At 40.7% G+C, this 144,179-nt stretch overlaps 9 protein-coding genes across 23 annotated transcripts in view; 1 reads left to right on the forward strand and 8 right to left on the reverse strand.

The window, feature by feature from the left end:
• LOC146576020 (sterile alpha motif domain-containing protein 9-like) overlaps positions 1–552 on the reverse strand; it is a 14,051-nt gene extending 13,499 nt beyond the window's left edge. The window contains exon 1 of the mRNA XM_085270988.1: positions 493–552. The gene's annotated coding sequence lies outside the window, so the exon portion shown is untranslated. The remainder of the gene's footprint in view (positions 1–492) is intronic.
• Positions 553–16,211: 15,659 nt separating this feature from the next.
• Positions 16,212–20,307, reverse strand: LOC146576021 (uncharacterized). Its single transcript, XM_085271001.1, has 2 exons — positions 19,830–20,307; positions 16,212–19,093 (listed from the first exon to the last, which is right to left on the reverse strand). Exons 1-2 carry the CDS (start codon positions 19,850–19,852, stop codon positions 18,166–18,168), a joined length of 951 nt encoding a protein of 316 aa, XP_085127127.1. The 5' UTR covers positions 19,853–20,307; the 3' UTR covers positions 16,212–18,165.
• Positions 20,308–26,801: 6,494 nt separating this feature from the next.
• LOC146576022 (uncharacterized) lies at positions 26,802–42,167 on the reverse strand. 2 transcript variants are annotated; one of them, XM_085272619.1, is made up of 2 exons: positions 42,131–42,167; positions 26,802–28,030 (listed from the first exon to the last, which is right to left on the reverse strand). In XM_085272619.1, the coding sequence occupies exon 2, from the start codon at positions 28,027–28,029 to the stop codon at positions 27,085–27,087; it is 945 nt and encodes a 314-aa protein (XP_085128745.1). In that variant the 5' UTR covers position 28,030; positions 42,131–42,167; the 3' UTR covers positions 26,802–27,084. The 2 variants fall into 2 exon arrangements, with proteins under 2 accessions (XP_085128745.1, XP_085128744.1); XM_085272618.1 differs by lacking the exon at positions 42,131–42,167 and adding an exon at positions 28,959–29,129.
• LOC146576023 (uncharacterized) lies at positions 39,032–42,148 on the reverse strand. Its single transcript, XM_085272620.1, has 2 exons — positions 42,131–42,148; positions 39,032–41,096 (listed from the first exon to the last, which is right to left on the reverse strand). Exon 2 carries the CDS (start codon positions 41,093–41,095, stop codon positions 40,289–40,291), a length of 807 nt encoding a protein of 268 aa, XP_085128746.1. The 5' UTR covers position 41,096; positions 42,131–42,148; the 3' UTR covers positions 39,032–40,288.
• A 2,165-nt stretch (positions 42,168–44,332) lies between the features above and the next one.
• Positions 44,333–53,830, reverse strand: LOC146576024 (uncharacterized). 2 transcript variants are annotated; one of them, XM_085271002.1, is made up of 2 exons: positions 53,588–53,830; positions 44,333–46,476 (listed from the first exon to the last, which is right to left on the reverse strand). In XM_085271002.1, the coding sequence occupies exon 2, from the start codon at positions 46,473–46,475 to the stop codon at positions 45,546–45,548; it is 930 nt and encodes a 309-aa protein (XP_085127128.1). In that variant the 5' UTR covers position 46,476; positions 53,588–53,830; the 3' UTR covers positions 44,333–45,545. The 2 variants fall into 2 exon arrangements, with proteins under 2 accessions (XP_085127128.1, XP_085127129.1); XM_085271003.1 differs by lacking the exon at positions 53,588–53,830 and adding an exon at positions 52,994–53,281.
• A 1,838-nt stretch (positions 53,831–55,668) lies between these two features.
• Positions 55,669–58,005, reverse strand: LOC146576025 (uncharacterized). 2 transcript variants are annotated; one of them, XM_085272622.1, is made up of 2 exons: positions 57,966–58,005; positions 55,669–56,554 (listed from the first exon to the last, which is right to left on the reverse strand). In XM_085272622.1, exon 2 carries the CDS (start codon positions 56,551–56,553, stop codon positions 55,735–55,737), a length of 819 nt encoding a protein of 272 aa, XP_085128748.1. In that variant the 5' UTR covers position 56,554; positions 57,966–58,005; the 3' UTR covers positions 55,669–55,734. The 2 variants fall into 2 exon arrangements, with proteins under 2 accessions (XP_085128748.1, XP_085128747.1); XM_085272621.1 differs by lacking the exon at positions 57,966–58,005 and adding an exon at positions 57,472–57,499.
• A 2,916-nt stretch (positions 58,006–60,921) lies between these two features.
• LOC146576026 (zona pellucida sperm-binding protein 3-like) lies at positions 60,922–63,430 on the reverse strand. The gene is made up of 10 exons (XM_085271004.1): positions 62,996–63,430; positions 62,803–62,918; positions 62,605–62,708; positions 62,363–62,537; positions 62,001–62,118; positions 61,841–61,923; positions 61,606–61,760; positions 61,327–61,479; positions 61,175–61,255; positions 60,922–61,100 (listed from the first exon to the last, which is right to left on the reverse strand). Exons 1-10 carry the CDS (start codon positions 63,374–63,376, stop codon positions 60,940–60,942), a joined length of 1,527 nt encoding a protein of 508 aa, XP_085127130.1. The 5' UTR covers positions 63,377–63,430; the 3' UTR covers positions 60,922–60,939.
• A 5,631-nt stretch (positions 63,431–69,061) lies between these two features.
• On the forward strand, positions 69,062–73,334 carry LOC146576027 (uncharacterized). Its single transcript, XM_085271018.1, has 4 exons — positions 69,062–69,270; positions 69,566–69,922; positions 69,993–70,099; positions 70,742–73,334. The coding sequence occupies exons 1-4, from the start codon at positions 69,222–69,224 to the stop codon at positions 70,958–70,960; spliced, it is 732 nt and encodes a 243-aa protein (XP_085127144.1). The 5' UTR covers positions 69,062–69,221; the 3' UTR covers positions 70,961–73,334.
• A 147-nt stretch (positions 73,335–73,481) lies between these two features.
• On the reverse strand, positions 73,482–118,622 carry tnrc6c1 (trinucleotide repeat containing adaptor 6C1). Of its 12 annotated transcripts, XM_085271011.1 has the most exons (22): positions 118,473–118,621; positions 110,011–110,112; positions 108,940–108,961; positions 100,810–100,883; positions 100,042–100,398; positions 87,933–90,353; positions 86,257–86,451; positions 84,949–85,115; positions 84,760–84,837; positions 84,362–84,580; positions 83,980–84,120; positions 83,591–83,710; positions 83,337–83,420; positions 83,016–83,256; positions 82,780–82,932; positions 82,323–82,499; positions 81,944–82,108; positions 81,468–81,578; positions 80,527–80,745; positions 79,834–79,907; positions 79,595–79,734; positions 73,482–79,496 (listed from the first exon to the last, which is right to left on the reverse strand). In XM_085271011.1, coding segments are annotated over exons 4-22 (5,463 nt in total). In that variant the 5' UTR covers positions 100,811–100,883; positions 108,940–108,961; positions 110,011–110,112; positions 118,473–118,621; the 3' UTR covers positions 73,482–79,096. The 12 variants fall into 12 exon arrangements, with proteins under 12 accessions (XP_085127137.1, XP_085127133.1, XP_085127136.1 ...); XM_085271007.1 differs by lacking the exon at positions 100,810–100,883 and having other exon boundaries at positions 83,980–84,114; positions 118,473–118,622; XM_085271010.1 differs by lacking the exon at positions 100,810–100,883 and having other exon boundaries at positions 79,834–79,904; positions 81,959–82,108; positions 118,473–118,622.
• Between the last annotated feature and the right edge of the window lie 25,557 nt (positions 118,623–144,179).

Below are 144,179 nucleotides of genomic sequence, written 5' to 3' on the forward strand. Positions count from 1 at the left end.
ACTACGTGATAAGCAAGCGGATAATGGAGAAAACTGAGATTTAAGATGGGAAACTGTTCTTGAAGTACACGGCGGTTGTTGAAATTGCTTTGTGAGCTTTAACCTGAGATTCTGGTGTTTCGTACGGAAGCGTAGAGCTGCCACCCAGGCAAAAGAAAAATACAAGTACGAACGTGATAATTATGTATATTGTAATAACGTGATATTATGTTGTTCAAACGTGAAAAGTATATTGTACAAACATGATAGTATATTGTACAAACAGGAAAAGTATCTTGTTAGAACAATAAACCTTTCACGTTATAACGTGATACACTTGTATTTTTCTTTTGCCTGGGTGGCAGCTCTACGCTTCCGTAGTTTCTGGCAAAATACATTTATATTTAAAAATTCAGGATTCAGGATTTAATTAATCAAGATCCCATTATTAAAACTAAATCGATTTGAATCAGGAAATTGATCTTTTAAACCCACCCCTAGTAAAGTACTTACCTAATCTGATCAGTAGACTTTTACACCCTTCCTGGAAATGGGGATTTGTGGGTTTGTGCTGCACAAAGAACTGCTTTAGTGATCCTGGGCGTGTCTTTTCTGACTGGGACTAGGCACTACTGAAAATGAAAGTGTAGTAATAGAAACTGTAACTGTCCCTGAGACAGTTAAAATAAAGTTGGTTATTACATGTTTCTGTGATAGATTCATGCTTAATTTAGTTCATTTATTTATAAGATAAGATGATAAAAGTTTAACATTAATTAAAAAACATGTCTAAAATATGTGATTACAAAATATGGGTTTGTTAAATATGTAAAGTGCTGTAAAGTTTGTATGAGGTAAAGTTTGTAATTGTCACATGACCAGTGTCAAGGTTCGAGTTTTTGAGGAGGAGACAAACGACTGCATGGTCCTCAGTAGATGTCAAAATAGTGGTTTTTATTATACACATATATATGTGGGGAAGATGAGCATCACAAACCTTTCAGAGCTGATCTCCCCCGAACAAGCATGTCACAAGGCTTTTATTGCAATGATGACGTCAAGTCACATGATAAGTATCAGTCAGTTCTCAGAACTCAGGAAGTTCCCCTTATATGGCCTCCAGATGTTTCCACTCAGTCCAGCACTTAGAGAAAACCAGTGTGTGTGGTGTGTATATCTATTCGTGTCTATTGTGAGTGTGTGTATGTCAAACAGGGAGCATGTCCTGAGACGCCCTCACAGTTCTCCATAAGTGTGTGCGTGTCCTACATGACTCTCTTTGTGCATGTTGGTGTAGACTAGGGCTGCCACAAACGATTATTTTGATAGTCGACTAGTCACCGATTATTTTTGCGATTAGTCGACTAATCAGATCATCATCCATTGGACGTAAAACTACAGCTTATTGCACCAGCAGCATCTGCTCTCATATAACTATCATTAGCCTACAGCTTTAAGTGTTTAAGGTCTGTGCTAACTAAAAATAAAGACAAGATGATAGTTTATTACATTTTAATGAAGTTTGCAGATTGTTTCGGTGAAGTTTAATAAACTCTTGCTATCTAAAATATAACAGGACATCTCACACTTCTGATAATCAGCTGTCTGCTTGACGTTTATTCAGCTGTGTAAAAACTATAACTTTAATCTCAGCCAAACCGATTTACTCAGGAACAAATAAAATACTAAAAAAAACCAAACAATAACCTTTTTAAGTTATCTAAGTGACTCATATATCATGTTTAACCTGAGTAGCGAAAGACGGCGGTGGGTTTGAAAACGATTTGCCGGGAGTCCGGTGTTCTCATGGCTCTAGTTAGCCTTGCCCCTGGCTCGCTATCGAGCTAGTGGGTAACAGACGTCTCCGAAAACGTCGGAGCGCTTTTGAAAATATGCGGTGTCTTGATAAACTGAGCAGATATTTGAGGTTTACACAGCTACATTCTCGCCTGAAAATATGTTAAACGTTTATTTTGTGACCCAGAAAGAATAATAAGAGTAATATTAAAACTAACTAGCTGCCGCCATTGTTGGAAACTGAGCTGGGCCGCACTATGAATTATGGGACGCTATTTCTTCTTCTTCGGGGTTTAACGGCAGCTGGCATCCTTGTACATGCAGTGCTGCCATCTTCTGTTTCAGTCCGTTATTACACTTAAATCCTACTACTTATTCCTGCGTCTTTTGGGATCTTACAAAGCTTCAAACGACGCGTCGACTATTAAATCAGTCGTCGACGATTTTGATAGTCGACATAATCGTGACTAGTCGACTAATCGTGGCAGCCCTAGTGTAGACCTGAATATGTGTGTAAATGTAAAAGGTCCTACTGGACCCACGGCTTCGGGAGGTGTAACTACAATGATGTGAATACCATTTGCAACAACTTAAGCAGATAGAAAGAATGATACAGAACAACCATAGACTGATTAAAGTGCTGATAATATGCATACATTAATCTTTGCTCAGATTAACATAGATATAAATCAAAGATTATTCTATCAACTGATTCAACAATGATGAATGATTGATCAATGATAGTTCTGATTATAAACTGTCACCATAAGAATACAAAATAAAATATCTCTTGTCCACACCAGAGTTTGGTTGAGAGCACAACCATGGCATTGTGGAGCTTTTTTATTTTTTTATTTTTTTATTAGTAATTTAAACATACAAACAAAATGCACCATATATTACAGATTCAGAGAATAGACATTTCTTACATATTAGCAACTTTCATACATAGTGAAAATAAAGATGGGGTCACATAATTTAACAGATTATTAACTCACTAAATCAAAATCTTCCATAAAGGAAACAAAAAAAGCAGCCTTTTTCTTTTTAACTAAAGTCAAAGATTTAACCAACAGGTTTAAGTCGTTTTTCCAGTAAGCTAGTGTTGGTTTAGTCTTAAAAAAGCGACATTTATGTATGAAATGCTTGCACAAGATTAATAACACATTAACACCATAATTAGCTTTCTTTTCTTTCAAAAACACTCCAAACATTATCATATTTAAGGTAAATGGGGTAATTTGAATCCCACTGGAATAAAGCCAGGTATGAAAATCCAACCAAAATATTTGTATAAAATTGCACAAAAAGAATAGATGGTCCAAATCCTCCTCTTCTGTTTCACAAAATACACAATTACCCGTTTCTATTTTGAATCTATAGGAGTCTATTTGTCGGGTAAATTTTATTCAAGATTTTAAATTGGACTTCTTTCCCTTTAGGAGGGATAGGGAAGGTGATATAATCAGTTCTTATTTTTTCAATTTCTTCCCTTTGGAAATCTTTTAATATGTAATTATGTCTAAGTAAATTTGGAGAATAAAGACTCCTTAATGAAGATCTAAGAAACTTATTATTGCATTTAACATCACAAAATCGAATACCATCTATATATAATTGCCTTAACTTGGGGGAGATGTCAGACTATATTATATCATTTACAACTATGTTTTTAAGTGACAATGGAATGGATTTTATAACCCGATTAAATTTACTTTTAGAACATTGGATATTTGTCAGAGAATTTTTAACTTTTATTGTCATGAAATGTAACTGAGTGACATACTAATAAGTGTTTATATTTCATGCTTATGCAAATGTCTTTCTATCATAAACTCTCTGAACAGTGGCTCACCACTGTTCAGGAAATCACAAGAGATGTGTGCAAATATAATCATCTTTGCAAGCGTACAAAGCATTAACCAAAATAAGTTGTGAAAACCAGCTGTTATTGTTAGATTAAGTTCCAGGAACTGCATGTTCTCCCCCCACGAGTGAAGAGCGTGCAGCTAAAGTTCCTGTTTTATCTTTGCTTTGCCATGTGACATCACTATACTGAGTGAATAAATAAAGATGCAAGCCAAGTGTGGGGGTGTGAGTCTTTTCGAGCTCTCACCCGTGCACGTTAACTGTTGAACTGTCTGAGTGTCATTTCTTCACCTAAGTGTTTGATAACTGTTCACCCTTGACATTTAATTGGTCCTTCGAACCCAAACCCCCTCATCAAGTCCCGACGTCGTGATAAACCTGCGTTGAAGCCTGTGCACAGCTCCTTTCCCGGAAAGGATAAAGTCCAGGGACGTGAATTCGGGTCCTGGCCAGCATCTTATACATGGGTAATTGCCCAAACACCTTAAATAAATCAGCAGTCTAATGTAATGCAAATCAGTTTAACAAATGCAATAGTTACCACCTTCTTCTAATTCAGGAGAATAATGCAAACTAAAACTACATAATAATTCACAATCTTTAATTAGGGGTAACATGGCATAAAATAATATTATAATCTCACACTTAGTACCATGCAACCCAACATACTACACAAATACACGGCAACGCCTTGAAGTCATTCTGTTGTTGCCAAAGAACTGATTAGAAAGATGTTTGACGAGCTTAATCTATGTGTTAGGCAGTAGTTTGTGTAGGAGTCATATGAGTTGTTCCTTTTTTGATTAAGTGGGTTGGTTTAAATGCACTCACTGTATTGGTACACGGGTGTGGGGTGTGACTCATGGGTGTGTTAGGTGATAAATATGGTTGCACTCACCTGTTCACGGCACCTGATGTTGATGAGCAGAAAGGTAGGGTGAGCATGAGGCGAAACCTTCTGTTGACTGCAGCTTGAGCGCAGCTTGAATCATTTTGATGCATTTTTTGACTGTAACTTGATGGTTTATGTTATGCACTAAGTTATGCAATAGGCCAATGTTGAAATTTGGCATAGTAAATGGTGCAGTTATTTGTGCAGTCTGTGCATTTGTTTAATGGTTTGAGCCCGTGTGCCGATTTGTATAGTGGACAGTTGTATGTGGAATAAAAGTAGCAAATAGTACAGAGGTGTATCTCATGTGTTTACTGTTGCGCGTCATCTGTGTCCTCATGTTTAGCCTGCCGCGGCCGTTGGTTGGAGGAGCCGCAATAGTTTGGAAAGGAAGGAAGCAGTAAGGTCAGTTTCCATTCTGGGTTTTCAGCATTAATAAAGAAACCTGTAACAAGGTGAGTAATGTTTGAGGTCCAAAATAAATCAACACAGAGAAATTTGTTACAGTGCTTTTCTACTCTACCTGAACATTCAAAGCGCTCTATACAGGTTGCCTCATTCACACCTGTTCATAGAAGCCCTTTTTCTGTGCTTTCTATCTAACATTCACACACATTCATACTCTGATGAATGCATCAGAGAGTGACTTGGGGTTAATGTCTTGCCCAAAGACAGTTAGCATGCAGTCTGGAGCAGCCAGGGATCGACCCAAAAACCATCTGATTAGTAGATGACCTGCTCCACCTCCTGAGCCACAGCCACCCCTTTTAGAGGTAAAGAATCAACTAGAAAGTATATACAGTATTTTTTTGAGGTGATTTGATTTAAAAAATAATTTTTGCTTCTAATTACATAATTAAGGTGTAATTACATCTTCTAACAAATTGATACATAAACGTATCATTTATCTACTAAAAATACATAGGAGCTGGCGTCATGTTGTGGAAGCTGCCATCTTGCCCCACCATTATACACTGGCTGAGATAGGCATCGCTGCTCCGCCTTTTCATGTTTTATGTAAGTGGATTTATACATTACTTTGAATTTAAAGATGTCAAATAGCTCTTTCACACTACATATGACCATTTCACATTTGTACATGTATATGTTGTTTTTCTTCTTATGGAAATAAATCCAAGCCCATTATGTATTCATGATTTGAATCCTGGGTTGTGCGAAATCCCAGAAATACACCTTAGACAAAGTGAATCTGTGAACTAAGGAGTAGGTCTGTTAGGTTATGTTGTGGTGATCCTCGGGTTGGGGGATGGGTGTTCATACTGGAGTGCAAAATTAAAACCGATGGAAGATGGACAATAAAAATTCAAAGCCATCAGGCCCTCAGTTTAGAAAAAAGAGAAAACAAGAGGAGGAGAAACGAGCAAAAGATACAGGTAAGCAGATGTGTCATTGGATAATGGCAGGTCATCCTGAAACAATCAGAATCAGAATACTTTATTAAGTATTCTGATTCTGGAAATTATGTGGGTTACAGTTGCTCCAAGAAGAAATGGTAAAAATAGTAACAGTAACAGACTAAACTCCAAACAATACCTTATTTGACAGATTTCACACATTTAAGAAATATCACTAATATATACAGATCACTCAATTATAAATATCAAGGATTAACAGAGGTGATTATAAATAAATATCAAGAAAATTAGTGAGAATATTCCAGAAAAGAGCGTGTGTTCAGCACAATATTAATTAGTCATTGTCAATTCTTTATTTGTCCTGTTCTCATTGTATGGCGAATTATGATGGCTGTTTGGTAGTCGTTTGCATAGTATGCATACTCTCTCTCTCTTCATGTATGTGTGTGTTTCTCTGGTGAAATTCAGTATGGTTCCAACAAGTTTTATGTTAATGTACAATCCATAATGTGTGTGTGTGTGTAGGTGGGGTGCCAAACAGGCTAGGACCGCCACTGAATACACTATATCGCTTAACTCTGCTACGCCTATGTTTGACCTCAAAAGGTCCAAAGTAGTCTATTCCCACATTTGTGAATGGTGGTTTGTCAGGCATCAGCCGATCTTGTGGCAAGTTTGCCATTCTTTGTTCACCAGGTTTTGCATATGTCCTTCTACATGTTACACACTTTGACAGGATCTTTCTTATTGCTGAATTTGCCTATGGAATCTAGAATCTTTCTCTCAGCCTGGATAATGTGTAATTCCTTCCTCCATGACCTGTTTCTTGGTGAATGTGTCTCAGAATCAAAGTAGAAACATGAGAATCACTGGATGCTTAACGTCAGCAGGTAGTGCAGACTCGTGCAACCTACCGCCAACCCTTAAAATTCCATCCTGGACAAAAGGATCCAGCTTCGCAATGTGACTGCTCCTTTTAAGCTTGTCACCTTTAGGAAGACTTGCAAGTTCTTCTGCAAAGCCTTGATTTTGACAAAACTCAATCTCAGTTTCTGCTATTGCAACATCTGAAGTAGTGAGCGAAGATCCCTTAATACATGATTTGAACTGCTGCATTTGACCTACAACCTTTTCAGCTTTCCTTTTGCAGCTTTCACAGCCACTTGCTTGTGACATAAGAAGCTTCCAATGTGCGCTTAACCTGCGAAGCAGCTGCTTGAACATGATTATCCAGGAAGATGCCTTTTTTACACGGCACCAGTCTGAGTAGTGATCAGTTTGTTTAGTGGGTTTTCATGCATTTCTGTAACATCCACACTCATTGCCTCTTTGACATCATTTTTTTGGTATTTCTTTCATGTCCGGTGGAATTGGTCAATTCTTTTTAAATCTTTTGTCAAAAACTCTGGCCCAGCAATCCAGTTTGGACACTTCATAACTGTGTCTGTGTTTATTCCTCTTGAAGCGTGGTCAGCAGGGTTTAATTCAGAGTTCACATACATCCACTGACTTGGTTTTGTGTTGTCTCTAATAAGTGACACTATTTTCTACAAATGTCTTAAATCTGATGTTCTCACGGAAGATGTACTTTAAAACAGTGGTACTGTCAGACCAAAACACAGATTCCTATTTGTGGCATTTGCAGATCCTTTCTCATGAGATTGTAAATTTTTACAGCAACTGCAGCTGCTGTCAACTCGAGACGTGGAATTGTTATTTGCTTCAGAGGAGACAATCTGGACTTGCCAGTGATGAATGAGGAGTGAGTTTCTCTTTTCTGGTTTGTGATACGGAGGTAAGTAACGACTCCATGACCTCTCGCACTGGCATCAGCGAAGTGGTGTAATTGTGCAGATATGACCACTCCAAATCCAGCAGGTTTCAAACACTTGTTGATGGCAAAGCCATGAAGTTTAGGAAGCTCTGAATGCCAAACCTGTGACCTTAGAGCCAGTTCAGCTGGGATTTCCTCATCCCATGAGATCTTCCTGCCACATAGCGCTCGCGGAAAGATTTTTGCTGGTAGAATGACAGGAGACAGAACGCCCAATGGGTCATATATTACACTTACAAATGAGAGGATGCCTCGCCTTGTCTTTGGCATAGGTTTGTCATTTATGCTGATCTTGAATATGTAGCACTTGCGTGGAGTTATATAAAGTACCAATGGATAATTACCAAGGTAATAAGTAATTTGGGCTAGTATCAGAAGACTGAGAACGACTCTTAGAGCTCTGGTACACGAATGGCAGAGAAACTAGACAAACACAGTTGTGTGGCTTTAAAAGTACTTTAATGATGTTAAGCCTTGTAAAAGAAATTTGTAAACAACACAGTATCACAACAGGTTTTAACAGAATGTCAAGTATAAAAGTTTCCCCCAAAGTAAAAAAAAAATAGAATAAAATAAAATTGTGCACAAGTAAAAGAATTAGTCTTTTTTTTTAAGTCCAAATGGTACCGGTGGGGCCCATGACAAACGGGTGTATGACAATAGAATTCGTCCGACAAGGAGTGTGTGTGATTGTCTGTCCTACCGTACTACTTGTACAGTAGAGGATTGTAGTCCATCAGTGTGCAAATGAGTGTGCGTGTATATGCATATCATCTCCTAGGATCTTGGGTTGGCTCGCCATCCAGTGAACACTGGAACACTCTGGGTTCTGGAATCGCTGACCTGGTCTTTGGATTCGTCCCATATAAAAACCTGACCTATAAACAATGGCCAAATATACACTCAACAAAAATATAAACGCAACACCTTTGTTACTGCTCCCATTCCCCATGGGATGGACGTAGAGACCTAAAATTCATTCCAGATACACAATATAACCATCCCTCCCAAACAGTGGTCACAAATCAGTCCAAATGTGTGGTAGTGGGCACATCTGCTATATTGAGATAATCCATCCCACCTCACAGGTGTGCCACATCAGGATGCTGATCTGACATCATGAGTAGTGCACAGGTGTACCTCAGACTGCCCACAACAAAAGGCCGCCCTGGAATGTGCAGTTTTTTGCGCTATTGGGGGTCTGGGGACCCAGAACCGGTCAGTATCTGGTGTGACTACCATTTGCCTCATGCAGTGCAACACATCGTCGCATGGAGTCTATCAGATTGTCAATTGTGGCCTGTGGAATGTTGGTCCACTCCACTTCAATGGCTGTGCGAAGTCGTTGGATATTCGTGGGAACTGGTACACGCTGTCGTATACGCCGGTCAAGCACATCCCGAACATGCTCAATGGGTGACATGTCCGGTGAGTATGCTGGCCATGCAAGAACTGGGACATTTTCAGCTGCCATCTGCCCTGAACAATGTGAACCATGATTCATCCGTGAAGCGCACACCTCTCCAACGTGCCAGACGCCATCGAATGTGAGCATTTGCCCACACAAGTCTGTTACGGCGACGAGCTGGAGTCAGGTCAAGACCCCGATGAGGACGACGGGCATGCAGTTGAGCGTCCCTGAGACGGTTTCTGACAGTTTGTGCAGAAATTGTTTGGTTGTGCAAACCAATTGTTCCAGCAGCTGTCTGGGTGGCTGGTCTCAGACGATCTTGGAGGTGAACCTGCTGGATGTGGAGGTCCTGGGCTGGTGTGGTTACACGAGGTCTGCGGTTGTGAGGCCGGTTGGATGTGCTGCCATATTCTCTGAAACGCCTGTGGAGACGGCTTATGGTTGAGAAATGAACATTCAATGCACGGGCGACAGATCTGGTTGACATTCCTGCTGTCAGCATGCCAATTGCACGCTCCCTCATTGCTTGTGGCATCTGTGGCATTTTGCTGTGAGACAAAACTGCACATTCCAGGGTGGCCTTTTGTTGTGGGCAGTCTGATGTGCACCTGTGCACTACTCATGATGTCAGATCAGCATCCTGATGTGGCACACCTGTGAGGTGGGATGGATTATCTCAATATAGCAGATGTGCCCACTACCACACATTTGGACTGATTTGTGACCACTGTTTGGGAGGGATGGTTATATTGTGTATCTGGAATGAATTTTAGGTCTCTACATCCATCCCATGGGGAATGGGAGCAAAAACAAAAGTGTTGCGTTTATATTTTTGTTCAGTGTATGTCCAAATGCTCAGCCTCATGATGTCAATGTTGAAGTGAGTCCAACTAATGCAATGTTTTTAGAAGATGGTCATAATAGTGGTACAGAAGTAACTGACAGTGTGACCCAGAATACCAGCTCTACTGCTGTTTCCCAACATGATATAGAACTACAAAAAATACTCTTCATTTACAAAGAGCTCTCTAAGAAAATTAAGCAGTACATGTCTACATCAGGTCCGCAACTTACCTCTCAGACACCATCACAGGCTCATTGTAGAAGCACACCACACAATGACCGCTTAGTTGAAACTTACGCACCCATGAGACATGACAAGGTGGTGTCCCTAAGAGACTTGTCTTACCTCCATCGTAGGGAGTTTATGATTCACGGGGGCCAGATTGGAGACCAGGGATCAGACATCAGTTATAACAGCATCTGCCGCCAGATTGAAGAGGGTCTCAAAGAACAGTTTCATGATGCAGAGATTGTGAGGGCTGTCATGAGAGTTATAAAACCTGGTAATTTCAAAGACATGCTAATGAACAAGGATGAACTGACAGTAGAGGAGCTTAAAGACATCCTCCATTCACACCTTGGTGAGCAAAACAACACAGACATTTTCCAGGAACTCATCTGCACCAAACAAAGTGACAGCGAGACACCACAACAGTTCCTGTATTGAGTCATAGGTCTCAAACAAAAGATCTTGCTCACCTCAAAGCATACCAACTCAGATGTAAAGTATTCAGCCAGTACACTTCAGGATGTATTTCTTCATACTGTGTATCAAGGACTGGGCCACAAACATAGTGACATTCGTAGAGAGCTAAAGCCACTCCTTGCAGATGCCAATGTCACAGATGAGGCTATCCTTAAACAAATGAAGAAGGTAATGAGTGATGAAAGTGAAAGACACCGTCGTCTGGGATCAGTCACCCGTCAGAAAAATATCAATGTGCACAGTACATAAGTTGAGATTAACGGCACGCAGTGTCCTGTATTGAAAGAGGAAAATGCAGGAAAAAGACCTAAGGTGGATATGATCCAGCAGCTGTCAGAGAAAGTTGAAAAACTTGCAAGCATTGTTGAACAAATGACACAGTCACTGCAAACAACAGCCGAACAAAGCAGCCAGTACAGGAAAACCAAAACCAATCACCACAGAGAAAGAAAATATGGCTGTGAAAAGTGCATAGAACAAGATCGTCCCGACTGTCCTCACTGTTTTCACTGTGGTGAGGAAGGCCACCGCGCAGTTGGCTGCATGAAGAAAACAATACGTCAGGGAAACGGGAGCCGGTCCCTGTCACGGGACAAACAGTGACCGTGTCCCACGCTCCGTCCCAATCTGACATATGTAGTACCAGTGAGACTGTTGCTGTAAGTTTGGCAAAATGTGACGCTGAGACCAAAGATAATGTAATGCCAACCCAGAGACAGAATAACCAAGAAAATAAATCTGCTATACTTCTTGTGGTTTCACCCTACAGTAAAAGTGAAAAATTAGCCAAACTAATTGGAAGAAAAGCTCTCACCCAGTACCATCTAAATGGTTTAGCAGTTAGTGCTTTGTTAGACACGGGAGCTCAAGTGAGCATGATTGACAGAGAGTGGAAAAATAAATACCTAGCAGATACACCTGTAAGGTCACTTGATAAAATCATTGATAATGAAGAAGCGTTAAAGGTCCATGCTGTGAATGGTGACACTCTCCCATTTGATGGCTGGGTGCCAATCACGGTTAATTTGAGAGGGAATGAAGAACCTAATATGTCAATAACTGTGCCTTTTCTTGTAAGCATTTTTTGTTTTGGAGAGGCTGCTGCTGGGTTTCAATGTGCTGGAGGAGCTGGTGCAGGAACAACCAGGACGGTTCATGACAACTCTCGTCACCCTGCTTTGCAATGCCATGTCAGTACCAGCAGAAAAGGCAGAGCTCCTGGTAAACCTCATCAAGGCTGATGAAGCTCCTGCACAATGTGGACGTCTGCGGTATGGCAAGGAATGACACCCTCATTACAGCGGGCCAGGTGATTTGGGTTAAGTTTCCAGTCTCAACTGCCATAAACCTGTCTGAATCTGTTTTCCTCTTTGAGCCCGATGATAACAGCACACAGATTGCTGAGCTAGATGTCTGTGAAGGACTGCTTGAAGTGCAAAACACCAAGAGGCCCTTTGTAGAGATACCTGTGGGCAACAACACAAAACATAACATCACACTACCAAGGAAAACAGCCCTTGGCAGTATTCATTGTGTTGAGAAGGTGATTACAATGGACTCACTAGGAGAATCTAAGCCCACAGTGACAGCCAATAGTGCCAACTCAACATCTACTCACACCGACTTACCTCTATGGCAGCCTCCTGTCGACATCAGCCATCTTAATGAGGAACAACAGGCAAAAGTTAACAAAAAGTTAAATTTGGTCCTTCGTGGTCTACGTGGGCCGGGTCCTTCGTAGACCGAGAAGGCCGGAAGTGCGAGGCTGTGAAATAGGACGGTCAAGCCTTCAGATTTGCGTCACCGCTGTGTCGGTGGAGTTTAATAAAGTCAGCCGTCTGCTCCTTGCTATCTAAAATATAACAGGACACTGGCGTAAATTCTCGACCGTCTCACACTTCTGTTTAATCAGTTTTTTGTTTGACGTTTATTCAGCTGTGTGAAAATCCTGGAGGAACCCACCCGATGGATTAATAAATTTTTTAAATCTAATAATCTAATAACTTTGATCTCAGCCAAACCGATTTACTCCGGAACAAATAAAACACCGAAAAAAGGCAAACAATTACATTTTTATGTTATCCGAGTGACTTATATATCATGTTTAACCTGAGTAGCGAAAGAGCGGGGGTCTGAAAACGACGAAGCCGGGAGTCCGCTGCTCTCGCCGGCTGGAGTGTCCATTGAACCCCCCGGCTTGCTATCGAGCTGGTGGGTAACAGACGTCTCCGAAAACGTTGGCACACTTTTGCAAATATACGATGTCTTGATAAACCAAGCAGATATTTGTAATTTACACAGCTACTTTCTCGCCTGAAAATATGTTAAAAGTTTATTTTGTGACCCAGAAAGATTAATAAGACTAATTTTAAAACCTAGTAGCGGCCGCCATTGTTGGCAGCTGAAATTTGGCTGGGCCGCGCTATGATTTCTGGATATGGAGGGCCACGAAGGACACACCCGACCCATCCTTCAAATTCAGGGAAATGAAGGACGCATTTGTCGGCCGCATTTGAAGGAGTCTACGAATTGGGACAGCCTTCGTCGCCTGGCTGTGACGTAATCGGCTTTCAAATGTGGCCTCCGGAGGATGCAGCCGACGTTTTGGGACACAGACAGCATCGTCAGAAGAAAAGTTGATAAAATAAATAAAAAATTTTGTATTGTTCGATACATATGAGTACCGAACCGAAAGCACTGTATCGAAGAGTTCAATATCGATTTTTAATGGCAGTGTTTCCTCGTATGATTTGTTTGGTAATTCAGGTTTTCATTGTTTAAAGTACAGCAGGGCGTTATGACCAAAAATATTTATCACGATATACATTTGAAAATTTGTGATAACGATATAACTGACGATACCATTGACACTAGACAAAATACTTTACAACTCCACAACTTTATTAGTGGAAAAAAAAACCCATCAATGTATTTTCACTTAAACAAGCAGCTGTTTTTCTTTTATGTGCATTCAAGTTATATAAAAATTTAACAGTGCAAATGCAAATTCTTTGCTGACAGTTTAACCAAAAGGCATTTCCAGTGGAAATTGGCCGACATATCATCAGCATAACCATGTATAATATCCACAAAACTTAAAAAGAGGTTATACACAAACAATACGGTAATATTATGTTGAAGCACAGTACGTATCACTCCGCGAGGCTCCTGCCTACGGTAGCCGTAATGCTCCGACAATCCATCAAGGGGTGCGGCTTCAAAGCTTAGCAAAGTCATACTGAAACATTTGACAGATTTTCGAGCGCCGTCTAACACATAAAATCCTTTCGAGGTCAGTAAACACAACCAGAATTCATACATAAGGCACACGGGATTATAAGGGGCACTGTCGATTTTCAGAAAAATCAAAGGATTGATTTTAAGTGTGCCGTATTTTCCAAACAACACGGTAATAACGGCGGCCCGCTAGCATGCTCTACCAAAAATAGTGCTTCGTCGTGTATCTGACGGACGAAAGCCAAACCAGTTCCACACCACTGAAGTTGCAGCATTTTTACAAACCAATTCTGGGTCAGCCCTTCTCATTTTCTGTCGCCGAAATGCTTTTTCCGCCATGTGCGTATGAAAACAAAGGCACTGCGCATGCGCGTTTTTTACAGTGTTTTGAAAGTTCTTGGACAGCTGTGAGGAACACTCTCAGGGATCAGCCAGCTCGACCAGTAATTCTACCTTGTTGAAATCGTGCCAGCAGGGTTGATTAAACTGGATTCACCTGCAAATGCTGGTCCACTGACTCCATTTGTTTGTTTTAAGAAATGCATAATCCAAAATGAAAACAATGCAAATGTTTGCATAGATGTATTTAAATGAATGTCTACATTAGACCAATGAGTCAGAAGTCAATACTTTAGCAGTGAGAGATACCATAGAACTTTATTAAGGACTAAAAAGGTTCTCTCTTTTGTTATATTAACCCATCTTTAATACTGTAGCGTGACACCATAAGGGAGGATAAGTTTTTTCCAGGTATTCAGAGGGCCCGGTGGCGCCAGTGTCCGGCAGCCTCGCCTCTGTCAGTGCGCCCCAGGGTGGCTGTGGCTACAATGTAGCTTGCTATCACCAGTGTGTGAATGTGTGTGTGAATGGGTGAATGATTGGATGTGTAAAGCGCTTTGGGGTCCTTAGGGACTAGTAAAGCGCTATACAAATACAGGCCATTTACCATTTTATTTGCTGTTTGATTACCTTCTAAGAAAAAAATCTCCAAAGGGTCCAGAGACAGGGTATCACAAAGCACAGCAACTGAAACTGTCAAATGTTACAGGATTAAACCTCATCTAACTCTAAGCTATAGAACATTTCTCATGAAACATCTCCAACTGTAAAGTTTTTCAGTCACTGTAGATCAGAAGTGTCAAACATAAAGCCCAGCGAGGACTCCACTACAGCCCGCTGGATGGGTTCGGCTATGTGAAGGGAGGACATGAATTTCTGCCTTTTAAACATGTTTTAATAAGATTTGCAGCTTATCTGTTATTTAATTATCTGCTATAGAAATTCACCTTTTGCCCTGAGAAATTAAATTCTGTTTATTTGTTATTAATGTCATGATGCGTGCTGTGTGGCAGGCAGGAGCTTAGACCCAAATGCAGGACTTGCAGAACACAGAGGGATGAACAAAAAACGGCAGCTTTATTGCTGGAAAAACTTTTCATCAAAAGCAAACTTCAAAAAACAACCCAAAATCTCAACACGACAACCAGAAACTATGAGACGAGAGAGAGAAACAAAACAGACTGAGAGCTAGACTAAGCCTCAGGACCACGGGAGGACGAAACACAGCACGAAGAAGTATGCTACAGCACAGGGTATGGAAAACACAGGATTAAATACGCACTGGCGTAATCAGGGAAAGGGAGACAGGATAGATACACAGCTTAACGAGAAATCAGACTTAACGAGAAAAGGGAAGCAAAACTAGACACACTGACATGAGACACAGACGTTCAAAGTAACACAGGAAACATGGCAGACACAGACTAGACACTGAACTAAACCTACACTAACACGAGGTGTCATGGTCCTGGGTCGATTTGTTCTCTATTTATTCTATGGTTCCTAGTGTCATATACTGGGTTGCCTGTGTCGAGCGGGTGGGCGTTGCGGCTTTACGCCACCATGACATGCTTTGCGGCAGGGCTGTCTATGTGCAGTTCTTCTCTTAGCTGCCACACCTGTTGTTGTGCTGTTATAACCCATGCTGGATACACGTTCAATAAAGCAGCATCATAAGAAAGCTACCGAGTGGTCATTCTACACCTAGGTTGTTCAGTTTATTAGAATTCCCCTCATGTCTTTACCCCGTGTCCCCCTCCACGTATCTGAGTTCCCATGCCTCATTTCTCCTCCTTGTGTTTTATTCCATGTTTTCCCCAGCCCGTTATGTCTGTGGTTTCTCTCCGTGTTCTCTCCTCCCCTCCTGTCTGTCTGTGTACTTCCTAAACTTTTCATTTACATCACACAGTGTCTTGTTGTTTGGTCTTATCTGATGTTTTGATGAATGCAGTTTTAATTGTATAATCTGGCACTGGCATCTAAGTCTTTCAGGTTTTCAGTCCAAGCAAGGAAACACCATTTCAATATAATATTCTGACGACTTCTTCAGCTCCTGTTAAAGATGTGTTGGTCACTGACAGTTTTTACTCTAGTCTTGCATCCTAAAAATAAATTTAACACCTGTGCAGGAGTGAAACCCTGAAGACTCTGAGCCCTTCATGGTCCACTGTTTGAAGTTTGTATTTATGTGAAAATAATTTCAACTGTTTCTACAGGTAGATTTTGAAGGTTTACAAATATAGCACAGCAGGTGAAGTTAAACACATCGAGACAAAGTGTACAATGGAATAACTGTCATTCAGCTGGTTGTACCAAAGTGTTGTAGCTGCCTGATTCTCAGGACATGGAGTCATAATAATATGCCAGCAATTCTAGTCTTCTTTTTATCCCCAAGCTTTATTTTCATTTTAAATTGGAAAACAAACAAAAACAAATAAACAAACAAACAAAGCAAAAAAACAAACAGAAAACTCACAACTTGTATCTATGCCTTTCAAGGATAACCTCAGACATCCGAAAACCAAACACAGAAAATACAAGCATAATAATAATAATAATAATAATAATAAAAAATAAAAAATAATAATAACAGCAAAACAACACTGATAATTACAGATTTTTTTAAAAGCAAACAAACAAAAAAAAAACAAAGAAGAAAAAAAGTGAGCAAAACAGAAAACACATCATGTGAACCCCTCCCACCATCCCCCCACCCCATTACCCCTGTATGGCTTTCAACCTCATCACATTCGTGTATCCAGACAGCCCATATTTACACCTATCTATAGAAACTATCATGCACAGGAATCAACATCCCCCACGATAAAACTGCAGCATTCAGGAAATCGAATCAGGAGGACCTAACCGGGGATCAAATCAAGGCAGACCCAGGGGGATTTGCGTCATCTCTATGATCTATTAGGTTCAAAGACGGTAGTACTGCCAGGAAGGGGCCCCAAATTTTTTCAAAGGTTCCATATTTCCCTTTTACACTATACGATATCTTCTCAGGTGTGCAGTAGGACGCTAGCTCATTAATCCAGTGTCTCAGTGTTGGAGAATTTTCAGATTTCCAATGTAACAGAATACATTTTTTCACTGCAGTACTCGCAAGTAAAATAAAATATTTCTTATGATAATTCACATTAATAGAACCTGTGTCACCTAGAATCCATAGTTTTGGGTCCAGTTCGATTTGGATCCCCATTACCCTTGAGATTATTTCAATGGCCCGTCTCCAGAACTCTTCTATCACTGGGCAATTCCACAGCATGTGCAGGAGATCACCATCTGTCACCTTACATCTCAAACATTTGGGGGAATAATTATTATCAATTTTATGCAGCAGTTCTAGTCTTCTGGTTGTAATTTGTTTTTCTTTTTAATCACACACAATGTGAGATCAAACTAACTGTTTACTATATGATGAATAAACCCTTTTACAGTAAAGTTGTGAAATATGATGTGGTGTAAATTAAAAAATTACATGATTATGAAAATAGAAAAAGACAAATCTGGAAAAAATCTGAGGCAATTTGTTTGAGCAGTGGGCAACAGAGCAACTAATCGTCATATCACCGTCTTTGTTTCACATTAAGGCACCACCAGGTGACAAGCTCTACTTCAAAAAGAGCATGGCAAGAGTCAAACAAGAAATAAATCCATAAATTAGCTGACTCAGTTACAGCTTTAAATCAGTGTATCATCATAGTCATGATAAGCCACCCTCTATTAAAGGAAGCATAGGCAGATTAAACAAAATTGGCCCAACAAAAAGATTAATGGTGAAATACTGTTTGCTCAAGGGTTTGCAGTCAGTGGCAGTACACTGTAATAGAAAAGTTCAATTTAATCTGTGTGTTGACACTGATTGTAGTTAAATTAATGTTTAGATGCCCAGTATAGAAGACCAACAATGAGAAAAATAACAAAAATTATGACAACACAGATGACAGAACGAACACAGGTGTTGTTGTCCTGAGGTGTGAAATTCAAATTAGTATTGTTTTGGTTGCTCTCTGTGATATTGACCACAGCATCACTTTGTGTGTTGCTTCTTGGTGCTGGCTGACGTCTGTTGTTGTGTTCATGAGAGGAATATTTTTCTGGGATCACAATAAACAACAACAGTCCAAGACAAGCAAGTTGTCCCCACGTGTTTCTCATCTCTGATAACTGGGAATCATTAGCGCTGCTTCTAAAGTGGTCTCTGAGAGACATCAGTAAATTGATGTTATCATTGTTAATGGAAAACTTTCTGATAGCTCTTAAGAGGTTATTAGTGACCTGATATGTATGTTGTGGATCATAATCTGTCCCTCGATGTTCAGATGTCTCATAATGCTGTGTGATATAGACTCGGTCTATTATCTGTGAAGTTCGCCGTCCTACATTCTGCTCCCTGACTCTGATTACGATCCGAGCCCTGTTACCGTCCTCGTGCTCTGATTGGAGATGAGTGACATGATGTGGAAGCTGCAGCGATCCTTGTCGATGGATATTACCAAGACTGTAGTATTGATATCCCCTCGGCAGTGGGTCTAACAGCTGTTCATCGTTGCGATATCGATGTGAGCCATAATCATAACCAGTTGGGTCAAAGGTCAGACTTATGTCACCGTTTATGTCAATGTCAATTTCATTGGCAAACCAGTGGAGCAACCGGAGGCTCTGCTCAGGCACAGACTGGCCAAAGCCTACTGACCTCAGATCATTGATTGAGTTGAGCGCTCGTCCTACAGCTGACACAGAGCTGAAGGTCAGGAGGAGAGCCACACAGCAGCTCATCATTCTTCCAAACATCTTCATCCTGGAGAGATTTAAGAAGTCACTGTTTTTATTGTTCATACTTTATATTCTGACATTTGTTACATGTTTTTTTACCAGTGAAGCATCAAATAATTATGTAATGACTGCATAAAGTGATTAAGAGATGTTAATGATTAAGACAGCTTTATTAAATGTATTCCCAGTTTATAATTTGATAGTCATTCAGCCACACAAACTCTGAAACAGGTTTTACTTGTTTGTCTCCTCTCTGGTTAATACCATCCATCATGGGTTGGAATTGCATTTAAAAAAAAAATATTTAATTAAAATTTTGCTTTCTTCAATTGAAATCAAAAGTTAGTTTTTAAATATTTAATATCAAAGAGCTTTAACTTTGTGACATAAAGAGAGAAAATCACACTAATAACTTGTATCTGTAACTTGTTGGCTGAAGTCTCCTGTCAGCTTCAGATAAATAACAGGGAAGGATCGCTCAACACTCAGTTTACAGAGGATTAATCAAACAAAGCAAACTAATTCTTTAACAAAGAAGTGAAGCATATTTTACAGCCATTAGCGAACATCCTTGTATTTCCCCAACTTATCCATTACACTTCTGTCAACCCAGAGTTTATTTGTTTGTGTTTACTAAGTGCAATGTAATCCACTCCATGTTAAACCCACCTCATTGAATCTTAAATACAGAATAATATAGGGTAAAGTAATGTGAGTGAAAATAAGTAAAAATTAATCCACCAGGAAATGAGAGAACTTACCTGTGTAAGTCTGCTGCTGCCATTTGTGTGAAGACAGTTCTAACTCCCTTTATGTTTTGCTTTTCTTGGTAAATGAAACCAAAACAACAAGCTCTGCTAGTCGTGAAGAGGAATGTTGATTATCCAGCTATTTAGATAAGACAATTACAAAGCAACACCCTCATGGATTTAAGTGTTTCTAGTTTAGCTGTCACATAAAAGCAGATTATTGATCTTTTTACTAGCAGGTTTATGTCATGGTCCTGAGTCTATGGACTCAGTGGTTTTGTTTTGATTGTTATTATCTTTTGTTTCAATTTAATTCTGAGGTTTTGGTTTCTGTGTTCCCTCTGTACTGTGTTAGTATTGTGTCTCTGTGTTGATGTCATTTCCTGTTTTATTTTGACAGCGTCATGTCCTACATTAGTGTGTCTAGTTTTGCTTCCCCTTGTCTCCTTATGTCCAATTAATCCCAGCTGCTCCTTTGTGTATATGAGCTCTGTGTGTTCTTCTGCTTGTTGCTGGTTCGTCTGTGTTGTCTCCCTGCATTTCCTCCGTACGTTTCTCCCTGCTTATCATGCCCCGTGTTGCTCTGCTCTTTGTCTCCTTCAGGTTTGTTACTTTGGTTCTTAGTATTTCCCAGAGGTGGGACCAAGTCATTGTTTTGCAAGTCTCAAGTAAGTCTCAAGTCTTTATCCTCAAGTCTCAAGTCAAGTCTCAAGTAATGTCAGGCAAGTCAGAGTCGAGTCTCAAGTCACTGGTGTAAAAGTCCGAGTCAAGTCACAAGTCTGAAACTTTGAATTTCAAGTCCTTTCGAGTCTTTAAAAAAAACAAACGAAAAAATAATGTTGCAGTTATATGCTAAATGTAAATATTAGACCATGTAATTTTAAAATCTGTGTTTTTCTCAACACATACAAAATAGTGAACTTAGAAAATATACACAAATTGTGAAATTGCACCTCTTTAAAATGCAGCTCAATTAAACTTAGCTCCAAGAATAATTTTCACCGACAGTTCTGAGATAAGCTGCATGTTATTCTTGGATGCGGTTGTAGGACCAGCTTTAAAATCGCATGACAAAAATATCATACACATTAAAAAAAACTGTATCACCAACGTAGCCTGGACAACATTTGCTAGTTAGATGAAGTCAGCTATCTCATCGTAGCATATTTATATGCATATTTATAATTATACGGTTCTTGGAGTGAGTGCATACACTCATGAAGTTTAGTAACTTCAGGTCACTGCAACAAGCCCAGGTACAGTTTACCGACGGATGGGTGCAGGACCTTGAAATGCACCGTGTAGAACGAAAGACCATCGTACGTATCATAAGTTTACCAGTCTCACAAATCGTCTTCATAAATACACATTCGTTAACCGTTTATTAATAGGACCTTTGAGCTCAAGGGTAATTAATTAGTAGTGGAAATAATTTCTGGTAGCATCACAGAAATGTAGCAGTGACAATAATATTGTATGCTGTAATCGTACTGGGCAATTAGTGATACAAAAAACCCTTTTTTATCCTGTGAATAAAAGTATATGTTCTTGTCAATGTACCATAATAACAGAAGCGAAACGCAATATTGTGTCAGGACAATTCACTATTTATGCACAATAAACACAGGAGCATAGCGCGACAATTTCTGTTCAGCGCCAGACTTGCTTGTAACCTATATCACCAATTATGTTAAGAAAAATGACGCATTAACTACAACAGCAGACTGACCTTCGTGTAAATGCTTGGAGCAGACTAACCTGTGAGCTGGAGTGTTCTAGGACGTTATATTTGATCTTTGAATGGCTGCAATCCAGGCCATCCGTCGCGTCTTTGTTACTTCGGAAACATGGCTCGAACAATTTCTCTTCAACGACATAATCCGATAACAACCGATCTCTTTACCCGTCGGCTTCCCGTGGCTGTCATGCGACCGGCTATTGCAGTTAATAATACAACAGCTTCTTGACATTTTTGTGTTTCTTTTTATCGCTGTGTGACTGATTTTAATTGAAAGCCTGCGTGCGCTAGTACCGCTTGCCACGAGTTCCCAGAATCCTTTGCGGTTCTACCCGTGAATGACGTCACATTTTTAATCTCCATATAATATGCATGTTAAATTTTATATTTGGGGTAAAATATCAAGTCTTTTCAAGTAAACCGGTTCAAGTCCAATTCAAGTCCCAAGTCATTGGTGTAAAAGTCCAAGTCAAGTCACAAGTCTTAGAACATTTTTTCAAGTCAAGTCTAAAGTCATAAAATTAATGACTCGAGTCTGACTCGAGTCCAAGTCATGTGACTCGAGTCCACACCTCTGGTATTTCCCAGTTTAGGTGTGCTAGTTTTGTTCGTACCATCTCCACCTTTTGTTTGTATGTCACTCGCCTTCATTAAAGTTCACTTGCATGTCAGCCAGTGCCTGCATCTTGGGTCCTAATTCTCACCCTCCACACAGCTTGCCCCGTGAGCCGTGACAGTTTATGTCCAAAATTTGAATATGGGCGTGTCTGCCCGACTTTAGGGTCAGAGACTGCAGTGGAGTAATTCAGCCTTCTATAAATCATGTCAGCATGGTTGAATTAACTGCATTTACCTACACCAGCTGATCCACCGTGTTTGTTTTAACAATTTTCCAGGTGATCACCAGTATAGAAGAGTTTGGAGGACAGATCCTTTGTCCAGTCATCTACATTTAGACAGAAACCCATCACTACAACCCAAGGGTATTGTAGGCCTTAACAAGCTGTTGCACCTGATTAAAAATAAGCATTAGTCAGCAGCACAAGAGCTGTCCATTAAATTAATGTAAAGGATTTTAGAACTCCTTCAACAAAAAAGTCCAGCACAGAACACAACACGACATGTTTGTTGCTCTAAAAAATTGAATCAAGCACAAATTATATAGGAAGGTTATACAAGAGAAACATGCAGGTAGAAAGCCATCAAAGCGTCAAAGCAATATGGATTGAAAAAGAGAAAATGTACACAAAAATAAGGCAGAAACAGGAACCAATATTGTAACAGAACTGTAAGAAATTAGAATTACAGCAGATTAACAGCTAAGGAAGAGAAAACAAGGTACCACACTATTCTTCAGCCTCAGAGAGAAAGTAGAGCTCCCTGCTGAATATGATGCAGGGATGAAGATCAGGCATGGCTGCTGAGTGTTACATAATTGTTTGTACAAATGCAAGAAATTCATGTCTTAATAGTGACTGACTACATTTATGAACATGAAAGTACTTAAATAACACATCTGGGAACAATTCTAAAAATAAGGCTGTAGTGTAGGCAAAACAGTAGCTGAAACACAGTAGCTATCAGTCAGAAGCCAAAACAGTCCCACATTGATAACTGTGTTATGTCAATATCATAGAATTTTATTACACATATATAAAAGGTGTACAATAATCCAGCAGTCTTATGTCCATTTTTCTTGGGCTGAGAGGCTAGTAAACAAAGCCCTGTTTTTCTGAAATGACTTTTTGTGAGCCGTTGAAAAAGACACGCAAATTAGTTTTTTGTTTGATCAGGATCTGAGCTGTTTCTGATGATGATCATTACAAGTTTGCAACAAGATGGTAAGAACATTATGGAGCCACCAAAAACTAACTGCAGTTAAGGAGTATTTTGAGATATCTCCCAGTAATAACATACATCTCCTCAAATCAATCACAGAGGATGGTTAGTTGGAGGTGAAAGTGTACAGGGAGTGCAGAATTATTAGGCAAATGAGTATTTTGTCCACATCATCCTCTTCATGCATGTTGTCTTACTCCAAGCTGTATAGGCTCGAAAGCCTATACCAATTAAGCATATTAGGTGATGTGCATCTCTGTAATGAGAAGGGGTGTGGTCTAATGACATCAACACCCTATATCAGGTGTGCATAATTATTAGGCAACGTCCTTTCCTTTGGCAAAATGGGTCAAAAGAAGGACTTGGCAGGCTCAGAAAAGTCAAAAACAGTGAGATATCTTGCAGAGGAATGCAGCAGTCTCAAAATTGCAAAGCTTCTGAAGCGTGATCATCAAAAAATCAAGCGTTTCATTCAAAATAGTCAACAGGGTCGCAAGAAGCGTGTGGAAAAACCAAGGCGCAAAATAACTGCCCATGAACTGAGAAAAGTCAAGCGTGCAGCTGCCAAGATGCCACTTGCCACCAGTTTGGCCATATTTCAGAGCTGCAACATCACTGGAGTGCCCAAAAGCACAAGGTGTGCAATACTCAGAGACATGGCCAAGGTAAGAAAGGCTGAAAGACGACCACCACTGAACAAGACACACAAGCTGAAACGTCAAGACTGGGCCAAGAAATATCTCAAGACTGGTTTTTCTAAGGTTTTATGGACTGATGAAATGAGAGTGAGTCTTGATGGGCCAGATGGATGGGCCCGTGGCTGGATTGGTAAAGGGCAGAGAGCTCCAGTCCGACTCAGACGCCAGCAAGGTGGAGGTGGAGTACTGGTTTGGGCTGGTATCATCAAAGATGAGCTTGTGGGGCCTTTTCGGGTTGAGGATGGAGTCAAGCTCAACTCCCAGTCCTACTGCCAGTTTCTGGAAGACACCTTCTTCAAGCAGTGGTACAGGAAGAAGTCTGCATCCTTCAAGAAAAACATGATTTTCATGCAGGACAATGCTCCATCACACGCGTCCAAGTACTCCACAGCGTGGCTGGCAAGAAAGGGTATAAAAGAAGAAAAACTAATGACATGGCCACCTTGTTCACCTGATCTGAACCCCATTGAGAACCTGTGGTCCATCATCAAATGTGAGATTTACAAGGAGGGAAAACAGTACACCTCTCTGAACAGTGTCTGGGAGGCTGTGGTTGCTGCTGCACGCAATGTTGATGGTGAACAGATCAAAACACTGACAGAATCCATGGATGGCAGGCTTTTGAGTGTCCTTGCAAAGAAAGGTGGCTATATTGGTCGCTGATTTGTTTTTGTTTTGTTTTTGAATGTCAGAAATGTATATTTGTGAATGTGGAGATGTTATATTGGTTTCACTGGTAAAAATAAATAATTGAAATGGGTATATATTTGTTTTTTGTTAAGTTGCCTAATAATTATGCACAGTAATAGTCACCTGCACACACAGATATCCCCCTAAAATAGCTAAAACTAAAAACAAACTAAAAACTACTTTCAAAAACATTCAGCTTTGATATTAATGAGTTTTTTGGGTTCATTGAGAACATGGTTGTTGTTCAATAATAACATTATTCCTCAAAAATACAACTTGCCTAATAATTCTGCACTCCCTGTATATTTTACACAGGGCTCTGTATTATCACAGCAGGACTACTGGTGTACATGGAATGATCAGCAGATGAATAACAAGAGACATGAAGACCTAGTTACCACCGTGAGGTAGCTGATGAACTGGTGATGAATGGAGGGATGAGTTGGTCTTAAATGTCATCCTGCTGATTGGCGCTGATGGGTTACAGGTGGAAGATGCAGGTGTGGAACCTTCACGGATGGACACAGCAAAACAGGAACCAAGCTGAAAAACACCAGACACTCGTTTGGATCATAACACCTTTAAACATGCACTATGCCTGGTAGGACAGGGGAAAGGCTCTGAAAATCATGCCCAGAAATTTGTATAATATTTGGATATGTTCTACAAAACAACTTTGCTTATTGAGACACTGAACGCTTGTACTTTTCAGTTCCTCCTAACATAATATAGAGTAACCCTGATAAATGTTCTCTAGCAGTTTCTGGCCTACAAGTAAAAAATAAAAATGTAAAGAAGTCACCTTGTGTAGTGGCTTTCTTAATTTCTTCTTGGAGTTGTCTATTTTTCTTATATTTTAAAAAACACTCTGGATGGATGAGACTGTTTTATGCATCGGTTTGTGCAACAACGATGGTAAAACCATCGTGTCGCACCATATCCTTTTGAGGCTTTTCAAAATAAAACATTGAATAACTATACATGGAGCTAACACCTTGGATGTATCTAGCTGCAGACCTTGTTTATTGAGCTGTAAGTAAGGAAGTAAAATAAGTTGATACTATGAGCTGAGCTGCCCTCGCCCATTGTTTTCAATGAAGTAGTATCTCAGGATTGACGATGTGTCAGGTGTCAGCGTGGTAACTACTGTCAATGAAGAGTCTCCTCTGTCCAGAGTCAGGATCAGTATAACATGTGAGATTGTAAGAGCTGAGGGTATAAGCAAAACTGTCAATTTACTAGTTGTCTACATCCCTACTCTCAACCTATGGTCACGAGCTTTGAGTAGTGACCGAAAGAACGAGACTGCAGAAATAAGCTTTTTGTGAAAGGTGGTTGGCCTCTCCCTTACAAATAGGAAGAGGAGTTCAGTCACTTGAGAGGGGCTCACAGTCTGACCACAAAAAACGTTGTGTGCTCCTTCCTGCTGCAGGCTGAGGTCTGTTGTTGTGTTTGTGAGAGGAATACTTTTCCTCAGAAACAATAAAGAAAAACAGTCAAAGACAAGAAAGGTCACCCCATGTGTTTCTGATCTGCCTCAGCTGGAATCATCAGCACTGCTTCCATCAGTCAGCTCATGTCATTTTCTTCCACAGAAAACTCTGATCTCCTTCAGCAGGTTGGTAGTGAGCTGATATGTATGCTCTGGATTATACCTCATACTCTGATTTTCATGTCTCATAATGCTGTGTGATGCACATTTGGTCTGTTATCAATGCCTCAATTTGCTCCTTGACTGTAATTATAATAAAATCCTTGTTACTTCTCTTATTGTCGGCCACATATCTTATCTGCTGTTTTTTATACACTAAGTTGTGAATCATGAAAGTCCTGCAACAAACAGTCAGAGATGGATTTGAATCAAGTGAATCATGTTGGTTTTAGGTCAGCAGATCTCCAGGAAATTTGTATTATTGAAAACATTAACTATTATATCAAATACGACTTTTGTGTCAAGGCAGTTACGACACATCACAAAATGACCATCACACACATGAAAATATATTTTATTGAACAGTGTTTTCAAAACTACAGAAATAATCAAACTTCTACACTCTGCACCATAATGAAGTATATTATACTTAATAAGACCAGATTATTGCAGTGCATTAAATTTTATTGTGTTTTTATATAATATTTGTTATTTATAAGTAGATTTTTCTTATTGAAAAACATGCAACAAATTCCTTTCTCAATGTTTTTTCGGGTCATGAACGGATTAATGGCATTTCAATTCATGTCAGTGGGGAAAATTGCTTTGACATACGAATGATTTGACTTATTAGCTCCGTCACGAAACAAATTAAAGTCGTGAGGCACCACTGTATATAATAAGAAAGACTGAAAAAATAATTGTTAGAAAACAACAACAGAATAAACACTGAACCCGGTTTTTCTCATTGCACCTGTCTCTTCGTGAGGGAGATGTGTAATGCCAAGGATCAGAGTTGTACGTGTCCAGGACGACAGAGTCACCATTTTCCCTGCTCTCTGGGATATTGACCACAACATAACTTTGTGTGTTGCTTCTTGGTGCTGGCTGACGTCTGTTGTTGCGTTTGTGAGAGGAATATTTTTCTGGGATCACAATAAACAACAACAGTCCAACACAAGCGAGGTCCCCCCACATGTTTCTTATCTCTGATAGCTGGGAGTCATGAACTCTGTTTCTGAGAGCCAGTGAGTTGATGTTATTGAGATGCAAGGAAAACTTTCTCAACACTCTTAGAAGGCAGGTAGTGACCCGATATGTATGTTGTGGATCATACTCTGTCCCTCGAGCTTCATATGGCTCATAATGCTGTGTGATATAGACTTGGTCTATTGTCCGTACTGCGTTGCGCCCCCTGACTCTAATTATAATGCGAGCCCTGTTACTTTCCTCAATGTCCGACTCCACGACATAATCTGGAAGTTCCAGTGATGCATCTTGGTAGATGTTACCGACAGTGTAGTATCGGTATCCCCTGGGCAGTGGGTCTAACAGCTGTTCATCGTTGCGATAATGATGTGAGCCATAATCACCACGGTTTGGGTCAAAGGTCAGCAGGATGATGTTGTTATTGTCAAAGTCAACTGTGGTTGCAAACCAGTGGAGCAAGCAGAGGCTGTACTCGGGCACAGACTGGCCAAAGCCTACTGACCTCAGATCAGTGATTGAGTTGAGCGCTCGTCTTACAGCTGACACAGAGCTGAAGGTCAGGAGGAGAGCCACACAGCAGCTCATCATTCTTCCAAACATCTTCATCCTGGAGAGATTTAAGAAGTCACTGTTTTTATTGTTCATACTTTATACTCTGACATTCGTTACATGTTTTTTTACCAGTGAAACATCAAATGACTATGTGTTGACTGCAAAAAGTGATTAACAGATTATTAATGATTAAGACAGCTTTAAATTTATTCCCAGTTTATAATTTGATAGCCATTCAGCCACACAAACTCTGAAACAGGTTTTAATTGTTTGTCTCCTCTCTAGTTAATACCATCTATTATGGGTTGGAATTTAAAATGTTGTTTTCTTCAGTTGAAATCAAAAGTTACTTTTTTAATATTAGAGTTTACTTTTAATTAAGAGGGTGTTAAGAGAGGCTTGTTAGTGAGAAATGTTGTTTTCTCAAAGAGCTTTAACTTTGTGACATAAAGAGAGAAAATCACACTAATAACTTGTATCTGTAACTTGTTGGCTGAAGCCTCCTGTCAGCTTCAGATAAATAACAGGGAAGGATCGCTCAACACTCAGTTTACAGAGGATTAATTAAACAAAGCAAACTAAGTAATTCTTTAACAAAGAGGTGAAGCATATTTTATAGCCATGACCAAACATGCTTTTATTTTCCCCACTTATTCATTACACTTTTGTTAACCCAGAGTTTTACTTATTTATGTTGTCAGGTTTGGCTCTGGTTTCATGATATTCGCCTCTCCCTTTCTCAGAAAGTTAAACTAATTATATTGTTTAAAACTGTAATACTGCAGATGAATAGATCATTTTTATGTGAATGAGTGTGCTTGTAATTTAAGAGAAGGTGGACTAAGTGCAATGTAATTGACTCCATGTTAAACCCACTTCATTGTATCTTTAAATGTAGAATAAATGCTGCATTAGAGACGAAGGTAAAGTCATGTGAGTGACAGTAAGTAAAAATGAATCCACCAGGAAATGAGAGAACGTACCTGTGTAAGTCTGCTGCTGCTGTTTGTGTGAGGACAGTCGTAACTCCCTTTATGTTTTGCGTTTCCTGGTAAATGAAACCAGAGCAATAAGCTCCGCTAGTCGTCAAGAGGAAGTTTGATAATCCAGCTATTTAGATTAGGCTATCAAAGAGCAACACCAGTAGTAGTTTAGCAGTCACATAAATGCAAATTATTGATCTTTTTACGAGCAGGTTTAGGTCCAAAGTTTGAATATGGACGTGTCTGCCGGACTGCAGGGTGAGAGATTGCAGTAGTGTCTGTAATCTAGAAGCTGGTTACAAATGAATTTCAAATAGTGTACAGATGTTTTTAATGGCAGCGTTTTCTTGTATGATTTGTTTGGTAATTCAGGTTTTCATCGTTTAAAGGTGTTCTATCATTGCTGTCATCATATAATCTTATATCTTTCTGCCGTCATATGTAGAAAGATGTGATTGTGTTACAACTCAAACTTTTTCCCCCCAAAGATTTATTTATTGCTTTTCCAAAAGTATTTTAAACAAGGAAGACAGAGAAAAATAAAATAAAATAAAGGAGGAAATTGATAAAAATACAACTCAAACTTTTAGTTTCATTATATCAAACTTCAACTAAAAGTTTGCGTCATTTTTTATTTGAATGTTTTTACTAAAACATCAGAGGTCAGAGGTCACATTTTCTAGAAGTCTTGTAAATGCAATGACTAATTCCACTAGGATTTTATCATTGATACCAGGAGGCTAAGAGGTAACGCTAGCTGCCGCCAGTAGTTTTCCTTTAAAAAAAAAGGTCCTTCTTTTATCAAACTAAGATGTTTAATGGGAGAACTTTATGCGCTGCCCATCCACTGCAGCCTACTCAGCAGTGATTTAAGATGTCTTTCAGTCCTGTCTTTGATTAAATATTATTCATGAGCTCCACTGTTTCACTGGACTGCACTCTTTAGACGGAAAAAACAAACGAACCTGTGACGCACAATGCCCACAATGAATCTATATTCTACGATCATCATGTTTCTGTGCTTTTAAAGTCCTTCAACAGCTGCAAGGAACACTGTCAGTAATTCTGCCCTATAGAAATCGTGTCAGCAGGGTTAAGTAAACTGGATTTGCCTGCACCAGCTGGTCCACAGAGTTCTTTTTTCTTCTTCTAAGGAATCTGTGAGACATAAAGGAAAAAATGTAAATGTTGGCATAGATGTATTTAAATGAATGGCTACAATAGACCAATGAGTCAGAAGTCAATACTTTAGTAGTGAGTGACGCCATAGAGCTTTATTAAGGACTAAAAAAGGCCTCTATGTTGTTATATCAATCCACCTTTAATACTTAACCATGACATCATAAAGGAGGAGGAGTTTACTTTCCAGGCATTTGCTCTTTGTTTACTTGCTGTTCAAAGTCAACAAAGATCTCAGAGTCAGTGTGTCTGAAGCTGTCAAAATAATGTTACAGGATTAAACCTGATCTGTACGGTGGCCACTAGAGACAAAGCACACACAAACTCCAAAACACATGCAAATTCCAAAACACAACGGAAGTGCTCCAGGACGCTAGGGGCAGTGTTGAGCTCGATTTGCAAAATAAACGGCAAGTTTGTTGCAAACATGGGCTGTATAGGACGCTCTAGTCTCCGTTGCGCTTCCCAGGTTGCCTAGCAACCATGATACTAACCGCTGGAAACGTGTCATACAACTTTGTTTGACAGAAATGAAGGAGAACATCTTTTGTTCATTTGTTTGTTTGTTTCTACAAGAGCTTTGTGTGATTTGATAAGTATCTGAGGCTGAGACCACAGGACAGTTTGCACGTGTTTTGGAGTTTGCATGTGTTTTGGAGTTTGCACGTGTTTTGGAGTTTGTACATGCTTTGTCTCTAGGGGCCACCGTAGTACCATAACCTCATGAAACATCTCCAAGCAGTAAAGTTTTACAGTCTCTGTAGATCAGGGGTGTCAAACATAAAGCCCAGCTAGGACTCCACTACAGCCCAATGAATTTTTACCTTTTAAGCATGTTTTAATTAGATAGGTCAGAAGGTCGAGTGGTTGCCACATGATCAGAAGGTCGGGGGTTCGAATCCACTGAACGGCTACCCTGAGGTACCCCTGAGCAAGATACCGTCCCTACACACTGCTCCCTGCGTGCCTGCCCACTGCTTCACTGAGTGAATGAGTAAAATGGGGAAAAGTAATTTCCCCACGGGGATCAATACAGCACACATTATTATTTAATTATCTGCTATAGAAATTCATCTTTTCCCTCCCAAAACTGATTCTGTTTATTTGCTTTTAAACACTGACAAAATGTTAGTTAAGATAAGATAAGATAAGATAACCTTTATTAGTCCCACACGTGGGAAATTTGTTTTGTCACAGCAGGAAGTGGACAGTGCAAAAGTTATGACGCAAAAATTAGAATACAATAAGAATAAATACAGTACACAACTGTACAGAATAGAATAAAATAATATACTATATACAGTAGAATAAAATAGAATAAAAATATACAATAAGATAAAAATAGAATACGAATACAAATACTATATACAACTGAGTAAAAATACAACGATGCCAGAAAGGATTATTGCACTTAGTGTTATTGCACATGTATGGATGTGTGTGTTTGTTCAGTTAAAGTCTTTATTATGGAGTCTGACAGCAGTGGGGAGGAAAGACCTGCGAAATCTCTCCGTCCCACACCGTGGGTGCCGCAGTCTCCCACTGAAGGAGCTGCTCAGTGCTGCATGGGGTGGGAGATGTTGTCCATCAGGGATGACAGCTTAGCTGCCATTCTCCTGTCACTCACCACCTCCACTGGGTCCAGAGGGCATCCTAGAACAGAGCTGGCCCTTCGGATCACCCTGTTCAGTCTCTTCCTGTCCCCAGCAGAGATGCTGCCGCCCCAGCAGACCACACCATAAAAGATAGCAGAAGCCACGACAGAGTCATAGAAGGTCTTCAGGAGTGGGCCCTCCACCCCAAACGACCTGAGTCTCCGCAGCAGGTACAGCCTGCTCTGCCCTTTCCTGTAGAGGGCGTCTGAGTTATGAGTCCAGTCCAGTCTGTTGTTCAGATGAACACCAAGGTACCTGTGGCTGTCCACAGCCTCAATGTCCATACCCTGGATGTTCAGTGGTTGCAGTGGAGAATGCTTGTGCCTGCGGAAGTCTACCACCAGCTCCTTGGTTTTACTGGCGTTGATCTGGAGCTGGTGGTAGACTTCCGCAGGCACAAGCATTCTCCACTGCAACCACTGAACATCCAGGGTATGGACATTGAGGCTGTGGACAGCCACAGGTACCTTGGTGTTCATCTGAACAACAGACTTAGTTAGTTAGTTTGTTTGTTGCAATAATATCGTATCATGAGAGACCTATTGTGATGTCGTATTGTGGGGTGTCTGGTGATTCCCACATCTACTTACCAGAGTGTCTTCTAATAAAGAAGGTTAGAAATGAAGCTTTGAAACTTTGAATACTTAGTATTTAGAGAATTCAGTCAGCTCTTATTATGACACCAAAAGGGGGCAGATCTAGAGAAACTTTCTTAGGGTGGCAAATGGAGAAATCAAGTAGGGTGGCAAAATCAAAGCCTTTTTTCTTTTTTTTTACACATATGCAGGTGTTACATTCTGTAATATGCGAGGTTTCAGACGTCACCAGTGATCCCACTCTCCCTGCTTTATACAGAGAGCGCAGTCTGCCTTTTCGACTCGCTGTGAATGCCTACTAGTTAAACTGTGTGTGCAAAGCCGAGGTTAGCTGAGTAGGGTTTGTCGTATTGAGTTACTCTTCCTCCCTTCCTCAAGCCTCATTTACTTATCTAAAATGCCCTTTGTGTGTGTATGTAACGTTGCCCATTGGCTTGCTCTGCGCAGCCCTCATGGTTTTCAGTTATACAATTGGTAATACAATCCCTGTTTCTGTTAGATTCCTGTGTAAGAGCTGTTACTCTCCCCCTGGCCTCTAGCAGAGGGGGTCGTAACAGTCTAAATGTGCAGAAAGCATTTGTAGAACTTGAACCTAAATGAAAGTAAGAATGAGCCAGCAAAAGAGTCCAGGGTCAGAGATGTAGTAGAGTCTCCAATGTCGAAGCTTATGAATAAATTTTAAATAGAGTGTACATGTTTTTAATGGCAGTGTTTTCTTGTACGATTTGTTTGGTAATTCAGGTTTTATTTAATCCATTTAATGTTGTTCTATAGTTACCATCATACTATAAAACTTTTGAGATCATTCATATGTAGAAAGATGTGATTGTGTTACAACTCAACCCTTTTTTTATTGTCATCATTTATCAAACTAAGATATTTTATGGCAGAACTTCAAACACTCCACATGCACCCGATACTGATTGTCTTCCAGCTATCATTTTGATTAAATATTAGTCATACACTGCACAAAAACCCTTTGATGCACTTACTGTAATGCCCACAATGAATCTATGCTTCTTTAATCATCACATCTCTGTGTTTTGAAAGTCCTTCGACAGCTGCAAGGAACAATGTCAGTATTTCTGTCTTCTAGAAATTATGTCACCAGGGTTGAATAAACTGGATTTGCCTGCACCAGCTGGTCCTCTGAGTCCATTTGTTTGTTCTATGAAATCTGTGAGACACAAAGAAAACAATGCAAATGTTGGCATAGACGTATTTAAATGAATGTCTACATTAGACCAATGAGTCAAAGTCAATACTTTAGCAGTGAGAGATGCCATAGAGCTTTGTTAAGGACTAAAATAGTTCTTTCTTTTGTTATATGAATCCACCTTTAATTGTGCAGCATCACACAATTGCGAGGACGAGTTCGTTTTCCAGGTATTTGCTGTTTGCTTACTTGCTGTTGAAAGTCATCAAAGAGCTCAGAGTCAGGGTGTTACTAAGCACAGCATCTGAAATAATGTTACAGGATTAAACCTTGTTTAACCGTGAAACTTCACTGTAGGTCACTGTAGGTCACTGTAGGTCAGCTTTTCTGTTATTTAATTATCTGCTATAGAAATTCGTCTTTTTCCCCAATAAATTTGATTCTGTTTTTTGTTTTTAAGCATTGACAAAATGTTAGTTAGTTTCTTTGTACTGTATGTGGCAGACAATGGGAGAAGTAATGGGACTCAAATTATAATTAGAGTCAGGGAGCAGAATGATGTATGATAATAGACCAAGTGTATATCACACAGCATTATGAAACATCTGAAAATTAGGGCACGAGGTATAATCCAGAACATACCAGGTGACTACCAACCTGCTGATCAGAGAGTTTTCTGTGCAAGAAAATGACATAAGCTGACGGTTTAGAAGCAGTGCTGATGATTCCCAACTACTGTCATGGTTTTCTGCGTGGCAGGCAGAATGTAGGACTCGAACACAGAGTAAACTCAAAACAGCAGCTTTACTGCTGGAAAAAGTCTTACACAGAAAACAGAAAACAAACCCAAAAACACAAACACTGGATCATGAGACCCATTTCCATGACAACTATGACAGATAAGAAACATGTGGGGTGACTGGTCCTGATTCAGGACAGAGAAGAGACTTCATTGGTTGCTGTGCTGGCACACTCACACCTGACCCAACATCAGGCCCAGAAAATGGGCAGATTCACTTAAGTTGCAGCTCGTTACCTGTTTCAAAGGGATCAAGTGTTGTTTTTTTACACATATATAACTTGGCTGCATAAATAACTGGAAGCTGAAACTACAATATAGAGAATCAGCCCAATTAAAAAGCCCTGCAATTACATATACTCAAGGTTATGTTTTTATTGTAAATGAAAGGAAATAATCAGGAAATGAGTGTTTAGCAGTCATAATAAGAGCTGACTGAATTCTTTAAATACTAAGTAAAACCAGAGGTGTGGACTCGAGTCACATGACTTGGACTCGAGTCAGACTCGAGTCATTAATTTTATGACTTTAGACTTGACTTGAAAAAATGTTGTAAGACTTGTGACTTGACTTGGACTTTTACACCAATGACTTGGGACTTGAATTGGACTTGAACCGGTTTACTTGAAAAGACTTGATATTTTACCCCAAATATAAAATTTAACATGCATATTATATAGAGATTGAAAATGTGACGTCATTCACGGGTAGAACCGCAAAGGATTCTGGGAACTCGTGGCAAGCGGTACTAGCGCACGCAGGCTTTCAATTAAAATCATTTATACAGAGATAAAAAGAAACACAAAAATGTCAAGAAGCTGTTGTATTATTAACTGCAATAGCCGGTCGCATGACAGCCACGGGAAGCCGACGGGTAAAGAGATCGGTTGTTATCGGATTATGTCGTTGAAGAGAAATTGTTCGAGCCATGTTTCCGAAGTAACAAAGACGCGTCTGGATTGCAGCCATTCAAAGATCAAATATAACGTCCCAGAACACTCCAGCTCACAGGTTAGTCTGCTCCAAGCATTTACACAAAGGTCAGTCTGCTGTTGTAGTTAATGCGTCATTTTTCTTAACATAATTGGTGATATAGGTTACAAGCAAGTCTGGCGCTGAACAGAAATTGTCGCACTATGCTTCTTTGTTTATTGTGCATAAATAGTGAATTGTCCTGACACAATATTGCGTTTCGCTTCTGTTATTATGGTACACTGATAAAAACATATACTTTTATTCACAGGATAAAACAGGTTTTTTGTATCACCAATTGTCCAGTACGATTACAGCATACAATATTATTGTCACTGCTACATTTCTGTGATGCTACCAGAAATTATTTCCACTACTAATTAATTACCGTTGAGCTCAAAGGTCCTATTAATAAACGGTTAACGAATGTGTATTTATGACGACAATTTGTGAGACTGGTAAACTTGTGATACGTACGATGGTCTTTCGTTCTACACGGTGCATTTCAAGGTCCTGCACCCATCTGTCGGTAAACTGTACCTGGGCTTGTTGCAGTGACCTGAAGTTACTAAACTTCATGAGTGTATGCACTCACTCCAAGAACCGTATAATTATAAATATGCATATAAATATGCTAAGATGAGATAGCTGACTTCATCTAATTAGCAAATGTTTTCCAGGCTATGTTGGTGATGCAGTTTTTTTAAATGTGTATGATATTTTTGTCATGCGATTTTAAAGCTGGTCCTACAACCGCATCCAAGAATAACATGCAGCGTATCTCAGAACTGTCGGTGAAAATTATTCTTGGAGCTAGGTTTAATTGAGCTGCATTTTAAAGAGGTGCAATTTCACAATTTGTGTATATTTTCTAAGTTCACTATTTTGTCATGTGTTGAGAAAAACACAGATTTTAAAATTACATGGTCTAATATTTACATTTAGCATATAACTGCAACATTATTTTTTCGTTTTTTTTTTTTTAAAGACTCGAAAGGACTTGAAATTCAAAGTTTCAGACTTGTGACTTGACTCGGACTTTTACACCAGTGACTTGAGACTCGACTCTGACTTGCCTGACATTACTTGAGACTTGACTTGAGACTTGAGGATAAAGACTTGAGACTTACTTGAGACTTGCAAAACAATGACTTGGTCCCACCTCTGAGTAAAACTGCTTCAAAGCTTCCTTTGTAACCTTCTTAACTAGAACATAGTCTGGTTAGTAAATGTGGGAATCAATAGACACCCCACAATACGACATCTCACTGTCACTCATGATACAGTATTATTGAAACAACATACAGTGGGGCAAAAAAGTATTTAGTCAGCCACCGATTGTGCAAGTTCCCCCACCTAAAATGATGACAGAGGTCAGTAATTTGCACCAGAGGTACACTTCAACTGTGAGAGACAGAATGTGAAAAAAAAATCCATGAATCCACATGGTAGGATTTGTAAAGAAATTATTCGTAAATCAGGGTGGAAAATAAGTATTTGGTCAATAACAAAAATACAACTCAATACTTTGTAACATAACCTTTGTTGGCAATAACAGAGGTCAAACGTTTACTATAGGTCTTTACCAGGTTTGCACACACAGTAGCTGGTATTTTGGCCCATTCCTCCATGCAGATCTTCTCGAGAGCAGTGATGTTTTGGGGCTGTCGCCGAGCAACACGGACTTTCAACTCCCGCCACAGATTTTCTATGGGGTTGAGGTCTGGAGACTGGCTAGGCCACTCCAGGACTTTCAAATGCTTCTTACGGAGCCACTCCTTTGTTGCCCGGGCGGTGTGTTTTGGATCATTGTCATGTTGGAAGACCCAGCCTCGTTTCATCTTCAAAGTTCTCACTGATGGAAGGAGGTTTTGGCTCAAAATCTCACGATACATGGCCCCATTCATTCTGTCCTTAACACGGATCAGTCGTCCTGTCCCCTTGGCAGAAAAACAGCCCCATAGCATGATGTTTCCACCCCCATGCTTCACAGTAGGTATGGTGTTCTTGGGATGCAACTCAGTATTCTTCTTCCTCCAAACACGACGAGTTGAGTTTATACCAAAAAGTTCTACTTTGGTTTCATCTGACCACATGACATTCTCCCAATCCTCTGCTGTATCATCCATGTGCTCTCTGGCAAACTTCAGACGGGCCTGGACATGCACTGGCTTCAGCAGCGGAACACGTCTGGCACTGCGGGATTTGATTCCCTGCCGTTGTAGTGTGTTACTGATGGTGACCTTTGTTACTTTGGTCCCAGCTCTCTGCAGGTCATTCACCAGGTCCCCCCGTGTGGTTCTGGGATCTTTGCTCACCGTTCTCATGATCATTTTGACCCCACGGGATGAGATCTTGCGTGGAGCCCCAGATCGAGGGAGATTATCAGTGGTCTTGTATGTCTTCCATTTTCTGATGATTGCTCCCACAGTTGATTTTTTCACACCAAGCTGCTTGCCTATTGTAGATTCACTCTTCCCAGTCTGGTGCAGGTCTACAATACTTTTCCTGGTGTCCTTCGAAAGCTCTTTGGTCTTGGCCATGGCGGAGTTTGGAGTCTGACTGTTTGAGGCTGTGGACAGGTGTCTTTTATACAGATGATGAGTTCAAACAGGTGCCATTCATACAGGTAACGAGTGGGGGACAGAAAAGCTTCTTACAGAAGACGTTACAGGTCTGTGAGAGCCAGAGATTTTCCTTGTTTGAGGTGACCAAATACTTATTTTCCACCCTGATTTACGAATAAATTCTTTACAAATCCTACCATGTGGATTCATGGATTTTTTTTTTTCACATTCTGTCTCTCACAGTTGAAGTGTACCTCTGGTGCAAATTACTGACCTCTGTCATCATTTTAAGTGGGGGAACTTGCACAATCGGTGGCTGACTAAATACTTTTTTGCCCCACTGCATATTATCTGCTGTTTGTTATACACTATGTTGTGAAACATGAAAGACCTGCAACAAACAGTCCCAGATGAATTTGAATCAAGTGAACTGTGTTGGTTTTATGTCAGCAGGTCTCTGGGAAACTCAATTTGTATTACTGAAAAAATAAACTAATATATAAAATACAACACAGAGAGACTGAGGAGGAGCTTCTTCCCGCAGGCGATACGGTCTCTCAATCACACCACCACACAGTACTGACCCACACATACAGTTCTTACACACACACTGGACTTTCTGGACTTTGGTTTTGCACAACACTGGTCACTATATTCTTCATTTCCGGTTAATACTTGTACAGCTGCTGTTATTGTGTATATATTTATTTATATTTAGATTTCTTCATACATTCTTATATAGTTCTATATTGTGTATTGTGTATTTTGTTGTACAGTTATTTTATTTTCAACTTTAATTTATATATTTTATCTTATTCTTCCCAGTTAAATTTACCCTTCATTCTAATTTGTGTTGTACAGTTATTTCATTTTTAACCTTAATTTATATTTTATTCCTTCCTAGTTAAATTTACCCTTTTTAATTTTTCATATTTATTTCCTATCTTATTCATAGCCTTTTCCTTTTTTGTTTTCTTTAGGTCACGAGCAGTTGTCCAAGCATTTCACTACATATCGTACTGTGTATGACTGTGTACGTGACAAATAAAATTTGAATTTGAATTTGAATTTGAATTTGAAAATATGACTTTTAGTCAAGACAGTTACGACACATCACACACGTGAAAATATATTTTATTGAACAGCGTTTTCAAGATTACAGAAAGAACACAAACCCATCAGTGAAACAGACTCTCAATCAACACGTGTCATTTATCCATCAGAGTAATTGTGCATTCTCCTCAAACGAGCCACACTGATTCACAAACTGTTGTTTTGTAAATTCAGTTCAATTCAATTTTATTTATTCAGCGCCAAATCACAACAACAGTCGCCTCAAGCTCCATAAAACTGTTATTAAACACTTTCTTGTTGTTTCTTGTTGTTTCTTGGCAGTTTTAATAGGAAAATGCGGCACAGGCATCTGAGTGTTTCAGGTTTTCAGTCCAAGCAAGCAAACATCACTTCACTGTAATATTCTGACGACTTCTTCAGCTCCTGGTGATCATGTGTTGATCACTGACAGTTTGTACTACTTTTTAGTACGTATACCTACTATACCCCTGCAGTTTTAGGTATAAGTGGTTGTAATTTGTTTTTCTTTTATCCCACACAAAATTCAACATGCGACGAATAAACACGTTTTAGGAAATATCATGAAATGCGAGATGCTGTGATTTTATTTGAAATGTTCCATGTTTTTAAAAATAGAATTTGATAAAACTAGTGAAGATCTGAGGCAGTTTGTTCAAGCAGTGGGCAGAAACTAAATGTCACATCATCCTCTTTATTTTCACATCAAGGCAACACAAAGTGACCCGCTCTACTGCAAGAAAAGCATTGCAGTAGTCAACCCATAAAGAAATCCATGAATCAGCTTTGTCAATAGAGACAAAATGTAAACAATCCCCACCTTCTAAGTTTGATTTAAATGGTCTAAGAATGATTCCTGTGAGATGATAATGCCATATTATGATCAACAGTACTGAATATTGTGGTAAGAAGTAGCATTACTATACCAAATATAATTTCACACCTTTCATGAGAGCAGCTTCTGTGCTGTGACACTGATGAAAGCCTGATTGGAAGATTTCATGGTAGCTATTAATATTCAGGTACTCACTAATTTGGTTTTCAACTATCTGAAGAATAAATAGAGACCAAGAATAAAGTGAATAATTATTATACTGTCTTATAATGTAAAAATATGTAAATTTCTGTCTTTTTCACAAGGGAAAATACCAGGAAAAAGGCTGCAGGGGCTAAGTGACTGAGGGGAAAAAGTCTGGCAGGACATGAAGAACAAGATGAACGATGCCACACAGTTTGCTCAAGGGTTTTGCAATAAGTGGCAAAACAGAAAAGCTCAATTCAATATGAGTGTTGACATTGAGTTTAGTTGAATTACTATTTACGTGAGTATGACAGATACAGAAGACCAAAAACAAGTGAAGCAACAATCACAACAGCAATCACAACAGCACAGATGAAACAATAAACACAAGTGTTGTTGTCCTGAGATTGGAAATGCAAATTAGAGTTGCACCTTTGACGGCTCTGTGAACTCTGGAGCACATCATGCGGACGTCTGTTGTACTCGTGAGAGGAATAGTTCTCCTGGACTACTCTGTGAGACTGTAAGTTGATGTTATCACGGTCCAAGGAAAACCTTCTCAACTCTGTTAACAGGTCAGTGGTGACCTCATATGTATGTTGTGGATCATACGCTGTCTGTCGATCTTCATAGGTCTCATAATGCTGTGTGATATAGACTCGGTCTATTATCTGTGAAATTCGCCGTCCCACATTCTGCTCCCTGACTCTGATTATGATCCGAGCCCTGTTGCCGTACTCGTGCTCTGATTGGAAGACATGATGTGGAAGTCGCAACGATCCTTCTCGATGGATATTACCAAGACTGTAGTATTGATATCCCCACGGCGGTGGCTCTAACAGCTCTTCATCGTTGCGATAATGATGTGAGCCATAATCAAAACTATTTGGGCCAAAGGTCAGACTTACGTCACCATTCATGTTGATGTCAACTGCATTGGCAAACCAGTGGAGCAACCGGAAGCTGTGCTCATTCACGGACTGGCCAAAGCCTACTGACCTCAGATGAGTGATTGAGTTGAGCTTTGTTACAGCTGACACAGAGCTGAAGGTCAGGAGGAGAGCCACACAGCAGCTCATCATTCTTCCAAACATCTTCATCCTGTGGAGATTTAAGAAGTCACTGTTTTTATTGTTCATGCATACTTTATATTCTGACATTCATTAGATGATTTTCACCAGTGATGAATCTAATGATTATGTCATGACTGCATATTAACAGATGTTAATGATTAAGACAGCTTTTAATGTACTCCTAGTTTATAATTTGATAGCCATTCAGCCACACAAACTCTGAAACAGGTTTTACTTGTTTTTCTCCTCTCTGGTTTATACCATCTATTATGGGTTGGAATTGCATTTTAAAATTTTGCTTTCTTCAACTGAAATCAAAAGTTACTTTTTTGATTAATTGTTACGAGAGGCTTTTTTATTAAGAAATGTGGTTTTCTCAAACAGCTTTAACTTTGTGACATAAAGAGAGAAAATCACACTAATAACTTGTATCTGTAACGTGAGCTTCAGATAAACAGGGAAGGATCGCTCAACAATAAGTTGTCAGAGGATTAATTAAACAAAGCAAACTAAATAATTCTTTAACAAAGAATTGAGACATATTTATAGCCATTAGCAAATTGTTTAACATGAAATTTCCCACTCGTGGGACTAAAAAAAGGTATCTATCTATCTATCTATCTATCTATCTATCTATCTATCTATCTATCTATCTATCTATCTATCTATCTATCTATCTATCTATCTATCTATCTATCTATCTATCTATCTATTGAAACAACTACATATTTGAGTGCTTTTTCATTCATCTTTTTATTTTTTCCCACTTAGCCATTACACTTCTGTTAACCCATAATTTTATTTATTTATGTTGTCAGGTGGTTTCATGATACTCACCTCTCCATGTGTCAGAAAGTTAAACCAATAACATCAAAACTAGATCATTTTGCACTTGAATGAGTATGCTTCCAATTTAAGAGAAGGCAGACAAAGTACAATCCATTTCATCGTATCTTTAAATATTTTGTCATTGGTAGAATAAATGGAGCATTAGAAAACAGGGTAAAGTCATGTGAGTGAAAATAAATTGGAATGAATTCCCCAGAAAATGAGAGCACTTACCTGTGTAAGCCTGCTGCTGCTGCTGTTTGTGTGAGGACAGTCGTAGCTCCCTGTATGTTTTGCTTTTCCTGGTAAGTGAAACCAGACCAACAAGTTCTGCTAGTTGATAAGATGAAGTCTGATAATCCAACTATTTGGATGAGGCTGTAAAAGAGGAACACCATCATGGATTTAAGTGTTTCTAGTTTAACAGTTCTTTTCTAATTTAAAAAAACAAACAAACTGTGATGCACTTACTGTAATGCCGACAGTCAACCTATGCTTCTACGATCACCACGCCTCTGTGTTTTGAAAGTTCTTGGACAGCTGTGTGGAACTCTGCCAGGGGTCAGCCAGTTCAACCAGTATTTCCGCCTTCTTTGAATCATTTAAGACAGATTAAGTAAACTGGATTTGCCTGCACCAGGTGGTCCAGTCACTCTATTTGTTTGTTCTAAGAAATCTGTGAGACACCAAGAAAACAATGCAAATCTTGGCATAGATGTATTTAAATGTATGTCTACATTAAATCAATCAGTCAAAGTCAAAACTTTAGCAGTGACTGATGTCATAGAACTTTATTAAGGACTAAAATAGTTTTTTCTTTTGTTATACTGATTCATCTTTAAACTGACACCATAAGGGAGGAGGAGTTCGTTTTCCAGGTATTTGCTCTTTGCTTACTTGCTGTTCAAAATCTTCAAAGGGGCCAGAGTCAGGGTGTCACAACGCACGGCCGCTGAAACTGTCAACATAATGTTACAGGATTAAACCTCTCCTAACCGTAAGCTTTACAACATTTCACGTGAAACATCTCCAAGCTGTAAAACTTTACAGTCAATGTAGATCAGGGGTCTCAAACATACAACCCAGCTAGGTCTCCATTATAGCGCACTGAATGGAAAATGTGAAGGACATGAATTTCTGCCTTTTGCATTTGATAAAGACCTCACCTGCGGGCATCCAAACTACAAAGTAATAAACAAAGTGAATAACAGGAACTTTTCATTCATCACACACTGACAAAATAATAGTTGTGTAAAATCTGAAATGACCATGGTGTTGATTCACGATGTGCTCTGGCATCGGCATCGGTTGCTACTGACAACAAGAAATAAAACCAAGAGATTAATTTAGGATGGCACGTGCCACCCCTGAGGGTCCAGCCCTGCTGCCAAGCATTAGGAACCTTCCTAAATAAAATTGAGACTAGTTTGACAAATACAATAGCAACATAACCTTGAATGTTTGTAACTGCAGGCATTGTTTATGGGGCTGTTCAGAGTAAATAAATAATTTGATATTATATGCTGAGCTGCTCTAACCCATGATTCTTGATGAAGTAGTATGTGGGCACCGATCAGGTGTCAGAAGTGTGCAGATGAAGCCTCGTAAAGCCTCATGAAACCTTAAAACTTTCAGTCCAGCTGGTTCAAAGTAAGTTTAATTTCTCGAGGCTTCATCTGACCACGCCCCCTGCTGGTCAAAACCTTTATTGTCATTTCAACCACCTGTGAGGCCTCGTGGCTGTTGAGCTCTATCAATGTCAAAAACCTGTCAGTAAGACTTCACTCAGTGTTTAAATAAATCCAACAGGATATGAGAAGTTTATGTTAAACCTGTTGTGGTGTTTTCAAAAGATGGGACAGTGACTGTGCTCATGAATATTGGGCTGATGGTATTTTCTTTCACATAATGGTGAGGAGGCAGGCGTGCACCAGTATCCCACAGCACAGACACTCATAGGTGATGTGTTGTGCCCCAGTTAATTGGCACACAATAAATACTTAAAAGTGTATTCATTTTGTTTTATTTAACTTAACAAAAAACCCCAACTTGTGAATGTTTTAGTAGTAATGTTTATATGTAACATTCAGCTAAAAGTGTTTCCACCCAGGGGGAAACCCTTCTCCTTTCAGCTGGCTCTTTAAAATCAAGCTCCTCTGTCTCACAGACGAAAACCCAACACGAACGCTAACACGCAAATTTATACATGTTCATAAATCACACCAATGCTCAGACCACCTTCTGAACCAGCGAGGTTTCAGACGTCACCAGTGACACCACTGCCCGTAAAGAAGAAGAGATGTTCATCCAGCTCCTTTGTCCATCATTCCACCCACTGGCAAACAAGATGGCATCACCACAGAGTCGGATGTTCATCCAGCTCTTTTTCTTTGTAGCAAATAAATTACACACAAATTAATCAAAAGTTTTGTTCAGAATTTTTATTTCCAGACCAAGTAGAGGAAAATATATATAATTTACATGTCTACAAATAAACACCTGCAAACATCTAAATGTGTAAAAAGTATTTGTAGACCTTAACAAGCTGTTGAACCTGATTGAACAGAAGAATAAGTCAGCAAAACGTCTGTCAGTTAAATTGATGATTCCAACACAGGATGTGTCACAAGATGTTTGTTTCTCTAATATTTGGGTTGTTTGGGATACATACAGATAGATAGAACATGAAGAAAGCAGCAACATGCATTGAAAATAGAAAATGCGCACAAAAAACAGACAGAAACGGGAGCCAGTGTTGTTACAGAAGTGTAATAAATAAGATTCATGTAGATAAAAAACAAAAACAAATTAAGCTAAAAAGGAGAAAACAAGTTCACAAAGTCCTAAAGAGAAACCTTTGTTTCTCTTCTTGTTTTGTTTTGCATCTAAGTCTTTAAGGTTTTCAGTTCAAGCAAGGAAACACCATTTCAAAGTGTACAATGGAACAACTCCTGTTATTCAACTGGTTGTAACAAAGTGTTGTAGCTGACTGATTCTTAGGACATGGAGTTCTGGTTGTAATTTATTTTTCTTTTTATCACACACAATGTGAGATCAAACTAACTGGGTTTATTTACTATAAAATTAATAAACCCTTATTAAGGAAAGTCATGAAATATGAGATGATGTGGTGTGAAATTAAAAAATTTAGCTGATTATTAAAATAGAAATGGGGAAAGTTGGGGAACAAAAAATAAATCCATAAATTAGCAATTTCTCTCGAAAAAGCTGACTCACTTACAGCCTTAAATCAGGGTGTTATCTGCGTAGTTATGATAAGCCACCCTCTATTAAAGGAAGCATAGACAGAACAAAATTGGCTCAATAAAAACAAACTACATTTTCAACAATCTTATGGATACTTTGAAACCAATAATAGAGACAATAAATATTATAGTGTAAAATATACCAATTTCTCTGTTTTTTCAAGAAGGATTGACAACTTCAGTCTTCAGTGCTGCAGGGAAAATGTCAGGAAAAAGACTTTAGGGGCTGAGCTTCTGAGGAAAAGAAAAAAGGGAGTGTATCAAGACTGCAGGAGGAAGACTGATGGCGAAACACGGTTTGCTCAAGGGTTTTGCAGTCAGTGGCAGTACACTGTAATAAAATGCTCTATTTAATCTGTGTGTTGACACTGATTGTAGTTAAATTAATATATAAGTGAGTATGCCAGATACAGAAGACCAAAGATGACTGAAACACCAAACACAACACAGAAACACCTAACACAGGTGTTGTCGTCCTGCAAAGTAGAGTTGAAGCTTTCTGGGGAGACAAAAGCATTGTGTTGCCTGCTCTCTGTGATGTTGACCACAGTATCACTTAGTGTGTTGCTTCTCTGTGATGGCTGCCATCTGTTGTGTTTGTGAGAGGAATTGCTCTTCTGGATCACAATAAACAACAACAGTCCAAGACAAGCGAGGTCACCCCACATGTTTCTCATCTCTGATAGCTGGGAGTCATCAGCACTGCTTCTAAAGTGGTCTCTGAGAGACATCAGTAAATTGATGTCATTACTGTCCATGGAAAACTTGCTGATCGCTCTTAAGAGGTCAGCAGTGATCTCATATGTATATTGTGGATCATAATCTGTCCCTCGATATTCAGATGTACCATAATGCTGTGTGATATAGACTCGGTCTATTATCTGTGAAGTTTGCCATCCATGGTTTGGCTCCCTGACTCTGATTATGATCCGAGCCCTGTTGCCGGCCTCGTGCTCTAATTGGAAGACATGATGTGGAAGTCGCAACGATCCTTCTCGATGGATATTCCCAAGACTGTAGTACTGATATCCCCACGGCGGTGGCTCTAACAGCTCTTCATCGTTGCGATAATGATGTGAGCCATAATCAAAACTATTTGGGCCAAAGATCAGACTTATGTCATCGTTTATGTCAATGTCAATTTCATTGGCAAACCAGTGGAGCAACCAGAGGCTCTGCTCAGGCACAGACTGGCCAAAGCCTACTGACCTCAGATCAGTGATTGAGTTGAGCTTTCGTCTTACAGCTGACACAGAGCTGAAGGTCAGGAGGAGAGCCACACAGCAGCTCATCATTCTTCCAAACATCTTCATCCTGTGGAGATTTAAGAAGTCACTGTTTTTATTGTTCATGCATACTTTATATTCTGACATTCATTACATGATTTTTTTTGACCAAGTGAAGCATCAAATGATTATGTGATGACTGCATATTGTGATTAATAGAATATTAATTATTAAGACAGCTTTAACTGTCTGTCCGTCCGTCCATGTATATACAGTGGGATGCAAAAGTTTGGGGAACCTTGTTAACCCTCTCAGGCTCAAATTAGTTTTTTTGTTGCGAATGCACAACCAAGTCCTGCAGTGGTACTTCTGAGTAAAAAAAACTCATAAAATATGTATGTGGGGTAATCAGGTTGTTAGTTTTTAACTGTTGCAAATCGGCAACGTCTGCCTTGAGAGGGTTAATAGTCATTATTTTCCTGTATAAATCGTTGGTTGTTACAATAAAAAATGTCAGTTAAATGTGTCATATAGGAGACACACACAGTGATATTTGAGAAGTGAAATGAAGTTTATTGGATTTACAGAAAGTGTGCAGTAATTGTTTAAACAAAATCAGACAGGTGCATAAATTTGGGCACTGTTGTTATTTTATTGATTCCAAAACTTTTAGAACCAATTATTGGAACTCAAATTGGCTTGGTAAGCTCAGTGACCCCTGACCTACATACACAGGTGAATCCAATAATGAGAAAGAGTATTTAAGGGGGTCAATTTTAAGTTTCCCTCCTCTTTTAATTTTCTCTGAAGAGTAGCAACATGGGGGTCTCAAAACTACTCTCAAATGACCTGAAGACAAAGATTGTTCACCGTCATGGTTTAGGGGAAGGACACAGAAAGCTGTCTCAGAGATTTAAGCATCATCTTGCAGCAGATGGAGTCACTGTGCATCATTCAACCATTCGGCGCACTTTACACAAGGAGATGCTGTATGCAAGAGTGATGCAGAGGAAGCCTTTTCTTCACCCACAGCACATTTGGACAAGCGACCTTCATTCTGGAATAAGGTGCTATGGACTGATGAAACTAAAATTGAGCTATTTGGGCATAACAAGGGGCGTTACGCATGGAGGAAAAAGCACACAGCATTCCAACTCCTGCTACCTACAGTAAAATATGGTGGTGGTTCCATCACGCTGTGGGGCTGTGTGGCCAGTGTGGCCAGTGCAGGGACTGGGAATCTTGTCAAAGTTGAGAGACACATGGATTCCACTCAGTAGCAGCAGATTCTGGAGACCAATGTCCAGGAATCAGTGACAAAGCTGAAGCTGCGCCGGGGCTGGATCTTTCAACAAGACAACGACCGGAAACACTCAAACTCCACTAAGGCATTCATGCAGAGGAACAAGTACAACGTTCTGGAACGGCCATCTCAGACCCTAGACCTGAATATTATTGAAATCTGTGGTGTGAGTTAAAGAGAGCTGTCCATGCCCGGAAGCCATCAAACCTGAATGAACTAGAGATGTTTTGTAAAGAGGAATGGTCCAAAATACCGTCAACCACAATCCAGACTCTCATTGGAACCTACAGGAAGCGTTTAGAGGCTGTAATTTCTGCAAAAGGCGGATCTACTAAATATTGATTTCATTTCTTTTTTTTGGTGCCCAAATTTATGCACCTGCCCGATTTTGTTTAAACAATTATTGTACACTTTCTGTAAATCCAATCAACTTCATCTATCTATCTATCTATCTATCTATCTATCTATCTATCTATCTATCTATCTATCTATCTATCTATCTATCTATCTATCTATAATATATATGTATATGTGTGTGTATGTATGTATATGTGTGTGTATGTATGTATGTATGTATGTATGTATGTATGCAGTGTATAAACATACTTTTGCACCAACACACATGTATACACGTCACTGTTATGAAAATAGTGGGTGAGAACTAGACTTGTAGTCAAGACCGTCTAAACCAGCGGTCCCCAACCCCCGGGCCTCGGACCGGTACCGGTCCGTGAGTCGTTTGGTACCGGGCCGCGAGAGTTGAGGCTCAGGTGTGAAATGTATAGTTTTCAGGGTTTTTATCGGTTTTCAGCGTTATTTTGTTATCGTTTTTATCGTTTACTCAGTTTTCCTGGGTCTTTTCACGTGTGCTATGAATAAATTTTCTTTTTTTTCGGTACCGGTACTAGTTTTATTTTGTTGTATTTATCCGCAACACCTTAAAGGCCGGTCCGTGAAAATATTGTCGGGCATAAACCGGTCCGTGGCGCAAAAAAGGTTGGAGACCGCTGGCCTAAACCAAGATCAAGACGAGGACAGTCCAAGTCATGACCAAGACAAAGTCAAGACTGAGACCGAGACAAAAAAAGTCTTTAAACTGCACCCAGATGCTGCTTTGTTTACGGGTGTCAGGCATATTTATGTGTTTTTGCGATGCACTCGCACGGCCCTCCTCACCGCTGTCTACTGTCTCACTCACTTACTGAGAGGACAGCTCCACTCGACTGCCGCGTCTCTCTCTCTCTCTTTTTTTCTTTTCTGTATTTCCTTTCCAGGGCCTTTTTTTTAAACTTTAACTTTATTGAAATTATAAAGCGAACAGTCAGTCATTCCAGTTCAGTTTGTACAGTAGACATACAAGGCAAATAAGAGTAACAATATACAGTACAATGAAATAAGAAGGATAAATAAATAAAGAAAAAGAAAGGGGGGGGGGGGGGGAATGTGACAGACTTCATAACAACTTTGTACTTGAAAGTTGTGACAGCTCATTCGTTAAACATTTCTGAATGAATTTCAATCAATGATAAACCTTTTTTATTGGAAGTTAATTTAAGAGAGTTTAAGTAATATTCAATTTCAATCAAAAACAAATTAAATGATGGGGTTGAGTTTTGAAATTTACATTTATATATATGGAATTTCCCTAATAAGATAGAAAAATTGACAATGGCACATATTTTTTTTCTTTAGTTTCAAAATAAGTGATAATGTTCTTCCCTTCAATTTTGATTTCGTATGTTGTCTTGCACAGTATATAATTTTCAAGCTCTCTCCAAAATGTAGCACTATATGAACAGCCATAAAACAAATGGGTAACACTTTCAAGTTCAGTTTTACAAAAGGTACATTTTCTATCAATGTCACAGAATCTTGAAATGTACGTGTTAGATGGATATATGTTATGTAATATTTTCAAATGTAATTCTCTAACTTTGTTTGTAATACAAAATCTAAAAGGAACAAGCCACGCTTTATCCCAGTTGATATTATCAAAAATAGCATTCCGAAAAAACTTCCCTCTTGGAGTTATTTTCTTCGCATTATACAAACATTCTCTAATATGTTTATTGGTGCATTTCTTGCTTAAGAAATCAATACCATTTATATAAAGAGTGTTAACGGATGCATGTGGTGTGTTCTGTGTTTTGTAGCTTTTCATCAACTCAGTCAGTCCACTGGGAACGGACTTTATTACAGAGCTAAAATCTTTAAATTTGATAGGGAATGTTTTTCTGTAATAAAGTGATTGTAACTAAGTAGCTGGCCTTCAGAGTCAAATAAGTCTTTTAAATATATTATATTTTTATCAATCCAATTCTGCAAATATAGTGATTTGTTCCTCTTAGTAATACATTCGTTATTCCAGATAATAGATCTATGTGGAGAAAAGTTATGTGAATAACATAATTTCCAAGCCAACAATGCCTGTTGATAAAATGCAGACATTTTAACTGGTAACTTTGATATACTATAATTACAAGACAATAGGAACTGTAAACCTCCAACATTTCTAAAAATGTTATGTGGAATGAAATGCCATAATGATCCAGGAGATTTTAAGCATTCTTTTAGCCATTTCACCTTAAATGTCTAGTTCAGGTCCATGACGTCCAGAAGGCCAAAACCACCTTTATCTTTAGGTCCACAAAGCAATGATTTTTTTAGATGATGGTGCTTATTCTTCCATACAAAGTTAACAAATAAGTTATTAACATTTTTACATGTGGAATCATACACATTAAGGGAAAGAGCTGGATACACAAATCTGGAAACACCTTCAGCTTTAGTCAAAAGGATTCTACCAAAAATGGATAGGTCTCTTTGGAGCCATAAGTTCAATATAGTTTTAGTTTTTTCCATCCTGGGAGAGAAGTTGAGTTGTTGACGCTCCGTGTCATTCTTACAGACATGAATACCAAGGTATTTAACACAGTTTTTGACAGGAATATTGTATAAGGATTTGACATTTGATTGGTACAAACATAAAATTTCACATTTAGATTTATTTATTAGTTTTAATCCAGAGGCAGTTGAGAGCTCGTCTACTAATGTGATAGCATTTTCAATCTGATCTTTGTTTTTTAAGAATAAAACAGTGTCATCTGCTAGTTGAGTCACTCTGATTTCTTTACCAAAAATAGATAAAGCTTTAATGACTGGGCTATTCAAAATGTGTAATGAAAGTAGTTCAGCCTCAATCAAAAATAAAAAGGGTGAAATTCGGCAACCCTGGCGAACAGATCTCATGACTGGAAATCTTTTAGTAGTATTTGGATATAGTATAACACAACTGTCAATATTTTTATAAAACATTTCAATAGTTGACACAAAGTTTGGACCAAAACCAAAGGTTTTGAGTGCTTTAAATAAGAAATAATGCTCTACCGTATCGAAAGCTTTATAAAAATCAAGAAACACAATAAGGGAATCATCATCTATATTCTCAGAGTAGTCTAATAGGTCAAAAATAAGCCTTATGTTTGAACTGATATGGCAGTTGGTCATAAATCCAGTTTGTGTTTCAGCTATGATCTCATCAAGATTTTTCTTTAATCTTTTGGCATAGACCAATGAGATAATCTTATAATCTATGTTCAAAAGCGTGATAGGTCTCCAATTTTCTATAACAAGAAGATCTTTATCAGGTTTAGGAATTAAAGTTATAATACCCTGTTTCATGCCTGTGGACATTTCTTTTCCATCAAGGCATTCCTTAAACAATTCTAATAAAGGATCAACAATGATATCCCAGAACTGTAAATAAAATTCCACTGACAAAGCATCATTACCTGGAGATTTGCCCTTTTTCATTGATCGAATTGCCTCTGAAATTTCTGATTTTGTTATGGGACTTTCACAATTAGTTTTAAAGTTTTCTGAGATAGTTGGTGCAAAATTTTTAACTGACTCGATAAATCTATCACAATCATTGATATTAAAATTTGATTTGTATATATCTTTGTAGAATGAACCAACATGTTTTGAGATATCTAAATAATTAGTGGTTATGTTATTATCAATCTTAAGAGCAGATATATTGTTTCTTCTTTGGTTTCGTTTCTCAAGAGCAAAAAAGTAACTAGAATTTCTTTCACCTAGTTCTAGCCATTTTGCTTTGGACCTTATAAAAGCCCCTTTAGCCATGTTAATATATGCATTATCTATTTCCTCCTTTAGTCTTTTCAATTTAATTTCTTCATCATCTGATAGAGCATCTTTCTTCATTAATATGTTTAATTCATTCATAATACTGATTTCTTTAGTGTCATTTCTTTTTTTTAATTTCTTTGCTTCGCCTTATTGCCGCTTCCCTTACCTTGAATTTGAAAATTCCCATTTTAGTGTGTGATTCATATTGGTATCCCCGAATATCTGTTCTGCCGTTTTTTCCACTATACTACAAAATGTATCATCATTCAATAAATTATTATTTAGCTTCCAAAAACCAAGTAGTTTACTTTGACTTTGTTTATTGCCAACTAAGTGAATTGTGATCAATTTGTGATCAGTTAATGGAGCAAAATCATGAGAAGATTCTGAAACAAAATGTAAACATGAAGAAGATATTAACCACAAATCAATTCTGGATTGTAGAGATCTATTTGCATTGCTCCAGGTAAACTCTTTTGTATCAGAGTTGAAGAATCTCCATACATCTATAACTGCAAGTTGTTCACAGAAAAATGCAGTGCTTTTAAATTTTGAGTGTTGAGATGTTCTTATTGGCACTCTATCTATAAGATCGTCTGGAGCATCATTATAATCTCCTCCAAGAATCATGTGGGCTCCTTTATATTTTGATTAAAAAAAAAAAAATCAAGTTTCTCAGATAATTGTATGCACATAGATTTGGCCTGAGTTGTGTTGTTATGACTGTATAAATTACAGACTATAAAGAAGGTGTTGTCCAATTTGAAAACCAGAATAATCCATCTGCCTTCACCTGAAGACTGCCGCGTCTCTCACCCTCTCTGTTTTTCACATAATGATATTATCATATCCTCGCATGTGATTGGCCACAATATGGAGGGATTGGAGCATAGCAGAGCCACTGTTTGTACTAATTACAAATTATTTGAATGTATTTAACTTTTTATATTACACCCCCTGGCATATGTTAATTTATGTCTCGAACTCCTGTTAGCTTCGAGCTGGTGGGTAACAGACGTCTCCGAAAACGTCGGAGCACTTTTGCAAATATGTGATGTCTTGATAAACCGATCAGATATTTGATTTTTTACACGGCTACATTCACGCCTGAAAATATCTTAAACGTTTATCTCGCAAAAGTTCATCTTACTTTTTTCCCTCCTATGTCCCTTGCGGGGCTTCGTAGAAATCTCCCCTGTCATAAACTCCAGCGACTTAATATCATCGCCTTCCTCAGCTGTCGGTCCTTTCTTCGGCCCATATTTAGAGACGCGCTCGTAGCGTTACCCCGATGACCCGTTAGCAAGTTTGCCACTAGCGTCCTTAATCCAAAATATCCCAGGGAGCGATGATTTAAATTAAGCAGTGTTAACCGAGGTTGTTACTGGCCGTCCAGTGGCTCCGGACCGAAATCAAAACTGAAATCAAAACGCTGAAAACGGAAAAACTAGTCCAGTAGCGAAAGCAGTGCGTGCGGCACGACAACAAACAGGTGTCATGATACACACCTCTCCCTGTGCCAGAAAGTGAAACGATGACATTTTTCTAAACTGTAGTAATACTACAGACTTATAGATCATTTTTCATGTGAATGAGTATGCTTGTAATTTAAGTGCAGTGTAATCCACTTCATGTTAAACCCACTTCATTGTATCTTTAAATATAGAATAAATTCTGCATTAGGGCAAAATCATGTGAGTGAAAGTAAGTGAAAAGGAATCCATGAGGAAATGAGAGAACTTACCTTTGTAAGTCTGCTGTTGTTTGTGTGAGGACAGTCGTAACTCCCTTTAAGTTTTGCTTTCCTGGTAAATGAAACCAGAGCAATAAGCTCCGCTAGTGGCGAAGATGAAGGTTGACAATCCAGATATTTAGATGAGGCTACTAAAGAGCAACACCATCATGGATTTAAGGGTTTCTAGTTTAGCAGTCACGTGAAAGCAAATTATTGATCATTTTATGAGCAAGTTTATGCCCAAAGTTTGAATATGGGCGTGTCTGCCCCACTGTAGAGTGAGAGGTTGCAGTAGTGTCTGTAATATAGGAGCTGGTTACAAATGAATTTCAAATAGTGTACACATTTATTCAGTGGCAGTGTTTTCTTGTATGATTTGTTTGGTCATTCAAGTTTCCTTATTTAAAGGCGTTCTATAGTTACTGTCATCATATAATAACTTTGAGATCATTCATACATAGAAAGATGTGATTGTGTGTGTTACAACTCAGACTTTTAGTTTCATTATCTCAAACTGTAACTAAAATTGAGTTTCATTTTTGATTTGATTTGTACTAAAAGTCTGTGAAACACAAAGAAAACCATGTAAATGTTGGCATAAAAGTATTTTAATGAATGAATGTGTGCAGTCGACCAATGAGTCAGAAGTCAACACTTTAGCAGTGAGTGACCCTGTAGAACGTTGTTTAGGATTACAGTACTTCTCTCTTTAGTTATATTAGTACACTTTTAATACTGGAGCGTGACACCTTACTGGAGGAGAAGTCTGTTTTCAAGGTGTTTGCTCTTTGCTTACATTGTGGAAATAAAATCATCAAAGAGCTCAGAGTCAGGGCGTCACAAAGCACAGCATCTGAAACTGACAAAATAATGTTACAGGATCAAATTTCATCTAACTCTAAGCTTTACAACATTCTTCATGAAACATCTCCAAGCTGTAAAGAAACAGTCACTGTGGATCAGGGGCATCAAACATAACACCCAATAGAAAATGAATGCTTAAAACAGGCAGCAACAGGAGCCAGCGTTGTGACAGAACTGTAATAAATGAAATTGATGTACATAATAATCCAAATGAAAATCTAAAGAGGAGACAACAAGTTTAGAGACTCCTAAAGAAGAACCATTGTTGACTGTGGATGTTTGGATGAAAGTGATGCTCAGTGACGAATGTGCACGAGTCAAGCAGATGATGCTGAAATGTTCATTTATTGCTGTTCCAATGACACAAAGATGACTGATGATAATAAGCACATTTCCCCAAAATGGACTATATGATGAATAAACCCATTGTAAGGAAAGGCATGAAATATGAGACCATGTGGTGTTAATTTAACAACTTACACGATTATTGAAATAGAAAGGGATATAGTTGGAGACGATCTAAGACAGTTTGTTTGAGCAGCAGGCAGCAGCGCTACTAAATGTCATATCACCCTCTTTATTTTCACATCAAGGCACCACAGGATGAGCGGCTCTACTGCAGATACCTGCCAGGTTCATATTAATTAAACATGTCAGGTATAAATTTAGGGCCCAAACTTTCTCAGTGATTTATCTGAAGTAAGTTTAAAAAAACAATTAAATATCTTACTGGAAGTCTGCTCTTTAATAAAAATATCGTTGCAGTAGTCAACCAAAAAATAAATCAGTAAATCAGCTTCTTTTTTAAAAAAAGAAGCTGATTCGGTTACAGCCTTAAATATAGATGTCATCTGCATTGTGGAACTTCACATGGTAAATAATCCCGACCTTCTAAGTTTTATTTAACAATCTGAGAATGGTTCCCGTAAGACTCCAATAATGCCCGTGTCTGTATTCAGGCAGATATAATTTAACCCCTTTAATAAGATCACTGTCTGCACAGTGACGAAGGCTTGATTGCAAAACACCATAGTTGCAATTAATATTCAAATAGTAACTATTTTGATTTTAAAAGTTCTTTCGCAATAATCGTACCAATTATGTAAAATTTCAAATCCATAATAATCATAATAATTATATTATATTATATTATATTATATTATATTATATTATATTATATTATATTATATTATATTATATTATATTATATTATTCAAGAGGGATTTGACAATGGGAAGTTTTAGCGATGCAAACACAGCACATTCTGTGTGCTGATACTGATTTTAATTAAATTAATACTTGGGCAAGTTTTCAAGATACAGAAGACCAAAAACAAACAAAAAAAAAATAATGAAAATCAAACAGATTGAATAACCGACCCAAGTGAACCAATCATTCTGACGTCTGTTGTGAGAGGAATGGTTCTCCTGCATCACAGTGAACAGCAATAGTCCAAGACAGGCAACGTAGCCCCACGTGTTTCTTGTGTTTCTTTCCTCTGAAAACTGGGAATCATCTCTGAGAGACATCAGTAAGTTAATAGGGTCCAAGAAAAACCTCCTCAATGCTCTTAAGAGGTTAGTAGTGACCCGATATGTATGTAGTGGATCATAATCTGTCCCTCGATGTTCAGATGTCTCATAATGCTGTGTGATATAGACTCGGTCTATTCTCTGTGAAGTTCGCCGTCCCACATTCTGCTCCCAGACTCTGATTATGATCCGAGCCCTGTTGCCGTACTCGTGCTCTGATTGAGGGTGAGTGACATAATGTGGAAGTCGCAACGATCCTTGTTGATGGATATTCCCAAGACTGTAGTATTGATATCCCCACGGCAGTGGGTTTAACAGCTGTTCATCGTTGCGATAATGATGTGAGCCATAATCAAAACTATTTGGGTCAAAGGTCAGACTTATGTCACCGTTTATGTCAATGTCAATTTCACTGGCAAACCAGCGGAGCAACCAAATGCCCTGCTCAGGCACAGACTGGCCAAAGCCTACTGACCTCAGATCAGTGATTGAGTTGAGCGCTCGTCTTACAGCTGACACAGAGCTGAAGGTCAGGAGGAGAGCCACACAGCAGCTCATCATTCTTCCAAACATCTTCATCCTGTGGAGATTTAAGAAGTCACTGTTTTTATTGTTCATGCATACTTTATATTATTAATTATATTGTGATTAATAGGATAATCATGATTAAAACAGCTTTAAATGTATTCCTAGTTTATAATTTGATAGTCATTCAGCCACACAAACACTGAAACAGGTTTTACTTGTTTGTCTCCTCTCTGGTTTATACCATCTATTATGGGTTGGAATTTAAAATGTTGTTTTCTTCAGTTGAAATCAAAAGTTACTTTTTTAATATTAGAGTTTACTTTTAATTAAGAGGGTGTTAAGAGAGGCTTGTTAGTGAGAAATGTTGTTTTCTCAAACAGCTTTAACTTTGTGACATAAAGAGAGAAAATCACACTAATAACTTGTATCTGTAACTTGTTGGCTGAAGCCTCCTGTCAGCTTCAGATAAATAACAGGGAAGGATCGCTCAACACTCAGTTTACAGAGGATTAATTAAACAAAGCAAACTAAGTAATTCTTTAACAAAGAAGTGAAGCATATTTTATAGCCATGACCAAACATGCTTTTATTTTATTCATTACACTGCTTTTAAACCAGAATTTTATTTATGTTGTCAGGTGTGGCTCAGAAACGAGTCCAGTATCTAAAGCAGTGCGTGCGACACGGCAACAAACAGGTTTCATGATACTCACCTCTCCCTGTGTCAGAAAGTTAAACTGATTACGTTTGTCAAAACTGTAATATTGCAGACTTATAGATCATTTTTCATGTGAATGAGTATGTTTGTAATTTAAGAGAAGGCAGACTAAGTGCAGTGTAATCCACTCCATGTTAAACCCACTTCACTGTATCTTTAAATATAAAATAAATGCTGCATTAGAGACCAGAGTAAAGTCATGTGAGTGAAAGTAAGCAAAAATGAATCCACCAGGAAATGAGAGAACTTACCTGTGTAAGTCTGCTGCTGTTGTTGTGTGAGGACAGTCGTAGCTCCTTTTATGTTTTGCTTTTCTTGTAAATGAAACCAGAGAAACAAGCTCTGCTAGTCGTGAAGAGGAAGTTTGATAATCCAAATATTTGGATGAGGCTATTAAAGAGCAACACCATCATGGATTTAAGGGTTTCTAGCTTAGCAGTCACGTAAAAGACCATTTTATGTCCAAAGTTTCAATATGGACATGTCGACTGTAGGGTGAGAGGTGTATTAGAATAATTCAGCCTTCTGGAGATCGTGTCAGCAGGGTTGATTAAACTTTATTTGCCTCCAGCAGCAGGCTCACTGTGTCTATTTGTTTCAAGAAATGTGTGAGACACAAAGAAAGCAATGAATGTGTGTGTTGAACCAACGAGTCAGAAGTCAACACTTTAACAGAAGTTAACACTTTAACAGAAGTCAACACTTTAACAGAAGTTAACACTTTAAAACACTTTTAAGGACTTACAGTGCTTCTCTTCTATGTTATATTAATCCACCTTTAACACTGTGTAGCCGGTCTGGCCTGAAACTCCGATCGCCGTGTTCTCTGCGTTGTGCTGTGCGAATGACCAGAGGAGTCAACTCTCACTTTGGCAGCTGGGGCGGATTTATTCTCCCATAACTCTCCTCAGCGGTGCGTCAAGGCGACTGTTCAAAATAAAAATAAATCCGTACAGCAACTTCATCTTACTGGGCTTCTGCATGCACACCTCTCCTCAGCGGGGCCTCTAGGCGACTGAGGTGCAACACAATAACAAATTGATCTATTAAAATACTCGAACACATCTTTAAACACATATAAGAAATTAAAATGCACTGAATTGTGACATTTCCTCATCAACAACAAAATTAAGCTCTAGGGAGACCCCATTTACCAGTGGCAATTTTACATATTTTTAGTTACATATATTTAACAATAAGTTGAAGCAGTGAACATGAATTACAAACAACTAAAAGATATAACCAGTAGGTCCTACACATGACACAAAAATAAAAGAGGGAGCTCACATACCTGTTCAAAAGAAAAATAAATCAAATCTGAAGGTGGGCTTCTGCACGCACACCTTCAGGGGAGAGAGAAGAATAGCGGACCACATGAGAAACCACCTGCATGCTCCTGTGCCCTAACATGAGATCGGCTAATTAGCATGGTGCAATAAAGTGCTGTACTCGACAGAGAAACAACAATTCACACTAAAACATCTGACAAAACTGTGAGACAAAATGCATCAAAGGTCAAAGGTCACACAAACCAAATAAAAGCTCCCAAAAAATAAATACAGAAAATAAATATATATAAATAAACACATATTCATAACCAAAACTGACAAAGCAAAATAACACTACAGGATGGATCTTTGGTGAAATATAAATTATTTTTTTAAGACACCCGTTACAACTGCACCATGACACCATAAGGGAGGAGAAGTTTGTTTTCCAGGTGTTTGCTCTTTTCAAACTTACTGGAAAAAATCATCAAAGTCCTCAGACCTCAGGGTGTCACAACGCACGGCATCTGAAACTGTCAACATAATGTTACAGGATTAAGCCTCTTCTAACTATAAGCTTTACAACATTCCTCATGAAGCATCTCCAAGCTGTAAAGCTTTACAGTCGCTGTAGATCAGGGGTGTCAAACATAAAGCCCAGCTAGGATGGGGTGTCTGGTGATCTGTACCTCAATTCAAGACATTTTAAAATCCAGGGGAGGTGCCAACAATGCAGGCCTAGATGTTTGCTGTATTTTATGGAGCTACTAAATCAAATTATTATTATTTTTTGTCACTTAAATGGTTTATTTCCTACAGAATAAAAACCCTGAATCAACATCTGTCTCAGGTCAGCCAATAAGAGGCTATGCTGAAGTGCATGCTCTCCTCTTTGAACAAGATAATGAGTTAAATGTTATCTTTTATAGTGGCAGGAAACAGGAACTACAGCAGAGGTCATCCTTATTCTCAGATATATGTAGGTTATAATATAAACATAATGAAAAGAGCCAGACAGGCTGAAGGAGCTGTTATCGCCAATATGCTTTCATATCAAGGACGGACTTAAGTGGGAAAGATTTTGAAGCTATTAAAGGTTTAAACGCTCCTGTCAATGTTCCCTCTAAGGCAGCGGTCTCCAACCTTTTTCGCGCCACGGACCGGTTTGTGCCCGACAATATTTTCACGGACCGGCGTTTAAGGTGTCGCGGATAAATACAACAAAATAAAACTAACACCGGTACCGAAAAAAAGAAGATTTATTCATAACATACGTAAAAAGACCCAGGAAAACCGAGTTAACGATAAAAACAATAACAAAATAACGAAAAGAAAAGAGGGCGATGACATTAATGCCAAGGGTTCTGAACTTATGTTTTGTTTTCACAGTGAACTGATGTCACTCATGTTGCAAAGACACTCATGCAACTTTGATCAGCCACCAAAATGTTCATATAGAGATTATTGGGAGCAGCAGAAATTGTGGCCATGATGACACATTCACAGTTGTCCACCCAACACCCAACCTGATTGTCTTGTAAGTAGAGAAATAAGTTCCTAAATGAAATTCATCTACCACAGTGAGCAATCTAGTTTCCTCCAGTGCTGGAATCAGGCATGACAGACAGCATGTCTCAGGAGACCAGCTCAGTTACTGCAGATTAAACTGAATCATGTCTTAATTCACCCATTTTGTACTATTAGACGTTGGCACTGCATGAAGCAGTTTGATTATTCTTCAGATCGATGTTTTATGTATTGCCTTGACTTTGATGCTGGCACTCAAAGGGTTGATTATGTCTGCTGACGAGTCATTTTATTGATGGACAAACAGCACATTTCAGATTCAGCGTGAATATTTCAAATCTGATCTAAATTTTTTAAAAAATGTTCCTTGATCTCTTCCCCCCCAGCAGTATATAATACATAAGTATTGTTTCCAATCATCACTAAAAATCTCATGTTAGTGCTGCCATTTTGCTCTGTCCTTCACTACATCCCAGAACTTGTGTTTTCTTCCTCCTGCCTGACAGCTCCATATTTAATATAATCCTGCCATCCACCTGTGCATTGTTGGTGTTATTGATGAGCTGCAAGTCAGACTCAAAACTGGATCTCCTTCCATATACAACCCTCATTCGAGACAGACCAGCACAATCTCACAACCTCATGTTAGAAGACAAGTCCAGTATTAAAATGCAAGTGCACTCGTCAGTTCTTCCCACAGCTATAGGAGTTAGAACCAGCAACATGTTAAGTGCAGCAGTCTCCCATAATCTAAGGTTTCTCCATGTTGCCTGCTACTCTACATCATGATCTCCTTCCAAAAGTCTCATCTTGACCAGTGACCCCGTGTTTCCAAAGAAATGTGCCTTGTTGCAGTCCATTTGCAAGATTGTGTAACTGTGACAGAACAGATTAGTCAGATCAGAGTACAATGTATAGCTAAGTTTATTTCTTAGGGTCAGACTCTATAGCAGTTGCATTAGACAGCATGGTCTCCTCCACTTCAAACTCTGAGGTGGTGTTGACATGGGGAGCTGCAGTGGTGCTGTTGTCCAGAGAGGATTCTTCAAGGTTCACTTTAAACTCTGGAGCATCTTCTTCCCCACCTGTAATTGGAGGAAAGAGAACCCCACATTATCACTGTTCAAATTTTAAAAGACTTGACAAGACCTTAGTTTACCTTTTCCAGCCATTTCACTTTTGCCATCAGTCTCTTCAAGGTCTGGTGCAGACAAGTCAGGAAGCAGTCCTTTCTCCAAATCTATTTTAAGAAGTTTCACTTATAACAAAACCAGACTAAAAATGAGTAATTACTGTTGCCCTTCTGGTTACCAAGTTTGTGTATTCCACTTCTCCACTGGCTTCCATACACAGCAGGCCCGCCGATTTTATTGAGACCCACAGGCAGCTTCTCCACAGGTAGAGGCCTGCTCTTCTGTGAGTGCAGGACCTTCACTGGTCCTAGTTTAGCGTCATGTTCCCACACTTCCCAAAAGAAAATAGGACACCATCAGACTTTCGAGCACAAAACTGGGTTAATGCTGACATCTAGTGGTGACCAGCATGCACAAAACTAAACAGCAGCTACAATGGACAGACTGGAAACTCTACCCTGATTAGTCCTCAGTGGTTCAGGTTCCACTGGTTTCCCAAACCCACGGGGACCAAATCTCCCTTGGCTGATGGGCTTACTGCGGGGCTGGACGACTTCATTCTGGCTTTGACACTGCCCACAGAGGTAGTCGTTCCCATCAGCTGACCGCCACCTGAAGAGAATCATTGGCACGTTTTAGTCAGTCCCACATGCATTGACTTTCAATCATCTGTTGGACACTTTCAGACACACCTTTCATTTATGAAGGTGCATGCTTTATTTGTGGATTCTGCATCATTCACTGGGACAGCAGTCAGATGGCATGTGATGTAGACCTAACAAGAGAATTTGTCAGGAAGATAAAGAAAGCACATCTGCAAGAGTACGACTTACTGCCACAATACATTCTCACCTCCCCGTTGTCGGCATTGTGGAACCTAAAGGCATCGATCACCAAGTGGAGCTTTTCGTCTTGTGCCCTGGGTAGGAAGAAGGCCCTCGACCCTGGAAGCCTTGAATCAACCAAGCACCTAAACAAGATTTTAGGGTAATGTGAGAGTCAGATAAACTACACTTAACTTGCATTGACTGTAGAAACTTTAACCTCAAGTCTCCATAACTCAAACCATTCTAGCCAGCCTTTACACCATCTTCATCATCAACAGTTACACTCCCTAAATGGCTCATCACTTTAGCCCCTCATTACTTTGCAACTCCCGCTCAGGCTTAAAATCCACTCTAACGTAGTCCAAATCCAGGCCTTTGTGTGCTTACCCATTTTCAATAAAACTGTATCTGGGTTGAGTGTTCACGTCTGGGTGAAGAGTGGCCACACAGCTGTTCATGAACACCCGGAGTCCCGCGTGATGTCCAACTCTGACTGAGGCCTCGATGCTGATGGGCTCGCCGAGGTAAAACACACTAACCCCACGCTCGTGCTGCCAGTCGTCTGCACAGAGAGCAGAGCGGTGAGCATAAAATCAAGGCCAAGAAGTCAGTGATGGAAGTCAACTCACCTGTCATCAGCTTCAGGTCAAACTCCAAGCGTTCCTCTGTGGTCTGCCTAGATGTGAAGGGGATCCAGGCAGGCTGGAGTGGAGAGCTGGACAAACTGTACTTCCTAAAATACAAAGCACGTTTTTAAAAGAGTGAAGAATATATTGATAATCTTTGAAGGTGTACTTTATTAAAAATAAATAAATGGGAATACAGACCTTTCATAATGGCACTCAATTGGAATCACAGCCTCCTCCATTCGGATTACGCCATGAGGAGAGGCCACAGGAGCGTAAATGAGGAGGTTTGTGTAGACTAGACATCCTTCAGTCATCTGTGGAGAGCAGGTGTGTTTATAAGTAGACGATGTAAGATTTAATACGTGTATAAGCTGCAGCACAGATTAGTTACCATGTGTTTGGTGCCGCAGTCCGCGAGGCCAGCGTGGATCCTGTACTCATCCTCAGAGGCCGCTGCGGCTCTGCAGTCGTCGCTGCCCTCCACTCCAAGGCGGAGGTCGTCGCTGTTAACAGGAGCTCCAATAGCAAACATGTCTGCCTTGATCACGACCTCCAGAGAGTCCGGGTGGCAGATCACGCCAACGGTGTTCACGTGCTCCCGTTCTTTTTGCTCCTGGTGCGCGCTGTGAGTGTGGCTGTGGCTCCACGAACGCGGAGCCCTCTGGAAGAAAGCATGAAGCGGTGGCGGCGGGAAAACTAAAGATGACTGAACGCAGAGTCCCGACAGGAAGAGCCCAACGAGGAGGTCAACCCAAAAATGTAAAGGCTCCATAAAGAAAACAAAACGAGGCAACCAGCTTCGGACCGCGAGCGCTCCTGTCTGACCCACGAGACAGCGCTCTAGGCTGACACGAGGAGCGTTTTAAGCTTCAACCAATCAGCCTCGTCAGCGTACCCCGCACACCTGAGTCCACTCAAACACTAATGAGCTTCTACCTGCATCCACGCAGTCTCGGGGTTCCTCTTGCCTCCTTTCCTAAACTCCCTTCCTTCACAGAAACCTCATTGAGATTAAGAAAAAGTGGGTAGGAAAGACGGGTAGGAGGCTTCATATGGATTTGGGAAAAGATATAACTACGTACTTCATGCAGATCGTGTTAACGAGAGCAGTCTGTGAGAAATTGTTGGAACTGTACAAAGATCTAACACCGAAAAAGGGTGCTTTGTGTACCTCGTGGTTGTAGTAGTTGCTTCTATGTGAGTAATTTACTTGTAGGGGAGACCGGGGATAGTTGTAACGTGGGTCAGTTGTAACACTTCCAATTTCTCCAATCAGGGCTAAGTTTCAAATGATGTGATTCATCCTGTGCATGCCCAATTCAGTTCTGCTATCACATGTGAAAAATCAGCACATTTTGTCAAACGCAGACAATTTAACATGAAAAAAAGTAATTTGTATGCCAAAAAGTAAGTTTTTCTACTTTATTTCAATTTGTAATAGCATTATCTGCTTTGCAGTTAAACTCATCAAACTTAAATTATGTTATTTGTATGTCTATGGGGATATATTCTGTGTAGGTCTTTAGTGCTAATGTTTTAGCCGTTGGCTGTAATGTTAGCGAGTTCATGGCTATAGGAGTCTGGGTCAGTTGTAACAGCAACAGTCTGGGTTAGTTGTAACAATAATGCAGATGTTACAACTTACCACACTATTACTTTAACTTATATTAAACAAGTTGGGGCAACGACATCAGCAGAGAGAGGTTCACTGGTCGCATTTGTATATGCGGTTAATGCCATTGGCAACACAATTCCTCCACTGTTTGTGTTCCCACACATACATTATGCAGACCTCTGTGTCAGAGATGGACCAGTAGGAAGTACTGGTAGTGGAAATAAGTCAGGATGGGTGCAAGAAACAGATTTCCTCATCTTTCTGAAGCACTTTGCAAACCACACCAAGGTAAGCCATGATAAAAAGTAATGGAATTGCGATGCTGGTGAACAACTACATTTTTTCAGCTTCATTGTTATGTTCAAAATTGGTGCAAGAGTTGTAGGTTATAATGCCCACTGAGCCAATGAGGCCAAACTCAAGGAAGACCAACCAAAATTAATGAAATATTCAGTTGCAGAAAATTCCATAATTTGTCTTTTTTGGGGGGTTGGAATATGTTCAAAAGCTAGATTTCTGCATTCTGTCACACACACACAGAGCTACATAAATGGATGTAAGTGCATTCATGTGTTGAATAAACAAAGATTACATGTTAATGTTTTGTTAGTACCCTTATTTCATTGTGTTACATTTCACCCCAGGATATGTTACAACTAACCCAGACTATGGGGTTAATTGTAACATTTCACTCTTCGTGTTTGAGACCATACCATGCAATGGGTAATTGTGCTGCAGAGAAAATAACTGCACTATTTAATAGCAGAGACATGTAAATACTTTGCATTACATTTTGAATCCACTACCTTAAAAGAGCTTCAATTTACAGACAGAAATGTCAAAAATGTTACAACTATCCCCGGTCTCCCCTACTGAGAGGGAGCGAACGAGCGCGTAACTGGCACATTGGATGAGTGGCTCAAAGCTGTGAGCGAGGTGCCCACATGGCTCTGTCGTGAAACTCTTCTTCAGTGTTCACGATGAGTGTTTAGAGCTGATGCCCACTCACTGATGCTCAACGACGACACTGCTCAGATCAGGTGCGATTCTAGGATTAGAGCTTTGGGGGTGCTGAGCACCCAGAGAGCTGCTCAACCAGGCAAAATAAACTTTACACGTCTTCCCTGTCTCTGTCAGTCCCTGCATCCTTAAATGTCTCCAGTTGTCCCAAGTTCTCTATGACTGCCTCCTTGGTGCATTTAAACCCCTGTTCCTCCCTGTCCTCGTCATCTGTTGTCTTCGTCTCTGTTATCAGTCATCATAATTTTACCATCTTTGTGCAAGTCTGCAAATTTCTTTATTAAATCATAAGATTCTTAAATTCATCAAGTCTCTCTGTGCCTGGATCCTCGTCACAAAACACAACATCACTGTTTTTGTTACTGTACATTTTAACACAATTTAATCCCCAAATTTTGAAAAGTCTGTAACAAAACCATCAAATCTGATAAAGTTTATTTAAATGCTGCAAAAGATGAATGGATTGGAATAGAAAAAAATACACATCCTAACCTTAATTACTGGGGGAGAATAATGAATGATGCTCATAGTGAGTAAAAAGTAAACTGAGTGCATTTTTGGACAGAGATTCACTTTTAATGAGTATGTATAATATAATACAGATACATACAAAAATACTCCCAAAACAGAATAAATTATTACAAAATATTAATAAAAATAAATAAAAATGGAGGCAACTTTGCCTGTGGTAGAATGTATACAATGTATGAAAAAATCTTTACTGCAGACACTAATTTGACTAATTTAATAATACTAATTTTGTGTTGTAAGATTTATGAGTTTCATGCTTTCATAGTGGTACTTGGGAGAGCTTGACATTTTCTCAGGTGGTACACACTGTAAAAAGTTTGAGAAACACTGATAAGTGTATGTGTGCTATTGGAAAACATTTAAAGCTGTAGTACAGAATCTTTGAAACAAGATTAAAACATTTTTAGAATATAAACAGAGCACTCTGCTTCTCTTTACAGCTCCTCACTCCACCAGGGCTGTTTGGCACTTTCTGATAGTGTGCAAATGTGATGTATGTACTGTGGCAGTCATACAGACGACTGGACGGTCCAAAAGTTGGCCTACCTATTACTGGCTGAGGTTTTAGTAGAGTTGTGGCTGAACCACATAAAAATATATCATTAATTTTAATCTCCCAAATCAATGATAATGTTATGTTGGAATGTTGTTAAAGAGGGTCAAAATGTTTCAACCCAGTTTGTTTAGCAGATTCTGTATAGCAGCTTTAATATAGGGAGAACACAACTTCCTGATTGTGTGAGTAAATTTTTTTTTCTTTGTCAGTTTAAACAGTTTCTGTTGTGCCTGTCACTGTTCCCTGTCTGTTTTCTTACCTGGCTCTTCCTGACCTTGTACTTTCTCATGTTCCCCTCTTTCCTCTCTCCCTCTTTGGACTGACAATCATACACAAATAGATTGTATTCAATTAGATGAAAAAATTAAATTAATATGAAAAAAATACTATTAAGATCGCTAACAAAAAGTCCTCTTTCAGTGTACTTTCAACCAAAAGGCAAATAACCAAACCACATGAACATCTAATAAAAGATATAAATATTGAAACACTGATCCAACATTATCTTTTATTGACGGATCATTTGGTACACAGGTACACTTTTACCTGAATGTTGCTCCTTTTTTTGAAAAAAAACTTCCTTATATCCATTATGAACCTGGCTGTCTCTCTGTACACACACACACACACACACACACACACACACACACACACCAGGAGTTATAATGTTAATGGGCATTCAGTCAGTTAGCTAGTTAGTATCCATTTCAAACAGGACAGTGGTAACAACACCAGGCTACGGACAATTTTAAGTTTTACATTTTAAATATGCTATATAAAATTCAATGGGAGCAACAGGACGGTCAAATGTCGCTGATTTTACTACAGAGTAGGACGGATTGTAGGGTAGCAAACATCGTCGGAAAACACGTTTTCAACACTGCAGGTTACCTGGTGTAATGGTTTTCAGCTAAAAAGAAACATGGTCTGACTCCTACCCAACTATATAAAGAGTAACTGCAGGTTAAATGCAGCTAACATGTCCTGTTTTCAGCCAGGCACTTACACCTCCGCTCCGCTGCGTCTCACAGTAGGGGAGAGACGAGCTGGAACAAACCATTTTTTTTTTTTTGGGGGGGGGTTGCTATACTTTTGTTGTTGAAATGTTACGTACTGTATGCTTTTTATATTTTTAGTAATGTGTCACAGAAACAGCAAATATTGTCAAAAAAGTAAGAAATCTTTGGGGGTGCTTCAGCCCAAAAATGGGCTAAAATCGCCCCTGGCTCAGATCGTCATGAAACGGGGCAGAAATCAGCTGATTTGCTCTGTCTTTATCTGAGCAGTGCGCAGATTTCACCGTACTGATTTAGTAACGATGTTAGAGATTGAGGAAATGTTTGTTAGATGTTCATGTGTGAATATTGCAATGTGCAACAAAGAGACAAAACAAAACAAAAAAACCCGAAAGCAAAAGAGATGAGCGCATTTACGCACGTGGCCCAGTAGCACAGTAACCTTCATTGTTAACAAAGGCAGAGCTGATAGTGAATAATATAATACAGGTCAACTGTTACACCCAGAGATGAGAAATATGATGCATTCAAATAAAATGCATCATATTTCTTTTTTACTAATGATTTATTATTTACATTTTATTCTTTGTTTATATAAGGTAGTTCTCTGGTGCTGTGTGTGGGTCCTATAGAACATAATTCCTATTTTGTCTTTCTTTGCTTTAGTTTCATTTACATACACTTTTAGGTGATATTTTATTTCTGAGGCTTTCTAATGAATGGCCCTTACTGAAAAAAACTTACTGAACAAATTCATTAAATGAATCACATCATATATATTTCCATGTACATGATGTTTTAAGTTATTTTTCTGTGTGTGGGTAAAGAGAATGAAAAGGAACTCTTGGAGACGAGTGTCAGGGATGATTTTGTTACAGAAGGGTGGCAGCAAGACTGAAAGGGAAGGTTTACAAGATGGTAGTGAGACCTGCTATTATGTACAGTTTTGAGACAGTAGTACTGACAAAAAGACAGGAGGCTGAGCTGAAGATGTTAAGATTTTAATTGGGAGTGATGATAATGGACAGGATTAGGAATGAGTACATCACACGGACAACTCAGGTTTGGAGACAAAGTTAGAGAGGTGAGGCTGAAATAGTTTGGGCATGTGCAGAGAAGGGACAGCTGGATGTTGAAGATGAAGCTGCCAGGAAGGAGGAAAAAAGGAAGACCTCAGAATGAAACAAATTTCCCACGTGTGGGACTAATAAAGGTTATCTTATCTTATCTTATGTAGTGAAGGGGGACATGCAGAGGGCTGCTGAGGTGACCCCTGAAGGGAGAAGCCAGAAGATAATTTTCCTGTGAGTATGCAAGTAACGTTCACAGATTTATGTTCTGTATTGTTTTACGTATGTTAGATCTTTCTGTGTTAAGGAAGCTATAAAACCACCTCCCACACTCTGCTCCACCAAGCATGGCCTCCTGACTGCAGGAACTTCACACAGTCACACAGAAACAAACTAGTTTTCTTATTTAATCTGTGTTTAGTTGATAATGTTGTAACCTGACTGTTGGAGGCAGTCAGAAGATTCACATGTTAGAACTCTATATTTGTTTTTACTTGACTAATTTAAAAAAAAAAAAAACTTCTTGAGGATGTTGAGGATTCATTTTCACTGTAGTTTTTTACTCAGAGGGGTGTGCACCCAGCACGTGACAACCTTTACAAGTCAGAAAATCTCAGCGTGGAGCTCGGAGACCAAGGGGAGGATTTTAACAGCTGCTCTCGCTTTGAAGTCGTCTTCCTGCTTCGAGGTGAAGAACAATAAATAGGGTGAGGCTGTCCACAGAGACTCACAAGAGTGTGAAACAAAGAGGAAAGACACATTATGACTGAGCTGCGGTGGATCTCAGAGCTTCTGTAACTGAACGGACAATGAAGGCGAGGCCGGCCTGGATTCTTATTTTCTTTCAGCTGTTCGAAGGTAAGAAATACGGACATTTGAATCATATTAATAATAATGTGTGTGTGTGTGTAGACTTAAACTAAAAGTTTGTGAGAGAAGGTTTGAAATCATAAACCTTGGTAATGAATAAAAGGAACATTTGATCTCATGATGGGGGAAACAAATCAACCTCCACAACGAGATGTAAAGAAAGTGGAAAATCTGATGGCTCCTTCTCCAGCTGTTTGGACATGTGATAGACAGAAGGGTTAATCCTCAGGGATGTTGAGACATATTTCCGTGTGGAGTTAACGTCTATCATTCCCTCCTTCAGCCAACGCAGAGGTGATCTTAAAACGTCTGACGGAGGGTCAGGCTGTGGTGATCTCCTGCTCCCCTTGGCAGGCCCACGGAGGCCTGACGAGCCTCCACCTGTACCACCGCGGTGTCCAGAGCCAGACAACCCTGGTGTCCGTGACTGAGGCCGGTGAGGTCACGGTCGCCACGGATCACAGAGCTCGCCTGGTGCTCCGTGGAGACCTGAGCTCCATGAAGGTCAACGTGACCATTTCTCGCTTAGAGCTGAGCGACACAGGGCTGTACATGTGGGATCTGAGCTACAGAGACACTAACAGCTCTGATCAGATGATCCTCTGCGCTCAGAAGACCTTCGTGCTGGTTGAGGTGGCAGGTATGTGGTTACACCACCTCACAGTGCAGGATTCAAGCTTGTTGAGATTTAACTGTTGTTTGTGCTGCAGGGAGGCCGTGCCACTGCTCTCCTGGTTACGCCCCTCTACTCTGGACCATCTTCACAGCAGCAGGGCTTCTTCTGCTGACCCTCACCTGGCTGGCCATCCAGAAATGTGTGAGTAGTTACCTCAGAGATGCAGCTTTAACTGAGCTCTGATAGTTTGGTTGCATAACTCCATCAAAATAACGGCTACAGCTGCACGAGTGAGTTACACGAGGCTAATTATCGATTAATGTGTCGGCTATGATCCTGGTCTGACAGTCATCTGGTTTTTTTTGAGGGAATCTTCTGATAAAGTGTGATGTGTGACTGCAGCATCGTTACTCAAAATGTGCAAAAGGTATTAGCAGACAGGAGCCCAAGTTAGAGGTGAACCACAGCAGGATCTGTGTTCAACAACCCAGAAAACCTCAAATGACTGTACGCTTCATTTCCTGCTGCGTTATTATTAATACCATCAGTTTTGCACAAAATAGCCAAGGTGCAAAACCCAAGGACAGAACAGTTTCTAATGTAATTAGTATCATTTGCCTTTTTAAGTAACAAACTTTATTTATAAGGTCTGTGATCAGGTACTGGTGGAGTGAGCGTTAAAGGAGAGATTACTGGAGTATTTTGATATTTTCAGACTGAAAACCCCCGAGGGATTTTTTATTTTATTTTTTTAAATCAAGACGACACATCCAAGCTACAAAAACAAAAGCTGAAACTTTTTGTTCTATCACAATCTAAAAAAACCCCAAACATGTGTTGTAGGTGAAGTTAAGGTCTCATCGCAAACCACAACCTCATGCTCCGATCTATGAGGAAATGGGCAGGAAGCAGCAGCACCAGAGCCCCAGAGGCCCCCAGAATAACCACGAGGCCCCCTCGCACCTGGAGGAAGTCAACTTCCCCGTGTACGCTAACCCAAACATCCGACAGCTTCAGGACAACTACTACGCCTGTCCCAGACAGCTCAAACTGAGAGACTGACACCATCGGGCCAACGGTGCTGCGAGCAGTAACAGGAAATAACAGACGCCTTTGCAAAAATACAAGCGCTGCACACGCTCTGATGGTGATTTGCATTCAGGATACAAAAGGATGAAGAAATAGCACGAACCTCCACTGAGGCGACTCACTCTGAGCAGTATTCACTTTTAAAATTGTATTTTGTACACATGCATTTAGTTTACTTTGTTCTTTTTAAACATAATTTAAGAAGTTTTTCTCTGTTCAAAACCCTTTTTATATATGTGATCAAACATTTGAGTGGTGATACTTAAAAATGGTTAGTGATACTTGTAACTCATTTTGGCTCAACTTGAAAGAAAGGCAGACGTGAAAAGTAAAAATGAGGTCAGAGGTCACATGTGACATTTAGAATTCCTGCACACCATTATCAGTTAGCAAAACAAAAATAGCTCTTTATAACATTATTATCACTTTTATCTTCAGCTAAATCTACTGAGCCTGAAGGAGCAGTCAAGCTGACATTTTAAATCCTTATACCAGGGGTGTCGTTATATGGCTTGGGGGCCAGAAACAGCCAGGTAGAGAAGACCTCCCCCATGACCAGTCACACTACACCAAAGTAATTAAGTAATATATAAACAAAGTAACAGTCTTTTCACCATCTACTCTTCCATTTCCATTAACTACAGCAGCATTTCTTCATCACAAACTCTGATGTTCTGCTGAAATTGCACTTTTTTTCCTTACATCTGGGAGATTCAGTGTGTGGTTAAACTTCTTCACAATGACAGAAATGAGTTAAACATCGCTGTTTACACGATAAATTTTTACGCTGATAACACACCACACTTGTAAGAATCATAGTGTCTGAGTCAGAAGGCTTTTTGTCAATTTTAGACCAATAAATCATTGAGTCGACCTTAAAGACCTCGATGGACTGTTAACCCGACCCCGCTCTACACTCTGTGGAAAGTCTTTGAGCTATCGTGTTTACAGACAGGACAACACACATTAAACCTTCTTGGTGGAAGCAATACATGAGAAGGGGACGGCTTTAACAGCCAAGTAACAAAAAAATGCTATTTTTATTAATATTTGAAAGAAGCTCCATAGTTCATGAAAACATTTGTTTCGGTGCATGTCATTTAACAATCACATTCTATGAGGAGTAAGAGATATACAGAGAGAAACAAAATAAAAACAAAACATTACAAGCCACTGACTTCTCATTAACTCTCAGTACAGACGTTTTTACTTAATAATTCAAACAAAAGAAAAAAAAAAAGCAGCCCTAATCCCATAACTTTCCCACCCACCCTCTGTAAAACCTTAACCGAGGAGAAAAACAAACAAAAACAACAACAACAAAAAAAAACAACCCTTGGAGGGTGACAGGCTAGAATCCCACAGTGCTAAAGAGTGAGACGCTCATTGGTTTTTAGGAATACACAGCATGGTGATGTAGCGCTAGGCCAATCTGAATCAGAGGGTGGGGGGAGGAAGCTGGAGATGGAGGTCTCCAACCCCTCTCTGCCCTCTTTATCAAAGAAAAAAACAAAACAACTCAAACAAATAAAAACACATTGGATCCCCAAAACCCCTGCAATAGATCAGCCACCTACAGCAAGTAGGCCATAAAATCCCCACCTTCACCCCTCCCACCCCCACCCCAAACACTTGTGCATAGTTTCATGATCCTTTTACAACCAGCTCACGTTTTACAAACATCCTCCAAGCTGTGAAAAATGCTCCACAAAAAGAAAGAAAACAAAATTCATCTATTATTAATATTAATACCCGCTGTGGGAGAATGAGAGCGAGAGAGAGACACAGAGAGAGAGAGAGAGAGAGAAAGAGATTAATGCACAATGTTTCCTGAATCAGTCAGGACGGGACCTCATTAAGAAAACACAATAAAGATTCAAACATACAGCATTTTGCATGTTATTCACCATCTTTTTTTTTTTCTTAAACAAACTCAGACCATTTTTGTTTTTGTTTTTTTCCATGTAAAGCAATTTTAATATATAGATTTATATATAAAGCACTCCATTTTTATTTTAAAGTCCATTATTTGGTTATTATGTAACTGCTACGGATTTAGAAACAAAAGGTATTCTCTCTTCTTCTGAAATCCATAACTTTCAGTGCTTAGAATTGTTTCTTTTAAGTCATCCTTTGTTTTTTTTTGTTTTGTTTTTTTCTTTAAACTCATAAAAATGTACATTAAAATGGCGTGGAGTTGGTACTCTGGAACCCTGGCCTTCCTGAGACAAGATCCACTTTTTCGTGTGTGTGCAAGATAGTGAGCAATTATGTCTTTTTTTGTCTTCTTTTCTGTTTTTTTTATATAAAAGGAAAAAAATATATATAATCAACATAAAACAAACAGGCTTCAGATAGTCCATGAACAACATTAACACAGAATAAAGAAGGTTAAACATAACAAGACAACACTGTTCAATCCCAGAGTTCTGAAAGTAGCACAATAAAATCTTCATTCTGTGAAGTGTTGCACTTTTTCTTAAAAATGGAAGCATTTGTCCTTTTTTTTTAAAATCTTTTTTTAATTTTTTTTTTAGTTTCCCCACATGGTTTCATTCCTTTGTTTTGCTGATTTGTTTCTGAACTCCAGAATAAAAACTGTAAACTGTCAGTGGCCTTGCAGAAGAACAGATGAGTGAACTAAGAGAAAACCGAACGAAAGCTAACAAACCCCGAAAAATAAAATAAAAATAAAAAGGTAGGCACCTCTGAATGAGCCCTAGAAGCCAAGGCTCGGTCTGATGTCATGTCCTTCACCCTCCGTTGCTCAGATTTGGGAGAGCTGAAGTCCTTCTACCCCAATCTATGGCCACAGGTCTGCAAAATACTTTTTTTTTGCTGCATTTTTTTTTTATACATATGATTTTTTTTTGATTTTTTTTAAAGTTTATAGTCTGAAAAATGGTGCAATACTCAATTATGATCCATACTTTCTTGGATTATTCCACAATGAAAGCCACTAAGGTAGATAAACATTACATTTTCTTTTTAAAAACACACTTATTTTTAGTCCTTGAGTAAACATTTACACATGAACTGTCCCCCCAGATACCTCTTCCCCCCTCCCCTCAGTACTTGTATCATGTTGTTCATATAGCTGGATGAGGGGTGAGGCTGACACTCAGTGCAACGCTAGAGGCTAGTAACAATTAACATCAGAATATAGTATTTGACAAGCAAAAAGAAAACAACAACAACAAAAATGATACTGAACTGAAGAGAAACGTGAGGCAGAGATCCCTCCGCTGTAATCACGAGCTCTCACGCATCGTTTCACCTCGCAGACATTCATTCACAACGTACAGTACAAGCGGCCTTGTGCAAACACTCAAATACGACTGATGTAAATTTGCCTTTTAAAAAAAAAAAAAAAAAAAAAAAATCTTTTTAAAACCGATCTTTGTTTTTTTTTTCACTCTGAACTGATGCTTAAAAATAAAAATAAAATAAAACTCCAAAGTGAATGAATGAGACAAGAAAAAGAAAAACACTACAAAAAAAAAAAAGTGTTCACATTACATTATTGGCGCTTCTTTTGATTCAAGTATTTGTTTTCATTATTTTGTATTACTCTGATATGTTTATGATCTTGTCTTCTGGGAAACATTGATGTTGGATACAGAGGGTAAGGAGCTGATGCCAGGGCAGAGGGCGGGGAGGTAAGGGTAAGGGTGTGGGTGGGTGGGGCGTTAGGCTTAAGTGGAAAACAGAAATCTAGCCATAGACACACATACACCCACAAATGTACGCTTGGTTGTATCCTGTGTATGAGCTAGCATGTGCATATTCAACCCAGACCTTTGTTTTTAGAGATTTGCTAATTCAGCTCTTTTTGCCCCCAGATCCTCGACTGATCCACGACTGAGAAGTAGATTTTACTCGAGCTCCAGTTGCCTTTGAGTCCGTGTGACTTAAAATAACAATAATAAATCGTAAAAAAATCAGAGGGGGGAGGAGAGGATGTGATTTCCAACACTAGACCGGTAGATAAGAGTGCAGACGAAGGCGTGGGAGAGGGTGGGGCTTCTCAGTGCTGGTGAAATCCCAGGGCACGTCTGAGACTGTCCTGGTCACCCATCCCTCCCACTCGGTTCAACTTCCCCCTCCTCCCGTTGATTCAAGTCCAGTGTGGAGCAAAATGCAGGTTTTTCAGGAACAATCGCACAAAAACAGACAGCACAGGCAATAGTGATTGTTTCGTTGAATGATGCGAGTCTAAAGTGACTCTGGAAGAGGGTCAAAAACCACCCCGCAAAGAGTTTTAAGACTTGGTACCGAACTTGAGGTGCGTCTCTTGTTTCTGCTGATACGTCAGATCCCCGCTTGGACCCCCAAAGTCAAATGTGCAGACATGACCTGTTTTCTATATATTCATATATATGCGTGTATACTGGCTGGCACAACCTTCAGGTTTGGAGGTCCAGAGTGAACCTCCAGGATACAGCTTCTCCCAGGCGTGGCTCGGAGAAACGAGCCCAGAGAGGGTGAGAAGGCGGCAGCTTGCAGAGAAACAGAAATCAGGCGTCTCGGCCTCAGAGTGCACAGCTGAAACAGACTGTGGTTTTTTTTGTAGTTTCTAGTTTTTGCAAAAACCTTGATGATAAAGGAAAAAAGAGAAAGAAAGATAATGTTTTTGGTTTTTAAAGAGATGTACCCGATGTGACCCATAAACAGTGCACAGACACATACAGGGACGCTCCCTCCTCCTCCTCCTACTGGTGAGTGACCAGCTCCACTCATCTAGCTTAAGCCTCCCACAGCTCCCACAGCCCTGCAGCGATAACATACACTCATTGTTGCTAAGGATAAATCAGGATGTGGCCAAAAGTGGAAGTAGACTTTTAGAAATCTGTTGGCACAAAAACTCAACTTGGTGCCTCCAGCAGGTCATTTAGTGTCATCTAACAGCTCTGTCCACTACACGCCCCGCCCCCACCCTTTATTTTTTTCTATTCTGAAGAGAGGCTCCATCAGTGTCCCCTACATTTGAATCCAGGTGAGGTTTCAAGAGAAGCTGCCCGGTAATAAAGGTTGAAAGGGTTAAGTGGAAAATTGGCGGATGAAGGGGATGGCTGTGAGCGAACACCTCCTTGTCTTTGCATAGAAATGGAAGGCTGTCATCAAGTTGAGGTGGTTCTAAGTGATAACTGGGTGCTCCCAGAGTTAAAGCACCAGCGTGAGCGAGGCCCATCAACACTAAAAACGATGGGTGTGTTACGACACAGCGCAGTGGACGCTCGGTCACCCCAGGATGGACAGAAGAAGTTGGCTTGTCATCCTGGAGAACCTTAAACTACACCCCCCTCCTTTTCATCCTGATTTGACTCCTCAATTCTGAACCCCCTCCCTCCCTCCCTCAGTGATTCACGCGGCTGAGGCGTACCTCTAAACTACACGCTGGTTCTGCCTTGGAGGCAGCGGCGGTGGGAGGGACAGGAAAGAAGATGAACACTGCATAAAAACCATGAAATCATCAAATATAACAATCGTTCATGATAACAGCAACAATATCAGCAAACTTCTCACAACAAAACAAAATTAAAATGCACACCAGCAACTCCAATAAAAAGAAAAAAAGAAAAGAAGAAGAAGGGGAAAATACAATAAAACAAAACATCAGTCGACTCCGTCTCCGGATAAAGTGATCCTTGCAGGAGAGAGACGGGAGGAGAGAGTGGAAGTGGAGGTTGCTGACAGACTCTGGTGTAGCAGTAGTAGTAGTGAGTAGTAGATTCAATACAAGGTGGCGGGCCAGTTCTGAAGGAGCTGCTCTTGGGAGGAAAAGGAGAAGGAAGAGGAGGGAAGCTAGTCTGTAAGGGTCCGCAGGGAGGCAGCGAGCGAGCGTGGGAGATGGAGGGAGGGGGCGAGGGCTGCTGCAGCACTGCACTCTGCAGCAGGCAGGCACTCAGTGGCCACACTATCACACAGGTTGGCAGGACCTCCAACAACAAAAACAATCCAAAAGCGGGGGTGGGGGCGATCCTCCCTGCTGAACCCAGTAGAACATGAACACGTCGAGTGTTTCCAGACACCAAGGATAAAGATTTCAAAAGCTGCAATGTAACAGTGATATCTACTTTGATAGCAGAGGGGTGGAGTTCTCTGAGGTCTTTTCCTGCCACCACCCATCATCGCTTGACTTAGTTCTTCTTTGTGTTTCCCTTCACTTTGCTACTGTTTGACATCCTTTCTGGTCCCGCTGACTCGAGGGAAGAAGGACTCCAAAAAATAAAATAAAATAAAATAAAATTGGGGAAAAAATAAAAATAAATTCACATCCACGTCAAGTTCAAAAATAAGTATACAGAGAAGCCACTAAGCAGATTGCTTTTTTTGTCTTTTCAATTTTTATTTGCCAGTGTTGCTTCTCCTTTCTTCTGTTCGTTGGCATTGAGGGTATGAGGAGTAGCCGTGCTCTTGCTATGTGCTGTGATAAGACCACCAACTCACACAAATCGTTGATTCAGACATTTCTTGAAATGCAAATGTGGGTAAAATGGAGGGAAGGGGAGTCATCTGGTCTTCTTGTTTTGGTTTGACGCCATCACCCCGTCATGCACGCACGCACGCACACACACACAGACACGCACACATGCACACACACCTGCCTGTCCTTCTCCCCAAAAATCAGTCACAAGCATAATCGTGGAGAGTCGGGTGGTGTGTGCGTCCTTGTGTTTAGACAGAAGGCCAGCGTGCTACTCTCCTGACACCCTGCTGGGGGAGACAAAGGGAAGCTGTAGTGGCAGGGTTTTTTTTGTTTGTTTGTTTTTTGTTTTGCAATGAGGAGATGAGGGCCGGTACAGGCGGGTGGATGGGTGGGTGGTGAAGTTGGCGGGCAGACCGATAAAGTGTTTGCAGTTCATTCGTTACAGTCTCCTCTATTAATCCCGCGAGTAGGGGTGCTTGGACGGTGAGAGTCTGTGGCTATAATATTGCACGTCGCTTGAAATGGTTGCTTTGCAGGCGGAGTGGGCGCGCACGGTAGAGGGGGCGAGGCAGAGGCAGGGAACGACTTAAGTTTTTTTTTCTCCTCCTCCACAGCATCAGTGACTGGGTCTGAGAGACTGAGACCAAACTGCGAGGTGTCTCCCCGCAAGTGAGTTGAGGTGCATCGAAGTGTTTCATCTTTACAGTTCCATAGTAATAGCAGTGGTTCATCGTTGTCGCCCATCTTAACTGTACATGCGACGACCCCACCCACCCCGTCCCTCGACACCACCACATAAGATTGACAGACACATTTTGAATAATATCATTTCTTAGCTTTGTTTGCAATGGTTCAAGAAGAGAAATTAAAAATAAAACTACAAAAATAAATGGCTTGAACAAGGCGAACAGAGTTGCATCATTCCCTTTGAGCGCTGTGAGGGGAACTCAATCTGCTTTTAAACAAACAAACAAAACTAAACAAAACAATGCACTGAAGTCGCGAGCTGTGGTTGCTTAAGCGGTTGTTAAGCCGCAGCAGCATGTACTCTCCACTCAGGTTTCACTGGCTCAGAAATAAGGGTGTGCAGGTGTCCGTATGCTTCTTCACCAAGTACAGAGTGAGTGAGGATAGCAGGGCAGGAAATAGTTTAAGGCTAATTATTAGTGCTGAGAGAAACAAATGTGGAGTCTGGACCAGCTGAAAGTTCAACAACCACTCTGATTGAAGGGTTTTTTAAACTTTGGGAATGACGCCTTTTTGTTTTCCATGGATCTCTGAGGTGCAGTATGATTGCCTCAAATAGGCAGTGAGGGATTAGTTTAAAGATGGCAGCTCGTCACTGTGTCAGTTTGACTAAAAGTACGTCTCGCACGGCAAAGTTCTCAAAAGTTCATTTCTGAAAAAATAAAATAAAATAAAGTTCTCGTTCCTGTGAAGAAAAAGCTGAACACTGTGATCAAAATATCCGTTATTGGGATTCACAACAGAACTGCAACTAAAAATGTCAGTAAAAACCCAGGAGGAGACGAGGCTGACGAGGGCGAGCAGCAAGGTGTTTCCTCGTCCTCCTCCGTCTCTCCTTTCCACCTTTACATCCACGCTGATTATCTCCACATTGATTTGCAAGGTTTTTGCTCCTGTTTGTGTTTGTTTTTGTAAGCCTAGACTCTTCTATCCTACATGGACTCCCCGCTCAGCAGGTCCCCAGGCAGCAGTGTATTGATTGGGGTGGGGCTCCCCATGACCCGTCCCTCCTCTCCACTCGGGGGTCCCCACAGGCTGGAATACTGCTGAACACCACCCCACAGCAGCTCTCCACCTGTTTTTGTTCCGCCTGCTCCCAGGCCGCCGCTGCTACTGTTGCTGCCGGCGCCGTTGTTGTTGTTGTTCCAGTGGGGCGAGTGCCCGATGGGGTGAGACGCTCCAGACCCGGTCCCGCCCATCCTTGTCTGATTGGTGCCTGGAGTGGCCTGCCAGCTGGTTGTTCCTCCGAGTGACTGGCCCTGTGCAAAGAAGCGGTTCACTTCCTCTTCCCCGGCGAACTCGGCCAGGATGGTGGTGTTCCCGAGCACGCACCTGCGTGGAGATTGAAGCACAAAGACAAATGATTCATGGTTAAATGCCCTAAAATTAACTGAGTGAAACACTTTGAACCAATGCGCTGATGCACGTACATGTGCAGGGACTTTTGCGCCTTGGCAGCTTCGTCCTTGGAGCTGTAGCGCACTACAGCATTTCCCTGTGTCAGGTTGAGGTGGAATGTGATGAGGGGGCCGTGTTGCATGCACAGTGTTCGCAGAGTCGAACCATCAATCTGAAAAAGAAAAAACAGCTGCCAATGGTGAGCCAGCTCATTTAATTTTAGCTACAAAGGGGCGTATTTTCAAAAACTGTGGAGAAGCAAGCCTCTTACCTGCGGAGTGAGGTTCCTCAGCACGAGCCAGCTACTTGTTCTGGTGGAGCTGTCTGTACTCCATGTGGTACCTGCTGTGCACGAGAAAGAGACAGCAGTGAAAGGAAGAAGTCTGTTGGCATGTGGTTCATACTTCCCAAGCTTATGTGAAACCAGAATCAAGTCAGTTAAGCTCAATGGGTGGTGTCAACTTCACCCACGAAAAAAGAAAAGCTGACCAGAGTCAGTTGATTTCAACGTTCAACCACAACAAGATCTTCTCGAGGCGTTATTCCTGCCTGTGCTCTACCTGTACAGCAGCCCTGCGGTCGTAGGCCACATCAAAATGCCTCCTCCTATGAGAGTATACTGACAACCACGCTCACACATAGTACTTTAAATACACTAACCTCTGCACGGCTCACAGAATGTGAACTTTTCCTCTTTGCTATACGGTTTCATTTCTAATTATTCCACTGTTTTCATTTTTTAAATGTCCAGTATTTTCACATGAATGCTGTTTTCTTCCAAATCACCCATGGAAACAATTCCTATTAGAAGTGCATTGTCTTCCAAAAGTTTGAAGCTCTGTTGGTTTGTTATTTTAACAGTTATATCTGTCTTTTGGATTAATGACATGACAAAATTCACGTGAAGCATTTGAAGAGGAACATGACAAACATTAGAGACACAATAACCTCTTTGTAACACTACCTGTGGTGTAAGAGCTGCTCCAGCCTTGTCCCAGACCCAGAGAGCTGCCCCCCCAGGTGGAGGAAGGCTTTGTGTTGGTGAGGCCAGGCGGGGGGCGGGAAGGGGCTGTGGTGCTGCTCCGAGGGCCCTGTGGGACCTTCCACAGCTCGTGGGACAGAGAGGCCTGGCTGTGAGAAATGGGGCCTGGAGACCAAGTGGATTTCATCTCTGACAGTTTACCTACAAGAAAAAGAAGATGGCAAAGGTTGGTCTGCAGAATCATTCGTCCGAAAGACAACCGCTCCCGCAGGAAGGAGTCCTGCAGGATGAAATCGCTGAAAAGTTCTGAGAAACTGTCCAAAGGTGAATATGAATAAGCAAGTAAAGACTGCATTACAAAGTACAGCCTTCGCTGGATTTTACTCCAAAATAATCTCATCTTGTGTCATGGTACAAATCTATCTTCTGTTTCTGTGAAGCACACACTTTACATATAAACCAAAAATAACTGAACTTGGTGGCCTTCATGCACATTTGTGTGTGGCGCAGGAGGCACAAAACCCCACAGTGTGTTAGCGTATGCATGAGATGTGTTTGAGAGACACACAAAAGGAAAATTACTTCTTTCAAACAGACCAGTTAAGAGTCGCTATAAAAACGGGAAACACGACAAGCTGTACTCTCCATGCCGCACACAGAGGAGGAAGGAGATACACTAACATCGCAGGGAGGGGATTATGCACTGCATGATACACAAAACTGACAGGGATACAGCTCAAATGAAGGTCACGTTTAATCAGGGGCAGTGACTCGTATGGAAAAGAAGACACGTCTCTCCAGTGAATGGCTGAAGCTCTGGGTGTTAAAGTAACAGGAAGGAGAGGAAAATGCTGACTTGCAGTGAAATTAGCCACTGCAGTGTGGCGAGGGGGTGGGTGGGTGGTTGTGGATAAACCATGTACCTGCATCCTCCATCTCCGGGGACGAAAGACTGAACGAGCTAGTGTAGCCACTGACTGGCCAATCAGTGGAGGGAGGCAGAGCCTCGTTCTGAGATGAGGTGGGAGAGGAGCCTAAGCCGACGCCAGCAACACAAACAAATAGATACAAAACAAATAAGGAAAACGCAGCAGAGAGAAAATGGCATAAAGAAAAACACACAACAAATGATGACAGTAAGGTTCTTTAAGAAGAGAAGAATATAGAATATGACAATGATTACAGCAGCAGTTAAAAAAGTAGGAAAATGAAGAACGAAAGAAAAAGAAGCAGGCTCTCAGGTGGCAGAAATACACCGGATCACGGCTGATTCATACACCTTTCTTTTTTAACATCATCTCCAATTCATCTCTTTACTTATTTGACTTTAAACATCAGAACCAAAACACTCAAACTGAGCATCTTGATTTGGAGGCGACGTGGTCCGGCCTTCACTCACTTCTCCTGTTCTCACCTCCGCTCCTGTCCCGGAGCAGGTAGCGGTTGACATCTTGGATATTTGTGTTGATGGTGGGTCCGCTGGGGACGCTGCCGGGGGTCATGTTGGGGTCAGTTTCAGGGTCGATATTCTGGAGGCCCTTCCACGGTACACCAGGACAAAACTCTGAAAGTAAAAGGAACATGTGCGCATGATTTTCTTACTTACGGGACACCAAAGAAACTTATAACAGGCATGTTTCACAGGTAAAGGTTTTTCTATTATGCTCATTTTCTGCACATGAATTCAAATGCCTGTCCTGAAGATATGACAAAGCAGTTTTTGGCAGACAACATAACAAACTTAAAGCTGACAAACTGAGAACATGAGCGCTGCTCACCTGGTGGCCAGTTGATATTGGTCCCATTGGCCATTTTGTCACTGCTGCCTTTGCTTTGTCCCCAGCTGTCTGGAGGCACCAGAGGGCTGGAAGGAGACTCTGAGCTGGATATCAGGCTGTAGGGGCTGTAAGATTCATCCAGCTGAGTGGGCTTTCCAGGAGGGCCCAGGTTGGCACCTAAGAAAAGCACAATGAGACATCTAAAACCCAAATACATTAACAGTTTTTAAATAACTGGCAGAAACTGCTGAAACAGTATTTTCAACACGCTCAAATACAAAGGGATTTTCAAGCTGGCGTTGGGTCTCGTAAACATATTGTTTGAATATATCATGCTGGATATACAACTTCCAGTCCACATTTCAGATCTGCATTTTACACATTGAACACTCGTCTCCAGTGTCAAAAGGCTATTAGGTGAAATAATCATGACAGTGAGCCCCGTTTTCTTTCTCACCGTGCTTGCCCAGGTTGGGCTCCAATGGAGAAGAGTTTCCAGAGAGGCTTTCGATTGAGTTTGGGTGTGTCCACTGTGACAGGCGCGATTGGGGTTGGGGGGGTTCCTTCATTGACAGACTTCCCACCTCCATGCAGTTTACATTCAGTCCAGCTGAGGACATTAAGGAGATGTTACTTCACAATCCTGCAAGGACTACTTTTCCACATTCAAAGAGCAATGCTGATACTACTCACAGAGAGAGTAGGGGCTGTAGGTGTTAGGAGATGACTGCGGCTCTTTGGTCTGCAGGTCCGGGAGGCCTGGAGCCTGGGGATGACCTGGAAATGAATCCAGGGAGGATTTGGCTCCACCAGGATGCAGGCCTGAGTGGGAAGGGGGCGGTTGCTGTTGCTGCTGCTTCATCAGCAGGGCCTGGGCCAGCTGACGCTGGTGCTGTTGGATCTGCTGCTGCATGTTATTGATTGTACGTGCAACCTAGGGAAAAAAATAAACATGATGGATATTCAATGCGCAGGTTTTACAGATCCAGTAGGAGAATTAAAAAGTGAACCTACTTGCTGCTCTTGTTGTCGAATGGGGCCAGAAACATTGCGCTGCGCCTGCAACATCTGCTGCTGAATTTGTAAACGCTGGTACGCCTGTGCAGGCATAAACAGGATTAAAAGTTTCTCAATGCCACGTACAATAAATGTAGATTAAACAATATGACCACATGTCCTTTTTAGTTACGTATGAGGTTAAAGATGAATTTAAAATGCTCAGATGTATCCAACAAAACTGAAAGCAGATAAAACTAAATGAGACTCACCAGTTGCAGCTGGTAAAGTTGATTTAGAAGGGTCATATGTTGAGGGTTTATTGGTGAGGTTAAAAGTGCAGGATTCAGACCAATGTTTTTTGCTGCAAACTGTAAGAGCTGTGCTTGAACCTGTGGAAGAAAAAGATAAGTAGGCAACGACTTAACAAAATGAAGATGCAAATCTGAGAATCTGCCTTATGTATAGTCTGCACCTTTCTCGTGTTAGACTCTGAGACATTTGAATTGAAATAATAAATGTAAGAATCTCACATGGCTGCTTTTAAAGGTTATGGTACAAGTCTGAAGTATTCACCACTGTATACATACAAACTCGTTCTCTCCTAATATTTAGACAGGAAGTGTTAAATAAGTTCATATGTTTGTGTGTATGAGTGTACCTGAGGGGAGAGAAACTGAGGCACTTGAGCACGTAGACTAGGCTGAGAGGAGCTGAGAGGCGGCACTGGTGGCTGAGGAGGCGGCTGCGGCATGGCCCGGACTTGTGCTGCTCCACCACCGCCAAACATTCCACTCTGCACCTGCCGAAAAGAGGACATGTCGATCATTTTCTTTAGCATTTACTCTACTGAAGTGACCTTGTTTTAATGGAGACTATTTACATTTGTGGCTTTTAAGCATCATAAGACCAGCTCAGGTATGATGTACTACAACGTGCAGAAATCCCAGGAAACATTTAGACACTCTGCTGTCATCAGCAGGGAATTTAATACTGCACATGCAGAGCGTATTTAAATATGGATTAACAATGGAGTGACTCACCTTATCCATGAAGGGCAGGCGGGGATCTGCTGAGGGGTCTTTGGAAAGAAGCGGAGGCCGAGGGCAGCTCATGGGCTTGTTGATGAGCCCGTTGTTGTAGTCGTGGCCAGCTATCCCCATCCCACGCTTGTCAAGCTCCGTCTTCTTTTCCAGCAGGGCACTCATGGCCTGATCCAGGTTCATGTTGTTGCTCTTCAAAGCCTCCTCTGCTGGATCCCTCTGAAAACAGAAAAGAGATTAATCCCAAAATGTTCGGATCAAAATTATGCTGTTATAAGCATTTCATGATTAGCTTTATTATTATTAATTACTAGTCTTTTAATAAGAAGTTTATAAAATGGCTATTGAATGTTTTTTTTTATATATATTTATATTTGAAGAAAAGACTAAGCACTCACAGGGAAGCCCATGTCAGTCAGCTGCTTGATGAGACGATTCATGATCCAGACCTCATCCTGCTTCCCTGGGATCTTCCCCTGTAGGAGATGTGATCAAAAATGACAATGTCAGTGCAATTAACTGATTTCTTATGATGTCAAATAAAAGCATAAGGAAGTGTTCTTTATCCAAGCATTTGTGCTGCACACCTTTGGTGGGGGCTTTTTATTTGCATTGCTCCAAGAGTTACAGGAAGAGTTGCTCTCCTGGGAGGCAGTGCTATTCCACATGTCTACCTCCTCTGCATCCCACTGACCACCTGACAGGCTCAGGTCTTCACTTCCACCTCCCCATCCATCTTGCATAGGTTTGGGAGCTGGAAACAACCACACAAAAACGCATAACAACAAATAATAAGGGCAAAACAGGTACCTTATGTGGCATATTTGTGATGTTTGTCATTATTTAAAATAACATGCTCAAAGTACTACAATATCTCACATATCAACAGGATGGATACTGAAACCCAGTATTAGAACAATGACTGGGCCAAAGTATTAATAAAAAAAAAAAAAAAAAAACCTTGATTAAAGCAGAGTTCTGTTCTGTTTTTAATACCCATTATCTCTCTTTTAGAGCCTCTGAGTGTGAGTGCAGCTGTCTCTTACAACCATGGCTGCACTGTGCATCAAATACACAGACTTGCTCGAAAGTGTGGTTTCATTTCTGAAGAGTAAATGCTCACAACACTCAAAGCCACACATGCAACAAGTTTTTCTTTTTTTTTCTTTTTAAATATAAATATGCCAAGACGGAAACATGAGCAATATGTCAAAACATTTAGCAAAAGAGTAATTTGCCTTAGTTAAATTAACATCGTTGAATCACTAAAAGTAACCATTAGTCAGCTGAACGAGGCGTTTTGGTGGTTAAAAAAAAAAAAAAAAATGTTAACATTAAGAACATGAATGTAAGTTATCTGTTACCATGAGCACAAAGCTACTATTAATTCTATTGTTATTGTCTTTATAAATAACAAGAAGTTAATTATTAAAATAAGCAGTATGAATAAGAGCAACAGGTAAATTCTATTCTATTATCTACTATTCCCTGGTCCAAGTTAATCTCAACTATATGGGTAGGATGTTTGAACCACGCTTGACAACCTGGCTCAAAAGCACTGGGGATGGTTGGGTAATATGCATGAGTCTCTTAAGCTAGTAATGTTTATAATGCACAATTAAAAACTTGTTTGTACGATGTTTTACATCTAGTAAATGTGAAGGTTTTATGTTTCACATAGAGACTACGTCAAAAACATAATATAGCCACTAGGGGTCAGTGTAGATTTATGTGCAAAACCCAAGTACTCCTGCTTCCCTTGTGCCATATTGATGTCCTTGACTTGACTCACCGGGAGAGAATTTTTAAACTTCTGTTTTTAAGCAGTATAGCAACACATACAGTATGATTGTATCCCAAAGCTATCCACACTTGGACGAGACTGAGCCATTTACCAGGTTTACAAGATGCAGGTGTCATTGTCGGGTTGCCCCTGCCATAGCTCTCCGGATTGCTTTCCCCCCAGCCCCCACAGTTCCCGCTGGGTTTGCCCCAGGCAGACGTCCCATTATCCACGCTAACCGGGGAAGATGCAGGTTCCCCCCAGGAGCTCTCCGATTTTGTGTGGGAGCTGGATATCTCTCCCCAACCTGGAGGACACACAAACACAATCAGTACTACTCAGAAACCAATCAGATCATGCGGCGTTTTTTTCAATATTGTGACCACACAGTGTCAAACTAAACTACAAAGATTTTGTTGTTACGATACGCCATTTGTTCATTACACTGACTTCTGTTTGCAAAATTGTGTGTTTAAATGACAGTTAAGAGACCAAATCATTATTTCTTGCCCTTCATACAGAGCAACAATAAAGGCTCTTTGTGCCATACAGCACGGCCTGGTTTACTTTGCTAGCTAAGTTTAAATGTGCATGGTAGATGCCCAAGACACAGAAAATGGGATGGAAATCTAACAGTGATGTATGATTGTGTCTTGACCATATTCAATGTCTATATATACATAGAAAAACCAAACATTTTAGTATTTGATCCCTAATAACCTGAGGCTTAAATATAACTGAGTCCGGTTAACACCACTAAACTGATTTAGCCTTCTGCTTTGAAGTGTGAAATGCCAGCCATGCAGAGAGGCAGAAACCTGGGTTTGGCTTAGCAGGAAGGTTGATGGAGGGAGGAGATGCCCATTTAAGATTTGGCATGGTCCCATCCCTTTTGGCAAGAAAGACAGAGTGCTGTCTCTAGGCCTGCAGCAGCGCCAAGCTCAGTTTAGCTCTCTCCCCAAGGAAAGGTCAAGTCCCAAAGGCTGCTTCAAAATTATAGTTAACATTCAACCCTCTTGTGTCACTGGGTAAGAGGTGCACTGATCTAAACAAGATATAATCTCATCTGAAGAGTTTGTTTCTATCCATCGTAAGTCACTAAAACTCTATATTAAACAGCCAGTGAACAGCCTGCTGTCAGGATTGATCCAAAGGGTTCAACATGAAGAGTCAAATGAGGGCCAGCAGGAGGCTTCTGCCCAGTGCATAGTGTCTTGCTCCTCCTCCTCCTGTTCCTCACTTCAACTACTGACAGATGGTGGCTCCTATATAATTACACACTTCCTATCCATCTCAAACAGTTTATGGTGAATCAATATTTTCACGAGGCCCTTTGTAAACAGCATTCTTGTGTTTCCTCTGCCATGTGAGGTTGCCAGGGTTGCCCCCATAGTCGAGCCGAGAGTTGTGAAGTGTGAGGGCGTCACTGAGGGACAGGCCTGGCCCTACCCACCTGATTTAGATAGTTGATTAGAGGCAAATCCAAAGAGAGTAAACTAGGTTAAGATATTACCTTTAAGTGGATCAACAGCTTGGAGCTTAGCAGCGGACAAAGCCAACCACCAAACAAGCTTTTTAGCACCTTTTGCTTTGAACAGTGAACAAGGATGAAGAAACTAGGAAACCCAGGCAGGCATTATAGTTTACCATTAACTAGATTAAACTCATTGAAATCAAAATTTGAATGCTGACTGTGTATATTAACTATACATTGTTAGCATTCATAAACAGGGAAATCTGAGCAAGTCATGTTACAGTCTGCATAATATATAGTTTATATCACCTTACCTTGAGCCATCAGGGGACCTCTGCTGTGAGATGCTCCAGGCTGGTGTTGCACAGTAGGATCCAAAGGCCCGCTGGTGGGGCCTGAGTTCTGGCTGTTTTGGCTGTGGCTCTGTAGGGGTGCAGGTGGCCCGTGGTAAGGGTGATTGAGAGGGTGGGGATGGTTGTTGTTGGTGCTGGGGGGATTATTGCCTCCAGTAGTAACTTTAGCTTGGGACGATCCTGAATTGTTCCTGTCCCACAGATTGACTGCCTTGTTGTAGGTACCGGGATCGCCCCAAGCAGAGGTCCCGTCATCGATCTCCATCTTGCGTCGGATGGAAGGAGGGGAAGGCTCTTCCCAGCCTGTAGGCTCAGTTGTTGAGGATTCCTGCTTATTTCCACCCCTACCTGGACCTTGTTTCACTGAGCCCGATCCCCCCCAGGACCCCATGCTCCCTCCTCCATTGTTACCACTAGGCCCATCTTGAGGCTTGCCCCCCCAGCCTTGAGAGGGACCACTGGGTCGCTGAGGAAGTGACTCTCCCCAGCCACCATTACCTCCAGGTCCTTGAGAAGACATTCCCCAGCCTCGTGGTTCTCCTTCCCAAGCAGTAGTGGGACTCTTTTTACTCTCTTCTGAGTCCCCCCACTCTGCTGTGTTATTGCTCACTCCACTGCTAGCCCAAGTGTGAGATGCTTTGGGCTGTTCTCCCCAGTTCTGGGATCCTGACTTGATGTGAGAATCTTCCCACCCACTTGGCTTCTCTCCCCAGGACTGACCACCATTTTTGGGTATACTGGTGCTTGGACCTCCTGGTGGAGGGTTTCCCCAACCACCAGGGCCACCTGGGGGCTTGATGTTGCTGGGTGGCTCTCCCCAACCAGAGCTTGGCTGGTTGGTAGCTGCTATGTTACCACCCCAACTAGAAGTGCCCTGAGAACCAGGCGCATCATTTTTGCTCCCAGAGTCAGTCATCTGGCTAGGGCCTGTGTTAGTGTTGGAGGGCCCCTGGGCATCGACTGGAGTGGTTGAGCCAGAGCCCCATGATCCAGTGCCTACATCACTCTTACGTTTGGTATCGTCCATGTCCCAGGAAGTGTGCTGGCGAACGGGAGTCTGTCCCCAGCCACTGTTGCACAGCACCCTGGGGTCCAGATCCTGGGCAGGCATCAAAGGAGCTGATTTTTCTCTGGATGACCGGTCTTTTTGCTGGGGATGGCCTTCCATGCTGTCACTGCTTCCTTCACTAGCCGCAGCTGTGCTTACAGCCCTGCTCCATGAGATGGACTGAGAGTCCTGTGCGGGAGAGCTGGGTGTATCCCATCCTCCCTGGGTCTCTTCAGGGTGTTCACCCCAGCCTCCAGAGTTCCCTGTTCCATCTCCTTCATGGCCCCAGCCAGGTGCCTCCTTAGATGAACTTGCCTTTGAGTTGCCACTGTTACCCCATACTGAATTACCATCTTCACCATTGACCTGTGAGCCTCCTGGCGGTGGCTGGGTCATGGAACCCAAGCCTACAGGTGCACTTCCCCAGCCAGGCAAACTGCGGATGGGGCTGGGGGGTTCCTGCTTATTAGTGTGATTTGGTCCATCAGTTTTAAGGTTCTGAGGTTCTGAACTGAAAGACACATTCGTGGACGGGGAGGGGTGTGGCTCTGCATCAGAGGCCATCATGGTAATCCAGGCATTGCCAATCCCCGAGGAGTTGCTGTTAGTGTTGGCTCCGGTACAGGTGCTGGTCTGGGCTGGTGGGGGGCCAGGTGGATTGCAGAGGTTGGGTGTAGAGTGAGGAGGTGAAATGGTGTTGGCTCCCCCTGAGCTGCCTCCCCCTGTGCCACTTCCGTCATGCCCCAACATGGGCCAGGCAGACGGGTTGGCATTAGGGTTTAGGTTCAAGTTAAAGTTGGTGCTGGAGGATGATGAAGGACCCCAGCTCCTAGTACTGCCTCCTCCTCCTGGGCTGTCACTCTTCGTTTCACTCCCCATTGAGGACTGAGGGGGGCAATGGGAAGATACAGCCCCAGGGCCCCAGCTGCGACTGGCTGCAACCTGGCCAGAGAGCATGCTGGTTCCAGTATGATTGGCAGGGCTGGGCCCACTGTTGGCTTTGCTGCTGAGGTGGTTGGCAGGGAAGTGGCCTGTTTGGCTATTTGCTCCCGTGGCCATACTCACTGTACTACAACTACTGCTAGTACTACTGCTTCTGCTGCTGCTGGTCAGGTGACCAGAGTCAGTGTCCAAAGGGCATCCTCCTGGAGGGACCTGGCTCTGGCTGAGTGTAATAGAAGGCCAAGCCTCTGTGTCCTTCTGGTCGATAATTAGTTGATCCCAGCCACTGAGATTGGTGGAAGATGCAGCACTCGTAGCACTTCTGTTGGCTGGCAGGTGCCCCCAGAGGGGATTATCATACTGGGCTCCCTGGCCACTCTGTGGGGGCAGTTCTGTGTGAAAGACACACACAAGGAAAATAGACACACACAAAAAAAATCATGAGCCATAAGCAGGAGCAACAGGATAACAGCAGAGAGACTAAGTTGCATACGTCATCACACCCACATTTGCTTAGTAAGATTGAAATACCATGGCAACATGCAATGTGTCTTCACCATGCTTTATAAATGAAAATACATACCACCCACATAAAAATAAATAAATAAAAGGAAAAATTACTAATATGATAACAGAGGGGGCTTTAATTAGTAAATGAATAAAAATTATGTACTTTATTTGTATACTACACATTTCTAAAGGAACAAACACTTTAAAATATGTCATTTATCAAAATAAGGTGCCGTGCATTCAGTACGTTTAAAGAATTTGTAGTAAAACATATTATATTTTTCTCTCGTCTTTCCCTCAAATGTTCAATTAGTTTAGTGCAATTCTTTAAAAAATGGCAGTGATAACATTGCTTTTCTAATTGAAAATGATTGAAAAGTTATGAGTATTTAAAGAAAGGAACAACAGAAAGATTGGAAACGTGGTACAAAGCTAGAATACTATCTTGGAACCTTTTAAGCTAATTGGTAACATGATTAGATAAAAAAGTTTCCAGAGAGGCTGATGGGAAGAAGTTCATACAGACTGCAAGAGGAAGTATTTTATATTTTATCATAAAAAAACAAACAAACTGCTCTACGTATAATAATAATAATAATAACTATTATTATCATCATTGTGATTATTATTATGTATTGTAGGTCATAAAAAGATTCAGGCTCAGGAATACTTGTCAACATTATCACTGCATTCATGAATGCAAGTTAAAACTACGCTACCATTTAAAAAAACAAAACTGCCTCATTCTATGGGCCTCAGGTAATTTAAGATTGACTGAGGAGAAGTGGAACAATGTTCTGTGGTCTGACCAATCAAAATGAGCAATTTCTGGGAGAAATAATGGAAGTGGAATGCTCCAGACGGAAAAGGACAGGGACATTCCAGCTTGCAATCAACACACAATTCAAAAGCCAGGAACCGTGATGCAGAGGTGCTTTAGTGGACATGGCAAGTCTCCACCTGTGCACCATTAATCCTGACAGATATATGTGCACAGGCTTTAGAGCAACATATGCTGCTATCTAGGGAATGTCTTTTTTAGTGAATGACTGACCCATATCAGCAAATCAATAACAAACCAAATTCTGCATGTATTTCAAATGCACTGAAATGTATTTATTTTTGTAATACCTTCAGGTAAAAATAACATAGTCTTAATTTTTTGACAGCTTTGCTCTTTATTTTACTATGCATGTATACAGCTCAAGCATCAATAATAAAGTTTTCAGTTTCTAAGGTTATTTATAACAAACAAGGTTAAAAATAAATCAAATTAAAAACATTTGCATGTAAAATATTTTTGCTGAAATAATTTAACACACACTGCAAACAGAAGTCATAACAGATAGATACTGCACCTTTCCAACTAGTGACGCACAGATCTGATATGTGATATTCCTTTATTGTTGGGGCCTCTCTGTTTACTACAACAGTTGTCAGCACACAGAGCACAGGCTGAATTAATGCTGCGCTCATTTTACCTCTGAAGTTGAAGCTGGGAGTGATGCCACTGCTGTGGTAGCAGTAGTAAAAGCAAGAAATAGCAGGATTTATTTTGGTCTTTAGCAAGGTCGAACCATTCATCCATCGCCAGCAATAACACACAATACCTTGGTCGTTTTTCTGTGTACAGCTTGCTTAGCGAGTCACAAATACACAACATTTATAGCACAGATTCCCAGTTTTACTACTGTTGACGTGCACTGCCACCATCTTGGATTATGAAGTCGGGGTTGGCGGGGCTTCTCCAACTTTCTGAGTGGAAAAATCCTACAACTGGAAGGCAGCATAACACAATATGAGGGAGCTATCAATTCAGCTGCACTGGCTCCCCATTAACTCCAGAGTTAATTTTAAATAAAACATGCTTTTGGGCAAGTTTTTGTTTTTTAATGTTCATTTTGTTGTGACATTTATATTCAAAGGTGCTAAATAAACAAAAATGCTTCCCCATCAGCGTCTCTTGTGTTTGGTTTAACACCTGTTTTAAAGCCTTCGTTTCACTCATGGTAACACAAGTCAACTCAGTTATTTCAGATTTCCTGTTTCTTTTGAGCTCTACTCCAGCTGAGATACAAGTGTGTGACTCAACACATTCCTGTTGTGAGCAGGGCTATATTAGAAGCTAGCGTTATTGTAAAGGAAAACAGTAAACAGTAGTGATCCTCACACTCAACTTAAATAACCCTAGTGCAAATAATTATTATCTATTAAATTTTTTAATTCATTTCTGTGTCCCAAGTTATTTCACTAATAAATACCAATTTAGTACATATATATATATATATATATATATTAAACTCCAGCATCTTAATTTACAAAGTTCATAAAGCAACAATTAGGCTAAATGATGTTATCTTACATTATTCTTTCCATCAGACTGTGGATTACAGCTCAAAGTTGTCACAGGGCCTGTACTCAGTATTGGCAGTTACCCAAAGCCATTGTAATGGTGTAGTATAGGAACTGGAAAAAGCTGGATTGGAGCATCCTTATACCAAAAAGTCAAAAAAGGAATTCCATACTTGGGAACCATGTTGCAGAATGCAATCAATGACAACATCTTTTACTTACGACCGCTACACCTCAGAAAACATCCATCTACCCATACAACTGCATGCAAAAATGCTTCATCTTATTTCTCCGAGAGCGAGTAGAATGGATCAAGCAATCCGGCTGCGATTTTCAGCACTGAAACAATAAACTCTACTCCAATCATCAACCTTGCGCCACCTCACTGGCTCATTTCTGCTACATCTCAAACTGAAGCCTCTGTTGTTTACATGCGCCCTCACATGCGTGCATAGTTTGTATGCAAATACGGCGACTGTCACAACAACAGGAGGGAAGTGATAGGATGCGTGCACCAAGATGTTTTCAAGCTTACTTTAATGCTTGCAACTACAGACAAGGGAGAGAGGGTGCAGAAGAGAGCAAGGGGGAGAAAAAAAAAAAAAGAAAGAAAGAAAAAGAGGGCAATGTATTTCTGACACACACAGCGCCGTCGTTCTGTAGCGTCACTCGACTGAGAAGTGCAGGGCCGCCATTTTCTCAGTCCTGAACTAGAGCCAAAAAGGCTCTGATCTCCTGTCTGGATAACCAGTGCTCCTGCTTCAACAGCACACATGCTTTCCTCACAATAACACACACAGAACATCGTAACACGACACTGCATGCTCGACAGTGTACTGTCGCTTTAATATTTAAAAGTGCGCAAACGCAATCAGCCGAAACAACACAGGGATGGGAGGAAAAACAGAGAGCAAGAAGAAAGTAGAAGAGTGTGCAACACAGTAATGAAATACCTGTGGAGAGGTGCCTCCCGACCATCCTGTAAAGAGCTAGGTTGTGTGCAACGCAGCGACCATCCTTGTCTCAATATGTCTGCTCGGCTCGCCAAGCTTCTGAGGCTCATATCTGAAATGCTGCCAAGAAGTTGCACAGCTCTTGCACGGCATGAGACAACCCCCCCCCCCCCCATCCTCCTCCACCACCTCCCTTCCTTCCTCACCCCTCTTGCTCGGCCCCTCCCACTAACCCTGCTCTGACTGGGTCTTTCCTCTCCTATCTATTGCTTCTCTCCGGCTTTATTTATATCGCGCTCTATTCCTATCCTGATGGAGGATATTCTCCCTCTCTGGAAAAGCACCGAGACGCGGCCGACTCAGCGGGGAGGGGGAGGGGATGAGAGTGAGAGAAACAGAGGGGAGACTTTTATTATTCACTCTCAAGCCATGATGTAAAACAAAAAAAGCAGGGCTCTTCTCTCCCGCCCATGCCCTCACATCTTTCAACCTTTCAAAACTGTCACTAAACATTTAGCTCCGTCTGCAATTAGTGCTGCCGCCCACGACGGAAAACCTCTTGAATAGCGGCAGCAGGCGAAAGAGAGCGAGAGAAGCCCTTCAGAGCTGGAATGGCAATTTTCCTCACACATGAACAGACACAGGATAAGAATGCACAGGATGACAAATGTCGATTTTTGTCAAAATTTATGGCTGCAAGTCGGAAATGCAGTAATCAAAAACAGAGCTGTCACTTTGGGGAGATGGTTTCTGGACACATGAAATAAGCAAGGTTGAAGGGATCTGCTAATTTGTGTGTGATTTAGTCTGGTTCAAAACATGGTGCTGGAGTGACGCGCACAGAGACAACAGAGGAAGATACCCATGAGATAGAAGGCAGAGAGGGAAGAGGATAGGAAGAGCAGGGAGCAGCAGCTCCCTAGATCAAGGCTGCTATTGTTTACAAATGATCCCAGCACCCACACAAGACAATAAGTCAATGTTTAGTGGAGAACAGAGTCCCTTTATGGCTGAAGTTCAGCCCCCTGTGCCTCTCGGCTGTGAGGTCCTAATGCACGGTGAGGTCATGGCCACTCGCTCGCTTTGTGTGCTAACTTACACAAAGTACAGATGGTGCATCCAAGTAGAGGAAAAAACAAATAGCTTCCTGACAACAACTCGGATGCTTCGTTGTATATCTATTACTTTATCGTGCAGCAAACTGTAAAAGCAAAAGCTACAGTTTAAAAGAAAGCTAAAGCATTCGGATATCCAGTGGTGGGATCACTAAAATTTGAAATGTTCAAGTATTTAGTTTGTGATCCTTTAGCTTGGAAAGCTAGGTGGTCTGTGTGATTCAGGTCAAAAGCTGGTGGAGGATTGTTTGCTTTAAAAATTCTCTTTCAAAAAGCGGTTAACACACTTTGGGTCATTTTGCTGAATGCTCATTTTTCTTGATTGTAAAATGATGCGGTCTGATCTGGTACTGGACTGCCTGTGTGCCTTCTGTTCTCTGTCCTTCACTTTAACATTTGTACAACACACCTGACTAGAGGCGAGGGAAGCTCGAGTTTCCTTGCTGAAGTGGCCTTCTTTGTGCAAACAATGCTTTAACGTTTCCCTTTTCACCTTCCCAAGAAATGTACGGCATGCACAATTTGCTCAACTATGCCTTCTATTTTCTGTAAAGTACTCCTATGAACTTGACGGATGTTTGGTAATAGAAATCTGAATACTTTCACGGCCAATGTATTCTCAGAGGGTGTACTTGTGGAGGAAATGGAGATGAGGGTAGAACAAGGGAGGGATCCAGAGGAACGAAAACATAAAAGAAAGAAGTCAGAAAATGAAGGACAAAGATGGATGTTGAGAGATAGGAGGAGGAAATAATCTAGGAGGGCTATGTGGGCCTCAGCTGTACTGATCCTGGCTTAATGAAGTCCCTGAGGGGCACAGAGACTGGATGGTACAGAGCTGACAATGCATGCTGCCAGCCAGATGAATGAACTCTCTGATAAACACACAAACGTGCACCTCCCAGGAATCTGCTACCTCTGCCTATGATGGTCTCAAACGCCACACTGCGTTTGATTTGATGCATTGTAATCAGTGCAAAACATTACAGCAGCGGCAGCAGGGGTTCGTTTTATCAAACTTATTGATAGAATGGGTTTGATGCAGAAACATTGCAAAAACAATTGTTCTGCGTCATGCTATACTATTTTGAAGTCTCAGTACTACAAAACAAGACAACTAAAAAAAAAAAAAAATTGTCTTTCCTACTTTGATATTTCCTGTTCTACTTCTGCACAAAGCAACAAAAATAACACAAGAGGGACTCAAAAATTCGGCGAATTTGTGATGTAGAAACTGTTGGGAAGTTGAATTAACTAGTTTAATTTTTATTACAATGCAACCCACTTACTGACCTTAACTGGGGCAAGTTGTATCCAACATTTCATTGCTGATATTATGGAGCATCTTTGCTCTACAAATCCTTTTAGGCACTTTTCAGCTCAGCTCACATGAGCTGATTTGATGGGGGTTTTTTTCCCCATGAGACAGAAAAATGTGTAAATGTGTTTGCAGTTTTGCACAAATTGTTAGAGGAATTGTAATGATTTTTTAAAAATTACATATCAGCTAGAGATGATGATTAATCAAAAACGCTATTAATAGGGTTGGTAGCCACTAATGTGACACATTTTTGTTATAAGCATTACAATTCCAGTTGATAGCACGCAGAAAATGGCCCTTTTGCACACCCACACCACAACAAGATGCAAGACAAAGCTATTTAGTCACTGCATGCTGTGTTTGGGATATTCTGCAATAATGGCAAGTTTTAGTGTTACAGATTTAAGAGTTAGAGTTGAGGCAGGGTTAAACTGTATGGCAACAGTGACCCGGATATCCTGACAAGGCAAAGTGGAACAGGACACAATGCCAGCTGTCATCAACCACAGGCATAACCAGCAGATTTGTTGAAGGCAAATATAACACTCCTCAATAGATATTTGCAGCGCAGCAGTAGCAACAAAGCCAAAGTGGCACAGATAGCTTGCTAAATTCTCTGACAAACAAGGGTGAGATAAGGACAGGAGCTGTGCGTATATACATAAGCAAAACCTGATTTAATGGATGCTTTCTTTGCAACTGCTTTGCCGATAATCTCAACATTATCTCAAGGGGAAAAGAATGGCAGAAGGACAATCTGTGCCTTTTAAAAAGTACACAGCAAAGACATCTGGCCATCATGTTTGGCTGTCAGTATCATCTTTCTCCTCCCTCTCTAAAGGATAAACCAGGTCAAGGTCTTTCTTCAACATGCCAGTCTTAAAATAGCTTGGTGTCATGCCTTCTCTACATGAAAGGGCCTCGGGATATGAATTGTTGCAAAGCAAAAAAACAAAACAGCAACATCAGGGAGAGAGTGATAATAATGGGAAGACTCACAGTTACACATATAATATAGTATGTGGAGCCTGACTAATCACAGATACTTTACATTCTTTACTTACAGTATGTGTGAGCATGTGTTTTGGCGTGGCAGAGGTTGAGGAAAAGAACAACCAGCACACCAGACAAAGTCAGAAGAGCAGGGACACAGTGTAAGAAAGACAAGATAGAAGAAAATAAAATTTTTAAAAAAATCAGCGAGAGCTGATGTTTAATCACATCACAAGATGTCCCAGTCCTCTTTGAGGGGATTCCCAAGGCTTTTTTACAGCATCATCAGCAGACTTAAAGAGCACATCAAGTCTAGCAAGCATGTACTCACTCTCTCTCTGCTCCACCAGACAAGCCATTAGCACATTAGCTGCACTGTCCTTTCACTTGACAAAGACGGCTCATACCACAATGTTATGCCATTTTTGTCTTAATGCAGCTTATGGGCATAAAAAACCTGATCATGTTTTAAGGGCTTTTCCCACAGAGCATTACACAAATACAAAAAGGGGGTAGCTATAAATTTTAGCACTTTCAACCATGCAGTCATAACAGTTCACCTAAACAAGTCAAGTCAAAGGGAGGCCAGGATTTCCCTATGTAATATCCTCACATATCCCTGATAGAGACAGCCGTTTAATCCAGAGAATAGCTAATAATCTTTATGACATACAATCTTAACTCTTGCCCTGAGCCTGGACTATTAAACACACCAGCTGTTTACTGTTATGAGTCAAGTTGAGCAGGGACATTCAAGTTATGACTGTTTACGTTAACATACATTCGCATGTATACACAGTGGTGCACACAGAATTACCTTTACTGCTCGTCAAAAGGCCTCATGTGGGCAGGTAATGAAATACAGTGTAAAATGAGATGGAAACATGATAAAACTAGAAGAGCAAAAGGGAACTCAGTGAAACTCGACTGAAGTTAACTAAAGAGACATATGACGAATCACAAGGGGAGATGGCGCAGAGTCATGCTTGTGCAAAACTGTCCATTTGAGCTGCCTTTAGTGTTGTGAGGTCGTTCTGTCTGTCTGTCATAATGTAATCAGTCCGTTTAAAGACGCAGAGAGAGCAAAAGCAGAGCCGAACCAGCCTGCCAGAGAGGGGCGGGGAGAAACAGCAGCTTTTACCGTAAGCCATGAGTCACTTCAGCCCACAGAACTGGATGTCTGCCATGCTAGTTCTCTCCTTCTTTCTTTTATTCCTTCTCACTCGGTCTTTCTATCTATGCCAGGTCAGGCCCACTGAGGCAGCCAGCTAGCTTGCTAGCTAGTGCAGTGTTGCTCCGCCTACAAAAGCAGGAAATACTGAAGGGATGGTCAGGAAAGCTCAAGAAAGAGTAGGAGGAAGATGATAATGGAGGAGGTGGTGGAGGTGGAGGCGGAGACAGAGACGTGGACAGGATAAACATCTTATCACCATGGAGATAAGGCTGCACTCAAACAGCAGACGACACATTTATGAGAAAGTTTGTGCTGCTCCTCAGGCATTGAAAAGTGTCCAGTGCCCCTAAAGTGTCACCAAAGAGCACCTTTTTAGGAAATAACCGTTCCCTGCCGCCACTTAAAAACACATAAGAACCTGATTTACTGCCAAACATAAAACCACAGGAAGGAGAGTACACAGACACACAAAGATAGCCAGCTGTGTTTACTTGCCATCCTTTACCCCAGTATTCCTACATCCACATCCCTAATTCCCAGACAGGCTGAATGAAAATAAACAATAGCCAGCGGCACCTGTGCATTTGCACAGCCTTGCAGGTACACTGCATGATTACCAGCACAGTGCCTTACAAAAACAGGAGTGGATACAGCCATTGCTTTTTAAGAATGCCAGAACTCTTTGGCACAGCTGAGATAAGTCAAACAGATATTAGTAGAGATCTTTGAAGAACCAACACTGTTGTTGTTGTGGCATGACATACTTTTTGACTAAGTAGCTGTAGCCAGCCAAAGTTATTATTGGAGTAGTGTTCTACATGTTGCAACTAAAACTGCAGACTTGACAGTGACTGATGGGATACACTCAAATTTGCTCGAGTACAGACTGAACCAAGAGTTTACATCCTGCAGCAATGAGTACCTGCACTCTCTAATTGTATTAAGTAACGTCAACTTTATTTTGTCTTGTTTGATTAAATTTTAGTGATGCAGACAGTGAGAGCAAGAAAGTGTTGTCCATGCAGAAGCCTGATTAAAATGTGTAGCATCTTACTATAATACACAATCTGTATGTGTGTTTGTTTCCTTGTCCATTTACTCCTCTTACAAGACCAGGATGAGGGGACACACAGGTACATTTTAGGTCCCTGAAGGTTTTTAACTATATCAAGTCTTGTGACCATGTCATGTTGCCAAGCAACAACCTAGCAACAGGGCTAAAATCAACTGTTTTTAACATTTGTGCACCTATAAAAAGCATCATCCAATTTTATTTCACGATATCTAATTTGTATCCACAAAACATGTATTATATATGACATGTTATGATGCCATCAGGTTACCTGGCAACCACCTAGCAATGTGCTAAAATGAAGAAGCATTGCTGCTCCCACAACACATTATAAAAGCAGCGTATCATTTTTATCCCATCACAAGCAGGTCAAACAATATTATAGGAAGTGCATCATCTATATGTATAACATAATGTAACTCCACTGAATTTCACTCCTCATTCTCAATTTATATCCACTTCATGTGGATAAGCTGAATATATCATCAGTAAAACAAGTAATTCCAAATAACCTCTTACGATTTATGTAATTAAACATCACAAGATTTTTTTTTAGAAAACATTAAATGTACTTATTCAAACCAACAGACCTGTGGGCAAGCTGGCTGCAGTGGAAGAGGAGCAGGAAAGAGAGGCGTGTATGGCTACTGTTGCTGCTGCAGGTTCACTAGTGGTGGGACGTCCCGTGGTGATGAGAGGCAGCGTCCCCAAGGGAAGAGGCTGGCCCCGCTTTAACAGCTGCTTGTGCTCCTGCTGACGAAAGCGTGGGGGCACCTCTCTGGGCGGGTAGCGCTGCTGGAGCGGAGTCTGGGACTGCTGTGCTGTCTGCGGCTGACCTCCGGAGGGGATGCGCTTGCCATTTCCACTGCTTGGGGGTACAGATGGGATGGCACTGGGGTTGACGGGGGGAAGAGGAGGGCTGGGGTTGAGCTTGGTAGAGTCTGGCACTGATGAAATGGGTGGGGATAAGTAACAACAAGAAAACAGAAATGCAGGGATGAGGAAGGGTAAAGCAGAGCTGTTGAGCACACACTAGTACTAAAATACTATGATTAGTTGCAAATGGACTGGTCCATATTCCAAATAAATAAATAAAATCACTCGCTAGAGACCGTTTATATGACTTATATCTGACACATAACACATTTAAAGAAAACTAAAAGGAACTGCTGAATACTGCCCTCTTCCTCTATAAATTACTGTCAGTAATTCATTTTAAATGTTTTCTGTAAAGCTACTGTGGTTAAGCATTTCCTTCACTGACTCTTTTCAAAGCCCTGGATACTTTTGGAAGATTTCTATGAAGTTAAATTCAGAAAGGCTAAAGGAGCAGAAATCTATAAATGCACAAGATTTACTCAAGGCAGTGGTCAGTCCAAACAGATGGTTGTTCTTTGGAGAACCACAGGACTGTAATAACCTCGGGGTGGCACTATAAAAGAAAAAATGATGACTTTAGAGATGGCCAAGACACCCAACTCCCTCACAGCCTGTCATGGTGCCGGTTCACAGATTATATGTGTTGAAGAGGTCAAGTACCAGAAAATGGACTTAGACCTGCCTGCTACATTATTGTGGGCTATTGTCTCCATCAGGACGGTGCTGTAAAGAGCGCTGAGCACCATCAACATAAGCTGTTCATGGTTTGTGGCAGGTTATGGCCCCTGAAATGATCACCTCTCAGCGCTCTACAAAAGCCGTTAGTTATTAACTGCTTGCACGGCTGCTGAAGCAAAGTGCTCTTATCCAACTAGCTTTAGTTACCCTTAGCAACAGAGTGCGAGGCTCTCTCTGCTCTGACCAGCCATTTCTCATGGTCGAAGCCCTGCAGGGTTTCACATGAGCAGCGAAGCCTAAGAACTGCACATAATTTAAAAAACCTCCAATAACATTTATTCATGCATTCGTATTTTTATTTTTTTTCCAATTGAGGGACATTAGAAGTTGGGAACAAAACATTGGTATATCATCACTATAAAACTGGTGTGTTACAAAAGAAAATTAAACTCCAATAGTCACTCTCTTACTCCCCAGAGGAAAATATCTAGCCTCTCTGCAGCTTAAAAATGCATCATCATATCTACAATCTTGGTGTCAACTGTTGCATGCAGCTACCAGGCTAATGTGTACTTGAGACGTTTTATTGGGGATTCGTGAGAGCATCTACTATGTATTTAAAAAAAAAAAAAAAAAAAAAATGCAACCACTGTGAAGCCTCCAGTTTAGTTTTACGCTGTCACAATCTTCATTTCCAAGAGACAGAAGAGTGAAGGGCCAAGTTAAGGCTAGCAAGCTTAATCCATATGCTGGATGGGTGCAACGCATATATGATGCTCGCCAATTAGTGAGAAGTAACAGACTAACAAATTACCAGAATTTCACAAAACTGGAGTGCAAACTCACTGGATTGGTTGCATCTTATAGAGAGTCGTGTTACCCGTGAAATCATTTGATTAAAATGCTGCAAAAACCCCCAGCACTGCAAACATGGTCAAGAAGTGACTTGAACTACTGGTAAAGGGTCTAAGACTACAATCAACTACAGCTCCAGATATCATCACGCCTGTCAAAGAGGCGATTTGCTCTCATCTTTAAGCATTCACAAAACACAAATTAGTTAAAATATTTATTCCCATTATAGATTTTATAAAGGGAGAAATTATCTACAGTGACCAAAACTGTGTTTTTACCACATGCAGGTTTTAGTACTTTTGGGGTAAGTGAAGGTGTAAAGCTTAATAATGGGTGATGCATCCCTTGTTTGTTCATCACTACCTAATCACACCTCTCTAAAATGTATACACTGAAATAAGAGTTGTTGCTATAAAAAACACGGCTGCTATAACCGACAAGATCCACTTGTCAAACATCAGAGCCGTGAAGTCCAAAACACCCCCAGGATGCTAATTTACAGTCGCTGAATTTGGAAATAGGCGGTCGGAAGCCACCACTAAATCAAACATGTTGGTCAGCTTGGGGTCACGGAGCTGCTCCAGAATGAGATGGATCATGAGACACAAAGCGCACTGGATAATCTCCTCAGCACATTTTATTACATAATAAAATAAGCTGGTAAACTAGAATGCAAACAGGATGCAAAAAAAAAAAAAAAAAAAAAAAAAAAAAAAGTGCTTAAGAGCTACACATACTGTACAAGAGCAGACCCCCAAACACCAGCTGACTGGACATAATGTGCACTGAGCCACAATGGCATTTGAGCTCTTGCTGCGGGGGAAGGGGGGTCTTTAAAAACCACCAGCCAGAAGAAAAAGAAAATCTTTGTGCTGCAGCCTAACTGTATTATAAAGAGCGGGGCCTTGCGATTGGCTGACAAAATGAGTGTGTGCAAGGCAGCAGTGAATAACTTGCACACATGCGGCTAGTCCGGCATCACACACAAAAACAAAGAGTTATGTAATGCTGAGGCCCACACAGAGGGGAGAGGGCGAGATGGTGTCGTGGAAGCACACTCAGCCTTGTAAATACTCAGACATGTTCGCTCACACGTCACAAATGGCAACATTTTTCTGTGCACGTTTGTTTGTATGTGTGTGTGTGTGTGTGTGTGTGTGTGTGTGTGTGTGTGTGTGTGTCAGTCATAGTATGATCCAGTTTCACCCAAATCTGTCCGAGTATCTCCCTCTCCCTGCAGCTCAGCAATGTTGCGGGGGGGGGGGGGGGGGAGAGACGACACACGCTATAGTGTTGGAGCTCGCCTCTCATCAGATCTCTCTACATCTGCTTCATTTCCTCTTCATTCTTTATCCCTCCCCACCTTCCTGTGCTCCCCTCTCCCTTTCTCCTTCACTCCCAGTGATCTACCATTATCCTCTTGTCATTATTACTGTATTAAAGGCGGCAGATGGACACGATAATTCCTGCCCAATTCTACCCGCTGAGTTTAAGAGGTGATTTCCTCTTAAAAAAAACTGAAGACTGTTGTAGGTTATGCCACAATGTGCAATCGTAGTTATGAACATGAGCATTACACAGTTGGGACTCCATGATGTGACGTAGATTCTTCTGGAAGCTGAAGAGGGGGGAGAGCTGGCTGCCCTTTTAGCCAATCAGAGGGAAGAAACAAGGAGGGGACAGGGGAGGGAGGGAGGGAGGGAGGGAGAGCGAGCGAACGAGAGAATCGACATTCGGGAGGAAGGGAAGGAGGCAGGGAGCGAGGATAAGTGATGAAGAGTGTAGTGTGTGTAAGAAAGTCTCCACCCCCTCGTGCACTCCTCTGTTAGCTCGAGACTCACTGCCTGAAATCAACTTGGGTCCAAATCCGCTTACAACTGGATCACCATTTGCCGGTGCTGCTTTGGTTTCTTCAGATTGCATGAGCGACACAAGTCCTCCAAATTCAGTTATCCTGATAAACTGATGATTTAATGTAAAAATATCCTTTTATTCTCAATTAAAATTCAGAGACTGATCAAGGCAGGGCTTAATAAATGTTTCTGGCAGGTGTGGTGTACAGTGCTTGTATCTCAGGCAGTACTTAGCAGCGAAACAGTGAAATAGAGTAAGAAGAGACGAGACCGACTCCTGCTGACAGCCTGTTTGCAATAACAGAGTCCTCAGCTGTGCCACTGCACAGGAGAATTCCCACTTCATCAAAGATGCACATCAAGCCTTGGGGCTGTGTGTGCTTCATGCAGAGGAAGCCATCCCATTTTCTATTTTAAAAGGGGTCTTAATTTCCTCAGAAACAATGATAGTATGCTTGCCTGGCTGTTTAAGAGCTAGAGGTTGTGGGCTGCCTGGTTAGGATTGTCTGGGGATATATTAAAAGAGTTGGAAGAAGGTGGAGGAGAAAGAGAGTGAAAAGCATTGGGAATCTCTCTGAGTGGAAGGAAAAAAAAAAAAAGGTCTGTGACCTTGCAGACAAAGGATACTTCTGTGCAGGTGCTTGGATAGCAATGTGCAGAAGAACTGAAGACTAGCGAATGCAAGTACTCATCACAAGGTAAGTTAGTTTTAAAACTGTCCTAACAACAATACGTGATGAATGAATGTTTTCAAATGATGTTCCTCTGAGTCGCAAACCAATTTTCAAAAACATAATTAATATATTAACAGTACTGTGCAGCCTGTACAATATTTACAAGTATATATTAAATACTATCAGTATTCTCCTCCCCTATATGTACAATAATAGCATGCTAATAATCATTCTCACTGCTCTGTTCCTTCATTGAAGTGGTTCGTCTCGCTCTTGGACAGAGTACATACTGAAATGCAAGCCTTCTATAACTGAGCCTTTAATCCCACAAGTTAGGCCATGAATGGAGCTTTATAAACTAGCTAAAGAAAATCTCGCTGCTGTAAACAGGATTGCTGTTTGCTTATTGTCCAGTATGTTACATGTGTTCAATCTAACAGCCAGGCCTTCTTGTGACTAAGAGTGAAATCCTGTTTGATGCCTTTGCATCATTTGCCTCCAAACTGTCACAGCACACCACTTTAACGGAACTGAAATAGAAGAAAACACACATGCTGCCTATTTCTAGAAAAAAGTAGCAGAAAGAGTGAATCGTGAGGGAGGAACGGCGGCATGTCTTTGAGGCTCTCCGTCTCATTTTTCCTGTGGGCTTTAAAATGTGAGCAGCGAGCCTCACAAGAGAGAAGATTAAAGGGTTTAATTAGAAGTGAATAAATACGACACTGTAGTTAAGAGGGAAACCCGTCACTGCATTACATTCCACACAGAGAAAAATGCTGTTTAAAAAAAAAAAAAAAAATATATATATATATATATATATATATATATATATATATATATATATATAAATAAAATAATAAGATTTTTAAAAAATATTTAATATCTGACAGCACAGTGCAGAGAACGCAAGGTTGTGATGGTCAAAGCGTTAATCAAACGGTAACTATGGGTCTGAATATATAATCTCAGGATCGACATTCACTTCCAGCTCTTAAGTGTTTCTCTCCAGACCTACTCTCCACCTGCAGAAGAGCTCCACAGGTTGAAGTAGGGGGGATCTCAGAAGACAAAACAGCTCTTGTGCCAGCAGCTGCAGGCAGCCCAGATTCCAGCGTGTTATGATTTACAGGAACCGAAGTGTGAAAGACAGTGGAACGTCCTGTCCTCCTGACCTGGGCAGCCCCTGCTGAGCCCGAAAAATGGTTCAGTCTCACATAACAGCGTCAAACTGAAACTGCAACAAAGAAATGCCACTTGGCACTTATGTTACAAGTATCTGTTTCGCCACATTCAGGGGCTGAAAATGCTTAATTTGTCAAACACATTCTAGACATTTTTGTTTGCCACAGACTTGACCTTTGCAACTTCTCCAATAAAGCTTCCTTTCAGATTGCAGCTCACTAACCAACCAGTCCACATCCACTTTTTGACAGGCTAAACTCAGCGTGTGGGTATATTTCAAGAAAAGACACACACATACACAAAAAAGATCACGCGTGAATTATATAGCACACAAGTGTTTTATCAAAGACCCTTTCACATCTGAGTGTTGCTAATTAAATTGTACCGTAATGTCAAAACCCAAGCCCATCTGTCAGTTGTCATAAATATAATGGCTCAAGTGACAATATGCAATGACAACAGGCTCATATGCACAATTTATGGTGTAAATACAGCTGAACACAGCTGTTACTTGTGTTGTTCCTTAAAGTGCAGCTTATCATTACCAGTACTGCATTAATTTAAGCTGTCCTGCTCGGGATAAGACATGCAGTGGTATAAATTTCCCCCCTGATCGCACCACAATTTATGGCTCTCTAGCACAAAGCGCTGGGCGTAATTAAGCGAATGTGAAACGGCAAATTAATCTGTTATGAAATTACTGCCACGACACTACTTTGTAATAATGTTATCTTTTATTGCACTATGTAAATGTGCGCCTTGATGTGCATGCATGTTGTCCCCAGTCTCTGATAGGGACAAAAATGCACAGCATGGATAGGCACACAATAGCTCATTAACCCCTAGAAATGAACTCTAGAGTAGCTTGTTGATGGTGGATGTGCACAATGCTTATTACTAATAGACTCATCTATTATTTTTCTTTTTAGGGTGCGTCGCTGACACCATGAGTGCGGCCCAGCACACACTGTGATAAAGGTCTCTGTGATACTCACATCACAGCGTTGCTGCCATGCTTCATGGCTTCCCCACACCATTAAAGCTGTTTGAGCATCTTTAGTTTAAAAAAAAAAAAAAAAAAGCCACATGCCAGTAGATACATCCTACACATGTTACACGTGTATGTTTTAGGCTGGTTTCCTGGGGTTATGCAAAATTAATCAATCATACAGTAGGACTTTAAATACTGTAAAATAGAGCGATAGATATAGAGACAGACAAATATAGATCTCTCTCTCATATCTCTTTTCTCTATATATCTATGTGATGCCTTCTTGAAAGTATAAAAATAGTGATTTCTGTGACTGATATTAGATACTGAAATGGTGTGGATATGCTAAAATACCTGGCATCGTAAATGCTCACATTTGGTTCTCATTTTTCAAAATCATAGAATTTGCCTACAAGTGGACAGACCAGCTTTTCAAGCAGTCTCAGCCCAGATATTTTATTGTGTTTGGTCATCTGACAGCTTATACTCCAACCCCAAATGTCCAAACAGGCAATCACACTAGATTGTTTTAACTGAACCTATTGTATCTGGAGGTAAATGTGATACGTTTAGTTAACAAATATTACAGCACTTTCAAGGATGCTGAAGCAAAGGAGTCTGTAGTAGCTGTGATATAAAACCATATGCGTAACGGTGGATTTGCACAGACACAGAGCATATATATGCTGTTTGTGTTTGCAGGTCACATTAGGAGACTGTAAGAGTGAGAGCGTGTGTGTCATAAAAATGAGCCAGTAGAAATATCCTACAAAGGGGCCCCTCAGCTGTGCCGGCAAACAGGAAACGGGAGTGCATTCTCACAGTTTCACATAGCTCTGCCCATTTTTGTGTGTTCTCAAACACTGTTTTCCTGCACTCTCCCAAATCAACCAGAGGCACCAGCCACCTCTCTACATTTCACACAAATAAAAACCACAACAATTTCTTCCATCTCTGTTCCTTACAGCCCACCTTTTTCTCTCCTTCCTCCTTCTCTGGTCCCAGGGCGGGCCTCAGTGCTAGACCAGACAGGAGGTGGTGTAGTGTTACTATGGCGCTTGGGGTCTTCCTGGAAATCTCCTGTGTATGAATGCCTGTTTATTCAGCCTCCGCACTAGCCCTGCTCTCCTAATTAGCTCCCACTGTACCTTACACTAGTATCAGACACAATCTGCCTCTTTTAGTTGATTAGTCAATTAAGATTCATGGTGTCTTTCAGAAAAAAAGACAACTGTTTCAGCCCCTTTTCACAATCTTTTCCAGTCATTAATAGATAATAACTGCAGTGCCTCGTTAACTGCCACAGTAATATTGAGGTAAAGACAATCTATAATCTGTGTGATCTTCTTCAGAAATGATCAACATGAGCACAGTGCAACAGAAAAATATGTAAAAGGTGCTAAAAAGTCAAGTGTGATAATAGAAAAGCCTGTTATAAATGGTGAATTTTAGATCTGGTACTTAATAGGGGTTAAGATAAAGAGTTGAAGTGTCAAATAAATACTATGAAAAGAAACGGCATGTTATATGTGCTAACACTCACTAATAACTATTCTCTTTCTACCCTTCAGGCCATCCTGTCAGCATCTTTGAGCAGTTCTAATCAGATTTCCCGCTGCCTATCCCTCATGACACATTAAGTCCCTCTCCCATCTGCTTGCTCATGCCGACATGAAGATCTGCTTCCAGGCTAACTGACTGTCCACCACATCCTACCTGCTTCCCTCTGATTGTTAAAACCACTGGCTTGGGGAGACAGTGAAGAGAGTGGGTCTGTAGCTGCCACAAAGCAGGAGTTAAAACCTGCAAGCTAAGTGCAGTCTTCACTACAAAACTACATTTCTAGGCATTTTTATTCAGATGGTTTATTTGTTGGTTTTTTTTTCTCCTTCAGATTTTCTTCCTCTCCTCTACCCTCTGAGGTAAGCCTGAGGACCCCTATGTGGAGGCTTTGAGAGGAGATGGACCATTCTTATGCTTCTTATTAGGTTGTAGGTAGTAGGCTCAGGTAGTACAGCAGAGCTGGTGGCCAGTAATGTTTTCAGTTGCAATATATTTTTCAACTTTAAAAGCAAATCCTTCATAATCAACAGCATAGCAATGAGCTGAGAATCAACTGACGCCTAGTGGCAAAAAGGTAGAACTGCATATACTGTGTGGTTCCCCTTCTGACAACAATGTAACACCCTCACACAGTCAGTGTCCTTCCTGCTATCACAAGATATCACACAGACTCGCAGCAAAGGTCTACACTGACAACTCCAGTATTAAAACATGCATAACAGACGCTCCTTTTATTCTGTGGTAAAGAAATCAAATGAGTCTTTCTTTGATGTTGTGCATCAATTGTACAAAAAACAAGCAGCAACAACTCACCTTTGGTAATCTGCTCTGTGGCCTGAAAAAACAAACAAACAAGTTAACAACAGATCAAACTTAAAATGATAAGATAAACATGTAATGCATTCCATGTAAGATCCAGAAAACAGTATGCAGTTTTGCATGAAATAATTTTTAACATTTTTGCTCATGATCCACGCAACAGTAATGAAGCAAACTAGTCAGGGCAATGCTAAGGGACAGGTAGTGCTCGTGTATTTAAACACTAAATTGATTAACGCTCGACACATTTAAGAGCTCCAAACAAGATTTAGTTTGCCGTGGTTTGACTGCTGGCACTCGCCTCATTGCAAGACGGTGGAGTTAAGTCCATCTGACAGATGAGGACCTGATTATTGCTGTGTTATTTAATTGAATAGTGTAAACTGTATTATTTATTAAGTTAATGAGGGAAAACTAGCCTGTAGCTTGTACTTTTTCCAGCACTAGCAAAAAAAAAAAAAAAAAAAAAAAAAAAAAAAAAAAAAGCTTAAGCACAAGCACAACAGATCACTAGAAGAGGACTTAAGGTTAGGGGATATGAATATATAAATGTGCTGACATAGGAGCTCTATACACCGAAAACACTTATAATGTAGAGCTGTGCCTGGCCTTGTACTACATAGCATACTAGCATCTAAAATACTACAAATGCCAACAAGCTTGTTCTTTTCACCATAGAATAATCTGTAATTATTTATGATTGCTTTAGTCTATAAAATGTAGACATTTTATCCTAAAATTATAATTAGAACTAACAAAAAATATTTTCTGTGTAACCAAAACAAGCAGCACAACAGGTCAAATGTTGCTTGAGCCCTCGTAATGGAGACTACAGACAAAGAGGAGTCCCTGCATTAAACACAAAGTTAACTGGAAACTGGTTAAAAATAAAACATTAATAATTATAAAATCACTCCAATCCCTACCCAAAATCCAGCTGACTGCCAGTAACTGCTGCAATTAGCTGGAGTTTACAGTATCTTATCATATGATAAAGAACAGGAAGGAACAATTACAGCAACATGATAAAAGCATGTGGGTTTCAAAAACACTCTGCAAGCCTACCTTTTTTTGAGCAGCCTCTTTCTTTTTCTTCTCGTCTTGTTTTTTCTTTTTCTTATCTTCCATCAAATGGTTCTCTTCTTGTATTTTTGCTTCTTTTCACAGCTTAAATAAAAAGAGAGATGGAGAGAGATGGACAAGGTTTTACCCCAAGAACCAGTCAAAGAGAGGAGTACTTTGGCTCAGCAGAGTGAACACAGATGAAAGTGATTTCTTGACATTTTCTTTTCAGCTGAATGGTTCATTTTATCGGTCTTCAAACTGAAATCAGTGTGTCAGTAGCTGCGTTTGTAACACGTGACGATATGTGGACTAGTAACACACTGAAATCACTGTCAGCTGAGGTGAATAGTTTTGATTATCGTCAACTCCAAAATCCAAATTCAATCAACATCTGTTCAGGATCTTCCAGAACAACCCCAAACCAATCAGGGTTAACTGCAACCCACAGCACTCAAAATGATCCACTGCCAAAGTTCTAATAGTACCTACTCAGCCCAACCTGGTTTCAGTTGTTTCCTAATACAATTGTGAATGGGGTCATTACAGCAATGTGGCTGAAAGATGTGACGTCATTTGGATAGAAAAACAAAACAAAACAAAAAACCACAAAATAAATAAATAAATAAATAAATATGGTGGATGTCAAGGTTATAGTATACCTGCTTCTCAGTTTATGGCTTTTTCTCAGACTCTGGGACATTTCTCATATACTCGGGTTTGAAAAACTGAAGTTTTGATTTTCATGAAGCCACTCTCATGACTCATTGAGTGACGCCACTAACTAGCCAATTGGTGGCGTGCAGTCTGTTAACGTCACAGAACCCCAGCTGAGTAGGTACTAAACAACCACCTGGTACCAAGTACTCCAACCTAATGTAAAAACCCTAAAAACCAAAAGTCTTGACATTTAGCTTCAGCTGACTAAATGTCATAAGATTATGACAGAATAAATCTAAAGTTCATTCACTTGACTTAAGAGTAAAAGTTTGTTGTGATTTTATAGGTAAGAGTTACTCGGCACGTTTACAGATTGATATCAAGAGAAATAAAACAAAAGCAAAATGTGTCCATATGTCCACTCTTCTCTTCTTTCTCGCAGTTTTATGAGAAAGAGCATGGGAGCTGGCTGCCACCCTGTTTATTGGGATAGATCAAATTTCCTTTCTAATCTTACTGCACAAAAAGATTGAAAGTGATCCAATCAGAAGCAAACTCATCCCGCCTTTCTAAACAATTTAATTTGTTAATTTGTAACTCTGATTTGATCTAGTCTCTCCAGAACACTTCCATCTTGTTTTTATTCATCACTGTTTTTGTACTCATGCATTCATTTTTATTTAGTCATCGTCTTGCTTCTGTTAAGAGAAAGAAAGAAGAAAAAAAAAAAAAAAAAAAAAGGCTGACAAAAACTATCACAGAAATTATTGGTCAATGAAATTAAGACTGGACCCATGTCCATGGCACTTGTTTTGGTGGTAAACATGAGGCAGGTGCTTGTGAGTGACTCGTCCACAATCCACAGACGTAAGACTGTGAGTTTATTTCACATTCCACTTTTAAGCAGCATATTTCTTTAAGTGTGCAAAGATGTGTGCATACGTTTTTCAGTTGTCTTTAGGTTTTTTTCTGGAAGCTATTAGGAAGGCATTGTGGGTTTAGCATGTTGGTGCTCTTAAGTTGAGCCTGCCGCTCTTTAGTCTACACACACTCTACAAGACCAACAGATTCTAACACAAATAATGTGTTCGCACTACATCGAAACAAAAATCTCAAAACCTCGGGTTGTACCCTGCACTTTTAGTTTACGGTCTTGAGGATTTAAATGTCGACAACTCAAGCTGAAAACCATCTGCCAATGGCCTATTGTTTCACACTAGTTCGGTGGCCTTTTCAAAGCATGAGTGAAACAGGATGGAAATGTGCACTGATTTCATTTCAACCTTCCTGATTCCTTAGGTCCCCAGCAACACACCCGGCAAGTGTCAAGATCATCAGATAAACGGCTGGTATGAAAAAGCAAAGATGACACTGACACACAGACATACACACAGAGATTCCTTCATTTCTTATGAGCTACAAAAGCATCCAGCATCTATATCCAGCCTACACTAAGAAATGAATAAATAAATTACAGCTAGAAACAGTGTTTTAAAAGAAGGACATAGTAAAAATGAATTGGCCTGGGAAAAAAAAAAAAAAAATCATATATACATTTGAAAGTCAAGTTGCTTGAACCACAAATGTGAAACTGCACATAAAACCTTCAGCTTTTTTTCCCCCTGCCAAGCCTAAGCTGCTGCAGGCGACAGCGATATGAGCCACTGCCTGGCAACAAGCGCTCCGGAAGGCCCGAGGTGAGCAGTCAGGTGGAGATAGAATGCGCCCTGAAGTGCTGACAGCGCTGACATTAGTCTGGTTGTAGAAGTTCAACAATAGGACTTCAAAAAAAAAAAAAAAAAAAAAAGAAAGAACAGAAAAAAGAAAGAACAGAAAAAAGAAAGATGAGCTTGGGCAAGTAACACATAAGTTTCCAATTAAGCAGCTAAGTGAGGATTTTAAAGCATGTCTTTAAACCATGGGTTCAAGAGTACTTCGTAACTATATAAATGACTTGCTTATTGCCTTTACTGAATGTTTTTTTCCCTTAAACTATGTCAAAAAAAAAAAAGTACCAAAACAACCACAGTGCCGGAGATTATACCTAGGTATGTAATTGTGAAACACAGGTTTTCTGAGCTCTCTTTCAAATATTGTTTGACAACAAAACTTTCTTCCCTTTCATAACAGAGAGAAGAGAACTGCTGTCTCATCTCACTTCAGAGATCTGCATTATTTTTTTTTTAAACCACAACAGCCACAAGTGAAATAGAAGGAGCTGCTGTGAACATTTTTTATATTTAAAGAGAGAAAAAAAGACAGTACATTTGTCTTGTCAACAGCAGCCTTCAAAAACATCCTGCGATTAGGTAACGGCACACTTTAATGAGCTAAACCTCAATATCATGCAATTTTTATAAACTCAATTGCCAACAACTTCAATAATATCGCTCAATCAGTTCAACACATGCCCTTAGCTGACTCTGATGCAGGCAGGCTGTGTCCAAAGAGCAGCAACAAGAAGGCCCCGTATTATAAACTGTAGCTCAGATTGTGAGCCTGACCAAACCATGCAAACACAGAGCTCCCATAAACTTGGCTATTAATTCATAACTGTAATCACGTAATCTCTAACTGGCTGATACGGAACCTGCTGAGTACAGCTGCCGAGCTAAATTTAGCAGGTGCTGCTTGTTTCAAAGGCATCAGTGGGACTTGTGTCACGTAGGATCATGGGAGAAGGGAGATGCTCCAGTTAATGTGAGCTGGTGTCAGCCACCAACCCACATGAGGAGCAGAGCGAAGCGTCAAAATAAAGTAAGAAAGAAACATTTGGTCCCTAAGCAGGATGAAGGATGTCTCCCTCAATGAGAGCTGTCGCTTAGCATCTTGGGCTACGTCCACACTAATAGTTTTCTCTCCGTTTTGGCCTCCCGTCCACACTGAGACGGCGTTTTCCCCGAAGGAAAATGCAGCATTTTCGACTTGTGCGTCGCAGTTTGGACAGCAAAAACTGAGACTTTCTAAAACGATGATACGTGTTAGTCATATGGTGCAGTCATGTGACCAATTAAACTAAGATAGCAGAGGGCATTATACAGCAGTTGTTTTGTTTTGTTTGCTCTCAATTTTGACAGCCCTATTAAAGAGGAATATCAGTTTGTACATGCTTCAGATAGCTATGATGCAAAATTCAGAGTTGATTCTCACTATAGGTGTGAATGTGAACATGAATGGTTGTCTCTGGGTGTCAGCTCTGTGACCGACCTGTAACTGGTCTAGGGTGACCTGCGACTTTAATGTGCGCTAAATAATATTTGTATTTGATTTAGGGCTGCACGATTTTGCATAAAATGAGAATCACGATTTTTTGGCTTAGAATTGAGATCACGATTCTCTCACGATTTTCTTTTCCAGTATAAATATTTATTGCACTTATTAACTGCACATCAACTTCGCAACAGTTGAGACTGAACATAAAAACAATAAATGTCTCACGTTTTGTTGTTGCTGCAAAATGTTGTACTGCTTGAAATTCCGTCTCCACCGTTGCTCGACGCTGCGTGTATAGAGCAGGTAGTGCAACAATAGAAAAATAGTTGCGGGACGGCACTGTGTAGCGTTTGTCTAGGGTGTTGATCATTTTCCTAAATCCCTTGTTTTGCACAGTGTTGATGGGAGCCATATCTTTGGTCAGGTGATAAGTAATAGCCTCCGTAATTTCTTTGTGCCTGCGGGAGTTCGACGGGTATAGGGAAGCGCTGTATAAGGTTCCCGTTATTGATGTTTGGGTGGTTGACCGGGACGGATTTTCTCCTGTCACTTTCTCGTCATCCCTGACGTGTTCTCCGTTGTTTTTTCCCTGCTAATTTTAGCATCACACGGCACAGCTTCTGTATCACGTGGTATAAGGCTCCGCCCTTGTCATTTGTTGAGCAGGAAGGGTGAGCGCTTGTTTTCATGCAGATTACGTCCCGGATCAAAATGCGGTACAATCACCGTCGTCCTTTTTTTTTTTTTTTTTTTTTTTAATCGTTGTCATTTGGAAATGAGATCGCACATAAGTATGAATCGAGATCACGATTTTCTAACGATTAATCGTGCAGCCCTAATTTAATTCACTGCTGAATTTGTAAGTTTGCTCACTTACAAAGATATGAATGGTCTGTAATTTTGAAAACATATCCTCCAAGGGTTACAAAGTGGTAAGATGTTTCCTGTAGTTGGTCACCATGTTTGCACATATCTCCAGGGGGATTTTGAACCACTCCTCTTTATTGTAACTCCTCAAGTCCTTTATCTTTCTTGATTTTGCTAATGTTACTATGACCAAACAACTCTTTCTCCTCATCTCTGCAAGTACATAAATTCTTTGTGTAGATGTATGCACTTTGACTACGAGAGCTATCTGGAGATCCGGGGATGAAATATGGAGCATCTTGAAAACTTCTCTCTCTCTAATCTATTTCCATGCTGCAGCAGCTGATCCTGAACAAATTGGGAACTGCCTCAAATCTTTGAAACTTGATTTTCTTTACATTTTTTTTTACCCCACTTACTTTCAAGATCTTTAAAAAAAAAAAAAAAGAAAGAAAGAAAGAAAGAAGAAAAAAAAAAAAAAAAAAAAAATCACAGGTATCCACAAACTTATTCCCCATGATGACCCCTGAACCTGGTAAATCAATAACAAAAACAACAGCAATATTAAGCAATGAGATCAACAGATCCTAGAAGCCAATTCAGGTTGCACTTGTCACTGCTTAAAGAGACTGCAATCACTCACCTAATCTGAAACAGCTGATCCTAATTTTAGGGATTTGAAGGTGTGAAACTAGTCTGTGTATACCAACTTATTTCAGTGTGACTTGTCAAATATTTCTTCATTACTGTTCATTTGAATGAAGAAAATGAAGTGATTTTAAGTCTCTGTTAGTGTATAGCACCTTTCTTAATAGGCACTGATTCAATGAAGATCTGGATCAAATAAATCACAAAAAAAGCAGTCTTAATGGGATGTACTTTTAACAAATGTGCAACACGAATATGCTATGAATCTGTAGTGGCAAAGCACTGCTCATGATAAGGACACCGTTCAATAAGCTCAGCTCTGTTGTGGAATTACACCCTCCTGTCAGAACAACAGGATTAGAGCTTGGTGTCCCTCTTAAAACCAGACACACACTCAGACACAAAAAAGGCAACACACACTGCACATAGACCAAGGGCAGTCTAACAAAAGCAGGTGTAAAACTGGTTGAAAATGTGGAGTGGAGATGGAGAGGAAACTCAATAGATGAACTGTCAAAACTGCACACGCTGCTGCCGTGGATGTGTAAATGCCTCACTGCCCCTCACTGTACCACTAAAGAGGAGGGGGGTGCTACAAACGATGAGGCTGGCTTGTGCGTTGTGTGTGAGAGTTGGGGGAAGGGGTGCTAGACGGCAGTCACTGGGCACAGAGCCAGGAATGCCATCGCTGCAAGCCAAACAAGAGAACGGCGAGCACTCGGGAGAAGGCTTGCTAACAACCGCAGCAGCAGCCGCAGCAGCAGCAGCCACAGCTATGGCAGCGCGTGTAGCGCCCTCTGCTCGCCTGCACGCCGGGCGACGCAGCTTTTCAAGCCTGCTGATCAGTCACCGCACTCAGCAGGTTTTCAAATGCAAAAACCTCAAGCGCATTGGAAAGAAAAGAGAGAAAGAAAAGGAGCAACTTTTTGTCAGTAATGCGCTCAGATTGTGTGAAGGTTTAAAATCTGCTGGGTAAGCACTTACAACGTCTTTGTGCTCTGCAAAGAGGATTGCACTCTGTAAACTACTTGAAGCTATTCTCAGTGTAGCCATGTTAATGCTTTCTGACCCGGACTAATGACGGGGGAAAAGAGAAACTTGTGCTGCACTCCTGGTGCTATGTAGAGGCCCTAAAATAACTTGTATGGACAAACTCCAAAAGCACACAGTGTCAGCTGCTCCAAAAGTAAAGGGAACACGTTCACAGGGTTAGGGTGCATGTTGACAATTTCTTTTCTTTTTTTCCCCCCAACAGATCAAAGAAAATCCTCAACAAATGCTTAATTAAAATGCAATCATGCAGCTCTGTCACAGTTTTTTCACATTGTTTCAGATTTTTATTTCTGAAAGGGGCAATTAGGAAAACACTTTCATGCAGTATTTGTCCAGAAAACAAAACAAAACAGCTACTACTTCAAAAGAAAAAAAAGAAAAAAAAAAGAACAAATGAACGAAATAGAATAAGAGGTTGTTTCTTACTGAAAATGATAGAAATAACAGAACCAAGATATGATAATAATTTCCTCTGGGATACATTTCTTAAGAAATTCTTGAACTCAAGCAAACCAAATATGTGGGGGGCTTTTTGTTTGTTTTTTTAAAGGGGAGATAAAATTACTCAAAAACATCTTGCAAGACAAAAGTAGAGTTTTGTGTGTGAAATCAATTAACTGCCTTCATAAGAAATCAAGCTCATCATTTCCACTGAAGACTCCAAGCGAGCATCTGATCGCTGACACAGAAAACAAGCCGCCAAACCAAATGACATAATCTGGCAAAAGCAACCCCTCATCCCTCCAGTCCAGCTCTAAGCAAAATAACCCGTGAAGACTTCTGAACTGAAAGTGAGGCTGTGACCTAAGCTGTATAGTAATCACAGCATTTAGTAGTCTGTTTTTGTTATCAAGCCCCCCTTTGGCGCCTCTCTGTGAATACACACTGCCTCTTTCAGGAGGACTGGGTGCTGACCGGGGGCCCCAAACCTGGCAGGGACAGAAAAGACCTCCAGCCCGTTTCTCTTAACCCTTTGCCAGGTCCAAACACACACACACAAATTAAGGACTCCAACGCATTAGTAAAACAAGCGGACCTCAAAGCTTGCATCAATCTGCCCTCTACATGCATCGGGGTACTGGTATCCCCAGCATCAGCCGCACACACTGTCTTCTAATGGAGAGTGTGTGTGTCCCTACAGGATGTCAAGCTGCAGGAAAAAGCCAGGTACAGATAACTGGTGCATCTTAAGGGTTACACTGGTCTCTGATGGGAAACAAAGAACTGAGAAGAGATTTCCAACACATATACTGTATAAATTATTGAGCAGTCTGGGAGCAATTTCAACCACAGCGCCGGGGTTATAATCAAAGCATTGAAAGGGGGAGAGTTTTTGCATCTAAAAGTAGGCAGAAAGTGAGGACCAGCAGTTACCAACTATTTAAAAAAAAAAGCCGAGCGGATGAGGATGCATGAGGTGCAAGCAGCAGTCCTAGTAAATGAAACAGAGAGCGGCCGTACGAGGGCATGAGTACAATAGGTAAAACCCTGGTGGCTAATGCGTTTAAACCCAGTCAGGTGATGCAAGCTAGATCCAGCCACCTCTCTGTGCAGCACCGAGGATATTTCGGCTTTAATGCTCGTGTCAACTCTCTTGCACGGCAGCGCAACAACAAGCGTCCCACCAATGTCTGCCAAGCTGCTACACATACGACAACTCGACAACACAGGGCGCCCTTGAATCACCGCAGCTGTGCAGCCACGGTGTTTTAATGACGAGCTAGCTCAAGTTAGGAACATACTATGAAGAAAACCTCCGTGCTAACCTCAGCGACCGCGCTAGAAGTTAAAATAAGCTCCAGTGTGCACTCGACAAATGCGATATATACAAAAAGGGGGGGTTAAGCAGCACTCACGAAGAAGACAGCACTGATGTCAAAGTGGGCTGAGCTGAAAATATTTTGATTCCCAGCTGCCATGTTTGCTATCGAAACTCGCCACATTTCCCCCCCAACAAGAAACAAAAACGCGACAAGGCACATCTCCGTCGCGGTAAACCTCACGGACTCGGTGATAAATCCTACCGTGAAGCGTTCAGTCGGTTCTCAGCAGCGGCGGAGCCTCTGCAGCCATTTTGTAGTAACTGACCGGAGCAGGAGCTCGAGACGGTTGAATCGGTGGTAACGGGGAAGGGGGGCGGAGCTCCACCTTGCCATGTGATCTTCAACAACAAAACAAACTGGTCCCACTTCACATCACTCCGCCCAGGCGTTTCCATGACAACTGCAGCTCCTCCATCACTCCCCTCTCTGTGCTGCTCGCTTCAGCTCGCAGCCGTGCGTGGACTCGCCTCCCTTCACCTCCCCCACCTCTCCCACCTCCCCTTTTCCTCACGGTATACGGTGTAGATTCAACGAAGAAAGTACGCACATATAAAAGTCAGTAAGCTCCGTGTAAAACGTGAACTGTTGGGGGGGGGGATAATAAGAAACATAACAGCGTTTCAGCAGCGCTGGCACCTGCGCTGTGTTTTAACGCCAACAGAGGGCACAGTTTGTTTTACAACGCAGATAGCCTCGTCATAGTCATAATATACATTCGCACTATGAAGCGGTGAGAGTTTTATTTATTTATATATTTTAATCTTTCTGCTGTTAAAACCAGTTCAGCAGGGAAACGTAACAGAACATGCAGTACAAATGATATAGGAATGGATGTGTCCAGTTTAAGCAACCAAAGAGAGAAACACTGTGCATCACAGCATTTATCTGAGAGCTTTAAGATTTAAGCTTGTAATAGGTTTGTGAAAATGTGCAAAATCTCTTTATGAATTATGTTTTTTTATGTGCATTTCAGGTTTGTTTTTCGTTAGTAAGTTTCCAGAGAAGATGGGTGTATTCATCAAGGGTCATAAGAAGGTCATAAGAAGAGTTAAGATAACATTGTTACAGAGGCATGTAGACATCTCTGTCCGAATAAACATGTGCACTAAATGCAGTCATGCATTCCTTTCCTATGCAAGCTTTTCCCCACTGGGAAAAAAGCCATCCATAACTTGAAATTTGGGGTTGCTATCTCAAACTTTTAACACAATAACTTAGAATTTTAAGCCATTTTCTCAATTTTGAGTTATTTTCTCAAAAGTTTGAATTTGTAAGTTGAAAAGTTGAGATATCTAACTTGAAATTTTGACTTGATGGCAATTTATTTGTTTTGTTTTTTTGTCTGTTTGTTTGTTTCTTTGGTGCTCAGGAATCAATCTTCCATATTTTCTGCCCTATCTTAGTCTTATCTTAGTTAGGCATAATCTTTTTTTTCACACTTAATACAATAACTTTGGTACTTAACAACCTGTAATGATGAGAAAATTGACCTTGCAAGACACTCAATGAGATAAACAGCATGTTGTAAAGGGAGGTTTTAATCTGTGTAGACTGTGCAGACTGACAGTACCCGTTTTTAAGAAATAATTATAAGATTAATAATAATAATAATTGTTCCTAGTCAATACTGATTGACGCAGTTAAAATAAAGTGATTAGACTACACTGTGCAGTTACATGAGATGTTTTTATTTACTCTATTTCTAAAATTACAGCATGATTTGCTTTCCTCTTTGGGATAAATTCAGCAGCACTGAAAATGTGTGTTTCATTTTTAGGGAAATAAAACAATTGTGGTTTAATTTGGCTACATGAAAACATCAAAATATTAAGTAAGGCTTTGATTAAATATATAGTTGTAATGCGTAAATCAGGAGAACTTGGAAAGTTTATTATAGACATTATTTTTGAGGTGAATGACAGTGATGATTGATAATACAAATGCACTAGAATATAGATCTAGCATGTTTATGTTGCCAATTTTGAATGTTTTTCTAATACACAGCCAGGATTTTGGTCATTTAGTGTGAGAAATTCCCCGTGCGCGTGACTCAAAGGAAATCTTATGTTTTCCATCAAACTGAAGAGAAACAAATATGACTGGAGTGCCTTCTGAGTCAATTCGTCTCCACTCAGTGAGTCAGTTCTGGGCCTGAATAAATGCCCTCCTATCTCACTTGTAGCCACAAAAGACCACTCCGCTTGAGTATCTGTGGCATCTGAAAAGAGTCTGAAAACATCAAATGGAGAACGCCCACATGAACTAACCATAATTCTGACTACAAAGCAGGTTGATCGCCACCGTGTGCTCACAATTACAGCACCATCTGTACTTGCTGTCAGAGCCATATAGATTACAGTGTCACCCACATCTGGATAATCGCAGAAAAATGCATTACAGTGACGGTGGCAAAACACAATTAGTCAGTCTACAAGATGATCGAGTGCAAGGGGAGTATGTGGAGAGGGAGACACTAATCACACGCCATAGTGATGAATCTTCTGTGTGTCATGGCAGTAGATAATAATCCATTGCCTGAATCCTTTTCCGAGTTTGTGCGTGGTGTGTGTGTGTGTGTGTGTGTGAGCATGTATGCATGTAAAGAGGGGAGATCTCCTTGAACAGCTGCCACAAAAAAAAAGTTTATGCTCCCTGTGGGAAGATATTCTCACCAATTATTACATTTAAAATGACTGAACGATTTCTCTAACAGTATACTGTGACCCTGCTTTTATGCCATGCTTGTTCCTCGTACTACTTCCTAAATTTCAGCACAGTGCCATGAAGTCGACATCTGCGATTTGTTATGAAATGTTTTAACCACTAAAGTATTGTAGATCATAGATTCATGCAATCCTTTTAGTTGCTTACTAAACCAATGCAAATTAAGATGGCGGCCGTAAACACGGTGGCTACCAAAAGCGAGCATGTCATCATTGCCTTTTTGAACATGTTAGTTTAAAGTAGCATCTAAGTAGATTTGCAGAACTGCTAGCATAACTGCAGAACCAGCAGGAGTGCTAATAATTAATCAGGAATGCTCAGAAAGGGGCGGAAACCTTAAGCATTGCTCAGGGCAGTGGTTCCAAAAGTGTACATGGATGGAGGTTATGAAAAATAAGAAGTAAAAAAAAATACTTTGGTGCACCTTTGAGCAGAATTCATGCCTCATCCTTTATTAATTGGTAATAATTGCTAAAAAGTTATGGGAAATTGGGGGTAAGCTTCTTTTTTTTCAGTTTCTACAGTGAGGCAGGCTGCAAAGTCACTTTACTCTGACATTTGAATACTTCAAGCATGAACCAGTATAAACTTGTATCTCAGCGTGGCATGCAGTGTGTCCTAAAAGAAATATGAGTGAACTGGACAAGCAAAGGAAAAAAGAAGGAGTGACACACCACTAAATTTCTATACTAGATAAAGAGTATCTTAAAATCATATCCTTAAGAAATACAACAAATTTGCAAGTTTTGGTTCAAACTGTTGTCAGTATCTGTCATCAGGAGGTCAGGAGAGAGGTTCAACAGTGTGTGTATACAGCCATCTACGAAACACAGTGCAGGCTCTACCATGGTTTGGGGCTGTATTTAACCCAGTGGTATTGAGTATCTTGTCAAAACTGATGGAAGAATGAATGCAGAAAAGTACAGTCATATTGTGATCCATCATGGAATGCATCTGATTGGCAGCATGACAATGGACGATGACCCCAAACACACTGCCGATGCAGTAAAATCATACTTGGATAGAAACACACAGTCCTGCATTATGAGCTTGTGTACCACTGCCTGTTTTCAGCTTAGCTTGTTTTTGTCATGTCATTTTGAGTTTTGTATTCCACCTAAAATCTCCTATGATTTCATTCTCAGTTTTAGATTATCATTACTGTTTATTGTTAACTCCCCGAATCTTAGTTTTCCTGCTCACCTGTGCTGTTGTTGTCTAATCTCCTTTTCTGTGTTGGGGGTTCATTTGTTTTTGATACTTCCTGTTTTACTTTGGTATCTTCTGTCTCTTGTGTCTTGTTTTCCAGTTTTGTGTCCCCTGTCTCATCATCTTGTATTACTTTGTGTGTCTCGTTTCCCTGGTGTTTCCCATATCCCTGATTACCTCATGTATCCATTTAAAGCCTCAGTTTCCCATAGCTCTTTGTCAGATTGTAGTGTTGCCTACTAATGTATTTCCCCTGCTGTTTGTTACTTTGGATTCGTTTTCAGACTTCTCATTGTTGCATTTTGCATTTGGGTCCATGCCCACACCTATCCCTAACAAAATAGAGTTTGTACAATGATTTTCAAGTTCATTGTACAAACTCCGTTTTTGCCTAATGTAATGTATTTCTATTTATTTTTGCCCGTTTCTCATTTCCCTACTCAAAATATTTTTACACAGTACTATATGTGCTGTTATGCAATTAGCAGAATACAAAGAAAAGAAAAACAACAAATGCATCTCAGTATGTTGTGATCCATACAAGAGAATCTGACCTTGCTGTCTCTGCATTAACAGCACTGATCAATACACACAGACAGGCAGTGTGTATGTGAGAAATTCAATTATCACCTCGGCCAGCTGAGATGGCCTGTCTGGGTGCGACTGAAGTTCAATGGTTAGACTGTTACCAGCCTGCCCCTGTGGGAAAGGCGGAGGGGTCAATCAAGGTGTCATTTTAAACTATGTGAAGAAGCGGGACTTTGAGACCTCCAGGGAGCAGGGGTTAGAGGTTTTACTTGAATTAAAAACACAACCTAAGATGTAGTCACATACAGATGGGTCGGTGTGCTGTCGTAAAAGCCTTATTCATGTATTTGCATGTTAGCACAGCAACTTCTAAACAACTGCACATTTCATGCACAACAATATTACATGTTTTCTTCACGATTGTGTAAGACAGCCATTTGTTTTTTATGTTTTTATTCTGTGCTTCTCCCCAGTGCTTTCTGCATCCAATAAAGGAGAATTAGATGACTCTAATGAAGGGATATTTTCTCAGAATTTATTTTGTACATTATCATTAGAAAAATACCGCAAACGCAGCTTGAACCAAAGCTTGTTCAGACAAGCATGGCAAATCAGTTTGTTGACAGAATGAAGGTCTCTCTTTAAGAGTCGCTGTCGTTTTAACACTTCTGTCACTGATGCTTGTGTCCCAAATAAGAAAAGGCTGCGATTAATTTACGGGGGGTATCTCTATACTGCATTTCATAGACTGTAATTGAACGAGAGACAAGTGATTGTGCTATGCAGCTAATCAGATGTGTGCTGTGTGGGTGGGCATTAACCCCCCGTACAGACTGTATTCCTTTTGCAGCTCAGCGTTAATCAGATTTATGGCGTGCGTAAACATAATTGTGTGTCTTTATGGATTCAAATGATTCAGCTGAACAATTAATCTCTGGTAAACATTAATTTGCTTTCTCAGTGCTGTTTGTCTTTGCTGTCTTTCTTCTAACCCCCCCTCCCCCCCAACGTGGCAGTTTCTGCATTCACTCGAGCCCACGAATATGGCGCGCAGGCTCTCTGTCTCGCATTGGGGAAAGATGGAGGGGGAGGAGAAGATGGCACAGCGATATGCTATGAAAGCTTGTCAGTTCGTCATCCTTCAAAGTCAGTGCGTCCCATTGCTGCCTTCACCTGCCAAGGTCACTCTGCTGATGTTTCAGGTGGTGGTGGTGGGGGCGGAGAGACTCACAAAGACCATTACCCCACCAACAAAGCTATGATTACTTCTATTTTCATTTGAGATGAGATTAAAGTCCTTGGGAGGTGGGGGTATCAATCTGTTGTAACTTAATGAGTCTTCTTTAGTGAGCAAACAGACGCTCGGGCCAACAGTGGCCACGGTCGATATCTGTCCGCCACTCATGATTGTATGCACAGAAAAGAGAGACTACAGGCTTAGAGAGGGAGGAAAGGAGAAGGGAAGGGACAACCCGTCTTGTTTTTAAAGCTGTCATATCGTAAACTAACTTCCAATTAACAAAAGTATTACACGAAACAATGATGTAAACACATTATCCATTACTTCAGTTTCTGCTTTATTACTACTGGGACCACGAAAGTGTTTAGTTTGGTGGCTTAATACTGTACACACGCGCACGCATCATCTCCTCTTCTCCCCGCAGCATCCACACGTCAGAGTGATGAATGTCTCCTTCCTGCGAGTGACCTCCAAGGTCAGCAGTAGCGGTGGGGGGGAAAAAATGCGGCCCATTTCCCTCCCGGCAGCAACAGCAAGGTAACAGCTCAGGCATAATTCACCATCGCTTGGCCGCTGCTCTAATCGCAAATGTAATCAAACTGGCTGGGACTCTGCAGGCTCTGCTGAGCTAGGCTGGACTGCGCCCGGGTGGGGTGGGCTGAGCTGAAAAAACAGGGAGGGATGTTTTTGAAGCTGGAGCACGCTCTCTGTAGTCTTCTGATGGAACAAAGAGTATGCATGCCGGTGTAAGGTGCACACAGAGCCGTAACACCTGTCCCATTATTGACGCAGGCAGCACGCTGATCGATCACAAGCAGCGGGAACATATCAGAGCACTGCAAAGCAAAACACGTGCCACACTTGTGCCACCTCTGCCTGTAAATGAAACACAAGCATGCCATCGTGCACAGAGCCAGCGATAGTGGCCTAATGAATACAGGCAGCTTTGCAGTCGGTAGCATCCCCTCACCGGAGATATATTATCTAGGCCACAGCATCAATCTTCCTGTCAGCAGCCACTGCAGCCGCTATCTGTGCCTCGCCATCATAAACACATATATTATTCATGAATTAGCATTATTGTCCACTTAATTATTCATCAGGTCTTAATTATCCGGCAGATAATCTATTCCAGGTCGTGGGAAATTAGATAAGGAAAGATAACGTTGTTGCTAGGCTCTAACCATCTTTAGTGAGAGTGTGGAGAGCTTTCCACTCGAGTGGTTTTTATGATGGGTGCATTAAACGAGTTTTGGGAGCATTATTGGTAAAATTGGGGGGAAAAGAGGGATAAAGCAGGAGAGTCAGTGAGGTGAAATAGTCTGAGATGTATTTAGATTGATGGGGCAATAAGAAGTAGTTTTTAAAAAGGATGATGTATTGCAATTAGCACCCTGAGGAGTGCGTGATAATGAGACCATTAATTTCAAAGATCTCCTGTCACCTATTGTAGAGACTATAAACGGAGTGTACAGAGGGAGCCTAAAAAATTTACCTCTCTTTGTACTGCTGTAATCAAAACCTCATCGCTTCTTCATGTGCTTCCCCTTTCAAAGTCAACGCTGCTGTCCACCAGCTCTGGCCATGTTCTCACTCCTGTCACCTCATCTCCCCTCCTCCTGCAGACGCCTACCTTACCCTCTCCTTCCCTCCTTGTTTTCTAGTCAAAGCACACACACACCACAGAAGACGATGAATCATTCATAGGAGCACATAATGCCCTCAGCCCTCTCGCCAGAGACAGAGAGAGAGGGGAGGGCAGACAGAAAGACAGTGGGAGAAGAGGATTATGAGAGTGAAGCTGGAAATGAAATGGGTTAAGATGTAAGACAATACAGTGTGCGATAGATTAAGCAGATGGATTAGATTAAAAGCATGTTATTGGGAGGCCGGTTAAGACATTTGACAATTTAATAAGCTCTGACTGACTGATATGGATGATTTTCATAGGGTGTATAAGACAGTTTTTCTTTCATGTATTTTTAATCATATCTGGACTAAAGCACTTTTCCTTTTCTACTTAATTGACGTGTCTGTCTGCTTATGTAGCTACAGTGTTCATGAACAGAGTAAGTATGAAGTCGTTTGATCACAGAGCTGCAGCACTTTGTAAGTCAAAGAGGGACCACATTGAATAAAGACAGTAAAACAAAAAAGATGTGCAGGGGAATAATGATGTTATCCCCTGCTGAAAATTTGCTCACTTACAAAGAAATGAAGAGTCTCTAACCTTTATAGTAGTTTCATTCTAATGAAGAGACAGAATAACAAACAAAATTATAGAAAAATGTGTGTTACATAAAGTATTAAATTGATTTTCATGCCATTGAGTGGAATAGCTATTTGATCTCAAAGCAAAACATGACTTGCGGTAAGATGTTTCTTGTAGTTGGTCACCAGGCTTGCAGATCTCAGGAGGGATTTTGGCCCACTCCTCTTTACATAAACTCTCTAAATTCTTAAGATTTCTTGGCTGCTGTTTGGCAGCTTGAATCTTCAGTTCCCTCCACTGAGGTCTGGAGACTGGCTAAACCCCTCCATGACCTTACTGTGCTTCTTCTTTAGCCACTCCTTTGTTGTGTTGGTGGTGTCTCATGGATCACTGCAATGATGAAATATCTATTTACAACCCATCTTCAGTGTTCTGGTTAAGGGAAGGAGGTTACGGAGGAAGGAACTACTAATTAGTCAAACATGCTGAGTCAGCCGTTTTCATATGAAATATATGAATAAATCATTTTGTTCAAGGCATTTAGAAAATGTTCAGAACACCGCACTTCTAAAAAGATAAAACACTTTATTTAATGTAAATTTTATTTAAAAAAAGAGCAACTAATGTTCAAAACCAGGAAGGTGTTTTTAAAAGTTCATATTAATGAAATATATTTATTAAATGTAGTTTTAAAGTAATAGAAGCATTCTTCTTTAAATATCCTTGAGATTTATCTGTAGCTTGAGTGGTATCCATATCTGGCAAGGTATGTTTGATATGAGGTCCAGGAGTTGACATTGTATGTCTCTGTTTATCCATGACTTATTTATTATTTATTTATATTGTTTCATAACAAGTAAGTACTGTGAAAAAAATCTTGAGCCACATCTTATTTCTTTGTGTTTTAATGAGAAAATGAGAAAAAGGTGCTGCGATTTATTGAAACTTCTGCAAACATACTTGGAAATACGGTATATAAGGCAAAAAGAGAGTTTGTAGGATTCTCACAGTCACAATGTGAGCTCTCTTAGGTGAGCTGATCCCATACTAGTTCAATAATGTTGATGTCCAGGGCTCTGGGGAGGCCAATCCATGACTGATAGTGTTCAACTGTGTGTTTTTCTGTTTTTCTGTCACTTTTTCTGACAGTGTGTTTTGGATTACTGTCGAGCTAAAAAATGAAGCTATTGCCGATCAAATGCTTTCCAGATGGTTTTGCGCAGTGGATCAAAATCTGATGGTACTTTTCTGCATTCATAATTCCACCAATTTCGACCAGATCCCCAAAACCACTGGCCGAAATCCAGGTCCCAAACCAAATACTCAAACCAGATTTTCAGTCCATTTCTTGTGAAATTTGGCACACCCCAGCCTTTTCTCCCTGTTTCTTTTCCTTAAAAATTGCTTCCTGACAACCACACTTCCACTGAGACCATTTCTGATGAGGCTTCAGTGAACAGCGGATGAATCATCTGAAGGGCCAGTTGCATCTCTCAGATCCTGCGAAAGATCTGAATTTTTCCTATTTCATAGGGACATGACTTTAAAATAATATTCATGTGCTGTAAATACTTATTTAGGCCCGTCACTTCATCTTTTGTCTGCCATTTGTCCAGTTTCTTTGAATATTTTGAGGAAAAACTGCACAACTTGCTGAGATATGACAAGTTTTCAGCTAATATCTCTTTGGGAATCCCCATGTCGGTGCAAAAGATTGATGTTTCTGAAAAAGGTCGAAATCTGCTGGCTTATAAGCCTTATAAGACCTTAACTCTGGTCAGCAAGTCTCTTGATCACACATGAATCACTAGTAATGCATTCATTGTTCCCTGTGGCTGTGTGATGCAAGAGCTGAGTGAAACAACACACAAGTATGTACTGACAGAATAACCACAGACACACATGCTCACAGGGAGGTCTTTGTTTTGTTTTCAGCGGAACTCTGATAATATAAGCAGCAGTTAGAAACTCGAGCCAGACAGGGAGGATTGGATAAAAGATTTTTTAAGTCAACCTTCGTTCATCAGCTCTGTGCGGACTTTCCACTTCTCCGCTATGAAAACCAGGACATCTAAAAAAAAAAAATGAATCCAACAGAAAAATGCCAAAAACTGCTGTTCCTAAAGTGGCCACTTGAGGCTGGTTAAAAAAGGGAGTCAATCCTCGGTTTAAAATGTGTGCTTTTGGTGCAGACATAATCATGCTTACTATAGCTAATTTTCCTCTTTGTAATTATTGTTTGGCTATCATTTAGTCTGTACTGAGGCTTTAGTTATGCAGTTTATGAGACAGGCTTGATTTGAGAGAAAGCTAAATACTCTGTAGGAGCCATTCTTGGGTTAATACCTTATGTGGTCACTAGAGGTCACCTTTTTCTGTTTTGATTATGTAATGTAAAGGTATTTAAGGTAGACGCACGTAATCGGCGTCAGGTGACCGTTGCGCTGTTATGCTAAGTCGATACAGAATAAAGACCAAAAAAAGGACAAGATACATACTGCTGGATTTATTGGACTGTTAACTTAATTCATGCATACCAGTGACATCGCGTCACCCCCCGTTAACGACCACCTCAGTGGCTTCAAGCGTAGGCTTAGCCTCTACAACTCAGTTTCTCCTCTACACCTCACCGCACCTCCCTTACCCCTGTTTAATAAACAGTAAAAAAAAAAAATGAAATAGCACTAATGCTTTATCAATTCAGCAGCTGCCGAAGTGTTTGGTAGAAAAGAAAACCCCTTTGGGTCATGATACTGTAAGATATCCTTACAAATCACTGAATATGCACACATGAAAGCACAAAATGATGTAAAAATTAAAAAACACTATATGAGGTATGTCAGTTATCGCTGTACAAAACACTCAATTATGGTTGTGCCACAGCAGGAAAACAAATACGCTTGCAATCAGCAGCATATGTATATCATATGAGGCATTCATATTAAAGTACTGCATGACATTGGCTGCTAGGGAAATCCAGTAGCTTGCGTGGCAGGCAGGACCTGATGAGTGCTGGAAAGTACCAGAGAGTTACAAGGGTAGAGCAAAGTATGTGCCATTGATGGCAGTGACAAATAGCTTTTCTTTTGGAGCACCCTGAAGCCATTTCAGTCATGGCTTTTTGCATGCCGTCCATTATATTCCCACTGATACAAAATTTAACAGCTTTTTTGTTTAGTTTTTTATGGTTGCTCATCGTGTTGCTGCAGAGAAATGTGTGCCCTGTTAAATCATATCTCATGGAGAGCGACCGAAAAGTGAAACCCACAGTAACAAATTACGCCATTAAGCCACAAAAGGCCACAAGATGACAAACCTCGCAGATATCAGAAGGAACAGGCGCTGTTCTGCTGTTCCATTATCCTCTCACCTCTCCAACCTATGCGGGAGCTTATTTTTCCATCTCAAGGAGCCCGAGTGTTTGTCTGATAATGCACCGACTCACCGAGAGCTCAATCCTTCCTCTCCTGCTTTCCCTTCTCTTACGTGCAAATGCATTTGATGTCTTCATTGGAAGTCTGGGGGTACAGTGTGTGTGTTTTGTATGTGCACATCAGTGCCACTGTTATCTTGGTAGTACCTCTTCAGCTCCTAATTGCCGCGCTAAAACAGGGGCCGTGGGGACAGACGCTCTAAACCCTCACCCCATCTTCACTCTTTCAAATAGAAGTGGGAAAGAAAAAGAGAGAGAGAGGTGGAGACACTGAAGTAAGGAGGGAGAATGAAGGTACTGATGCAAGGTGTAAGAGGCAGAAGTAACGAGCCTCATGTGGGAAAATCCAAGAGAAGAAAAATGTGAGAGGACAGAGAAGAAGATTGATATTGAAATATGCACAAAAAAGAAAATCTGTGAGACATGTAAGTAATGGAAGTAATTATTGCCCCAATGCTTTTACGATGATTAACGTCATCGTAAAAGCGCGTGCATGCCATCAATTTAAACACACGTTTTCATATCAGCCTGGGGGAAAATTTGAAATCCACTCGACTAGTTATCTGGGTATGCTACGTACGTGGTATCATCGCATAAACAGGAAAAAAAAGAAGTCACCTGAAGGATGACTTTTACTCCAAGCAAAAGAGGTTAATCTTCATACCAAGAATAAACTGCCTGCACACTCAAAGATGCTTGTGTACTTCCTTGCAACAAACCATACAGCTTTAATGATATTTGGTGGATTAGCACTGCTGGAAATCTGAGTAAAGTAGATGCGTCCAGGTGTTGAAACTAGTGTTAGAATAATTGGCTTACAAACAGAGGACTAAATAGGTTTTAGTTTTTATTAAAGTGTCTGAGTATTCACCTCATTAAATGGGCAGTAAAATTATTATTAAAAAAAAAAAAAAGTCCCCTGTGCTCTTTTGTAGGCTTTTTCGAAGCAGGCAGCTGGCTAGACGCCTTGGCCCAAGGGGAGCAGCTAACTCACTCAGCTAAGGCCCCCACTGCTGGTTGCCATAGAAATAATGGGAAGAAAATACAGAACCTGCCAAATGGAAACTGTCAATTACTGTAGATATGTAGATACAGGCCGGGAGTGTGGGGTAGACGTCTTCTGAGCACAGCACGCATTCCTATCTGTCTCTACCCACTGTCTCTCTCTTTCTCTCTCTCTCTCTCTCACACACACACACACACGGACACACACACACTCAGACACAAACGTGCCTCTCCCTCTTCATTTCTCCCTTTTACGCAGCAGTGATAAGGTGCTAAGTCCAACTGTGAGGGGTTTGGGTGGGGTGCGGGGTGTCTGGGGCAGCACTGAGGAGTCAACTCCCCTCTGTAATCCACATATTGATCCTTTTACTCGGCTTGAGTCACAATCAATACAGGCAATAAAACCAGACGTAGCAGCCTCTCTGGGGAACTGTGACACACCCTCAGACAAGCTGTGCATGTGTACACACACACACACACACACACACACACACACACCTCATGACAGCATAGTGTGTGTGTGTGTGTGTGTGTGTGTGTGTCATCACAAATCAGTCCGCTGGACAGCTCTTGGTTGCTGTCATGCGAGGTTTCCCTCTCGAGACACTGTGAACATTTAACATGACAAAACAGTTGCTGTGCTGCATAAGTGATCAGACAGAGCTGCTGAGGCTCCAACCAGAGAGAAGCTGCAGCACAGCACACACTACCATCAGTCATGAACACACGCCTTGTGCATAAATGCACAGTTGCGAAAAACTGCAGATGCAGATTTATACTAAATGAGTGTCACGCAGTGTATTGATTTGTATAGACACACGCACAGTGAGATACACTGCCACCTGCAGGTGTGCCAGTGACAGGGGACACCCAACTGAGGACCACATGCACTCACCAGACCCTCTTTTTTTGTCTGCAGAACTGCCTTAATTCATCACAGTACAGATTCTTCAGAGCTTTGGTCTATATTGACATTACATTACAGAACCAACAGCAGCGTGAAACATCGATGCAAGGCAGGATGGAGCCATGCTTTCACGATGTTTATGACAACTTTTGATTCTACCGTCTAAACGTAGCAGAAGACATCAAGACTCGTCAGCTGCAGCCCATCCGCTTCAAGGTTTGGTGTGTTTTACATACAGAGATGCTCGTCTGCATACCTTGGTTGTAATGAGTGGTTATCTGAGTTCGCCTTCCAATCTGCTTGAAGCAGTCTGGTCATTCTCACCCGAACATAATTTTAACCCAAAGAACTGCAGCTCACTGGATTCTTTCTTTTGTACTATCCCCTGTAAGCTAAACATGGATATGCAGGATAATCTCAGCAGATAAGCAGTTTCTGAAATACTAGTACAGCCCATCTGGCACCAACAACCATACCACGTTCCAAGCCACCTTTCTTTCCCTTTCTGATGATCAGTTTGAACTTTCACTGGCTGGCTTGACCACATCTACATGCTTACATATACTGAGTTACAGCCATGTGACTGGCTGATTGGATAGGTGCGTTAATGAACACTTAGAACAGATAGAGGGGCTAAACAATCCATGGGCTGGGTGTGAGAGGTCCCTCATGATGCTCAATACCCTAATATAAATGCCCTCTAAAGAAGGGAAGCTGCAGCTGAGAGTGAGGCTGAGAGCTTATTTAGAGCTCAGGGAGTGAGTTCTCCTTACCCTGGAAAAAAAAATACAGATTAGCTGTGAAATTACAGCAGGGAGGATGTTTATAATTTACTCTACATCACAGGGTCTGTTATTGTTACTACCCCAATCCCTCTGGTAATCATCATTACTTTTATTGTGGCTGTTAGCATAGCATCATTAGCATACAGTATTGCAGATGGGTGAGGGGAGACCTGAGGTGGATTGTGCTGTTCATAATACCATAATTCCAGACCAAAGCTATTGTTATAGAGGCAATGCAATTACGCAATTTTGCATCTTTTAATATCTGTTGGAAATTACACCGTTCCAGCTTCAATCAAATTCATGAGGTGTGTGAGACGCAGTGACAGAGTAGATTATATTTATGGAAATCAGCCCATGAAAATCACATTTCTGTGATTAGACATCTCCCACAGCAGAGTTAATACTTTTAGTTGCAAATATTATGCGTTGTTTGCATGCATAATCTTGTACAGTCAGTTTTCCTGGGGACAGATTTTTGCAAACAATACATTCTGGGGGAAAAAATAGGTATGAGACTCCAACTGATGACTGCAAACTAAGACTGAAATTGGGCCTGGTAGCGGATTCTCTGCCGTTCACTCTGATACTCACGAGTAGCATCGTTGCAGAAAAAAAAGAGAAGCAGTTTTAGAACAACAATAAAATGTGGTCTAAAGTAGAGGAAAGTAATGGAGAAATAACTTTCTAATAAGATTTGAAGACAGACAGAAGCTGTAATATTTAAGAGTAGCACCGTGTCGAGCTGGGAAGTCAAACCAAGCCTGCGATAACTTGACAAATCCCAGCACTTGCGCTCTTGAGAGGATTGTGCTTCATTAGCAGATAAAGAGTGGAGGAGACAGAAGAAGAAAAAGAAAAGGGCCAGGGGAGACAGGACTGCTCTTTGTTCCTCAGTCTATACTCATTTCACTGTTATCTGCTTTAGGGAGCTTTATTTGATGACATGACCCATAAGTTGCAGGCCCAGGAATTAACAAAGAGCACAGGTTGCATACGTAACTAGGATGCTCTCTTATCACATTCCCCCACAGTGCGGAAGGCAAATAAACATGTTTGAATGAGCGAGAGAGAAAGAGGAGTTGAAATTTATGAAACAGACTTACTCTACAGAAAAAAATAGCTGCATGTAAACAGCATTTGGTCTTCAGTAGGGATTCTTGTTGCAATATCTGCAATATCACATCTTCAGTGTCCTTGATCAGCTTAAAGATTGATTTAACCATCTAATTTCAGGGAATAAGTAATCGTTTTGGGAAATATGCTAAATGCCAAATGCTAACTGTAAAGACAGTAACTGCAGGCTAGCTAGCAAAAGACACTGGTTCTCAACGCTAATCTCAGATAGCTGGCTTCCTGTTAGCTGCACAAAAACCAAACACGAGCTTTAGTTTTTATTACTAGTGGTTCTGGCACGTCAGAACCGTTTAAACCAGGGGCTCCCTGAGCAATTTTTGAACAAATCCCCCAGCTGTTAAGAGCTGAAAATATGTTTGAGCCTTGAGCTGACACAGACTTAAACTAGCCACTTAGCCACCACTGTTGAGGTTCATCAAAATTAAGAGGATAAGTAGACATACTGTTGAACTGTAGCTTTATATTTAACAGACAGGGGGCGTTGCCTCACAGCGAGAAGACTCCTGCTTCAAACCCCGGCTGAGGCCTTTCTGTGGAGATTGCACGTTCTCCCCGCATGGGTTCTCTCCAGGTTCCTCAGCTTTCTTCCATAGTCGATAAACATGCTTGTGAAGTTAATCAGTGGTCCTAAAGTGGCTATGGATGTAAGGTAGTTAAAATGATTAAATGTTGCTTTGAGTGGTCAACTAGTTTAACTAGAGAATCATTATATAAATGTCAGCCTACTTCACAGAGTAGTACCACACATCTAAACCAAATAAACATAGTTATAAAAACGTTCAGTAATTCTTTTTATAATGATACACACAAGCCAATAAAATCAATTTTTCATCCTCACAGCTGTAAACTCCCCTGGGAACTCCAAGGAGAGTTCAGAGGTCAGGGTTTCAGACTACATCAGGAATGACCTGTGACATTATAACCTTCTGCTTCTGCTTTTCAGTGACCAGTATGACTGCCCTATAAGCCTCAGCCACTCCCAAAGACAAAGCACATTCCTGGAATTTACGCCGTAAACATTTTTATCTTGCCATTTCACAGCCCAGGCAACCATTGAGTACATGTGCAGTTCAAAAGACTCTTTTAATTTAACGGTAAAAACAGAAGAATGAAAAAGAAGAGAGAGTGTCGAGGGGACGGTGAATAAGGGGATTATTTATAAGCCGCAGATCAATAATCATTGCATTTCTAATTTCACCACAACAGGGTTTGGCACACGCATGTCTATGTGTTAAAGGGCAAGACGGGGGAGGGGGAGAATATTTAGACCATTACTCCCTTCAGACAGCATACACACACACACACACACACACACGCTTGTGTTAATTTTCAGTTCTGCAGAGCCTTTCGTTCTGGTGATAAATGGAAGGTTGAGGTCTTGCTATTAAATCAGTTCTCTCTCAGATGATTGAATAAGAGTTCCTGGGAGAGATTTAGATGGATATCTTTTTTCTTCTGTTAGAGCAGCGAGAGCAAAACATGCTGCCTGTACACCGAAGACACCATTTAACATTTCTCTAAACTATTTCTTCTCACTTTACAAATGTGAACTCCCATAAAGATCCTCTGAATCCATAAACACCGTGTACACCTGTCATATGTCTTCATTAGAAACACCTGGTTGTGAGCAGTTCATGCAGCACCATTCTGTTGGCCCAACATTTTGCATGATTGAACAGGTGAGTCACAAGCCAAAAGACTCCAAGGGACTGATTTTTATCAAGGCATTCACAGATCCCACAGACCTGATGAACTGCTTGTTTGTTTGTGGTACTCGTGGTATTGCAGGGTCTTCTATTAAACTTGGCGGTTTAGACGTGAGCTGTGTCCAGATAACTTGACTTAACTGATCTAGTGACGTTTACAGAGGGGTCATCCACGGGACAGTTTGATGATTGCAATAGAATGAAAAAAAACCTCTTGACCTTGTGATCCTCTAGCACACAGGTAACAAAACATAAGGCTCAGGGCTCAGAATTGGCCCAGCGAAGACTCCAATCTGGACTACTGAACGGATTTGGAAAATGTAAAGGAGGGCATAGATTTTACAGCTTTTCCTACTCATAAAGACTTGCCCCACAAACAAAGACAAGTTCCTGTTTTTTCCACAATGTAATAGAGAATTTTTATTTTTTTAAAGTGGATCCACAAGGGAGAAAAAATTGTGTAAATGTGAATTTACACTATTTGCTATGGCAGCATTTGTTATCATGTAGAAAAACCGAGACATGCTGTTGAAATAACACTTCTTTTTCGTATACTAAATGGTATTAAATATGTAGTTACACACTTTACAACGACAAAGTGAGGTTTCGCTGGTTCAGCCAACTTAAAATAAAAGCGGGCTATATCTGACATCCCTGCCCTAGCACAACCATTAAGTTTGCAATTTCAATCAGACTAGTGCACATTAACACATTCACATCCTCTTTTATAATCCACTGTTTATCCTTGGGCCACATAAAGCGTACAAAATTGTTGTTAGTGCTAATTGCTTTTTGGTAGCAAACTAATATGATGAAACTAAGATAGTAAATGAAGTGAACATTACCTTCATGCATGCCGACGTTAGTATTTCGCCTCTTAAAGTTGCATTCACGGCTGTAGATGCCAGTCTTGCTAAGTGTCTCACAAATGAAAAGAGCACCAAGTCTATTTATTAACTTGCATAATCTACTTTCAGAGATGATTTCTTATTTCTGTTGGGTATAAGGAGTTGCCTCCAACCCCCTTTTTAATCTGCACCAATCAGCAGACTCTATTTACCAAGGGTACACTCTGCCGCAGTCACTTCACTGTTAATTGCCATTTCATTTTGTCACCACAATGGAGACTGCATACCAAATAGCCATTTCCCAGGTAACTTTACATTAGGTACACAATATATCCTTTTTTGGGGGGGGGGGAGACTTTAATCTATTCTGCCTGACGGCTAACAGTGTTTGATAGTTGACAGCGTTGGCTGTGTGAAATGTCATGTGTGGGATATGAATTTCCCCAGTGAGCTCGAAAATGTCTGGAAAACACCTAGCAGTCGCAGCCGTGAAACCTGATATCGCCTGAGGAAGTTGTGGTTTGGTCACAGCTCTGCCTGTAGACAGAAAGCAATCATCTCTCGCTCTCTGTTACTCTCTCTCAGTCTGTCCCTGATCAAACATTAACTCCGCAGGGAGTGACAGGCACACGCTGAGCCCACCTGTTTTGTCGGCCCTGTTTGTGCGTGTTTGAAACCATGCAGAACCCCAGCTTGCCTCTGCCATCGAGGCAGTAAGAGAAATAACAGTGATGAGAGCACAGAAAACACACACACGCAAAACGAATCCACCCACCAATCGAAAAGGGCAAACTGGCATCCACACCGTCCATTGACTCGGTGGGAATGAGTGTGTGCCCCGGCTGCATTCAGACGCAGAGCGAGGACGGAGGGGAGGATTATACCCCGACGGCCTATTCTTTGCTCCACAGCAGCCAGCCGAGATGAGCCCTATTCGCCATTCCTATCTCGTAGCTGCAGCCTCACGGGCTCATCCATCTCCATTTCCCGCTCCCTGTCGTCGTCCTTCCAGCGCCAGCTCAGCCTTAATCAATCTAATTACCAACCGCAGAATAGACCCCAGACCCATCTACCTGTCCACCTATGTCTGTCCAGGCTGTCTCCGTGCTTGCTTTGGGCCCAGACAGCCCCACCCTGCTGAATCGCTCAACGAGTATCAGATGTTTTTTTTTTCTTTTATTGTTTACTATTTATGCACAGCCCAGTGATATCACTAATAAACACGCAAACTGCCATCGTCACATGTTTCTTTTTGTTGTGAAGTGCTCTCTTTTAGTGGATTCAGTCGATTATAAATAAACCAATTAAATTAAATTCTAAATGAGACCATTTAACAAATATTAGCATTAATTTTGAACACGCAGGCCTTGTTAGAAACAGTTAGAGAGTGAAAATGAGCTTTCATGTGCTCGTCCAACTTCCTGATGGCTACAAAGGGATCAAATCACAGCCGTACTACTAGGTCTTCATAATATGAAGCGTGGCCAAGCGAGGAAAGGAAAATTAGTCTGATATTCCTCCCTCTCCCTCTCTGACAATGGCAAGCTAATTAAAATCCTGGCATTTCATATTCATGACTAATTAGCTAAATGAGATGGCAGCTCCAAAGTGGGCTGCTCTTAATTAAGCCAGAGAATTTGAGTTACACCTTGGTGCTGAGGTGTGTGTCTCTATGTACACTGTGTGTGCCTTTGTTTGTGTGTCTATAACAGCAAGACAATATTAATCTTGTCTGGTGGCCTGACATTCTCCAAGAAGCTGACCCCTGTCTCAGCTGAGGCAGAGGGTAAAGGTTGCCTCATGTTCTCTGTATATACTGTACACCATGTATACGTGTTGCTCTGTAGCGTCTGCAGCACTGTTTTATGCCTGGTTAATTGTCAAGGTGTTAGTAGAAACGACAGTAACATTACTTATTTTACATGAAATAGGTGTCTTCTAATAGATCGTTACATCAGCTTGAGTGGTATAATGATACAAGCTGTTACAGCTGAGGGCGAGAGGCGGTGTACACCCTGGACAGGTTGCTAGTCTATCACAGGGCTAATGCAGCCAATCACCAGCTAACCTAACATGCATGTACCTGGACTGTGGGAGGAAATTGGAGGCTACAGCCCCTGTGGGGCGATGCTGGTCCTGAAACAAAGATATCATAAGAGGGGCTATCTCATGTGTCACCTCACAAGCTCCTTATTTCTCTTCTCATTTGGTGATGTCTTATTTGTTTTTTTGGTATTTTGTGACAGCTATAATAAGAAAATATTGTGTATTTGTTGCCTTTCAACTGCTGTCCCATCAGTATGGCTGTTATGATCATAGCAAAATAAGATAAATAAGGATTATAAGTTAGTTAAACATTACAAATCCAGTAAATAAATGTTGACTTGGAAATGAGCACCACAACCACTTTAGAGGCTGTGGAAGTAATCAAAGATCGGATTGATCTACTGTTTATCACCAGTGCTGGGGTTGTAATTCCAAGCAATCTAATAGCAAATTATGGGGAAAAAAACAAAACAAACCCTTTTGGCATCCAACATCAGTTAAGACACATTTTAAATAACTGTGTGTTAGTAACTGTCACGTCCGGTGTGGCAGCCGTGTGGGGTTGAAGATAGGACCCAAAATACGGCAGCTCTGGTGCAGGTGATTTATTAAACAAAAGAAAATACAAACAGCAATGGCGCGGGAACATGAAACTGGAACCTAAACTGGGCAGAGCTAACAAAACAAACCAGAAACGTAGATGCAGGGACGACGGATGGAGAGATGCAGGGAGACCGAGGTAAACAACACAGACGAACCAGCAACGACAGAAGACACGACTTAAAAACACTCAGAGAACACAGGGAGATTACACACAGGTGGGGAACACAGCTGGGAGTGATTAACGTGGCGAGACTAGGGAGGCGAACTGAAAACACTCACATAAGACGCAGACCGTCACAATAAAACAGGAACTTACACATGCAAGGACACAGACTAAGAAACGCGGACTTGATACAGGAACACACGGGCAGAACAGAGTAAACACTAAACAGAGGAAGAACAGAACCAACAATCACACTAATAGAAAACACAAAACGCTGGGTCAAAAGGACCCGGGACCATGACAGTAACATAACATTAAATCTTATAGAGGTCAAAGCTCTCTCCTGTTTATGTAACTACTGTACTTGCACCTAAAAGTGCACCTGTGTTTTAATAAATCATTAATTTACTTCAGTGCATGAGACATAATTGTTTGATCACTAACTTTAATTACTAAAGGGAAAAATTTCAGTGCACTGTAGAAAAAAGTTGTTTTTCCCTGTTAAATTCTACTGAATTTTCCAGTTTAAAAAAAAAAAAGATAGAAAAATAAACTTTAAATTAGCACATCTAATTAAAAATATCCTGTAATCATGAAAGTGTTTTTTTATGTAGAATTTCTGTATTTTCACATGGTGGTAAATTTCTGCTATTTTACGTTTTTTTCTGGCGCTCCAGCTGCTGGGATGTGCATTTTATTGCGGTTTCACAAACACCTCCCATTATTTAGTTAGGCCAACTTAATTTTACCAGACAGAACTTTCAGGAGTTTTCCATGAGTCTTGCCTTTTTGCATAAATCTTGTGTGGTGGACTTTAAAGACACAAGGCACAGGCCAACAGAGCCATTAAAATGGAAAAGAAACACTGTTTCATCTGCTCTTCAACAGGATAAACATCTCCCTTGAAAGTGCAGCTTCGACTGCCAGCTCCTACTCAGCCACAGTGCATTTTTTAAGTACTCTGTCTTTGGCATTTCAGCGGTAGTTTACTGTGCTGTCCATCTACTAGAGAGATTAAACAAAAATCTTGGTAGCCTAGATAGAATATTATTCTCAACAAGTTTTTATTGAGTTATATTTTTAATGTGTGCCAAAAGTAATCTTGACATTTAATCTGTGATGTCAGGAGGAGAAAGAAAAAAGAACAAAAGTAAAAATGAATTGTATTACATTTCCTTCCATCCTTCTGATTCTAGTAATCTCAATCAGAAAATCCTCTTTTGTTCTTTACAAGATTCCCAAATCCCGGATAAATCACAAACGACATTAGTGAAACCTCTCTGTCTTTGTAGAGATTTGTATCCTTCAAATCTCTCAGAGTTTGACTGCTTTCATGTGGTGCTGTTGGAAAGGTGCTGAACTGCACAGCTTTGAAGATGGGCCCGGCCTTTAATTAACCATTTCTGCAGAAATATAGCTGCGATGAGACAGAAACTTGATGAAAATATTCTGTGGGAATTTGGTTGAGACCTACCAAGAGGATCTGTTCTGTTTCTCTTTGTTTTGATTCAGGTTCAGGAAGAACTGACATTAAGGATTAAAACTCTGTCATGTCAAAGCTGAGCCAAAGAAAGGTTGCTTTCTTGCCTGTATAATAAGTGCCATCTGCTATAGATGAATAACAGAAAAGCCTATTTATTACTTTATTAACCTTGTAAAGTCTGACCCTCACTCTAATACTGTGGTATCAGATAACAATACTGTACAAAAAGTCTCAAATCAAGGAATGTTTTTTGCTTGTACAGGAACCTAAATCAAGGGGGTTGAAACAGTATTGTTTCTACAACCTAGTTGAATCTATAAAAAACTGCCAAAGATAACTCAATTTGACAGGTATAAAACAACATTCTTGCACCAACAAAATGATTTTCAAAGAGTTATTTTCTGAAACTCTGAGGAAACTGCACAAAGAAGAAGTCTTGAAATATCTACAGCAGGTAAACAGCATCTTAAAGCCATGCCCTAAAGAAATAGAGCAGAAATCCAGGAAAGACCTAACACAGGATCTGAGAGATAATCTGGACCTTCACTTGATCCATCTACTGTTGACTGAAGTCTCATCAGAAATGGTCTCAGTGAAAGGGTGGCTGTCAAGAAGCCATGATTAGGAAGGGAAACAGAGAGAAATGGCTGAGAAACACTAAATTATACAAGAGCTGCACTGAGAATCTGGCATCTTTGTACAAGAGACAGTAACTGTCCACAACCATCTATAACACATGGTGGAGAATCTGACATGCTTGGACTGCATATCTGCCAGTGATATTGAATCTTGTCAGAGATCTTGATTGATGGAATGATAAATGGAAGGAAAAGTAGTAGTATTTTGCAGTACGATCTGGAAAGCTTCTGATTGGCAATGCCTTTATTTTCCAGCATGACAACGATCCCAAACACCCTGCCAATGCAGTAAAAGCAGACCTGCATAGCAAAATACAGCCCGGACCTCAACATTATTAATGAAAACATCCAAAGAAGAGCTTCGACTGTCCTTCGAGAAGCCCGGAGAACTATTCGTGAAGGCTACTTAAAGAAATTACAGTTCAGACTGTGTTGAAGAATAAAGGTCCTCATAACTAATAATGACTTTCATATAAAAACTCTGTTTTTGCCTTATATATCATATTTCCTTTTATGTTAGAAATGAAGGGCTGAGTCATATATTCCCTCATATTTCATTATTTAAAAATAAATATATATTTTTTGCTTTTCTCATCTTATTAAGGTTTAGACTTCACAGGGTTAAAAAACTCAAAACTTTTCAACTCAATAATGGTAATGTAAAGTAGGGGGATTTTTTTTATGTGGGTGTCTTCAGAACAAAAATATCTAACTAACATCATGCTTTTAGCTGTGGGCAATAGGATGTAGGTTTCTACCCACTGAATCAAGGACACTACGCCTTCATGCTTTCATTGTTAATGTCACATTATCCTTGCAATTTCAGCAGCTTGCAACACATAATGTGGCCTCCTCCACTCTGTATTTTAACCCCGGTGTCGCTGTTAGCGAATGAAACATTGTAGGGGTATTCTTTAATGAAAGGTACCTGAGCCAGAGAGCAGTAAATACTCAAAATTATAAACCACATACTTCCTCAATAAAGGAGCCTCATTTGAAGGTGTGCAGGGATTACAAGGACAGCAGTTTCCCCTTCTGTGGCACTCTCGGTGTCATTAGCACGGCTGTAAAAGCCTTACCGAAGAGAAAAAAGACAAACAAGGCTGTCAGGGTTTTTCCAGCTGTAATATAGATGATGGAAAGGAACTGAACGCTTCCTGTCGACGACATTGTTGAAACTAGGTGTTGTAATGACAGAAAAAGAGGGGAAAATGAACACAATAACAGGTTTCTGGGCTGACTTACACAGACACACACTGTCTGAAGTCACAATAGATAAATCTAATTTAATGTGGTGTACTCTGTTATGGTGTTACAGCACAAATGTGGACTACTGTTGTGCGTGTACCTCTGCGTGTAATATGCAGTTCTGCTAAACTGTGGGGTTTTATTCCACTCACTCTATAGCGTGTCGTTTAGCACCAATGCAACAGACTTGTGGAAAATTATGAAAATTATGAAATGATAACATGTAGGAGTTTTATTCTTTGGGACACCTTGAAAGAAGAAACCAATGCACATGCAAAGCTAAGAAACACAAAGGTCAGTGAGAGGGTAGCATATAGAAAAAGGGAGAGCTTAAATCATCTTGCACTGACAGTCTTATCATCTGCATGGTGCATAATCTCCAAAGCTCCTGGCGGATGATGTGCACTAGTCTGTACGTGTGCGAGCACACCTATATGAAAGATCAAAAGCAATAGAAATTCTCCCAGGAAAGGCTGAAAAAACCCTAAAATATCCTCAAATTACTGTAGGTCGGTCATAAACATGCATGCTGATTGGATCTCCATATGGTGCAGAATATTTCATCACATTGGGGCTCAGAATTAAATACAGCATCTGATTAAATTTCTCCTGCTGTCTTTAAAAGCCCATCCCACTGTGAAAAAGATGGCCCCCAAGAAGAGCCTTTGCTCTGTGTGGACTATGCAGTAAATTGTGCACATATTTTTGAGTTGTCACCTTGTTATCAGTCAGTCTTTTTTTTTTTTGATGGGTTTTTACAGTAGACATAACGTAGGATTACCGACCCTAACGCTTATGGTGTTGCGTCCGCTTTGACCTTCGTTCTCGCCCTTTCTCGCTGACAAAACAAATCCAAAGCAAATTAAAAAATAACCGCAAAGTGAGTATGTTAAAGATAAAAGTAAAGCAATAGGTAAAACAGCTTCTTTAGTCTTAACATCAAGCTTGCTCCATGTTTCAGCACCAACATCGATCAATTATTCAAATATTCCTGACTTGAAGGAAGGACCCGTCAAGACGAGTCTACTTTTCTGCAGCTGACACAGGTGAGTTGTCACGCTCAGAGCCACAAGTTTCCGGTTAAATCATTTGTTACAGCGCCTTCGTCCTGAGCTCCATCACAGCTGTCACACTTTTTTTTTTTACTCTTGTAAGACAGTTTGTTACTTTTTCTGTTTATGTCAGTATTTGTAGTAGTTAATGTATCAGTATCATAGATGTGTCTCTTACCCACCTCTGCATTCAAATTTAATTGTGTTTATATATATATATATATATATATATATATATATATATATATATATATATATATATATATATATATATATATATAGATATATATATATTATTAGTAGTGATCAGAGATGGGCAGTAACGCGTTACTGTAATCTGATTACTTTTTTCAAGTAACGAGTAAAGTAAGGGATTACTATTGCAAAAACGGTAATTCGATTACCGTTACTTTCCCGTAGGAACGCTGCGTTACTGCGTTACTAAAACTGATTTTTTGCGAGAATGTCTCATGATAGTGACGTAAGCAAGTGCGACGTTAGTGACAACAGCTGTGTGCAGATCAACAGTGGATCACATATTGATTGTGGGAGAGAGTATGAGCGTACAGCGTTTAAGCGTGGAAGTACTGACCTTACTTTGAGTTTGATTCCATAAAAAGTGACAAAAACATTAGCGTCCATCGTGCGTGGGAAGAAAACTTCTTTTTACAGTGAAAAAAACCCCCCTAAACTTCCAAGCAAGCACCGAGTGCACTACGACATAATGGGAAACTCACAGAGAAACTCGCGGATTCTTCAACTGACCACGGCACACCTGCACCAGGGTAAACCTCCGCCTACCGCAGTCCTGCTTTACAGGTGAAAATAGAGCAACAGGACCGCTGAGTCTTTGACTTTATTTATGTTCTGCTGTGTTTTACTTGCATCTATTTGAAAGACTGAGTGTAAACACAAAAACTATTTTATGTGCTGGAATGTGT

The sequence above is a fragment of the Mchenga conophoros genome, linkage group LG4 (genome assembly GCF_057382185.1).
Source record: "Mchenga conophoros isolate Kocher_MC1m ecotype Shallow Benthic linkage group LG4, M_conophoros_male_GT1.1, whole genome shotgun sequence".
NCBI classification, from domain to species: Eukaryota; Metazoa; Chordata; class Actinopteri; order Cichliformes; family Cichlidae; genus Mchenga; species Mchenga conophoros.

Coding starts and splice junctions, on each gene's coding strand:
- LOC146576026 (XM_085271004.1), bottom strand. CDS start 63,376: ATGGAGCCTTTACATTTTTGGGTTGACCTCCTCGTTGGGCTCTTCCTG. Junction 62,709..62,802: donor ATTGAGTGCCATTATGAAAG/GTCTGTATTCCC, acceptor TTTGTATTTTAG/GAAGTACAGTTTGTCCAGCT. Junction 61,101..61,174: donor AAGTGAAATGGCTGGAAAAG/GTAAACTAAGGT, acceptor CTCCAATTACAG/GTGGGGAAGAAGATGCTCCA.
- LOC146576025 (XM_085272622.1), bottom strand. CDS start 56,553: ATGAAGATGTTTGGAAGAATGATGAGCTGCTGTGTGGCTCTCCTCCTG.
- LOC146576022 (XM_085272619.1), bottom strand. CDS start 28,029: ATGAAGATGTTTGGAAGAATGATGAGCTGCTGTGTGGCTCTCCTCCTG.
- LOC146576021 (XM_085271001.1), bottom strand. CDS start 19,852: ATGGCAGCAGCAGACTTACACAG. Junction 19,094..19,829: donor GCAGCAGCAGACTTACACAG/GTAAGTTCTCTC, acceptor AAATCTCTCCAG/GATGAAGATGTTTGGAAGAA.
- LOC146576023 (XM_085272620.1), bottom strand. CDS start 41,095: ATGAAGATGTTTGGAAGAATGATGAGCTGCTGTGTGGCTCTCCTCCTG.
- tnrc6c1 (XM_085271005.1), bottom strand. CDS start 110,073: ATGGAAGATAAGAAAAAGAAAAAACAAGACGAGAAGAAAAAGAAAGAG. Junction 85,116..86,256: donor ACCTGCATCTTGTAAACCTG/GTAAATGGCTCA, acceptor GGTTGTTTCCAG/CTCCCAAACCTATGCAAGAT. Junction 84,121..84,361: donor GCCTGCCCTTCATGGATAAG/GTGAGTCACTCC, acceptor TCTTTTCGGCAG/GTGCAGAGTGGAATGTTTGG.
- LOC146576027 (XM_085271018.1), top strand. CDS start 69,222: ATGAAGGCGAGGCCGGCCTGGATTCTTATTTTCTTTCAGCTGTTCGAA. Junction 69,271..69,565: donor TTTCTTTCAGCTGTTCGAAG/GTAAGAAATACG, acceptor TCCCTCCTTCAG/CCAACGCAGAGGTGATCTTA. Junction 70,100..70,741: donor GGCTGGCCATCCAGAAATGT/GTGAGTAGTTAC, acceptor CATGTGTTGTAG/GTGAAGTTAAGGTCTCATCG.
- LOC146576024 (XM_085271002.1), bottom strand. CDS start 46,475: ATGAAGATGTTTGGAAGAATGATGAGCTGCTGTGTGGCTCTCCTCCTG.